The 144,179-nt window shown below is 33.6% G+C and overlaps 15 protein-coding genes, 1 long non-coding RNA gene, 1 other non-coding gene and 1 pseudogene across 25 annotated transcripts; 13 read left to right on the top strand and 5 right to left on the bottom strand.

The window, feature by feature from the left end:
* The first annotated feature begins 2,321 nt into the window (after positions 1-2,321).
* Positions 2,322-2,430, top strand: LOC112495826 (small nucleolar RNA R71). The gene has a single exon (XR_003062192.2). It is a non-coding gene; the product is annotated as a small nucleolar RNA R71 (small nucleolar RNA).
* Positions 2,431-6,491: 4,061 nt separating this feature from the next.
* LOC107178590 (F-box protein At5g07610-like) lies at positions 6,492-8,434 on the top strand. The gene has a single exon (XM_015533944.3). It carries the CDS (start codon positions 6,838-6,840, stop codon positions 8,053-8,055), a length of 1,218 nt encoding a protein of 405 aa, XP_015389430.2. The 5' UTR covers positions 6,492-6,837; the 3' UTR covers positions 8,056-8,434.
* Positions 8,435-14,318: 5,884 nt separating this feature from the next.
* LOC112495607 (BAHD acyltransferase At5g47980-like) lies at positions 14,319-16,665 on the top strand. Its single transcript, XM_025092208.2, has 2 exons — positions 14,319-14,467; positions 14,942-16,665. The coding sequence occupies exon 2, from the start codon at positions 15,019-15,021 to the stop codon at positions 16,396-16,398; it is 1,380 nt and encodes a 459-aa protein (XP_024947976.2). The 5' UTR covers positions 14,319-14,467; positions 14,942-15,018; the 3' UTR covers positions 16,399-16,665.
* A 5,450-nt stretch (positions 16,666-22,115) lies between these two features.
* On the bottom strand, positions 22,116-24,171 carry LOC102628004 (berberine bridge enzyme-like 13). Its single transcript, XM_006490129.4, has one exon. It carries the CDS (start codon positions 23,926-23,928, stop codon positions 22,327-22,329), a length of 1,602 nt encoding a protein of 533 aa, XP_006490192.2. The 5' UTR covers positions 23,929-24,171; the 3' UTR covers positions 22,116-22,326.
* Positions 24,172-24,435: 264 nt separating this feature from the next.
* Positions 24,436-34,086, bottom strand: LOC102628297 (protein ARABIDILLO 1-like; annotated as a pseudogene).
* A 1,890-nt stretch (positions 34,087-35,976) lies between these two features.
* On the bottom strand, positions 35,977-39,292 carry LOC102628592 (uncharacterized). The gene is made up of 6 exons (XM_006490130.4): positions 38,933-39,292; positions 38,056-38,544; positions 37,522-37,743; positions 37,354-37,426; positions 37,009-37,116; positions 35,977-36,794 (listed from the first exon to the last, which is right to left on the bottom strand). Exons 1-6 carry the CDS (start codon positions 39,047-39,049, stop codon positions 36,427-36,429), a joined length of 1,377 nt encoding a protein of 458 aa, XP_006490193.2. The 5' UTR covers positions 39,050-39,292; the 3' UTR covers positions 35,977-36,426.
* A 10,834-nt stretch (positions 39,293-50,126) lies between these two features.
* Positions 50,127-71,083, bottom strand: LOC102629141 (uncharacterized protein At3g06530). Of its 2 annotated transcripts, none has more exons than XM_052433306.1 (39): positions 70,762-71,083; positions 70,267-70,480; positions 70,070-70,165; positions 69,864-69,981; positions 69,609-69,782; positions 68,993-69,163; positions 67,819-67,874; positions 67,633-67,722; positions 67,401-67,543; positions 67,068-67,150; positions 66,868-66,996; positions 66,705-66,779; positions 65,511-65,679; positions 64,809-64,948; positions 64,603-64,695; positions 63,594-63,774; positions 63,224-63,321; positions 62,947-63,099; positions 62,652-62,805; positions 61,735-61,868; positions 61,468-61,549; positions 60,958-61,120; positions 59,955-60,030; positions 59,658-59,831; positions 59,498-59,563; positions 59,298-59,402; positions 58,307-58,396; positions 57,196-57,407; positions 56,876-57,092; positions 56,577-56,759; positions 56,197-56,292; positions 56,051-56,118; positions 55,628-55,976; positions 54,642-54,857; positions 53,361-54,029; positions 52,847-53,256; positions 52,176-52,431; positions 51,389-51,559; positions 50,127-50,663 (listed from the first exon to the last, which is right to left on the bottom strand). In XM_052433306.1, exons 1-39 carry the CDS (start codon positions 70,919-70,921, stop codon positions 50,433-50,435), a joined length of 6,465 nt encoding a protein of 2,154 aa, XP_052289266.1. In that variant the 5' UTR covers positions 70,922-71,083; the 3' UTR covers positions 50,127-50,432. The 2 variants fall into 2 exon arrangements, with proteins under 2 accessions (XP_052289266.1, XP_052289265.1); XM_052433305.1 differs by having other exon boundaries at positions 58,307-58,399.
* Positions 71,084-85,906: 14,823 nt separating this feature from the next.
* Positions 85,907-87,275, bottom strand: LOC102628878 (uncharacterized). Its single transcript, XR_008051821.1, has 2 exons — positions 87,004-87,275; positions 85,907-86,349 (listed from the first exon to the last, which is right to left on the bottom strand). It is a non-coding gene; the product is annotated as an uncharacterized LOC102628878 (long non-coding RNA).
* Positions 87,276-89,260: 1,985 nt separating this feature from the next.
* Positions 89,261-92,797, top strand: LOC102629629 (uncharacterized). 2 transcript variants are annotated; one of them, XM_006490135.4, is made up of 7 exons: positions 89,261-89,665; positions 89,758-89,971; positions 90,144-90,310; positions 90,938-91,062; positions 91,306-91,366; positions 91,787-91,835; positions 92,393-92,797. In XM_006490135.4, exons 1-7 carry the CDS (start codon positions 89,519-89,521, stop codon positions 92,467-92,469), a joined length of 840 nt encoding a protein of 279 aa, XP_006490198.2. In that variant the 5' UTR covers positions 89,261-89,518; the 3' UTR covers positions 92,470-92,797. The 2 variants fall into 2 exon arrangements, with proteins under 2 accessions (XP_006490198.2, XP_006490196.2); XM_006490133.4 differs by having other exon boundaries at positions 89,264-89,668.
* A 952-nt stretch (positions 92,798-93,749) lies between these two features.
* On the top strand, positions 93,750-98,771 carry LOC102630603 (putative pentatricopeptide repeat-containing protein At1g56570). Of its 5 annotated transcripts, none has more exons than XR_008051976.1 (3): positions 93,750-94,078; positions 94,193-98,015; positions 98,117-98,771. XR_008051976.1 is itself a non-coding variant. In XM_006490137.4 (2 exons), the coding sequence occupies exons 1-2, from the start codon at positions 94,004-94,006 to the stop codon at positions 96,404-96,406; spliced, it is 2,289 nt and encodes a 762-aa protein (XP_006490200.2). In that variant the 5' UTR covers positions 93,750-94,003; the 3' UTR covers positions 96,407-98,771. The 5 variants fall into 5 exon arrangements, 1 of the variants encoding a protein (XP_006490200.2); XR_008051975.1 differs by having other exon boundaries at positions 94,193-97,994; positions 98,106-98,771; XR_008051974.1 differs by having other exon boundaries at positions 94,193-97,994.
* On the top strand, positions 96,580-98,575 carry LOC102630302 (F-box protein At5g07610-like). The gene is made up of 2 exons (XM_052433463.1): positions 96,580-96,800; positions 97,810-98,575. Exons 1-2 carry the CDS (start codon positions 96,580-96,582, stop codon positions 98,573-98,575), a joined length of 987 nt encoding a protein of 328 aa, XP_052289423.1.
* A 1,989-nt stretch (positions 98,772-100,760) lies between the features above and the next one.
* On the top strand, positions 100,761-101,984 carry LOC107178607 (F-box protein At5g07610-like). The gene has a single exon (XM_015533966.2). It carries the CDS (start codon positions 100,761-100,763, stop codon positions 101,982-101,984), a length of 1,224 nt encoding a protein of 407 aa, XP_015389452.2.
* A 1,355-nt stretch (positions 101,985-103,339) lies between these two features.
* Positions 103,340-104,938, top strand: LOC102617634 (F-box protein At5g07610-like). The gene has a single exon (XM_006490170.4). The coding sequence runs from the start codon at positions 103,340-103,342 to the stop codon at positions 104,588-104,590; it is 1,251 nt and encodes a 416-aa protein (XP_006490233.2). The 3' UTR covers positions 104,591-104,938.
* A 3,053-nt stretch (positions 104,939-107,991) lies between these two features.
* On the top strand, positions 107,992-109,732 carry LOC102630907 (berberine bridge enzyme-like 15). The gene has a single exon (XM_006490138.4). It carries the CDS (start codon positions 108,043-108,045, stop codon positions 109,651-109,653), a length of 1,611 nt encoding a protein of 536 aa, XP_006490201.2. The 5' UTR covers positions 107,992-108,042; the 3' UTR covers positions 109,654-109,732.
* A 1,380-nt stretch (positions 109,733-111,112) lies between these two features.
* LOC102617916 (berberine bridge enzyme-like 15) lies at positions 111,113-113,322 on the top strand. Its single transcript, XM_006490171.3, has one exon. The coding sequence runs from the start codon at positions 111,261-111,263 to the stop codon at positions 112,875-112,877; it is 1,617 nt and encodes a 538-aa protein (XP_006490234.2). The 5' UTR covers positions 111,113-111,260; the 3' UTR covers positions 112,878-113,322.
* Positions 113,323-119,872: 6,550 nt separating this feature from the next.
* LOC102618195 (berberine bridge enzyme-like 13) lies at positions 119,873-121,980 on the top strand. The gene has a single exon (XM_025092160.2). It carries the CDS (start codon positions 120,100-120,102, stop codon positions 121,723-121,725), a length of 1,626 nt encoding a protein of 541 aa, XP_024947928.2. The 5' UTR covers positions 119,873-120,099; the 3' UTR covers positions 121,726-121,980.
* Positions 121,981-127,958: 5,978 nt separating this feature from the next.
* Positions 127,959-130,013, top strand: LOC102618474 (berberine bridge enzyme-like 15). Its single transcript, XM_006490173.4, has one exon. It carries the CDS (start codon positions 128,182-128,184, stop codon positions 129,796-129,798), a length of 1,617 nt encoding a protein of 538 aa, XP_006490236.2. The 5' UTR covers positions 127,959-128,181; the 3' UTR covers positions 129,799-130,013.
* Positions 130,014-137,969: 7,956 nt separating this feature from the next.
* Positions 137,970-142,730, top strand: LOC102631206 (lipid droplet phospholipase 1). 3 transcript variants are annotated; one of them, XR_008051928.1, is made up of 11 exons: positions 137,973-138,414; positions 138,640-138,707; positions 138,956-139,026; positions 139,162-139,404; positions 140,676-140,839; positions 140,948-141,003; positions 141,143-141,195; positions 141,288-141,408; positions 141,741-141,838; positions 142,372-142,499; positions 142,585-142,730. XR_008051928.1 is itself a non-coding variant. In XM_006490139.4 (10 exons), exons 1-10 carry the CDS (start codon positions 138,278-138,280, stop codon positions 142,441-142,443), a joined length of 1,083 nt encoding a protein of 360 aa, XP_006490202.2. In that variant the 5' UTR covers positions 137,974-138,277; the 3' UTR covers positions 142,444-142,730. The 3 variants fall into 3 exon arrangements, 2 of the variants coding, with proteins under 2 accessions (XP_052290262.1, XP_006490202.2); XM_006490139.4 differs by having other exon boundaries at positions 137,974-138,414; positions 142,372-142,730; XM_052434302.1 differs by lacking the exons at positions 141,741-141,838; positions 142,372-142,499; positions 142,585-142,730 and adding an exon at positions 141,458-141,720 and having other exon boundaries at positions 137,970-138,414; positions 141,288-141,425.
* Positions 142,731-144,179: the final 1,449 nt, after the last annotated feature.

A 144,179-nucleotide genomic window follows, 5' to 3' on the forward strand; every position in this document is an offset into this window, starting at 1 on the left:
CATTTAATTTTCTATAATCAATGCACATGCGCCAACTAGATGTAATTCGTGTTGGAATTAATTCACCTTTTTCATTTTTAACAACAGTGATTCCAGATTTTTTAGGCACTACTTGTGTAGGACTTACCCACTTACTATCAGAAATAGGGTAGATAATTCCCACATCAAGTAATTTAAGGACTTCTATTTTGACTACCTCTTTCATGTGTGGGTTTAATCTTCTTTGAGATTGTTGACATATTTTAGCATTTTCTTCCAAATTAATTCTATGTGTGCAGATTAAGGGATTAATGCCTTTAATGTCATTTAAAGTCCATCCTATTGCATTTTTATGCTTTTTAAGAACAGTTAGTAACTTACCTTCTTGGTCGCTTGTTAAAGTAGAAGAAATCACAACATGATAAGTTTGTTCTTCTCCAAGAAAAGCATATTTCAATCCTTCAGGCAAAGGTTTCAATTTCATTTTAGGTGCTTCTTGTTGTTCTGTCTTTTCAATACTTCCAAGCTCCTCAAATTTTGGCTCGTCATCATAATTTTGCGAAGTCTGCATAGAATCAAGCAACGAATTTATATTAGAAATATCAGGTTCAAGTTGCTTATTTGACTCAATTGAATTAACTAAACAAACATTAGAAAGTTCAGAAAAATCTCCTTTTTGAATATTTTCCTCGATACAAGATTCAAACAATTCCTTTTGTTCATCAGTATCATCTTCATTCTCATTTTCTTCATTAGGTTGCCTGCACATGTTGAAAACATTCAATTCCAAAGTCATATTCCCAAAGGATAAATTCATTAAACCATTCCTACAATTAATCAAAGCATTAGCAGTAGCTAAAAATGGTCGACATAAAATTACAGGAATTGGTTTGTAATTATTCACAGCAGGTTCAGTTTCCAAGACAATAAAATCCACAGGATAAATAAATTTATCAACTTGTATTAAAACATCTTCCACTATTCCTTTTGGTACTTTAACTGATCTATCGGCAAGCAAAAGTGTAGTTGAAGTTGATTTTAACTCACCAAGATTAAGTTGAAGATAAACTGAATATGGAAGCAAATTAACACTAGCACCAAGATCTAGTAAAGCATGCTCAATTATGTGGTTACCAATAATACAAGAAATGGTAGGACAACCAGGATCTTTATATTTCAACTTATTATTAGTAGACAGAATTGTACTTACCTGTTCGGCCATGAAAGCACTATTTCTTACCTTCAATTTCCTCTTAACAGTGCACAAGTCCTTTAAAAATTTGGCATATGAAGGAACCTGCTTGATTGCATCTAATAGAGGAATGTTAACTTTCACTTGCTTAAAGATTTCATAAATTTCAGAAGAGTGGTTTGATTTCTTTGGTTTATTCAATGCATGCGGAAATGGTGGTTCAGGTGGAACACTAGTTATTTCTTCACTATGTGTAAGTTTATTTAGTCCTTCCTTACCCTTTGAATTTTCATCATTTTCATAAGGTTCAGGCATAAGTCTATCAACAACCTTACCACTACGAAGAGTTATAACTGACTTGACTTGGTCTATGGGTGGATTTTGTTGAATTTTAGGATTGGGTTGTGGTTGGGCTGGAAATTTTCCTTTTTCTTGAATGGTGAGTGCAGAAGCAATTTTAGCAAGAGTATCTTTCAAATCAGAAAAAGTTTGTGCATTTTGATTGTTAATAGCATCTTGCTTTCTGATGAATGAATGCATTGTGTCTTCCAGATTTTTCCAGGGTGGTGGAACATATGGTGCATAAGGCTGAGGATTTTGAAAATTTTGTGGAAGTGGTGCTTGTGAAGATTGTGCATTATTATTATTCCTCCAACTGAAATTCGGATGATTTCTCCAACCAGGATTATAAGTCTGTGAATATGGGTTTGGTTTATTGAAAGTGTTAATGACATTAGCTTGATCATTTAGACATTCTTTAAGTGCAGGCAAAGTGGGACACTCTTGAGTGAAATGATCATTCGAATTACATATGTTACATGCAATTTCTTGAACATATTTTACTTGATCACTCTTTTTATGCTCCAAAGCTTCAACTTTCCTAACTAGGGATGCAAATTTTGCTTGTAAATCATGATCTTCCCTAAGGTTATGGATTCCTCCACTAGATGGAGATGATTGTTGCTTATTTGTCAATTCAAAAGTTCCAACAGTATCCCAATGTTGTGCATTTTCAGCTAATTGGTCAAGGTAATCTAGTGCATCTTTAGGATTTTTATCCCTAAATTCACCATTACACATCATTTCAACAACCTGTCTACTTTGGGGTATTAAGCTCTCGTAGAAATAAGTGACCAATCGCCAAATTTCAAAACCATGATGTGGGCATATGTTAAGCAACTCTTTAAACCTATCCCAACATTGGTATAATGTTTCTCCATTTTTTTGAGTGAAAGAAGTGATTTGCCTTTTAAAAGAATTTGTTCTATGAGGTGGAAAGAATTTTTTCAAAAACTGTTCTTGCATGTTATTCCAAGTTCTTACTAATCCAGATCTAAGGTTTTGTAGCCAAGTTTTAGCTTTATCTTTTAATGAAAAAGGAAAAAGCTTTAATCTAATTATGTTTATGTTACAATTTTGGTCCGTGTATGTATTACAAACTTCCTCAAAATCTCTTAGATGCAAGTACGGATTCTCATATTCTAAACCATGAAATGTTGGTAAAGGTTGGATAATACCTGGTTTAAAGTTGAATCGAGATGCTTCTGGAGGAAATACTATACACGACGGTGCTCCGGTTCTGGTTGGATTCATGTAGTCTCTCAGAGTCCTTGGTTGATTCTGATCATGCCCATGTTGAGATTGGTTGTCTCCCTGATCAATTTGAGGATTAAGTTCGCCCAAAACGTTTTCACCTTCATTCTCATCCATGATTGGTGGTGGAGATTGAGATCTACGAATTAACCTGCCACTTGAAGATCGAGACCAATGTCTCATGCAAGGGTTATGTTATAAAGATAATATTTACACAAATTGATAACAAAATAAAATAAAAAAATAAATAAGCAAATAATATAAGTGTACAAAAGAAAATTAAATAACAATTTTGGTGGTTGAACCCACCAATTAACAATAAATTAAGTATAAAATAAATGCAAAAGAAAGAAAAAGAAAAAGAAAGAAAAATGGTGGTTGAACCCACCAATTAAAAAAATAAAAAAATGCAAAATTAAATAAATACTAAAAATTAAATAACTGAAAATAAAAGTTAAGAGTTAGTAGTTAGTAAGTTAAGAGTTAGTAATTAGAGTTAGTAGTTAGAGTTAGTTTGGTCCAAAATAAGTCCAAAATATGTCCAAATATGTCCAAAGTATGTCCAAATATGTCCAAGTCTTGATTATGTTGAGGAATTTCGTCTAGGGATTCTATTGCAAATTATTTTTAATTTTATGGTCAAACTGTAATTTTTAGAAGTTTAGAATTAGCAATTTGGGATGAAAGTGAAACAGTTGAAAGATGTCGGGGTCCGAACGCAATTACCAGAAGATTGGACTAGAAACGAAAATTGTTGGGGTGAAACGAGAATTATGAAAGGTATGGGGACAAAAGAGAATTTAAGAAAAGGAAAATGGGGCAAACGAAATTTTACATATAAGAGAAAAATAAAAAACGGAAAAACAAACCAAATAAAAAACTTTTCCCCGGCAGCGGCGCCAAAAACTTGACATAACTTAAAAGTAAATTTTAACTCCCAAGTATAAGAGTGTCTTGTTGTATTATAACTCGGTGAGTCCGAGGTCGATCCACAGAGAAAAGATTTAATTAATTTATTTTATTTTATCTAAAAATTGAAATTAAAACTTGAATATAAACAACTTAATTTAAATGAAACTATGGAATTGAACTAGTTAGGGTTATGGATCCACTCTTAGAAATAAATAAAACTTAATAAATTCTTTTTGCCAATTTGTTTTAGATTTATTACTCAAAAGATTAATTATACAAATTATTATTATTTTCCCTTTAATTTTGTGATGGATTAAGTATTTATTGTGCCAAAATTTAATTTGTCTACAATAAGTCAAAATACCATTTCATCATGCCTTATATTAAGATCTTAAGAATTTATTGTGCCAAATTCATTTGTTTGTCTACAATAAATCAAATTTTCAAAATATAAAACATGTATAAAATTAAATAGAAAATAATTTAATTTATAAAATTAAACATATAATTTGATTAAATCATATTTATTTCTTAAGAGTTTCACCTTCCCCTAACTAATATTATTTAGTTAAGCATGATTAAAATAAAAAGAAGTAGTAAAATTGAATTACTTATAATTAAAAGAAATAAAAACAACTAAAATTGGAAATAAAACTAATTTTATTAATGAAAGTAATTATACAAAATATTAAAAACACACCTGGAAATCAAGATTACAAGGAGATGGAGAGAATTTGAGAAGAAGAAAGTTGTAGAGAGATGATTAAAACATAAAAATGAGGCTCTATTTATAGAAAAATAAATTCATAATCCAGTGCTTTGCGGTCCATCATAGGCTTCATGCATGTGCTCCTCACAACCCTTAGATTAAGATCCAATGGCTGGTCAAACTTCAAAAGTCAACATCACACATGGCATCATTTGACTCGTCCGATTTGCCTAAAGAACGGTTGAGATTTGGCGGGTTAATGGGTGGATCGGGTCGACCCGAATACAAAGATTCGGATCATCCAACTTGCTTCACCAACCATTGCCACGTGGCACAATCATGGCCATTGAATCATGAACAATTGAGATTTAGTCAAGATTGCCAGTTATCCCATGCACTCATATCTATTGTAAGCTCATTTCATCATCCAATCAGTGCTCGGTCAACAGGAAAAGTCAACTTTTTTTTTACACAAGCCCAATTTTAAGCCGATCTTGACTGATCTTAAGGTTTTCGGACCTCCGAAATCCAAATTTGACCTCCGTTTATCTATTTGGAGCCTCGAAGTACATGAAATTAATAATTTTCCTAATAAACACATAAAAATACACAAAATTAAATATATTTAAAACATAATTAATAATTCATAATATATTACATAAACACAAATATAAATTATAACATAAGCATAAAATAACATATTATCGCTTGATAATTAAACAATTTTTAATACTAATCAGGTTTTGTTTATAATGTTTAGTGATAAGAGTGGTAAGAGATTACTAATTCTATTATTAGCTTTGTTAATAACTTTCATCGTGTTCATCAGTATATTTGGGGCACTACAACCTTCATAAGAGGCGAGTTATGATTCTGTTTGTATTTCTAGAAATCTTTTTTTTTAAATTAAGTATTATTCATATATTTCTAGAAAAACAAGAACAAATTATAATTTCAAAGATAACAATCCATATGGTTAGAAAAGGATTCCATTCAAATATAAGAATCATAGCAGCTAAATTTAAAATGAGCTAAAGCATTTTTTATTTAATTACAATTCCTTAATATACAACTAATTCGGGAATCTTGCTTTGTTTAAGTTTGAAGCTGAAGATTCATGTTATCAAAATTATTTCTAACTGTAGAGTGCATCTTCTTAACATTGCTAGTCTTTGCCCTGGATTTGTTCATTCTGGTCATGAGAGGAAATTTTTTCACTCGTCTTGGTGTGGGGTTTTCTTTATGCAAGGCGCCTCACAGTGCAGACTATTGCTTGGCGTGACGGCGCCCTTCGTTGTTTCCATTAAGGGTAAAATTGTAAACATGACAAAGGGGTTTTATATGAACTTTTGAAGGGTGTCAAAAGCTCAACTCTGAGTAAAAATTTACGTAAAATAAATGAATGCACCACAGTTTAGATACTTTATTAACGATGTCTGCTGTATCAATATATATTTGTTGTTAAGGATGATTATTCTACTTCTACTCCAATTATAGTTTGCGGAAGATATAAACTATCATTATAATGTGATTTTGAACCATGCAGTGTAAGGCTATCAACTATCATTTATTCTGATTAATGGTAACAACTCGTCTATGCACAAGGCCAAAACTAGGAGTACAACTATATTGTGCCTAATTTAAGCTCTAAATTTTTAAGTTCTAAAGAATAATCAATTTTTAACAAACTAAAATAATTGAAATTAAAAATAATACTAAGACTATTATTCAATGTAAATATTCTGGGAAGAAATAATGAAAACAATTAGAAAGTAAAAAAGAAAATTAAAGTAGAAATCATTAGATTGATAGTTAAGAGACAGTCCGAATGATCTGATAAATTATCCGAAGTTTTCTCATCAAAATAGGCTCTTGGAAGTTCTCACATGATGGGTATTTTACAATAAATTTTTTATACTAAAATTCGAGTATTAAGAATAATTTGTAGAGATAAAATATTTATTTATTTTAAAAAAGTGCATTAACCAATTATTTAAAGTACTATGGGCTTGTTTGCCCATTTGGGTTGGGCTAACTCCAAAACCCAAGGCCCAATCATTAATAGAAGGAACAATAATGAATTAATGATGAGTGAGAGCCAGCTAAGTGACTTGAACAATTAAAAGTCAAAAAGCAGATTTGGGAAAGAAAGAAGAAGAGAAACACTGAGCGAGTGAGTGAGGTATTTTCATTTGGGACGGAGGGTTTCAATTTTTCAATTTGATGATGGGATTTGGGTTCATGCTGTAGTAACTGTTTGCGAGTATAGGCTGTATAGCTGTGTAGATTTGTGATGGGTGAGGTCGCTCATTTTTCCTTTGAATTTAGGTTAAATTTCTCTTGTTCATGAGGTATAGTTGCTTTTCGTCACACTACTAAAATATTGTCTACTTTTCTTGTTATTAGTGTTGCTTCAAGATTCTCAACTACGTCTTGTTCAAAATTCCCAGCTATGTCTTCCTCTGAGGCCGTTGCAAGTAATGATGATCTCTTAACAGAAATTCTGTTTCACTTGCCCATAAAATCTCTTATGAAATTCAAATGTATTTCTAAACACTGGCAGTCTTTAATTTCCAGTCCTGGCTTCTCCCGCCGTCGTTACCCTGATTACCACCTTGTCTCTGGTCTTATCTTACGCCCAACATACGATTGTGTCGTTAAGAAAGAATATGATTTTGTTCCTCTTAAGTACACGTCAACAACCGCTCCATTTAGGTCCCTCACTTTTGTCAACATCCCCTCAGGATTAATTATCTTGCAATCTTGTAATGGCTTACTCCTTTGTGCAAGCTCTATAAGCGATTGGAATATACCATGTGACTACTGCATTTACAATCCTACGTCCCATGAATTTGTTACAGTTCCTCCTCTTGGGGACGAAAATTCAAGATTTATCCGTAGAATTGGTTTAGCTTATGATCCTGCCAAATCATCCCACTTTAAAATTGTCTGCATCCGTTCTGATTCATTGGAAGTGATTCAGAATGCTGGCATAAGTTATCAGATTGAGGTTTACTCATCTCAGACAGGCTCTTGGAGGCTCTCTGGTGTTCCTTTCGTTCTGCCGTATAATTCACAATACGGAGCTGGAGTATTTTGGAATGGCGCCATCCATTGGATTAGTCATTGTCATGCTTGCCTGTGTTTCAAAGTTGACGAGGAGCAGCTCCAAGAAATGCCAATGCCTCCTCTAACTCAAGATCCTGCTGACAGGATAGAAGGTTTCATGAGAAGCTTTGTATATTTCGGTGAGTCTCGGGAGCATCTGCATTTTGTTGTCAATGTTGACAATCACAGTAAAAAGTTTGATGTCTATGAGATGCAAAGAGACTATTCAGGATATTTTGTCAAGTACCGGGTTGATCTTGATGTCATAATAGCTGCATTTCCTGAGATGGATGTACCGTCGGATGAGGATGATTTTCTATTTTTTTATGCATTTGATTGTTATAAATATTCCATACTTGGGATTATTCGGGAAGCAAATGATGAAGAGTCATATATGGTGCTCCACATACCTGGTAAGGTTATTCGCTACAAGCTTAATGACAAGACTTTTACCAAGATCTGTGATTTTCATCCAGGTCATGAAGATGTTGAAGGCTCTCAACTAGAATTTACACGGTTGCATGCTTATCATTACATGGAGACTCTTGCTCGTTTTGGATGACATTGGCTCATTAACATTCAATGACCAACGGCAACTGAAATTTAATTCCAAGTATGAATGATCTACGCAGATAAAATAAAAAAAAAGGTTCTCTCTTTTACTACTATTATTATTATTATTTAAATATGAGAGAAAGAAAAGGTCCCTTGTTAGATGCTAGCTCTGTGATTAGATGTCTGATTTCAAATGGCTTTATGTACTTGTTAGACTCGTCTATTTAGTTTAAGTAGACATTTGGAATTCATTGTGTTGAGTACATTTCAAAGCAATTTTCATTGCATACATATTGTTAACAAATTAAATGTGTTATTGCTTCATGTAATGCTTTCTGTATGCTTGTTGAAGGCAATACCAAACGAATGAATGTTGTTTGTGGAAAGTTCAGAATTTAGAGCCCTGTTTTTAGTATATATTTTGCACTTCATATTTTTTATGATGTGAGAGCCTAATGACAACACTTTCACCAAGCTGTGTTTTGAGTCTTGGTCATGAAGATTCGAATACCCTCAGCTGAAGTTTGAACTGTTTCATGCTTATCACTATATGGAGAATCTTGCCCTTTTTGGATAACATTGGCTCAGCAGCAATTATTAAGCAGGAATTAGATTTCAAGTATGAATAATATATGAAGCTAAATAATGATCTATGAATCTTTGCTTATTAGTGTCCTCAGATTGGTCCAAAGACCCCTTGTGAAGAAGACAATTTTCAACAAGGAGCCCCCCCCCTTGTTTGATGTCGGATTTGAAATAGCTCTGTGTGACTCTTCTTTTTATTTAATTAGGCATTTGGAATTAATTGTGTTGAGTGCATTATTGATTCAGTGCTAATATAAAATGTTGACATGTTAAATGACTTGTTGCTTTATGCATTGCTTTCATTTTGCCTGTTGTTAAAGGTTCAGATTGAGAGACTCGTTTTAATATATTGATTATTGAGTGTCAGAACTGGGCTTAGAACCTTGCGAAAAGGCAATGAAATTAAGTGAAATGAATGAATGCATTACAATTTAGATTACTTGACCCTGTTTGTCTGACGTATCAATATTACATTTGATATTAAGGCTGATTATTCTACTTCTATTCCAATTATATAGTTTGCGGAAGATATAAACTATCATTATAATGTGATTTTGACTATAACCTAACACTTCTTAAAGCAATCATTTATTCTGATTAATTACTATTCCGTATAGGTGTGGAGCTAGAAGTCCAACTATATGGGATGGGGCTAAATTCAAATTTCAAAATTTCAAATTATTAAAAAAAAATCTACTAATAACGAATTAAAATCATTAAAAATAAAGAATTACTAAAACTATTATTCAATATCAATAGTAAATGGGAAAAAAAACTATATTAGAAAAAAAAAAAAGCTATAGTAGTAATCTCTAAAGAGAAACAATTACAAAGTAAAAGAGCCTACACCCATACAGGGATCGCCACAATCATAAAGGGGTCAAAGGAAAAAGTTCCTCAAGCAAATTGCTGTTTATTTTTTATTCGTTAAATGTAAGTCACATATTTCCATTTCTAGATTAATGTTAGTAAAAATTTTAAAACGACACTTTGTATCCAATATATAAAAGTTATGGATGAAATAAATCGGGAGCAATTTAGACTTTTTATACATAGCTTATCATATTATATTTAGAAACAAAAAATCAGACTCTAGTCTTAAGTGCCTTCTTTCCGAGAAAAATCAGACTCTTAGACTACTCAAAATTTTCAGAAAAAAATGTCTTCTTCAAAATTAAAATTGTCAAAGTTGTCGTCTCCTGAGGCGATTGCAAATAATGAAGATCTCTTAACAGAAATTCTGCTTGCGTACCTATAAAACCTATTATCAAATTCAAATGTGTATCTAAACACTGGCAATCTCTAATTTCCAAGTCATCGCATGGCTTCTCCCGCTGGCTTAATCCTGACACCCATGTTGCATCTGATCTTATTGTTTTACACAGAACTTGTGGTTGTCTCATTAATCCGGAATATGATTTCCTTCCTCTTGGAAACAAGTTAACGAGCGCAGCTCCGTTTAGGTCCCTCACTTTTGTAAACCATTCCTCGAAATTAAGGATCTTGCAATCTTGTAATGGCTTACTCCTTTGTTCAAGCAGTAAAAGGAATAGTGAATTTCTGCACGACTATTACATTCGGGGATGAAACGTCAAGAGTTATCCATAGAATTGGTTTAGCTTACGATCCCATCAAATCAACCCACTTTAGAATTGTCTGCATTCATTCTGGTTCATTACAAAGTGCTAGAGAAGGAGGATGACGGCCAAAAAAACAGGTGGCCTCGAATAGAATTTGAATTTAGTGTCGATAAGAACTTTGTGGTGATATCTTCACAGGATTGGAATCGATAGATATTGGATAAGAATACGTACATCATTAAATCTTAACTACGCACGTCGTTATAAATGCATTTATTGAAAAAAAAAATTATTCTAAGGACAAAAATAAGGGTTGCTAATGCTATAGTCTCACTTTGTCAATTATTATCATCATTTTTTAAATAAAATAAAGCATCTGCCACTTATTTAATATACTGTGGGATTGTTCATCCCGTACGGTTCGGCTTAAATCCGAAATCCAAGGCCCAATCATTAATGAAATTGTTTACTTTGAGAAAGAAGTAACGTGAACAATTCTAAATCGAAAAGAATATTGGTAAAGCAGAAACTCTTGTGCATAAGATTTTATTTCGGATTCCTTTCATTAGCCATTCCCATTGCCAATAATTCTCAACAATGTCTTCTGCTGAGGCCATTGCCAATAATGAAGATCTGTTAACAGAAATTCTAGTCCGCTTACCCAAAGGGTCTATTATCAAATTCAAATGTGTATGTAAAGACTGGCAATATCTAATTTCCAGTCCTAGCTTCTCCCGCCGCCGTAACCTTGACAGACCACGGAGTCCCTGGTCTCTTCCTACTGAGGACCTGTGCCGGATTACTTTGGTTGGTCAAGTACATCATTGGCCTCGATGCTTTAATAGCAGCGTTTCCTGAGATGGATCTACTTCCAGATGTTTTTCTTTACAAATATTCAATATTATCAGGCGTTCAGATTGTTTTTTTCTTCTTGTTTCTTATCAGTTTTCTGCTGTTTATCTATACTTTATTATGTATTTCCTTTTTTCTATGAGGTTTTTGTTCATGTTTCCCTCTTATCTATGTGCTTCTTCTTCTAATCTATATTATAGATAGGGGTCCCCACTCAAATCCCACCATCTTGGTGGTTTCCCCAAAAAAAAAAAAAAATCAAAACTTGGTATTATTCGGGAAGCAAACGATGAAGAGTCGTATATGATGCTGCACATACCTGGTAAGGCTGTACGCTACAACCTTAATGACAAGACTTTTCCTGGTTTGATGCAAGCTGTGGGGTTAAATTTCTGATTTTAAATGGCTTAAATGTAGCTGTTGGACTTTTCTATTGGCTTATTAGTCATTTGGAATTCCTTGTGTTGAATAGGCAATTTTGATGGTATGAATATTGTTAACAAATTAAATGTGTTATTGCATCGTGTAATGCTTTCTCTTTGCTTGTTGAAGAATGAAGATAAAAACTACTAATGAATACAGAGCAGCAGAGAGTGAATATTTGATCTGTTCCAACTCTGTGACTATAAGGTGCTAGAGAAGAAAGATGACAGGTATAAAGAGTTGGCATATATGAGGAGCTAATTAATTTATTAATTGTTGACTCTTGCAAGTTTAACCAAAGTTTAGGAAAATTCAATCATGTGGTTAAACCAGTTTCCATAAATTAATGCCAATGAAGAACATCGATCCCTCCGCTCTCAGGTCATTTGCTTCTTGGCTCTGCAGTGACAGACATTTTTATTTCTTGAGTTGCTCTTGAGGTTGAAATGGATTGTGGGCAAAGAAAATGCTCAAGTGCAATCTAGTGTGCCTTTCATTTCTAATTCAAATGGAAACCAATCATGCCAATCGGTGAAAATATATCAAATATTGTGCCGTCATGTTGACACCGATGCCTCGTTGACTTTCGAATCTGACGATTGCATCGCTATTCAAAATTTTCAATTAGTATATTCACTATGGGCAGACCAAGTTGAGAGAAATAAAACAAATGAATAAGAACAAATTTGTTCCAAGAACCGAAGCTGGAAGTATATTAGAGGATCATCAAAAATCTTTTCAAATAAGATTTTTTTTTTATTTAAAGCGTGATGTAATATTTAAAATTTCAAAAGATATTAATTAAAATTCTTTAATAAAAAATATTTCTCTTTCTTTAATTTTGTAAAGTACTTTCTCCTTCTTTAATTTATATTTTATTATTTTTTATTAGAGAGAGAAGTGCTTTAATTACAATTTATTTTAAAAAAATAATCATTTGATTAAAATAATATTAACTTATTTTTATTTGAAAAGTCTTTTGGAGGATTGTATTTTTTTTTTTTACTCTCTTATTTACCACATAAGTAAACAAATAGATATTTAAAGAATAAAATTAATAAAATCTTTTGGTCATACTCTTTACAATACATATTATACGTGATTCTTAGCATTTTAAGCTTCACAGTCCACTAAGGCATTGGCGAAATGTGGGGTTTGTATTCCCAACTTGAGAATGCTAGTTGAAGACATTATGGGAGCTCAAAAACTTTTGCTTTCATTGAGTCTGATAGGCAGAATGTAGTAAGGTTGATTACTTCAACAATAGTACTCGAAAGGAGATTTATTGGCTAATTAGAGATGCTGCAGCGGGTGCAACCTTCTGATTTTCATTATGTGCGTTTTTCTTCTAGTGTAGCTGCTCAAGCACTAACTAGATTAACTTTGCAGTAGGCTACTTTGTGATCCTACGTGATTTCAACGGAATTAATATTTAATTTTGATTTAGTACATTATTTTAGGATTTTAAAATTTTATCATTTTAGGTCATTTGATTTTTTTATTTTTAATTAAAGTCTATTGTAGTATGTATTTTAATTCTTATTTCTGATATAATTATGATTTAGTTTCCTTTTTAAGTTAAATTAGGGTAGGAGATTAGCTCTACTTTAAATAGGGAGGTCTTGTTATTTTCTCAAAAAACTTTGATTAATAAAAAAAATATGTTTTTTTTATAATTTCTTTGGAATTATTTATTGAAATTATTCTTGTAAAGTCATTTGAATTAGAACATCATTTAAACTCGCTTAATGCGTTATTAAAATCTTATTGAGTCATTTATATTAGAACAAAATCTAATCACACTTTGATTAGAGTGTAACTTAATTACGTTGATTTAGTCTGATATTAGAATGATATTTAATGTTTATCTATCCTATCAATTCGGTTTAGCTATCTTATTCCATTAAGTTTCGAAAAATATGAATATATATTTTTTCATATATAAGTATTTGTGGATAAAGAAAATAAAAAGAAAAAGCTTCACAGTGACCGAAACAAATTTATTTAATTTAAGTAGATGCAGAAATCGAGCAGGCTTACCCGATATCTAGAACTTCACGTTCGACCAGATGCACATGGATAAAGAGTGCCTTTGATCGATAACGTTCTCAACGAAAATTAATTGATTTCAGTCGTCGATGCAGAAAATCATGTGCAAAGCCTCACATGCGTGCACTCTTACTTCATTGCAAAATTATTTGACCAAAGGGATCCCTTCGTGTAAAATTACCCTGTATTCTAAAGAAGTTTGCCTGTGTACAATGATGAATGCAGACATCGAACTTAAGAATTATCTTATATATGTATATATGATTATTCTTAGCCGCAATGGTAAGTGATACATATTGATTTTAATAGAGGGAAACTAACAATCTCCCTATATAAGAAGAGAGAAATGTATGCCCCGATGCGGATGTCCGCTTGTAAAGAAGCTTTATAACGCTAATATACAGATCTGTGTATGACTCAATATATCTAACACGGCCGAAGGGCGGAAGGGAACAAAAAAGGTCCTCATATATATCTGTGGCTGGAGTTGACTAGCACGATGCGTGGCTGATTTCAAGGATTTGATAAATTTTCCTTATCATTTAGTTGATTATCATATTAATGTTTGACTCCTCAAGGTCATGTGAAGTTGTTGAAAACATTTTCCACCATTTGGGTGAGCAAAATATTCATTAAACTATCCGTGCATATAAAGGAAGCTATTAGATCAAATTATTTGGCCGTCCAAGTGGCATTGTCTAAGGGATCTGTACAGTTTGTGTTTAATTTCTTGCCAGTTCCCAGAGTTTATTAAATAGTAAAAAAATAGCAAATTCTCAATAAACTATACATAACGCTTGTAAGTTTTCACTATATTAGGGTTGGATCAACCAGGGAAGAGAGCTGCAAAATGCATGATGAACAGTCATCTTTCAAGCAAAACTGAGATCTAGAGCAACAACGGGACTGCAACGCTAAAGTACATTTTAGGTAATCAAATCTTGTTATCATATATGTATAAACATTAGTAGGTGTCAATTTATATATATATATATATTAAATCATTTGGTATCCGAAAACTATATTGTGTCTCGACTAATCTAAATTCGAGCCAGATAAAATCACTAGAGCCGCAAAACTCTCCCAACAAATATTTAGCGCAGCTGCATTCCTAAATCTCGAACCAAAGACCTTGGTTAAGTTCGAACAACCTTTTGCCAACTGATCTATGCACTTGTTGGTGGTGTCAATTATATTTTTATTAGAGTCTTGAGATGCTAAGATTTTATTTTTTTTCCTTCTTCTAGGAGATTTTGGTAATTCGCTTATTTGTTGTTATTTTTTTTTCATTTTTTTTAATTTGATGTGAATGATGATCTTCATATATTATCAAGAGAGTGAGCCGTAACCATATATATGTGCACACAGTTAATTTTGATATACGTTTTATTGGACGACATGCAGGTACTGTAAAAATATTAACAAGAAGTCTACATATCGTTGCAAAAGTAACAGCTTACTTCGAATACGCACGTAAATTAATGGGCAGGGCACTAGAAGTTGAGATAGTGGCCAAAGAAGCCATCAAACCATCTTACCCAACTCCTCATTACCTAAGAAATTTTAAACGCTCACTCATGGACCAGATCAATTACCCAATGTATACGACAGGTATTTTAATCTACAAAGTAAACGATGACGATGATCTCAGTGTTAAAGCTGGCCGAATTTCACGTCGTCTCAAGTCATCCCTATCAGAAACTCTTACAAAATTTTACCCATTAGCTGGGAAAGTCAAAGACGATTTCTCAATTGAATGTAATGATGACGGGGTTGAGTTCATTGAAGGTCGTGCAAATGGCTTCTTGTCTCAGTATCTACAAGAACCTGATCACAATTTATTAAGTGAATTCCATCCGTTCGGCAAAGAAGAACCAGTAGCAGGCAAGGATAGTCCATTGCTAATTGTTCAAGCTACTTTCTTCAAATGCGGAGGAGTGGCAATCGCAACGTGCGCTTCGCACGTGCTTATTGACGGAATGTCATTAGCAACATTCATCAACTGCTGGGCAGCCACAGCTCGTGTTGATGATCATCATCAGCCAAGCAAGCTGCCGGCGTCAATGCTTCCCCAATATGTTACAGCGTCTCTTTTTCCAGCAAGTGAAGCCGTCTCATCCTATCCCTTGCGCTTTTCACCGAGTGAACGTGTTGAATTTAACAGGTTTGTGTTTGATGCCTCAAAAATAGCTCAACTCAAGGCTGAAGCTGCCAGTGAAATCGTTCCCAGACCATCAACCGTCGAAGCTATAACTGCTCTTATTTGGAAGTGCACAAGGACTGCATCAAGATCAAACCACGGCGGGTCACCAAGACCATCTTTATTACTACAGGGGGCCAACTTCCGTACGGAATTGGTGCCGCCCTTGCCTGACAATTCTGTGGGCAATTGTGTAGGGTATGCGGTTGCCCAAACAGGTGAAAAGGAGACGAAATTACAAGACTTGGTTTGTGAACTAAGGAGAGCAAAAGAAGAATTCAGCAGAAACGGTCTGCAAACTTTGCTGGAAAACAAGTGTCTCCTCACCATTCAAGATCAGTCAATTAGAGACAAGTTTGAAAGAGGTGAGATCGATTTCTTCTCTTTCACTAGTGTTGTTCGCTTTCCATTTTACCAAGCAGCAGATTTCGGGTGGGGAAAGCCAATACATGTGACTTTCCTGAACTTTGTGAGTCCCAACTTTTTTATGTTGATGGCCACAAATGATGGTACAGGAGTAGAAGCTTTAGTTTCTTTGAGCCCAGAAGACATGGTCTTGTTTCAACGTAACCAAGAGCTGCTTGCATTTGCTACTCTTAATCCACCTGTCGATGTGAATGAAGCAAAAAATGTGTCGCTTGGCTTGAGGTCTAGTCTTTAATTTATAATATTTTCATGGTGCATCTAAATGGCGTAAAACTGTTGATTAGGCTGCTTGTTGCTGAGTTTTTGGAGCTAGATAGTCTCTATTTTTTCGTTTTAGTGTTTGGATTTGCTAAGTGGTAAGACTCGTTGTAAACCCTAATCTCCTTGTAATCTCCTTTATTTTTCAATAAAGCCCTCGCTTGCCGAGGTTAATTAAAAAAATGACCTAAAGCTCTACCGTTAGTTATCTATATCATCAATAAAATTAAGATTTTTTAAGAGATTTTGAGTTTCCTAGGCTTTCTTTTTTTCTTTTTTTTTTCTTTTTTTGGGGCCTCTTTTGTCTAATAGTCATTCTCTCACTTTCTTGTTATTATAACTATCAGTGGTTAATTAGCTGATGAGGATTCCCGCCTTGATTGGAACATCTCTATGTAATTACTATATTTAAATGGTAAAATTATGTTATAGTTTGAGTTACTCATCTAATTAGTCCTTATATCTAAAATTACCCAAAATACCCTTTTCATTTCTTTTGGAGCTATTGGATTTGACTTTAAAAATTGGATCTAACTTCAAAATTTTATATGGTAAAATAGTATTATTGTCTAATGTAACTTAAATTTCAAACAAATCAAATATATAACTAAAATTAAATAGTGGATATTAAATATGTAACTGATGAAACTTAAATAGAGAATATTTAAGTAGATTTTAACAAATAAATATGCAATATTTAGGAACTTTCTATGTATTTAATTGTTTAAACCACAGGAACTAATTGGGTTATTAACTCAAATTGTAGGAACCAAAAGAATATTTACCTGTCTTCTAAGTGGTTCCAACAGTCCTTCTCTAAACTACTATTATACTGGACCCTCTCATAACTGCCTCACACTTCTAAAACCATCACTAATTCTAATTATGAAAATTTTGAAGTTTTTAGTTTACTTTAGTATTAGTAGTTTCGGAAGAAGTTTTATTCACACAAAAACTTTTTCTTTTATTTATCCGCTCATGCCTGCTATCATAATAGAATGTGAACGCTTTTCTTTCTATCATTCCAGTATTGTTTTCTCTCAGAATTTCTCCTGAAAATCAATCAATCAATCAATGAAAAGTTTGTCATTATATGCGCTTGAGAGTGCGTCTGAAATTGAGGTTGGACAGTTATAACTCAAAAGCTATAGCACTAAAGTGTTTGGTAAACACTAGCTGTTTTAGCTTGGAAATTATATTGATATGATTTTTTACTTTTATGATGAAGAATCAATTATATCTTTAATAATTTTATCAAAATTATTATTTAAAATTTATATTTACCACATATTATTAACTTTTGTTTTATAATTACAACTTTTTTTCAAAAACATGTCAATTCCAAACATAGCCTGAGTAAATAAAATTAGCCTCTCAAATATGTCTTTCCGGAAATGGCAATGAGCTAACTATACCTGCTAAATTAATGGCAAATAATGATGACTTATTGACAGAAATCCAATTTCGGTTACCCATAAAATCTCTTCTCCAATTCAAATCTGCATCCAAACCCAGCAAATCTCTCATTTCCAACCCTCAATTCTCTCGCCGCTGTAACATCTCAGGCCTTTTCTTGCTCAGGTATTCTCTTCTTCCCAACCTTGAGTATGATTTTGTTCCTCTTAATTACAAGTCAACTTGTACCTCTCCCCTTAAGTCTCTCCCCTTTCTAAAGCACCCATTTGGCCCAAGTACTTCCCAAACTTGTCACAGCATGTAATCAAGGTGAATACAAGCCCGCGGCCAAGCTATATGTTATCCTGCCTCAACCCGAAGCTAATTTTCACTTTTCAGGAATGTAATTAGGTGAATGGTCATCTACGTACAAACTTAATTAGAATAATTATTCTTTTACTAGAGTTGGAATTCTGCGGTGCTACCGTATTTTAATTTGGCGCGTGTTCCAAATCCAATCCTGAGAAACATAGGTTTGACAATGAACTGCTTGCTGTATTTCAATCATGGGAAACACAAGAACTTCAAATCGATCATGGGTTATGCCTATCCCTACCTTGTTATTATATATAAAAAAAAAGTGCCTAATCTAATCTCATTAAGTAATCCATCCTAGAATATCCAGTTGTCCATCCGAGCTATCCAAGTAAGGTCCTGACATATTCTTCATCCATTACGTTATATTTTATATTAACCCAAAGTAAATTCCCGAAGGGTCTATAAGTCATTTCAAAATCAAAATACCATATAGAAAGAGTCCTCTCATTGGTATGATTATTTACTTCAACAACCCAATATCAGCGTCGATATTTTTCCTTTTGAACTTTTTGATTGGTGTGATTTTAAAATACAATTAAAATTTATAACATCTAGTTTAAGAATGTTAACAACTCCTTAGTTTAGTAGTTCACATCTTCTTAGTGTGGTCAACTAGCCAAGGGTTTTAATTATCCCTATGTATTGTGAGAGTAAATTAATTTAAGGGTATGTCTCTTCATTCTTCTTTTGGAGCATATTTCGGGATTGATTCTAGACCAGACTTCAAGTACACCATATCAAGGTAGGTCTCGACGTACTTCTAAGTGCAACTAGTTTAAGAATGCTTCTCTTATCTATATAATTAAGATTTTAATAGCTCAGAAGTTATAAGGGGAAAAAGAATGTAATTTGGTTTTGCGGACGTAAGAGTTGAGGTGAGGTTTAACAAGAAGTCCTAGTAATCGTCATGTTGCCAATTTGCGTTATTACAGTTAGTGTTCGTTATAACATTAATTTTAGAGTACAAAACTACTTTCTCGGGTCACTTCGACGAAAAGATCAAGGATTTTAGGAGAATTTATACAGTACGAGGAGAAAACTCAGATAAATATAAAAAATGTATTGAAGCATGAATGTCTATAATGACGACTAATGCTATATGCTATGAAATACGAAATCAACATGATATTACACGAATTTGGACCGACAAATCCTATTTTCCTACGCGTCCAGAAACTCAAAACCAGCTACACTTTGACAATTTAAGGGAAAGTTAGTTATTGGCTTCTTCACTGCTAAACTGCTAAGTGAAGGCACAAAGTGATTATTAAAAAGAAAATATTACTAATATTATTTTTAAAAAATCAGTTTTTAGTTAAAAAAAAAAAAACACTTGAAACTGAATAATATGCAGTGTTCAAACCTAAAATTAAACCTTGTAGTTAGATTTTAGAGAAAGATAAGGTTATTTGTATTACTATTAAGTAAAACCTCATAAAATCAAATCAAATCGGATCTGTCTTTGCACCCTTTAATTTCTTCACATCCGTTTTCTCTCTCTTTCAAAGAAAGAATCTGCTCTTGCTTCATTTTAACAAGTTCTTTCGATTAACAAATATTGATGGCCAATACTTTACCGTTACTCTTTTCTTGTAGTGTTGCTCCATTTTTATAAGTGAAGTTGGCTAAGAACCAAAACAAATTAAAAGTCCCAAAAAATCAACCGACACCAATTGATTTTGCAAAGATAATCAGAATACTAATAAGTTATTTTACAAAGCGAGAGAGTTTTTGAAGTACAATTTTTTATAGAGGGAGAGCTCCTTAACAGCATAACAGAAAAAAAAATAAAATAAAAAGATGAACAAAATTGTTTGCGGGTACTCTTGGCATTTTGCTATGTTGATTGCGTAAAATATGAATATTTAAATTTAGTAAATATTTATTTTAAAAAAATAAGTGTTTAAAATAAATTTTAGAGTGTAAATAGTTCCACTTATTCTATGACCGTACTTGATATATATAAGTTTATCTTCTTTCGTTTTTATTATTATAAAAATATAAATATGAAAATTTACAAGAATAGATTAAATAAATTAAATTAAAAATATGATAATAGAATTAATTTAAAAGTGTAACATCCCTTCATGAAATTAAGTCACTAATATCAATAGTAGTGGAGTGGTTTGACCTGCCACCTTGGGTCCATTCCATATAAGAAAGAAAAATGCTTATGTCAACAAAATCTTGTTGAAGAATTTGTGGAATAAGCAGAGTTGATCTGTTCGCTATATATGCTGCCGTTAATTTGGCATAATTATTTTAATCCGCAAACAAGGTCCAGAAATAGTGCTCCACTAAACATGCGCAGGACTGCTGAAACAGTAAAAATTGAAATCCACACAATTCGCAAGCATCAATTTTTCCACCATATGGAAAATTGGTGCCCCACTAAAGTTTTTAAAATGATTTTCAAAAGAAATTTGGCAGAATGGCACTTTGGTTCTGTTTGCAAATCGTTTCTATCACGTGGGTGATTGATAAATGTTTAACACTTCATTTTATCCCCAGTACTAATACAGTATTCAAATGTTACGTTATTGAAAGGTAAATGTGATTATTTGGTTAGGTGATTTTTAAGTAACTTTATTTTATTTAAATCGTAGATAAGGTATGAGTTAGAAATTTAATTAATTTACAGTTTGCACACTCTTTATCTTAGAAAAAAAAAAAAACAAAGGCATATATATAATAAATTAATTAATTAGTTTTAAATTGTAAATATGAAAACTGGAGAGATCACATTTACCCTTCATTGATGTTCTAATATTGTTTTAACACCATGTAGAAAATATAACTTAGAAAGAATGAAAGTATCATTCTCTCTCTGAATATTTGGCTGAATATACACGCATCTAAAACAATTTGTGGGCATCGTGCCACCGGAGATCGTAAGAGCAAGATGATTTTTTCTTTTCTTGGGGGAGAGGTGGGGAAATTTTATTTGGATTTTTGATGACCACGAAATGTTATTATATATTATATATGTTGAACTTGCGAGATTGGTTTCAAAATTGACTCCCACAATTTTTCTCCACCAATGTTAACTTAAAGAGTTTATCACCAGAACCGCAAAACGGGTTCATCAATGTAGTGCTCCACCAAAGTTTTGTAAAGTGATTTTAAACCTTTTGAAGATCAACCCCAGTTGCATTCATAAACGAACTACAATAAGGTATTGCGGAATTTGCAATTATTAGTACTTGTATTAGTCGACGCATTACAAGTCAAGCAGTGACATGCATGTATTGTTCTAAGATGCATGAATAGGCCACGAATATAACAATATATGTATCCTTCAAAAATTAATCAAAAAGGGTTTGGATGGCCAACTCTTGCACTTCATTATTATTCGAACTCGAATAACTGTAGGCGCATAGTGCATCCATGATCAGTTAAACCCAAAAGACCTAATTTCATTTCACCTAACAACGCATAATTTTATGAAAATTATCAGATACAAACGTCTCCATTACCTAAAAATGAAAATGGAGCTAGTTATTACAAACTCTAATGATAAAAAAATCACAATATCTAATGTAGAGTTATGTGTTTATGATGCATCCAAATTTTATGATTTTTGTCTTTCTGAATCTAGTTCTCACTGATGAGTCCTCTGTTTTTTTTTTTTTTTTCCTTTTTTCAATTGCAGACATTTGCACTTGATAAGAATTAAATACTCGTATTTCTTTCAAGTGCTTGGTATTTTTCAAAATGCAGATTTCTTTGTTACAACTAATTAGTGGTAAAACGACAAAAGTCACGAAATCCAATGTTTGATAATTCCACAAACACCCCATTCAATTTTTTAAATGTTTGTCATTTTGGAGCTAATTAATACTGAAATTCGTATTTTATGAAATACAGCCGTCCTTATCTGCCGATTCTTCTGTATTCGGTGAATAAATAATAGGAAGAACGTAAAAGAGTAAAACTGGATGGAGAAAGCATTATGCTGACCCACACTACATTACTTGTCCATTTATATAAACGGCAAAGCCATGACATATAGTTAAATATTTTTATTCTGTTCAATGAACCAAACTACTACTGAGTACAAAATTAGTTAAATCTGAGTGCTTCTTCAATCAAGCCATGTGATGCTCAATTAAGCCCCCCATTGTCTAGCATTTCAGTGCAGAGAGGTTGGAATGCTCTGTTCGTGCCTGAAGAAGTTACCAGGATCAACTTTGGTCTTCACTCTTACCAATCTGTAGAAATTGTTCTTAAAATACTTCACACCCCAAATCCTAGCCTGATTGAAACTTGCGTTACATTTGTTGTTCATGCCCAAGTCAAGATCCCTGTAATTCACATATGCAGCCCTGGGGAACCTTGAAACATAAGGAGCCATGTAATTGTAAAGGTTCCTAATCCAGTTCATATGCTTGTTTTGACTCTTTTCTCCATCTAGCCAGAGAGTCACATACTGAATCTTGAACAAGGTTCCCTTTCTATGAGGAAAGGGAATTGCGTTTTCAGGAATCTTGCTCATCATTCCGCCATACGGGTTCCATATCATCAATGGACCATCTTCTGCCAAGAACCTTCTCCATAACCCCCCAAGTGCTTTTGTAGGTATTGGTGTTCGAACAAAGTCTGATTTGGCCTTGAAATAGGCCTTCGGCATAGCCTTTCCTTGGAGAAGAAACTCAGGAGTTGAGTTGCTAGGGAAGCCGGCAATGTAAATCACAGACTTGATCCAGCTTGTCTCGATACAATCTTGTCGCGACAATCCCAATTCGGGGAAGCTCTTTTGCATTACTTGGAGAAGCCTATCAGCACCGCCAAGAAACAAGGCATTATATGAAGTTGTTACAGTTCTGTTCACCTTTTGTGCAGCAGCTGACCCTTGTATCAGAACTCTAATGAAGAGATCCTCATCAAGCTTATCCGCAACTTGTTGCCATTTGTAAAGAATATTTGTTGCACCTTGTTCCAGGGTCTTGCTAACAGTAAAAACTGTAACAGTTGCTGGCACAGGAACCAGTTTAACCTTCCAAGCTAGAATAATCCCAAAACTAGCTCCTCCGCCGCCCCTTATAGCCCAAAATAAATCTTCCCCCATGGCTGCTCTGTCAAGAACTCTGCCTCTAGCATCAACAATACGAGCATCGAGGACATTATCAGCACCAATGCCATATTTTCTCATCATGGAACCATAAGCACCACCTGTGATGTGCCCACCAATGCCTAAGCTTGTGCAAAGACCGGCAGGAAAGCCATGGATATTGCTTTTCTCGTAAATCCTGTAGTAGAGTTCACCAACTGTTGCACCAGCCTGAACCCAGGCTGTGTTCTGGTTAATATCAACGTTAACGGATCGAAGCCTGGCAAGGTCTACAACAATGAAAGGTGTTTCAATTTCGGAAGCATAAGAAAGGCCCTCATAGTCATGGCCTCCGCTTCGTACTCTCAGATGAATTCCTAGCCTTTTAGAGCAAATAACAGCTGCTTGGACATGGGATTCATACAAAGGTGTGAAAATGAACTCAGGTTTTGGCACCGAAGGCTGCAAGTACCTCAGGTTTTGAGCAGAAGATTGGAGGATCGAAGAGAATGAACGAGTGTTTGGGGTGTAAAAATAGGTGGACGATGGAGTAGAAAGATTATTGGCATTAAAAGAGAGGCAATAGAGAAAAGTTCTTTGAACTGAATATGAAGCTATGCATGAAGCTGACAACAAAAAGACTGAAACTATTGAAAGAATATAAATGCCTAAAAAGAACTTCATTTTTGAAGCTTTATGCTTCTGGGCTTTTGTCTTCAAGAATTGAAAGTTGAGTCGTGTTTTATAGAGGGTATGCTTCGATGATTCTAACGTGTGCTTGAGCTAATCCTAACGTCATATTAAGGAAAATTGCCCTATTGCATTCACACTTCAAAGTTCAAGCTAAATTTCAGCCATAGGCACCTAGCTTTATTTTTATTAATATTATTGTTATTCCTTGTGACAGAGATAATTGATTTTTATAGTAATACAGAATATTAAACTGAACCAATAGGTTCATTTTTCCATGAACCAAACAAGTATTATCTAAAAGGCCATTCGTCAACCAACTTTGTCTGCTACTTAGCGTTTGATTACGCTAAAGTAAGGCTCGGTAGGTGTACGTTATTGATAACAACGTGTCAATAATTGAGATTTAACACATAATTTACTAATGTTTAGATAATTTGGGTACAGATAATTTGAAACAACCTGGCCAGCCTTGCCACTTTCTCAGGAATCCATGCAATATCAATAATGGGTAATAGAGCTTTGGACAATCGTAGGGATGTACTACAAGAAACATTTTAAACAAAAAAACATAAGGAGTTGTTTGTTACACTTATTCAAAATTTGCTGGATAGGAGAAACAATAGAAACCACCCTTATTAGTATAAACACAACTGCACCGATGTACTGTTAAAACGCACAAAAAAAAAAAAAAGGGAACACAAAAAGTTATAGCATACTGGGTTTTGCTGTTTCACTCGATGCTCCTAGTACCCTGTACAAGTTTGAAAAATAGATATGCAACAACCAAGCTACAACAAGAAAACTTTGAAGCTTCCTAAATTTCCTCGGTTCTAAATCGAAGCTTCTACATGCTGGTTCTGGTGGTGCTCAAGGTTGCGAAGTACAATCTTTGCAAAGATTTTGGCTTCAACAGGGGCAATGGCAGCTGCAGCAGTACTTTGCAAGACCCTTGGTGCTCCCACATTTTGCAACAGGTTTGTGTGGTGCATTGAATGCTGTCCTCCTGGCATTGTAAACTATGGAGAGAAATCGCACTTAGGACAACATATTAACCATTCCACGACATATACTAGAGGTATTTGGAAAGAATCAAACTTGGCAAATGGTAATGTGATGTGAAGGGTTCCACCACCATCCTCAACATTGCAAATTTTTTTATTAATGAAACTAAAATCCATTCTATAATTATATTGATTAAAAGATTTAATAAGCTATCCAATTAAGAAGTCATGAATGTTAAATTAATTTGATAATGCACATATACTACATGTATCACTGGAAAATCTAACCTAACAATTAATTTGGTAACATATGAATCCTACAGAAAGGTTACTAAGTGCAAGGGAAAGGAGGATTACCTGGAGAAGAGCAACTGCTGCACAAGCCTTGAGTATGGATGAAGGGTTCCTTAACATAGAGACGAATCTTCCAATCTCAGCACCACTGTGCAAAAATAAAAGAAAGAATGTTAAGCAGCATTTAACCAATGAAAACAAATAGATGCAAATGCAACACAATCAGAGCAGACTTCTCCATATAAAACTTCAAGACAGTAGAAGAAAAAGTAGGAATGCCTAAATAAAAAAACCTGCATCTCAGATGTGCTGCTTCTGGTATCCGGGCTCCTTCGGTTATTTGTGCTAGAGATTTGGGGACTGCTGACGCAAGTGCCGTGGCAAAGGCTTGTGGATCAGAAAATGAGCGCACAAAATCTTCAATATGCTTCAAGGCTATTCTTCTAAGTACATCTAAATTCTCACTCTCAGAAGTACCCAGCACAAAAATCTTCAATATGCTTCAAGGCCATTCTTCTAATTACATCTAAATTCTCACTCTCAGAAGTACCCTCCAAGGAAGATCCAATTGATGCAATGTCCTCCATTCTGCATAAAATGACACAAAGAAATTACATTTCCGCCATAAAATGCTACCTACTGAGTGAATATCTTTCCTTTTTCCTTTCTCATAGTTTTCTCTTCATGGAAAGCAATCAATTTCAGCATCATCCTTCAAGTACAGATAATTCAGGCATAACATGAGACCTTTAACAATTTATAAATTTTAAAAGGATGTTCAAGGACATTAGCAATTTTTTAAGAGAAATGAGATGGCTCATTGAGAACCAATGATAAAAAAAAATTCAGGACATGAAGAGGTTCTGGATTCTGGCTTTGATTACCATGACTCTGAAGCTCCCAAGAAAGCTTGGTATGCCTAATTATTCTGTTCTTATTTCAAACAAACAGAAAGATATTTTTCGTAGAGACAGACATATTGCCAATGTTCATAACAAACTTCCAATTCACAAATGAAATAAGCACATTTCCATTACTGAATATAATTATTCCTTCCAGCTGATAAGGTGGCATGAACATGAAGGAAGACATCCTCCACATTAAGGAACATAATTATTCTTTCAAACCAATATTTAAAGGCCACTGAGTCAAAACCCCCTCGGTAGCATTACTAGTGATAAAAGGAGGCATGCTGCAGTCACTTTCATGTGATCAACATGCATTCCCCCATATCACTTATCTTAACCTGTCCCTATAACATTGGCATTCTAGAATCGTGTTTACATATGTGTGTGCACCCACTGTAAAAGGTGGAGAAAGAAAGAAAAAAAAGGTTTGATGTTCCACCTCCCATCGAACATATATGCCTGTGCCAATGCAGCCATAAAACGTGCCATTTTTGACAGTGATGATGAGCACAGATGAATAAGTGCCTGCACACCTCCACCCTCCACTATACAGAGAGCATTACCAGGATTGAAGGCCAGATTCCAAAGAGCTCCAGCAGCAGTCTCATGAACGTCCTGAAAGGGCATAAACATCTAAAATGTAATTCATGGTCTTATTATCCTACTTCAGAAGTTATATCTGACCACAGGAATGCACATTAAATTGAAATCATTAAATGCTAAACTAAGCTTATCCAACAAGAAGAGAAAGTCAATTAAGACCCCATACTTACATAATCTTTTATTTATTAGATTTTATTTAGGTTTAAGCTTTATAGTAATAAATTTAGAATTATTAAGATTGATAGACATATTATCATACAGGTAATAACTGTGCAGAGAACACACTGCATTAGAAGGTTCCCATAATTGTTAATCCAATAAAAAAATACTACAGAACTAATCACGCAAAACTCACTTAAGAAATGTGATCATTGTGATAGTTACAAATTTTTCAATCAGAATAGGTGATAACAAAAGAAATGGTGTTGACTAGTTTATCTAGGCTACAAGATGAATACTTAAAGTGAACGAAAGCATAGATGCACTTCAATTGTACTTGATACACTTCAATTGTACTTGATATATATTTCTTCTAGTTATTATCATTAAAATACACATGACGATGCTTGCCTTAGTCATTAAATTAATGATCTGATCACGGTTCTTCTAACTGAGCAGAGTGCGATACTTACTACAACAGCAGACCGTGCTAATGCAATAAGAGGAGCTACGCCACCTTCTCGTCCAATAGCGATGCTAAAATCACAGAAAATGAACTCAAAAGATAAATAAAGTAGAATAATTCTCTGAGGAATATCTTTAATTGTTGAGAGCACAAGGGTGTGTCTCTTGTTGTTAACAAACGCTATTTCCTATAATAAAAAAAAATGTGAATGGTGTTTTCAATATGGCATTCATAGGACTTCAGAACATGTCTGTTATCATTTTCCGAAATTGGTATTTTAAAATGAAAATGGAAAAACTTGTTCAGTTAAGAATAATTAAAAGTGATAAAAACAATAAGAACGTTATATGTTCGGCAAAATTGTTTTCATAAACAATGTCATGTGTTCAGAGTAAAACTATTTTCATAAACTATCTTTTATCCATTGCAATATATTCACATATTGGAAAACAACGATACAAGCAAATTAGTTCTTAAATTACATGATAAACTTATCCTATGTTTTTGTTGCATTATTAAGTTTATTTATTATAGTGCAACATTTGATAAAGAACATCTATATTAGCATCTGTCGGTTAAGTTTGAATTGATTGTGTATTCGGGTGTAAAGAATGCACAGCATTTAGAAACCATCATCAGTGTATAACTAGGGAAAATAAGAAGTTGGTCAAGTTTAACCTATATCATATTCTACACTGCTTTCAGTCACAGGATCTACATTTGATAAACATTCCTCATTTATTTGAGCACCTCCCTATAATGCACTTCACTAACGTAGTTGGAACTCAAGGGAAAGTGGATTTCATAGTAAAAGCAAAGAAGATGCAAGAGCTGTACCAGGTCAGAATAAGAGCAATGGGTGTACCTAGTCAGAAGTAGAAATTAAAAAGACCTTTTTTCTTTTATGCTTTAGGGAATATTTATCATATTATTCTCAGAAACATCACAAAGCTGTTTTCTACTTTATAAGTAAATAGCAGATCCTGATTTTCGTATTCTATGAATGCAAATCCGAAAAACCCAGTAATGGACAGATATTTCATTTTTTCCTTGAAAACAAAAATGAAAATAGGCTTTCAAAAACACTATCAAATAGGCCCTTAGCATACATTGATATGAAACCACCAGATGACCACGATTAAAAAAAAAAAAAAAAGGAACAGAAATCCAAGTCTTTGGGAAAGCAGTGAAGAATTGGTGCCAACAGTCGGCAGATCCAAATTATAACAAAAAGTGGCTGAGATATTAATATGAATGCAGAAACAAATTTTTGCTTTACTCCATGTATGTTGACTCAGGAAACTTAGCAGACAGGTAGCAAAATAGGACGAAAGTTAGCCCACAAATACAACAGCCAAATGAGATTAAATTTTTGCAGATAGCAAAAGGTTGGAGCCAAAGGAAATTCAAAAAAATTGCTATGGGCCGTATACTTAAGGTATGTTGGATATGGGAAGCTTATGATTGAAGCAAGGTACTGGCACTCCTACAACTATAAATCCTAAAGCACGGTGTGACCATCGCATGCACTACGCTTACTTTTAAAAACAATTAACGACAGTTACATCTTTAAGATAAAATATGAGATCTGAAACCAAACGAAAAGAATGTGTAAATTTCACCACAAACAGTTCGACAAACAATGAGGAATGTGGTTGAATTTCGAGTAAATTTGTGACAGAACTGTGAGTCTTTTCACCAAGTACCTGTTAGCTTCTGATACTGATAATCCCCAGAGTGCACCAGCAGCTCTTTCTTGAAGACCTTGAGAGGAAATGGGGCAAGATCGTACCAGAGCAACCTAGAAAACCAAAACCAAACTAAAAATTGAACAACTAGAGATTGCATCATGCTACAGAATCAGTTGCTAAATAACAATGTTATATGATGATGCAAAACAATTTCTGGGTGCGGAATATTGATAATTCATGCCTGACGTGCATTTTAGCTACTCCAATGCTTTCCCTTCATTGATTCTCGTTTAACAGTATGCATGGATGGCAGTGTCCCATTGAAGTGTTACAAGAAAAACCAGTAGCTGCATAAGATTTTCTATGATTTCTTTAAAGGATTTAGAAAGTGAACTAGAAAAATCATTACTTTCCCAGCTCCACAAAGGAGACCCCAACCACTAGTCCAAAGCTGAGTTCAAAATCAGGACTTTTCCTCTTAACCTAACCTATTCTTACTTTCTTCTGGATGATTAAATGCACAAACCATAAATCAAAACCAAAACTGGCAGGTGCTGTTCTGACTGGTATCATCAAATCTTAGACAAGATCGGGCCAGTGAGCTCTTTAAACCAATTGATAAGAAAATGTCAAGTGGGTTAACGGAGCGAGAGGACCACCAGCTGTTACAACCCCAATGGCCAACATCAAATCGACCATGAGATATTAAGGACATGCTAGTTACCCAGGGCATGATTAAATCAAAGTATAAAGTATGACTAAGAAAGAGGGTTTTTACACCAACACATAATGCAGAACTTCTAATTGTCGTAGTTTCATGTATCCACTGTAAAAAAGCCAGAACCAAAATGCTCGAAAATACAAAAGATGATTAGCTTTACAATGTCATACCAAGGCCTCCACACCACCAGCCGCGGCAATTGCTTCTCGATTTCTGTCATCAAATGATAAATTCCACAAAGCACCAGCAGCCTCCTGCCTGTTGCATTATATAGGATTGCAACACAAAGTTAAGACAGAAAAAGTCACAGAAGTTAAACAGATTTGATGATACAACGAAGTCACAGCAGTTAAACAGGTTAGACACAAAGTTATGGGGATAACCTTCAGTTATGTCCTTCATGGAGAGAAAAAGTCACAGAAGTTAAACAGGTTATGCTTGAAATGTATGTTTTATCCGGTTGTGTCTTGATTCTATTGCCCAGGCTACTACAATTGTCGCACTTAATTTAAAAGAAAGTAGAATACCTTACACCTTCATGCTTAGAAAAAGTAAGTTGCACCAATGCTTCAAGTGCACCTGTCTCTAGGCCAACAGCTGCATTATTGCTGTTGCTATCTCCATGAGCAACCAAATTAGCCAATGCACGAGCAGCCTGTTCAAGAGAAGAAGTAACACCAACAGGTTAGTATATCACCGACAATAGAGCACATAATTCATGTCTGCAGAACGTACCACTCAAGTTCTTCAAGAGTAGAAACTTTCTTTTACAATGTCGTGAGGCCATTACATAAAAACAGAAGGCTCTCAAGTTATCACGCAATTTTGTGCATTATGAATTTGTTAGAACGTTAAGACACGGGACAAACAGAGTTCTTTCACATGCTCTCTCACAGACAGCATTATCACAAAAACTAAGATAATCGAACTCACATTTCTCTCTCTCTTACATGTTAACAAAACAAATATTTTCACAACTGAAAAACCCAAAGGAGATGTAATCATTAGACAATCATCGAAATAAGCATTAAAAAAAAAATGTAATCTTTCAATGTAAAACTAATTTTCCTCTCTTCTGAACCCGAAGAGGTATAACTAAATATACCTGCTCTTGTACCCCTTCAAACATGAAGGATCGAGCAAGCATCACCAAAGCATGAACACCACCAGCCCTTGCCACCTCAAGGCTACATTTGTCGTCAGCTGCTAAATTCGCAAGGGCCCCAGCAGCACGTTCCTGATATAAAGCATAAGAAGATAAGCTAGAGGGCCAAAAGAAACCTAAAGAAAAGATACATCTTGCATAAGACACATACAAGAACCCCATCATTCCAAGAGGACCATTTGAAAATGAGGTCAACCAAAGCTTTTATACCACCTGCCCTTGCAATGGCACCCTGAAAAGAATATTTGTCATAAAATGCAAAGTATAATGACCAAAAGATTCTATTAATTGACATTGTTACGATCTCTTATTTGCATTAGTTAATATTAGAGGATTGATTCTCCATTCTTTTGTAAGTTATTTCTTTCAGCAATAGAGTTTCAATCGTTTCTAATCAGCAAGGAAAGAAAAAAGGGAAAAAAAAAAAAGAAAAAAGAATGTCCTTCAAAAGGCTTCATTTTTCAAAACCTTATGATCTTCTCCCACAGAAAGATTCCATAATCCTCCCACAACCTCTTCTGCGACCAATCTGTTCGTTGACCTTGCCAAGTCGGCAAGGATATCAATTCCTCCATTTTCAGAAACAGCTTTAGCAACTTTTGAATCTACAGACAGATTTGCTATAGCCTGCACATGGCAATAGTATGATCGATTCATGCAAAACTTACAACTGCCATTAAATTCATATTTCATGAGCTGAAATCGCCTAAGAAGTGAAGTTTAAAATAAAAAGAAAATCACAAAATTGACGTCTAATTCAGTTAAAAGCCATATTTATTAAGGTTTCTTTCAGAATTGCAGTATTTACACTAAAAATGTTAAGGGATCCTGGAAACAAACATAAATAAATTGATTCTATGTTATAAATTTAACTATGAACAAGATGGACACCTAAAAAAGATTGTCCATACTTTCGCCACTTCAGACTGAAGACCCTCTGGAGGAGATCTTGCAAGATCCAATAGCAACCGTACTCCACCATGTCGTAAAATTGCCTCAGCTCTTTGACAATCAACCATGGCATTTTGATCATCAATCACAACGAATGTTGCTACTGCATAGGCTGCTCTTTCCTGAACTTCCTGTTGTGAGCTTTCCATTAAGCTGAGCAGTAATGTTGCCCCTTGCCTGAGCCAGAAATCATCAAACTCTTTTGGGTTTTTCTTTGAGATACGCATTAGTGAATGGGAGAGAACCCGCTCAATCCAACTTACAATCTCATCTGAAATTCTATCCCTAACCTTTAATTTCCTCCAATTTTGGAATGCACCATTGTTAATTTCAGTAGTGTCAGAAAATAATGAGGCTACTCCCTTGAAAATTTCACTGATAAGGGAAAGTACAACTTTACCCTTCTGATTATACATCATGCTAGTATCAGCTTCAGCTTCAAAAACAGGACAATTCAGAGCAATCAAAACTTTCAAGTTTCTGGAAGATGATAGCAATCTCGTAACAGAACTCAAATTAATATTAGTTCTTGATGTATCTAACCCCACCAAGCTTGTTAATTTACTCCAAGCAATTGCAGCAGAACTCCAGTTTAGGTTTCTTGTTCCTGCTATCGACAAATATCGTACAGAGCTTAAGTTTTCCAATGCTGCTTCATCAACACCTCCTGAGTCAATGAAGCCTACCTCCACCAACTGCCTGCATTGCTTAGCTAAAGCATTGATGGCGTCTCCATTGACTTCCCGAACACCTGATAACCAAAGCCTCCTTAACTTGGGGCAGCAATATGCAACTGTTTTGATTGCATCACTGCTGATTCTATCACATACATCCAGCCCAAAATGAAGAATCTCCAGCATCTCATGCCTAGCCACTATCGCTGAAAATATAGCATCTGTAAGCTCTCTACAAAATTCAACATTAATTTCACGGAGCCTCCTTGCTTGAAGAATAATCATGGCATCTGCTGATAGTGCCCCTCGAAACCACAGAGCCTGAAGATTAGTGCATCGAGAGGAAAGTGACTCTGCTGCTGAGGTATCAAACTTGTATGGCCGGAGGTCTAATGAGCTCCATAAACAAGGCGAGGAACCTAATAGCCTGTATGCCCGACATGTTGAGGACAAGCTTGCTCGGTCTCGACAACTCAAATAGGAAAAAATTTGAATAGCTCAGGCAATCTTGTCCAATCAACCTCAGAAATTGCAGGCAAATTCAAGCAGCCACCATCTAACTCTGAATTATTTCCTATAACAGCCTTACTTTGGTCCATAGAGGGGGACACTTTCTGCTGCACCCTTCGAGTCATATCTCGATCAAACAAGATCCAACCTTTAAGACACTAAAAGCTAAACAGACTTTTAGTTTTATCAAAAAATCAACTGTTGCTTTTTCAGCTAAAACCAAACATCATTTAACCAAGCACAATGCACAAGAAGCTTTGTACCCAGAAAGGGCCAAAAAAAAAAAAAAAGCTTCAAATTCACAATGCATATACAATTTATAAATCAAACCAACTTTCCAACAACTGCAGACCCAGAAATGAGTTCTAGAGAAGAATTCCAAACATTAAAATAAACACCTTTCCTTTTCTCTGAAAATAAGTGCTCATAAATAAGCAATCTTCAAATTCAAGTAAACAGTCCATATATACATTATGCAAGTACCCATTTCCACAAAAACTAAAATTTCATCATCAAAAATTCCAAATCCGTTATGCATTCAGTATTCACTAAACAAACTCATATTCCACTAAAATTCACCAAATCAATAACAAACAAAATCAACTCAAATAAGAATTCAGATATTCAATCAAAGAACATCAATTTGAATAACTCCAAAACACCCGAAAAAGTGAAATGTTCATTAACTTCAAGAACCATCATCTTCTCAAGCACAGAAACTGACTAAATAAAAAAAATAAAACAATGGAAAGAAAGCTAAGTATTGCAAGGATCCAAGAACAGAAGCATAAGCAATAAATGGGCGGCTTTACCTTTATGTTCTAGAAGTAAATTTGATTCTCCTGGGATGGTTGCAAGAGAAGTAAGTAAAGATTGCGTTGAAAATAGAGTTAAAGACAATGGGCAGTTCGAAAGTAATGTTAAAGCACTCTCTGACGAAGCATATGCTCTTGCTTCGTGTTTGTTTTACTCTTGCCTGATGCCCGATGGTTACAAATAAACACGCATTACACGCAAGTCGTAAATAAAGAGAATGGTTAGAATGCCTTTTATTATTAATTATTAGTAAGAATGTAGTAGCTTCAATGTTAGTAGGAGGAGTAAGTTTTACTCGGCTGTAATTTAGTTGGATCTTTTAAATATTTGGTCACATTTTACTGTACATTTGTGTGTATTTTTGTATCACTTAAAATATTTTTATTTGACGATTATTGAAATTATTAAGTAATTTATATTAATTTCATCTCAAATATTATAATTTATTACATATTATATAATTAATCGAGTTCTTAGTATATACTCATTCACATTAAATATTTTTCACTAACCAAAAGTTTTAGGTTCTTTGTAAGTTTTTTAAACACACCACCAAAATTATTTTTAGTCGTTTAATTCCTTTTTTAATTATGAAATAATTAAGTAGTGACAGTATTTCTTATTAAAAAATTTGAGTAGAGTATAATTTTTTAAATATTAATGAGACTAAAAATTTGATATAATTTCTGTAATAATCTAATATATCAATGTATGTTTTTTTATATAAAAAAAAAGGCGCGCAGCCAAGCCAACTTCATTAGTGTGACCTGTTGTCAACTCAAACAAAGAGGCCAACGGTCCCTGTATAACCCTTCCATGGCTACCCATTGCAATGAGTCAACCGAAGCATTGTTAGGATCAAGGTGCCTGCCAATAGATCAGAAGCTTAAGGTTATAGTCGTGGTGCTGGTGCTGCACCATAAATCCTCGCCACGTTTGCGAATTGTAGGTTTGCACTAACAACAGCCAATGACTGATGAACAAGTTAATCTCGATGTACGTTGATTTGAGATCATTTTTTGTTCTTTTAAATATTGATATTCAAAATCAAAAGTTTTATAATATTTACAGTAAAATTTATCGAGACCAACTAATATATTTATAATATGACCCGGCCTGTATTTGTATTCCTATCCACAGAAACTATTGAGATTATCAAATGTTTTGCTCTAAATTTATGGTTGCAATCAAGAACATTAATTTTGAAGGGTAATTTAATTAGTTAGTTTAACTGTGGAGTTGATGGAGATATATATATGTAGCTGGAAAAAAGAAACACTGAATGCGTATAGAGATTGAGATTTGTAGAATGGGCCAAGTGGTGATGGTATTGGGAAATGGTGCCCACCGTATCCATAGCTTTGCTAGTGGGCAATGAATGAGTCATTGACAATGAGACTTAGGAAATGATTCATGTGGGAAGTTGGTGCTGTCGTTTTGTATTCGTTTGGTAAGTGGGTAATAAATTTGTTTCATTCACTCATTTCCATTCAGTGGGGTTTACTGATTTTACGATAACATTCTATTCATAATTTTTTTGTCGTGGGTAACAAAATTTTTATTACTAATAACAAGTGTGACCAATAATATTTACAGATATTGCAACATAGTCGCGCTCTAATAAAAAATTGTGTATGACCGTAGGACATGAATAATAAGCACTAATGTCTCATGTTTTATTCCTTTAGGATATGAGAATAGGCAAAATTAACAAAAATGTGATCTGATCTGTATTGGATCCGATTTCATTCGTTAAATAAATAAATTCGCATTGAAGTTGTGTGCATCCCTTCACATACATTTCCTTTTCTACGACGCTTCCACGTTATAGAAATGACTACTGCCTTCTAACAGGTGAAAAAGCCAGTTTTTGTGCTTGTTTGTATCTCAGAGGTTTACTTGTTTGTTTGTTTGTTCATACATTTTCCATACGAACAAAAAACACAAGTCCCTAAATTTCATCCTTTTTTTTTTGTTTTCGGTCTCTTCCAATGCCATAAACGTGAAGCTTCAAACAAGCATTTGAAGCAGTTTCATAGAAAATGAACAAAAATTTTTGGTATATATAGATACTGCAAGATTTTAAACCATGTTGCTATAATATATGTCGAATTTCATCTCTTTCCTTATCAGGCTACTTGCTGGAAATCACATGTTTGATATTCACAGCGGAAATAAGAGAAAAGATGAGTGTATATACAGATTTCCGGAACTGCAACTCTTGAGATTGTCCCTAAAATTATGCACAACAGTGCAAGCATGGAAACTTTGAGATAATTAATCTGGCATCCTCTGGAATGCAATTACACTACTCTTCAACACACCCCGGGGGAGCTGCACAAACTATACATATCTGATAGAAATAGTAAAACCAAATACAGAAAAACTACCACAACCCCAGATAATGTTACAACAAAGCATGAATGCACTAAGATCACAAATAAGATGAGGGATAGGAAGAGGAGGTGAGAGAATGAGAATTACTCAATTTTCTTCTGCTGACCATCGAGATTATATCAAGACATATGCCTCAGTCATCGGAGCTGTAATCACTAGATTCTGGTAATACGTCTAGAGCAGCGCAGCAGAATGACTCCTTGTCTTTGAGGAGAAGACAACTTCCATCTGAATTCCATTTCAGATCGGTTATGTTAAACTGTGGTAGTGGATTGCTGACGCAGTAGGCACCTGAAGGGGTCCACATGTACAAGTGAGAGCTTCCGGTGCAAAGAACAAGACGTGTACATGTTGGATCCCATGTTGCTGCTCGAATAGGATCCTTCTGCACCAAGATTGCAGCAGGCTCTTGACGGCATATGTCCCATATCCAGAGGGTAGTTGGCATACTATCATTGCGAGTGCAAATATACTGACTATCACTGCTCCATGACATAAGGCCTACAGTAAAGTTAATTTCATCAGTTCATCAAATAGAAGGGCATGAAAAGAATTAAAATAATTGATATTGATCAACTTTGTTTTCACCATGGCTGTCACTAGGACCTCGAATGTGAGTTTGAAGAATTACACAATAGTAGATGCCACTGCAGGAAATGAAAATACAATAGTGCAGTTATTTGCATTATTTCTGTAAACAAAAAAGTAAGCTTACCAATTCCTTGTTTAGGGTTTGGTTTGTCTGTAGGAGGCTTCTGAAAAGGCAAACTAATTGGTATTTCCATAACCTCATATCTAACTTTGATGTGTCCATTCGTAGCATCTTCATAGATGAAAAGAAAATCAATCAATAAGTGAAAAGACTGACATTTGTAAATTAAGGAAAAATATCAGATAATTTGCATATTAAGAAAATCAATTGTCACCTATTGGTTTAGCCTTTTACCATATATCAGAAAGATTTCCATTAACAATAGAATTTGTATAGACTAAGAGTTGTATATGTTGAAAATAATATCAATATCACTAGTCAGATACACAATTGAGAATTATGCTTTACCCGAATTGCCTTGTATAAAATCATCATTCAGACATAATTCAGACATATCAAGTTGCAACGGCTCATCTACCTCCTGAAAATGTAGAAAACATGAGGTAAAAATACAACAAAAAGCTAATCATCATTAGCAAAATCTGTCAACTTAGAACATAAAGAAAAACTCTTAACCTTAAAAACAGCAGGAAAACAAGGGCCACGAACAGTTGATAGGTGCATAAATTCAGCAAATGTTTTCCAAGTGAGGTGATTCAAAACCCGCAAAGTCTGATCGTAACTTCCAACTGCCAAAAACTGGCCGCAGGGAGACCATGAAATACTTTTTACACCAAGTCCACTTTCATATGCTTGATACTTCAAGAGACACCTCCCATCTGGAGAGTAGATAAGAACCTGTACAGCACATATTGCCTCTTGTTTTTCAGTTAAGATATAGTTTGTCAAGCAAATGGTATAAGCGTAATCCATCAGATCAAGCAGAAAACCAGTAAGTGACGAATTACACAAACTTATAGATGCATAACGGTGAAAAGAGAATGATCCATTAGATGGTACATGCAGAGCAGGTTTCATCATTCAGGTGCTATGCAATTGATATGTGCATAAGGTCGAAACCAAGACATTACTTGCAGTGGGAAAGTATATGAAAAGATGATGGTTAATTACTTGTTATAACAAAGATCATGAAAATAAAAACATCACTACCTTATATTCCAGAGGAGAATCCCATATCACTATGGCACTATCATCTGGTGACCATTCAATATCAGCCAAATCCAACGTGTCAACAGCAAAAACGCCCATTATCTCCCATGTATGACAAGACAGTAGATTTATATAGTCCTTGCAATCCCGCCTTGTACAAATTGCAGCAAACTTCCCATCTTGGGTAAAAGCGACCCCCTTGGAAGCATGCTTCGGTGACTGAACGTGAACACATGCTGTGTTTAATAGAGACCAAACTGTTAATCGCAACTGAAAGTCTGATGTTGTAAGTATGTGACGGCTATCTGGACTCCACCTAGCATATGCTATACCGGCAAGACCTTCATCTATTTTACATGTCCATTCAGGTTGGGTCAACGACCATGCCTGTATCATCAGTCTTTTGTATAGACCACAAAGAATGTACTCAGAATCAAGTGCCCATTCGATATAGCTTATCTTATCCAAGCATGAAAACAACTGCACAACCTGCATCATAGAACATAAGAATGACCTCTTCAATTCTATTTTAGAATTTTATTTTTATTGGAATAAACAAAAATGCTTCTACAGATTGAGAAGTGATCCTTGGAGAAGCAGTTCTGAAGAGAACTTCTTTCCCCAAAGTGCTTCTACTCAAAGCTCATTCCACCGAAAGCACCCGAAAAACACCGGTAACTAATTCACTAAAGGCACATTTTCATTAATTTGCAAAATGTGAAAGCTTCATACCAGTCAAGTCATCATCACGTGATCTAATTTGAAACAGTAATCCAAATGAGATAAATCCAGATCAAATTAACACCGCCTAATAAACGTAGTTTTTTTTAAAAAAAAAAAACATATTTCAAATCCCCCATGACTCCGCAAAACTTACCTTAAACGAATGAGCATCACGAACGACGAGGCGGTAATCGACGGCGACGGCAATGTAACGAGCGTTAGGTGAAAAGCAAGACGGACCGGTCTGTTTATAAGCTTCGGTGAACTCCATTTGCGGCCGCCGGCGAAAACGAGAAACTACAACAAAGTCATGGAATGTGCAAATTCGTAACGAAACGGTGCCGAACAGTGTCGAATGACGTGTCGGAGATCATGCGAGAGCAAAATGTGTGATGCTGTGGAGGTTCGAATTTGAGCTAGATCTGCCTGTGAAGCTGTGATTTGGTTCAACTTTTTTTGAATGTTTAAAAGATAGTGAACGAACGACTGGAGATCGAAACTCGAGAAAGCAATTTTGTTAACGGTGCTTTTCTCTGCTTATGTGTCTGGATCCGATTGAGGGTTAAGTGGGGTCCGGGTCTGCTTGAACCCGAACCGCTTGGGCATCCAATTTGCAATTTCTCAAGTAAATTAGTCATGAGTGCTGATGTTTACCCCAGGTCAAACCCGAATATAAACAAAACGGTGTCGTTTTGTTTTTTTCTTTTTCTTTTTTGCGTCGTTTTTTTTTTCTTTTTCGTTTCTTCGTTTCTTCCATTTTCGACTGAGATCCACAGCGGAACGGGATCCACAACAGAAGGGTTTTTTATTTAAATATCCTCAATTTACCCTAAAATACCAAATTTATACCCTATTACATACATATACCTCATGAAGATAGGAAAAGTAAAAAATAACCTTAAAAAAACTAAGAATTCACATCTTTCTTCCCCCCATGGCTTCTCTTTTTCGGGCTTCTCTCACCATTCTCTATTTTTCTTCTCAACATTTCCCTCTTTATTTTCTTCTCTTCTCACCATTTTTCCTCTTTGACAGTTTCCTTCTATCTCTCCATTTCATTATTTGACAGTTTCCTTACTTGACTTTAGCTCCAATACAAAGGTTTTTGATAAAAATAAACAGTTAAGAAGGTGCATTATCAAGGTATGTTTGAAATACATTCTATTTATATGGTTAGGTTTTGATTTCATTTCATTATAAGTGAACTTGCTAATGATTTATGAATTTTACTAGTACATTATTCATTTTTTGTGCTTGCACACACACACACACTATTTCATAGAATGTAGGGATTTAAGACTACATTTAAGTTATGAGTGATTGAAGAATCAGTACAGGAAGAAGTCGGGTACGAAGTCGGGTAAATCGAGAATTTAGTCGAGTATATGGTCGGGTAAGAAGTCGAGTAAGAATATTAAATGAGTCGAGTAAGAATATTAAATGAGTTGAGTAAGCATATTAAATAAGTCGAGTATATGGTGCGGTAAGAAGTCGAGTAAGAATATTAAATGAGTCGAGTAAGCATATTAAATAAGTCGGGTATATGGTCGGGTAAGAAGTCGAGTAAGAATATCAAATGAGTCGAGTAAGCATATTAAATAAGTCGGGTATATGGTCGGGTAAGAAGTTGAGTAAGAATATCAAATGAGTCGAGTAAGCATATTAAATAAGTCGGGTATATGGTCGGGTAAGAAGTCGGGTAAGAATATCAAATGAGTCGAGTAAGAATATCAAATGAGTCGAGTAAGCATATTAAATAAGTCGGGTATATGGTCGGGTAAGAATATCAAATGAGTCGAGTAAGCATATTAAATAAGTCGGGTATATGGTCCGGTAAGAAGTCGAGTAAGCATATTAAATGAGTATATGGTCCGGTAAGAAGTAGAGTAAGAATATTAAATGAGTCGAGCAAGCATATTAAATAAGTCGAGTATTAAAGGTCAAGTAATAAGTAAAAGTTAAGTAAATTTTTTGAACAAGTCAAATAAGATTTATGTAATTTTTAAAGAGGTCGAGTATTAAGTTGGGTAAGTTCATTGAGTCGAGTATTAATATTTTTAAAGAAATCAAGTATGGAGTCTGGTAAGTTGAGCATTCAGTCGAGTAAAAAGTGAAGGCAATTGAATAAGTCGAGTATAAAGTCTAGTAAGTTGAGCATTCAGTCGAGTAAAAAGTAAATGTATTGAATAAGTCGAGTATTAAGTTGAATAATGTTTTAAATAAGTCAGGTAAATGTCAAGTAAGTTTTTTAACACGTCGGGTAAGAGCTACGTAATAATGTTGAGTAAAAATTCACGTAATAAAGTCAAGTAAGTGTATTGAATAAGTCAAGTATTAAGTCGAGTAAATGTCAAGTAAGTTATTTAACACATTGGGTAAAAGGTGAGTAATAATGTTCAACAAAAAGTCACTTAATCAAGTTGAATATGTCAAGTATCAAGTCGAGTAATATTTATAACAAATCAAGTAAAAGTTGAGTAATTTATTACAATTAAAGTAAAAGTTATGTAAATTTTTAAAGAAGTCAAGTTAGAAGTCAGGTAAGTCGAGTATTTTGATGAGTAAAAAATGAGTTGAGTAAGTCAAGTAAGAAGTCGAGTTAGTGTGTTGAATGTCAAGTATTAAGTCGAGTAATTTTTAAAAATAAGTCGAGTAAACGTCAAGTTATGAACAAGTCGAGTAATAAGGTCGAGTAAGTCACTTAATCCATTTTTTTTTTACTAAAATTTTTGTAATGATGGCAGTGTCTTCACTCGTTAATGGCAACTATACGTGTTCCTATATTGTATAATGGTGAATGGACTCAGGAAAATGGTGAATATAGATTTACCGGTATACAGATACGGGGTATTAAAGTGCCACATTCAACTACACTTGAACAACTTGTCGAAAAAGTGACAGAAGTGATTTCTATTGACTTTTCTGAATTTGTTATTAGCACGAAGTTCAAGTTCAAAACATCGTCAGAGCCTTTGCCACTTATGGAAATTTTGAATGATTGTGATGTAAAATTTTTTTTGGAAGAAGCTAATAGCGGTTTCAAAAATCCTCTCTGCATCACTTATGAACGTAGGGTAAATATTATCGAGCCTAATGGCGATATAAGGGCAGAGAATAGTTCACCTGCAAGACACCTTTCTTGGGAGGAGAGCCACTATTATCCAACCGTTGATTTATCAGTTTCCCAACCTGAAGTTGATAGAGTTAGAATAGAAGATGATAGTTTTATTCCTCATCCAACCGAGGTCCATCTTAATGTCGAAGACAGAATGGTATGGGATATTGAAGCACGAACTGTCCATCTTGAAACCGAAGACATGACACTACCGAATATTGATGTAAGAACTGATAGTCCATCGGTGTTGACCATAATTCAGCCACGGTGTAGTAACAACTATTTGCCGAGACTTGGTTTGCTGGCTAGTAGTAATTCAATAAGCACAAATGATTCGTTCCTTAGTGTTGATAATTAGTATCAAATGAAGTTGGTGATGATAGCGATGGATTTATGGAAAGACAACAATTTTCCTCCAAAGAGGTCTTGCAAGGCAAGCTCAGTGCATATGCTATAATAAGAAATTTTGAATATAAAACATTTAAGTCTGGTAAGAATCTACTTGTTGTCACTTGCGTGGATAAAAACTGTAAATGGCGTCTTCGTGCTGTTAAGGTCAATAATTGTGGTATGTTTGAAATTAGGAAGTATTGCCATGTACATTCTTGTTCCCATGATGTCTCGAAGAAAAATCATCGCCAAGCTTTTGCGAAACTAATTGCCCAAAATATTCAGTTTAAGTATGATGGTTCATCTTCTTCATATAGGGCTGCAGACATTAGACAGGATTTTCAGCAACAATATGGTTACGATATAAGTTATAACAAAGCATGGAGAGCAAGGGAATGTGTTAGAGTGCGATTTATACACTAGTTTTGCATTGTTTACTTCTCTTAATATCGATGTTTTGCACTTAATAATAGTGATTTACTTGTGTTTTACTTTTGTAGGTGCAATTCTATTAATTAGTGATAAAATTGAGCTACAAGATGATGTTTAAGGATGATTGTTCTCTTGGAGAAATTATGAACGGCAGAAGAACTTTGTTGATAAGGCGTGGGTGCGTGCTGTCAACTGCGGACCTGCAGTTTTTAGTTTAACGTGTTTTGTATTTTTGGCTATTTTTGTAATTACGAATTTAATATTTCAGATATTAGTATTTTATTTTAAATAGAACTCTAAAAGAGAAGAGAGGGAGAGTATTTAAAGGAGGAATCTATTGTGGAAAATGGGGATTTGGATTGGAGAAAATGAGGAAACCCTAGATCTTAATTTTTCTCTTCTCTCTATGAAGAACTAAACCTATTTTTCTGGATGAAGGATAATGAAGCTTTGATTCATCACTACTGTGAGATCTTTCTTGTGCTTTAATTATTTTATTACTTTTTGGGTATTTGTTTATTCTCTGAATTATTTTCATGATTATGTTTGTTAATTAGGTAATTGGCCACTATTTAATTATCAACTTAATCTATTGTCAATTGAAGGATTCATCGTATGAAGAATTTAATGTTTGTGACAAATAACATAGCAGAGAGTTGTGTTGTGAGAATAAATAATCTAATTTAAATGAATCATCATATGTGTTGATTAGGATTTAGGTCTCTCTGGTTTTTCAGGCTGTCAATTGATTAAATCCTATGATCGTATCTAGGGTTGTCTATTGATTAGGGAAATAACCAACGGTCGTACCTTGGTTATCGACTAGTTAAGGAGAGACTGGCTATTAGAGGGTCTCAGTAGCTATAACCGACCTATTCATGAGTAATAATAATCTATATTTGAATCAATGATCAGTAGTCGAATCAAGCTGAGTTAATTCCTTCAACCAGAGCTTTCTCCAATTTGAATTACAACTTTAATTTGCATTCTTGTTATTTTAATTTGATTTTTATTATTGTCAACAATTCCCCCATTTTACGTTTTACGTTTCAAAAGGATTTAAATAATTACCGATCTCTGTGGACACGACTCTGCTCAATCACTATACACAATTTATTTAGAGTATGAATTTATTTTTGTTGGCTTCGACAACCATCAGAATGTGCAATGCAAATTGTTCGAGGTTCACCTGAAGAGTCTACAAATTGCTTCCACAATATATGGCAATGCTTGAGAAAAAGAATATTGAGACTCGAACTTTTCTTGAGGTTGATGACACAAATCACTTCAAGTACTTCTTCATGGCAATAGGTAGTTCTTTAAAGGGATTTTCTTCTTCCATTAGACCAGTTATTGCAGTTGATGGTACCTTTCTCAAAGGAAAATATAAAGGAACTATGTTCATTGTCACATGCAAGGATGGTAACAATCAAATTTATCCATTAGCTTTCGGTGTCGGTGATAGTGAGAACGATGCATTTTGGTTGTGGTTTTTCACAAAGTTGAAGGAATTAATTGGGGAAGTTGAAAATTTAGTTTTCATTTCTGACCGCCATCCAAGTATTAAGAAATCTGTATCTACTACTTTCCAATGAATAGCACATTTAAGTTTTTCACCCTTGGCATAATCAATGACATAATTAGTAGCATTATTTGTCCATACTTTTTCAGGGTTGATCACGTAAATTGAATACAGATGCTCTAATTTTCGCTATCATTACAGAAAACAAAAGTGTAAGTGTCTTATATATTTTATATTTTCCTATATGTTTTATAAATGTAATAACAAACTTACTTGATATATAGTGTCCATTATGGCACAAGATGGGGAGTTGACCAAGCTGTGTCGTACAACATAAAAAAAAGAGTCCAAGTGCTGTAGATAATAAACAATAGTTATTATATGCATTGTTTAACATATTCATTAAAGTACCTAACAAAAACTATTACTGCGCTAGATATCCATGCTCATGGTTTGCATAATAGACGGAAGAAGTCTTTATCTACGTCGTGGACGGGCCACCTTATTGTCAAACTACCATAAAATAAGAAATATTATTACATAGCAACTTGAATAAATATGATTAACCCTAAAACAAGAATAAAAGAAGAAATAAATATAATTAACCCTAAAACAAAAAAAAGAATAAAAGAAACTTACGGCTCCATATTGCCATCACGCATCCAATCATCAAAGTTTATTGGACCTTTTGATTCAGTTACTGCATCCTTTTGTGGCTTCTTATAAGGGTCAGTGTAAGGTGTGCTAACATATACTGATTTTTTTCTCCTTTTTCTCAGATAATGTTGTACCAATGGAACACAATCTTGTTCTTTGCATCTTTTTTTGTCGTGAAATTTGCTAGAAATTTCATCAGTAATGTTAATTACACCATGTACAGGTGGATGTATTACAGGTAAATAAAACAAAATTTAGAAATTTGTATATAATTGCTAGTAACTAATTTCAACACGAACTAAATTTAAATTTACCAACCTCAACATCAATTTTATCGGCATCTATATGAGCAGCCCCTGCGGTTTGATGATCATGTGCAGATGGCTGTATTACCGATAAATACAATCAAATTTAGAATTTTGTACATAATTGCTAGTAACTAAATTCAACACGAACTAAATTTAAATTTACCAACCTTAACATCAATTTTATCTGCATCTACATGAGCAGTCTCTGCGGTTTGATGATCATGTGCAAGTGGCTATATTACGGATAAATACAATCAAATTTAAAATTTTGTACATAATTGCTGGCAACTAAATTCAACACAAACTGAATTTAATATTACCAACCTGATCATCTATTTTATCATGGTCTAAATGAGAATCCACTGAGATATGAGGATAATGTGCAGGTAGCTATATTACAGATAAATATAACATGATTTAGAATTCTTTACATAATCGTAACCAACTGAATTTAACTTCAACTAGATTTAATATTACAAACCTGAACATCCATTTTATCTATGACTACATCAGAAGCCACTGAGGTAGGAGAATCATGTGCAGGTGGCTGTATTATGAATAAATATAACAAAATTTAGAATTCGCTCGTAATTATTGTCAACTGAATTTAATTTCAATTTTGTCTAAGCCACTGAAGTAAATGTAAAAATATATAAAAAATAAAAATCACTTCTAAAAGTGTTTAAAATGTTGCAAACCTGATCAGTGAGACTATCTTTGTCTGCATTAAAAGATGCTAGAAACTCCTCGAGTAACTTCGTCGTTCTCCATAAGTCTTTTGTAATGTTGTCAAGCTTTGCTTCCAACACATCAATCTTTTGTACCTTTTCCTCGATTTTGCTTAATATGTCATAAATTTTCTGAAATGTTGGAGCAATATGATCGCCTATGGAGACACGACAAGACAGAGTGACTTACGAACATGTTTTAAGATATACTGCTAAGTTAATTTCATAAATAAAAATCTCAAAATGTCTTTAAACAAATCAACTAACTTACATTTTTGCTCGTTTTTTCGTGGAACGATGTTGTCCTCTGAAAAGTAGGTGCATTACGTGGCGAAGGAAAAAATCCTGGGGAGGGTGCATTGAATGGTGTGTGTGAAATATCATCAGTGATGGTTGCATGCCTATCATCCATAACAACATCAACTTGTTGCTGCATTTGCACATTTGAATGTGCATAATTTGGTTTGTTGTTAGGCTCATCACCACTCACAGCATTGAGTTCGCCAAGCTCTTGCTTCCACTCAATTTCTGAAGCCAAGAACCATTGCATGTAATGTTGTGCAATCTCATTACTTCCATCACTTCCGGTGGCATGCAATGTTGTCGCTACAATAAACTATATAATATAGATGTTAATTAAATTATATCAAGAAGGTACTAATGCTTTAACTAAATAACTCAAGTTAAACTAAATAATTCATGTTAATGGTTCGCACTTAAATAAGAATGAAACACTTACGGTATCTTCCTCTTTCAAGGCTTTATTAATTACATTAGCCATAATCTTGTTCTTACAGAACCACTTAAGAATTCTTGGAACCTTTAAATCACCCTTTTCGGTTGCAAATTTTTGGCTGAATTCAGAAAGGACCTCATATGTCCACACCTGCAATATTACAACACTACATCAATATCATATAAAATTCATGTATTTATTATAAAAATAAATAAATAAGCATTCTCACCTGAAAACGCATATGGAAAACCATAAAGGCTGTATTTCTCTTCTGTGTTTGGATCTAATGAACCAATTCTTTTGCTTCTCCTTGTAACTGTGTTCTTCAAGCTTAACATTGTTGCCTCGAATGACAAGCGACCACATGGATAATTATTAAATTCTTTAAAGTTGTCTAATAAACGAATATGGAGGCCATCAATCTTATTCTTGGACTCCTTTCCTAGCAACACAGACTCCAGGAAATATAGCATGGCGAACTTGACCATCAAAGTATCATCATTGGACTGGGCTGTTGAAAAAGCTTTCTGTAATTGTTTTTGAGTAAATTCATGATTGCCCCCCATGAACACATCACATATACTATCAGTATTGTCTTTCTCGTGTACTAGAAGATCATGTTCTTTATGGCATTTCAATCCCGTAATTAAAGCAAACTCAAGCATAGAAAATCTGCACTCTTTTTGTCCTATTTTGAAGTACATTGCCTTATCAGTTGATCTCACATACCATAATAATAATGCATGAACAATTTGGCCAGCGAATTTTAGATCTTGAAGGTACACAAAATGACCAAAGCATGTTTCCTTAAACACTTCATATTGTTGCTCTATGAGGCGTTGCTTTATAAGTGAAAGTGCCTTTAGTGATGACATATTAGACACTTTTACTAAAACCGCCTTCTGATCGTCGTTATCTAAATTATCATCGGATGGCATGGTTTTTTTTTGTATACAGTCCAGAACCTACAGGATCAAGTAAAAAGTTTTATCTAGAGGTTAAATGGGTTATAAACTAATCATATGAAGCTTGATAGTAAACAATTCAAATGTTATTAGGCTAATAACATGCCAACAACTATTTTGCAGCTCATAATTAAACTCTAACCCTGATTTTAGAACACAACACATATAGATTCTTACACTACAATCCTTAATTTCATAAATTTACAGAACAATATGTTTATAACAAAATTCAAAACAATAATCAATAAAAGGCATATCCAATGAACACAATCACATAACCTTTAAAATTGAATCATAATGTTTCAAAACTAAACACATCCTTTCTCCAACCGCAAAGCAAAAATTGGGAAAACTAACCCACATGATTCTTTAATCAACTTTTCTTTAACCACATTGTTGCCAAATCTTAATTGTTGCACTCAAACAAAAAAAAAAGAATACAAAATCCATAGAGGAAATAAAATAAATTTGAAGTTCTTCAAATAAAAATATGTTGTCTAACATTTGTTTTTGTATGTCTCTTCGTGATATATTGTATTACATTGTTCATGTTATACTTCTAATTCTTTCCATTTTCAGTAATCCCATAAATTATACCCAATTCACTAAATCACTTACTATTTTCAAGCAAAACCCTAAAATTTTTCTTTGAATATTTGTAGGAGAAAGAAGAAAATGAAAATTACTTACCTAGTAATCAATGACGGAGGCAAGACAAGGTGGTGGTGACACAGCTGAGGCGATGGTGATTGCTGAAGTGCAGAATGGGTAGAGAGCCGCTTGTTCTTCAAGGAGTTTTCTCTCTTATTTTGTTTACTCGACTTTGTGATTTTGGGTGGGAATCGATTCTGTTTTGTTGGCTTTTATTAAGGTTATTTTTGTATTTTCCCTGATCTTTTTAAGTATATATGTGTAAAACTAGCAATTTTAATATATGGAGGTATATTTTGGGTATTTTGAGGGAAACCAGGTATATCCCACGCAATTCGCTCACAGCAGAATGCTTCATCCTCTTTGTCTTAAGCTGAACTGAAGAAACTGATTAACAAAGAACGCACCCATTTAGTGAAGAACAAGACCAACAGCAGTTGCGAAGTTTCGGCAGAGTAAGATTAACATTGTGCCTGAAAGCTTGAATTTTCGAAGCTTGAATTTTTTTTTTTGGTATTGTCTTCTTTGCAGCATTTTGTTTTTTGATTTTTTTTTAATTTTTCCCTGCGTTTTTACAACATTGTACCATTGAATTTATTTTTTCAGTTCTCATATTCTTGATTTGTCTCATTTCCGTTCTCATGTTGTGAGCAATAAGACCCCGAAAAGGAAGCCTAAAGATGGGTTGCATTCGGAGGAGTTGGTGGTTTCTCCGATGTCACCTGAATTATCGGAGGGGAAGAAGAGAAAAAGGAAGGACTATTGCGAAGAGAGGAGTGGTGATGCTGTGGTGACAAGGTCTAAGGTGAAAACGCAGAGTGGCAAAGTGGAGAATTTGAAGAAGAGGAGGGTTTATTATAAGAAAGTGGTGTATGATGAGGGTGAATTTGAGGTGGGAGATGATGTGTATGTGAAGAGGAGAGAGGATGCAAGCTCGGATGAAGAGGATCCTGAGGTGGAGGAGTGTAGGATTTGTTTTAGAGCAGGGAGGAATGTTATGCTTGAGTGTGATGATTGCTTAGGTGGGTTTCATTTGAAGTGCTTGAAGCCGCCGTTGAAGGAGGTTCCTGAAGGTGAATGGGTTTGTGAATTTTGCGAGGCGAGGAAATTGGGGAAGAAGATTGAGTTGCTTAAGCCTCCGGAGGGGAAGAAGAGGGTGAGGACAATGAGGGAGAAGCTCCTTTCGAGTGATTTGTGGGCTGCTAACATTCAAAGGTTTGGTCTCTTTTTTAGAATTTCATTGCTGTGATTGTTATGATTTGGTTTGATTGTGGATTTTTATTTTGCTGATGGATTGCAGTATGTAGAACGAGGTGGATGTGAACTATTGGTGTCGCGTGTACTGGTATATGATCCCTAAAGAGATTGCTGCTAGAAGACAACCGCATAATTTTCCTTCGCGTTTTGGAGAAGCAAAAAAAAAAAAAAAAAAACGAATAAAACGACACCGTTTTGTTTATATTCAGGGTTTGACCCAGGACAAACATCATTTTCCTTCAAACAATTGAAAGTATACTTTTCATGCTTCCATCGAAACTGCTTTTGTTTACGAAAAAACCTTTATTATTATTTTGGAATTTCTCATAGCCATCCCTATTCCCATATACATACATAAATTGAAGTCTTATTTATTTTATTTAAAATGACCATCCAAACAAGATTTTAAAATGTTTACAGTACTTCCAGATTCACCCTTATTAATTAACTCCCTTTTAATCAATTTGATAGATAAACAAAATACAACCTTAAAAAGTCATATGCTTAGCATAATGTAGAATAAAAAATGTTAAATGTTCCCGTTGGTGATCACACTGTCCTAAAGAACGAACAGTATAAGATTTACCTTAACATGAAAAAATTTGGATCATTTATATATTACTATGTAACAGCGTCGAAGGCATATAAAATCTGGCAAGCATTACATGAATACTTCTCAAGGCTCGGCCCCTTGCGCACACTCACCTCACCGGAAGCAACAGACAGAGCTTGAGCTTAATGGTTATTGGTTAACCTAGACCTACAAAACTGCTGATTATGGGCTATTAATTTACAGTTCCCTCGAAAAGAAAAACCCAGAAACTAAAACACATTACATAAAAAAGCTCAGCATGGCAGCGGACAAGTTTGATTCTGTGGAAAGCATTACAACATCAGAGGTATTGTCGAAGGCTTTCGCCACTCAAGGATTCCATTTCCTTGATAATATCCTGTGCCAGAGATTTAACGGGCAACTCTACATCCTCAAGCAATTCTCCAAGGAAGGGGATAGTTTCAGCCAGCAATACTAAGTATTCGTCCTTCAAGTTCTCAACAAAATACTTGACTATTCTCAGTCCCAGAATTCGAGACCGCACCTTTTCACTTCGGGTTTGCATTAATACCTGCAACGTTCAAAAAATTTATATAATTCGATTTGGGTCAAACCGTCCTGGTAGTACTTGAAAAGCACAAATATGAGACAGGGCCATGAGGGTTTCTTTTAATTTATCTTTTTTTTTAAAAAAAAAAGAAACTTGAAAATGTATTAATGAAGAAGATTAAAAACCGATAGCAGACCAGCTGTCCACTCAGAAAACAAAGACTAGCACTATTTGGCCTATACAGAAGTATACCCAATCACCCCCTATACAAGGCTAGAATCAATTATAACTCTATCTCAAAACCCCGTCCCCAGGTCTTTTAATTTATCTATCCTCCAAGTATTTGAAAAACTCGTAAAAGATTTGTATGACCATGTAAATTGGGTAAAAAGTCCAAAAATACCCCCTATTTTACGTTCAAAATAGTAGACTTTGTAGTGACTTTCAGCATTTCTCACAAGATCCATCAAAACTAGCTCTCTCTGAGAAGATCACACACACTTCAAGGCATTTTCTATATTTTTAAAAAGCTAAAATTGCCCATAAATAAGGCAAACTTAATCTAGTTTCTAATATGATCCCAATGACTAATTAAGGAATGGACCAAATATACTTTATATTAAGGATGTCTTTTAGGCAAATCAAATAAAGGTCCCAAAGTTTTCTTGTCTTAGGTGTCAAATCTAATTATTTATTCATTCCTCCCAACAATGGAAGGCGTCAGATTCAGTGACTTAGAGACTCACCTCATGATTCAGTGGTTTCCATAGAAGGTCAGTTCCTGCAGTAACAGCCATTTGACCAATACAAACAACCAGCAAGTCATCAACTTCCTTCACAGTAGGTACATTCAAATGCTCCTCCAGACCAGCTGGTGGTTCTGCTGCAAGCTGTGAGACGATGGGTTTCAATAAAACCTGCAAAAAGGTGAAGGTATATATCAAAAACAGCAAATCAGGGAATAAAAGGTGAAAAAATTCAATGAAAAGCCTCTTCAAAAAGGAAAAAGTCATCATTAAGACTCAAAAGTTCAATAGAGAATCACAACACTGAACCATCACAAATTGAAATGAAAACCATAAATGTGTATAGCAATATATATCATGGACAGATGGGGAAAATTTTGAATCTGCAATAGTATACTATTTGAAAAGAGAAGAAAAATACAAGGAGAATTGAACTTTATCTCAGCCAAGAGGAATATCTTTCTCATTTTATGATCAGTGATCACTGAAATCATCTAATAGTAGCTTCTAATTGGCTTGTGGAAACATAAGGAGACACCCTTAAACTTGTTAGAAACCAGCATACAAAATGCACTTTACCTCACAGAAATTCAAATTCCCCAACCATACCTCAGAATGTAACAATAACCGTCGGATATATATTTTGAAATGAAAAGATTCCAAGAATGCAATGCAAAATATTATAGATTGAGATTTAGTCTGGTCAGTCCAGCATTAATGGCATTTTAAATAGCTGCAATACTATTATTCTAGTTACAAGCAACAATAAAGGTAGCATATAACTAACCTGGAAATTTGTGGAGTCAAGGAACTTCAGGCTTGCAGTATCATAAAGAAAACATTTATGTAACGACGATATCACCAACGCCCTGAGTTGCCAGTGATTAATTGATAAAGAACCGTTTTGTTCTTTTATGGTGCCTGCTTCCTGAATCCTAGCCTTCTTTTTTCGAGTTGAATTAGCAGTGTTTACACCCTTAGCATCAGTAAGATGCTGCACGCATCCCTCAAGCAAGTATTTGAAGTAGGGAACAAATAAAGACCTGAACTTCACATTAAATGTATTTAAATGACATGAATCACCAAGCAAATTCTACACTCAGAAAATAAATGAAAGCCTCAAATTTCTAAGAAAGATAGAATAACTACTAATTAGCAGGAAAAAGTTACAATCCACAGCTTCAAGATAAAAACTATTGACAGATCCTTATTGCAGCACACCTAGGTCATAAACCACCACCTCTGATCAAAACTATAAGGAAGATCCATGTAGCCACTAACAGCTCATAAAGCTTGAATCTACATGAGATAGGGTCATAACTCGACCACCGTCGTGTGCATTTCAGCAACACCAAAAAGTTTAAAGGCACAACATCCAAGAGCATAGCATAGCAAAGAAAAACTGCAGATTACCTAAAAATGAACATAGATAAATACACATGAAGTAAGTTGACTCACCGATGGCTCTCAGCAAGTTTATTTACGAGGCTGTAGAAAACTATTGCCCTATCTATGCTTTTGCTTTTCATTGAGCCAATATCTTCCACATCTGACTCTGCCCATTCAATACTTCTGATAAAAAGGGGTCTAAACATTGTCTCAGTTAGCTTCATTGTAAGCGAAATCACTGTACTGATGACACTCTTTTCTACAATATCAATGTCTTGAATTGAAACACGGTGTTGACGGCGAAGATCAAGAGCAAGCAAGCACTGGTCAAAAATCTTTCCATGGAAACCACCAATAGACGACCTATCCATTCTACTGATGATATTTCCAAGAATTTCAAATGCAATTACCAAGCTTGAATCCCCAGCATCAACAGCACCAGAATAAATCTTCAGCAAAGGCGGCAGAGCCAGTCGAACCTAAAGAGAAAAGGTCAAAGATTATACTGCTATACCAGATGAAGAATGAATAGCAAGAATTTCAGATCAAAGTCAATAACCAACATTTTAATAAGAACAATTACTTGGATTTTGTCTGTGAGAAGCCTTCGAACTGCATCAGCTTTCACTTTCAGTTTTGGATCTGATCCTGGCAGATATTCAGGACAAAGTACCAAAAGTTCTGTAATATCTCCAAGATATGGGTTCAGAAAACCACCAAGTTTGTCTATAACTGCCTCGAGAGTAATGAGAACAGATGCCATGAGAGATTCTCTCTGAGTCTTATCCTCATTACTTTCATTTTGCACATCCACATAGGTAGAGATTTCACGTGACTTCTTTCTCACATTCTCCATAATAAGAGGCAGCTCCGCTAATGCCTTTAGCCCTAGCACATTAACCAAAGCGCCAGTAGTTCGTAGACAGCTGGAAGCTAGAGCCAAGTTGCGTGAACTAATGCTATTGGTCACAGACGCGAGGCACAAGTTGAAGACAGAATCATAAGAAGCAAATCTATTTGCCAAAACTTCTAGTGTTGAAACTGCTGTCAGCTTCAATGAAATGTTCGATTCTCCAGTGGAATTATCAACTAGCAGGACAACCTCCGAGCACATCTTGCGAAAAGATTCAAAAGCACTATCATCCAGATGAAACCAACGGCTATTTGAATCAGGATCAAGTTCTCTTCTCCGTTTATGCTTTGGTTTAGCCATGCCAAGGTCCTTCACTGTTTCACATAGAAGTCCAAGAGCCTGCTCACAAGTACAAATTTCTCCGTTAAACAATGAAGCATACAGGTTCACAGGGGCTACAGACAATTGAACCTCAAGCCAATGCATCACTGCTTGAGTGAAACATTTGTGTGCTCAAAAAGTAATGATAATAATAACATGAAGCTTGAAAATAGAACAGGTGATGATTTGTGAAACAATTCGCTGACATATTTGTTGTGTTACACACCTGAGGATGCAACAAATGTGTCCACAAATATATGGCACTCAAATGGAAAGTTAAAGGATAATGTGCCTTCATTTGCTTTAAGCACGTGCAACAATTTGGTTGTGCTGCAAATTTTTTGTTATAAAACTTCCAATTTGCTGTCTTCAACAACTCATGTCTATTTCTACAACTTTTATAACTTCTCATCTTTCATTTCTCTTTATAAGAGTAAACTTCTACAAAATCAATGCAAGGAAATCAATAAAAGAGCATTTTCACTCTACTCTCGGCCTTAGGAACCCAAAAATCAATTTTCTACTATCCAACCCAGACATGTTAGATAAACTCTGATAGATGACCAATGCACTAGCTCAACTAAGCATTTCTATTTCACAAAAGTTAAATCACAATAAATAACCACATACCTTCTTTTTCACGTTGCCATCTGCATTGCCGAGTAAATTAACAATGCCTTTAAAGTAAGCTGCCGGGTTCATGACCTTAGTAACAGTCCTCAAGACAGCACGCATACACTCCTTTAGATCTTTCCTAGTGGTGATGGGTACACTCATTTGCTTTTTTCTTGTTTCAACAAATTGCAGGAGAAAAACAACCTGCTCCATGAGTTCTTCAAGTTTTCTCTGTAAAGTTAAAGTAACTCATAAGATCAGAGTTTTGAAATGGAAGAAATCACAATTGACTGAGTTCTTATGCGATCACAGTTCAAATAGGTCAGATATATAGTGGAGTAATCACAATTGACTGAGTTCTTATGCGATCACAGTTCAAATAGGTCAGATATATAGTGGAGTATGTATATGAGAGCACAATGATTTCATTCCCTCATCAAAACAGCATATGATAAACTCCAAAACAATGCCCCACAGCAAACATAGATTACCTCAAGTTCTCATAAGTCATGTTATGTTATGGGGAGCATAGATCCAGCAGGTCCAAAATGAAAAGCCACACAGCATATACCACTTACAACAGAATGCATAATTATACTGAAGAACATCTCACCTGGACAGCCGTTATGTCTACAATGTCCAAGATTGATTTTCACTAACAATTCAAACTCCCAACTTCCCAAAACTTGTGCAGATTGGATGTATATTCAATTCTGTCCGGAACTTAGATAATATAATTATCAACTATACTATTCTGATGACATATTTCTGTCAATGGCTGTATTCCATTATACAAATGATAAACCTATTTCTGAATCTAATAACTTAATTCATAAAAAGAAAGGCCCAAGTTTCTTTCAAGATATTTGACCAGTATACACCCTTTTTTACACAGAAAATGATCTGACCAACAAAGATCAAGGAACTGATCCAAGACCTTCTCAAAATAAAGGTCATTCAATGTTCAAGGTTTGGTAAAGTTCGTAAGTACAAATTCTTACCTGAATGTTATCTGAATCTTCCTCCGATCCAAGCTTGAACGCAAATTCTGGATCATGCATTTTGTGTAAAATGAGTTCCATGGCACACAGCAATTCCATAAGCATTTCTTGGCATAAATTACCAATTCCTACTTTTTGAAGCATCATAACAAGAGAAGGAAGCCATATGCTGCATGAATATTGCTCACAAATTTGCAAGGCAAAGGCATATTCCCACTCTCTCTGTGCAAAAGATGCAAAACTCTCTGAAGCATGTGTATTGTTAAGGTAAGACAATCCTTTCCTTGAGACTAAGGAACGAAAAAGAAAGACAAACAAAGAAGCCAAGCTATCGCATTCTCCCAAAGTCCTGCAGAAAATCATGTCAGTTTAAGCAGAAACTAAGGACCAACAAGAATAATATAAGATTCGTCCAAATAAAACCTTAATAGATATACAACAATTGACTGTCGTCTGTGCTCAGCGACCTCAGGCAAAACATTCACAAACACCTGAAGGAAAAATTTAACCAAATTAGAGCAGAAACAAGTATCACAGCTGTCAACGGAGCTTGCACTATTATGTATTACCTGAAGTATTTTGTCCTTGTCGTCAGTTTTTGACAGCCAACAAGGGACAATTGCAGATATGAGAACCTCAAAGACATGTCGTGAATGGCTGTCATTCTATAAAAAACAACATAATCAGTATATAATTATTAATAAGATTTGAAAGAATAGTATTACTTAAAATTTGTTTCAGAATCCAAAGTTTGACTTTTAGCACTAGTTTTGCACTATGGTTCAATGTTACCTTCAGCCAAAATACTTGAAACATTCTCCGGAACTTTTGTACAATTTCAAATATCTTTTTACTAGCATCAACTACCAAAACTAAAACCTTAAAAAAAAATTTTAAAAAAAGCAAATCATTACTCTTTCTCTACAGAACAAAAATAAAATTAACAGACCTGGGTGATGGTTGCTTCTCCAATAACAGCAAGTATATCTAATATGTGCTCCAATATTTTGTCTGGAACAACCTTTGCTACGGCGGATAGCAAAGAAAACACGTGGTTTCTGGTGACCCCATCATTTGTCGAACGAGCACATTCAACCAACATTTTAACATTGACTTTATTAACAATGTCATCCTGACATGAACGATGTGTCAAATGGAATCAAAAGTATAAAAACACAAACCGAAATGTCATTCCTAAATACTGATCAGATTTCTAAATAACACATTCAGACAACAACATTGGAATACCTTTAAAGGAATAGCATGTAAGAGTGATGCACTGATGTCTTCAAGAACAATTAACAACTTCTGCTGAATGTAAATCAATGTTGTTGAAATGGTTTGGCAAATTCCAGATGAAGATTGGATCGACTTTTCATCTTTGGCAAAAGCAGCACCTTGTTGTAGCCAGTCATCAGAAAAAACTTTTCCAAGAAGCTTAAATAAGGGCCCCAGAAGCAAATCCCTAAAACCATTAAATTGAATAAACTAAATAACATGATATAGCCTAACATATACCATAGTTCTACAAATTAATTTCCTGAACCAGATGCAATTAAGAAACAGACCTGTTTGCTATATCTTTCTTTAGTAGCAGTATATCAAGGAGTGAACTAAGGAAAGAGAGAGCATTTTCTCCTTTATATATCACATCAGCATGGAAGTTGGACTTCTGATGTTCATCTGATTTCTTTTTCTTCTTCCCATATGCTGAACCGATAACAAGACTTTCCTGCTTCAAAATTGGATCAAGTACCTGGCCAACTGTGGAGCACATAATCTGCCATATCCAAATGCAGAACCAATCAATTGTGCATTGCTTAAACATACTACGAAAAATCACCGAGAGAAACCTTAATTCTAATGACAATCACCTGTTCCATAGTGTTTAAAGCACAAAATATTCTTAAGCATATTTCAGACTTTTCTTCCAATTCTCTTTTGCCATCAACAAACTCAGTTTCTTTTATTGGGAAATTTAATGGAAGAATTGATCCTTCAAGCTCAAAAAACATATTTCAGACTTTAGCAGTGCAAATTCTATTTATGGATAGATTCTGGATTCATTCAAGAAAGATATGATCCTTCAAGCCCAAAAACATAAGAGAATAGTAACAAAGCAGGAACATTACTTCCCCAACGCCTCACTAACGACCACCCACCTCTCTCGCCCCACACAAAATAACATCAACCACAAACAACAAAAAAAAGGGAAGGCACCAGAACCCATACGGTTTACTAATTGTCTCTTCAATCCCTTTTTAAACCACTCTTACCTTAATGGCCAGCTTTTGGCATTACAACTGGAAATCAGTCAAGGAAAAACTGCTTGATTAACACAACTCAAATTTCAAGGTTAACGCTAAAGACTACAAGGCAGGGGTAAAAAGAACAAAAAAGAAGGATTTATTGACATTTGGGCATACAACGAGGGCCTACCTGTGATTAGCAACCCCCCCCCCCCCCCCCCCCCCCCAAAAAAAAAAAAGAAAAAGGAAAAAAACAAGAAAATATACAAATTGCAGTAAAATCAGAACCTTCTTTTCTACATAATTATCCATATTTATCAATTGGAAGAATACAAAATGAAGACTGACAGTTATGCATTATTGTTTATAGTAACAAATACTTCCAACAGAAAAAATAAATAAATAAATAAAACAAGAACAAGGAACAAACATTTAATCGCAGTAAGGCCTCTCTAGCTGCATCTTGCACAGCACCATTAGCATGCCGAAACAGAAGCACAAGGTGACGAAATAGACACTCCTGCTAAACAAAAGAAAATGAATGAGGTTCCATGAAGCAAGAATCATTGGACAAACCAGAACATTTTCCTATTAGTTGTTTGGAACAACAAAAAGATTATAAGTTGATTTTTTATCAATTTGTTTAGTTTATGTCGGAAAGAGAAGTTTCTTCAGAAAAGTTTCATATATTCAATGATATCCTAAATATTGCCAATAGTTCATTAAATAAAACTCATACATCTATTGATTCCTAAATATTTATTTCCTAATACAATATTATTATTTTGCATCTGCGCAGGCACTTGATCCATTGATCACAGAGATGGAGCAGCACGGGGCTATTCATACATTATTTTCTGCAAATAAATTGTTTAATGTTCATAAAAATTCAGGTCTCTTCCTATTCATTAAAGCATTTGAAAAGGTGTGAAGCCAACGGATCTTTAACTCAAATGAAGATGTTGAAAATTGTCAAATCGATGGATCAATCAAATAAAATTAAGAATAACTTTTTCTAATTACACAGTATAACACAACTAAGCTCCAGAATCATGCAAAACTCCAGGATTAGGCTCAATATTATTGCATACAGTACAATAACTCTATTATTGATGTATATGTAAAGTATTCATAAAATAGTATTCATAAAATAACCCAAGTAAAATCATTTTTCTCTTTGCCAGAGTGTGGGAGGAAGGGTTTATTGCTTAAGTACATTTTAAAGATTTTCTTTTCCTCTGCACCCTCTTCTGTTCCTCGAGGAATTCTTTGATGTCCATTTATTATATATCTTACTATTAGGGAAGGTTGCCAAGCACAAAGAAAACAAGTTACTATAACAAACTGCCATGGCTACCAGCATAAGTTATCATGGAAAGCAATAAATTGCGCATGCTATGCCCATATATTAATAATGGTACCTGCATGTCAGTTGTCAATCCAATGTAAAATTGACTGCTTAGCTTTTGCAAAACAGCAATGCAAGGTTCAATAACAGCAGGATCTTCTGGAGACATCATCTCCACCTGAAAGGATAACAACATAATAGAAAATGTCAATGAAACACAGCTAATCCATCTGCATTGGAAAGAATCTAGAAAAGTTACAGATAAGTTCTTACTTGCAAAGCTTTCACCAAATAGACATTAAAATCGTGATTGTCCAACGAGAAGAGTGAAGCGCAGCTCTAGTACATGACAGAATTTGCATCAAACACAAGAAAATAAGATTCATTAAGCATCGATAATTGAAGGTCGGAGGGAGAAGAAAATGCTATTTACCTCCAAAAGAAGGCACAAGATTCTGATTTCATTTCCTGACAATTTTGGAGACGAGCTATGTAGCTCAATGTAATGTTGACTGCGCCTTTCCAGAAGTAAAGACAAAAATGACCTGACATCTTTGACATGCAGAATTGCACTGCCCAGCCCTTTGAGCAAAGACAGAATCATTAACTGCCAAAGATATCATTTCCAATCAAAATTTTTTCAACCAAACATCATTGCCAAACTAAATAATAACAATTAAAAACAACTCAAAAACTAGATTTGCTCAAGAACAGATCTAAGAGGGCAAACCTTCCCAAATGCAGAAAGTTTTAGAGCAGAACCCAAAATGAAAGCAATAGTTTTATCTTTCGTCTGTTGATCAAATCTGAAACAGCATATGATCAAACAAAACACACAATGAATAAATAAAATAGAACTTAAGGAATTCACATAAATGAATAAGCATAAAGTATTACAAGGTATGAGCCCAAAATAATCAATTTAATAGAAAAGAAACTGAATGTTAATATTAAAAGCCCTCACAGCCTGGAACGAGTAAGCCGCAAACAGGTGTTCAAGACAGGTAAAAAATGTAAATGCACATTAGACACAACAAACTTCAGTTCAGCAGATGCAATTTGGCAAAAAACCAAAAATGGAAGAACTTTCTGCATGCTAAAGATATTATTATAATGAACTAGAATTCATTTGAAAAAAGAAAGAGAAAAACGAAAAGAAAAAGAATTCCTGGGTTATTTGTAGTAACTGAAATAATTCCAGAAGTAGCTTGTTTCATATTGTACACAGTTAAGATCATAACTCATAAGTTCTTTAAGGCGTGGGTCAGGCTCCAAGCAAAAACAAAGGAATTTGTTGCCCACTTGTGACTGCTGGAGCATGAACTGTCGTTTCCCTGATCCCAGCCTTCAGATTCCTCCACACCAACCATGCATGATTAAATTTCTTATAAGAAGCATCAATAATATAAAAAGAACCCTGATCACAGCACAGGGAAAATACTAGTGAGAAAAGCATTTGGCTAGTTATTGCTCTGGTGGCCTAAACAGAGAACAATAAATGGAGAAGCATCACAATAACATACACCACACAGCAAGAATGCACGAAATTACTCAAAATAGCACAATCATCATCTTGCAAATGTTATTTATTCAATAAGACCGTTAAAAAAAAATCAATAATTTTGCAGATAGTACCCAATATATGTGGACTTGTGTATTTTCAAGAGATCAAAAATGAGCAAAGCATAATAATTCCCGCAAGTACCACAAGTTTAATAAAATTAGTTGAATACCTCTGTCCAATGCTCTCTGGCACTAAAAGACTATTGCAGGATGAGCTGAGCAAAGATGTCATAAATGAAGAAAGAAATTTCTTGTCTGACAATATAAGCCTTTTTTGCTGAACCATCAAGCCCAGAAGATCATCAAGAAAATGACTCCATAATGCAGTGCTTCCTGTCATTAATACCATTCAAAATATAACAACAATCTTTTTTTTTTCCATAAGAAACAAAGAATACTGTATCAATAAAACCAAAAGGATAGAAGATACAAAAGTGGATTGTCCACAAAGAGAACGGAAAACAGAGAAAATCAATTCCATAAAGAAAGACATAAAAAACGCCTATTTATAGACAGCAAGTATACCCATTCATTTTCTAATCCAAAACATATCAATCCCGACAAACATATGCCAAAACCCATCCCAGTCAGAATTACAAATAAAATATACATTAAAAATGTATACAGAGATGGAAATAATAGCAATATATACAATATTTTGGTAAACCATCAATGCATACCATTTTTCTTGCTAGAAAAGTCGAAACGGCGCCACAATGCATATAAACCATCAATGCAGCCCATGGCAGCCACTCTCATCTCCTGAAAAAGAAAGAGAATAGAACACAAGGAATCAAGTCATTGTACTTCTTCATAAACAGAACTAAATATGAAACCGATGAAGATTCAGCATCTCAACAGGAAACAGATAAACAACAGTCTTTGAAAGCCTGCAAGAGCATACAGTAGCCATAAGGAAATAAAGATGGTGGGGAACATGGTTATACCTGATTATCACTGGCTAGTGGAATTAGAACTGACGGAAATTCAGCTAGAAGTTCAAACAGCAGACTATCATCTGCCTGAGAACAGAGAAAAGTGAAACAATGGAGACTCTCGATTTGGACAGCAGCAGGAACATCTACAAAGGTAAACATACATGATCAGAACAAGATATAAAACATGATGAATTAGACGACTAGTTTCCCATTCCAAAATATTATGTAAATTCCGTCATTATATATCCAGAATACCCATGAATCTGTGATAATTCAGAAAAACCATTTGCTAGGGAAAAGGTCTAAGGAAAAATAGTTCATAATCAAACCCACAGAGAGACTAACTTAGAGAGAGGAGAGAGAGAGGAAAAATACCTCTCTTGCAAACCATTTTCCAGGGAAAAGGTCTAAGGAAAAATAGTTCATAATCAAACCCACAGAGAGACTAACTTAGAGAGAGAAGAGAGAGAGAGAGGAAAAATACCTCTCTTGCAAACCACTCAGAAATATTAAATGCAAGGAAGAATTTTCTATGTTCAAAATATAATGCAAATGACAGGTATCCCAATATTAAAACCATATTATAGAATATTTTATGACCCTTGAAATAAAATACACTATAGACGTTAAAACTTCTGTAAAATCAATCTTCAACCTGATAATCCTCACTGCAAAACTACCATCATCAAGTGGGTTATGATTGTATCCAATGGGGATAGCCCAGTTGGTTCGACCCTTTTAGTGGAAACAAGAGGTCTAGGAAAAGTTTTCCTCTCACAACCACCTTGGAGAGGGGGTAATCCCTTTAATATTTGTTTGTGCATGGGATGGGGTGGGGTGGGGCTAGGGTGTGTCAAATGTATTAATGAAATAAATAAACAAACATAAGAGGAACAAGTAGCATAGACTGAATTAAAAGCAAGCACCTTCTGTAAAAAACTTGGACAGGAAACAGACAAGAGAGACTTTGCATTTTGAAACAAGGTAATGTCGATGTTCCTTGAAAACATGTTTCAAACGCGAGTTTGCAAAAAAGACAAACAATTCTTCAAGTCTGCTATACCACCTTTCATTGACATCCTGAGGGAGCAGAGAGTAGATATATTCAACAATCATAACAAGATAGAAAGTATGACAAGAAACCACTATGGCAAAAATGACCACTTGCCAAAGCAACCTCAGAAGGCAAGAAAAAAGCAGTGAGTCAGGAAGAGGACCAACCAACAAGACATCTGCAGGCATTGCCAAAATAAATGCCTCTAGTAACCTCCAGAATATGCAAATCAGCAGTTTTGTATTCAAAGCCTCAATATCAGTATCAAATAGCTGATCTAGAAATTTTCTGCAGTCCCAAGACAGGATTTCTGCACTGAACTGTCAATCAAAAAGTAAACATAAAAAATGAAATCACATTGATGGAAGACAGAGAATTAGAATCATGAACATATGCACAACTAGGAAAACCAATGAGAAACTACAGTGTCCAGTAAATTCATACCTCATTCACGGAACCATCAAACCTATATTCGAAGACTTCCCACTCACTCTTCAGAACAGAAAAGCAAGCTTCAAAAAGTGCCAAAGAATGCCCAATTCCTAACATGCAAAAGAAATATATAACAGAAGTTCTCCATAATTATATGAGAAACACTTGTTAAAAACATAATAATTATTATGTTCAAAATGAAGCATTGTCTAAGACAGTCAAATGAGATAAACAGATAGCACTTGGAAAATAACCATCAAGTCATGGATTTAAACTAAACAGGACCTATTTTGACAAGCTAAGTGGGCAAAAAAATGAAAACTACAATAAAATTGATAAGCCTTTGCATTTAACAACAAAGAGGGAATATGGGAGAACATACTACTATTCTGCATCTGCAATGACTGCACGAGAACCATAAAGAACAGGGTCTTTGATAACTTAAAATTACTACAACTCTCAGTCAGCAATGACAAATACTCATCAGGATGCTTCAAGAATGTTTCTGCCAAACTGCTAACAATCTCCATGTTAATTGAAGAAAGGCTTCCCGGTTCTGATTTCTGCATTTTTACCAGATCACAACTTCAGAATTATTTACAACTGACATAAAATTAACTACTGAACCATCATAATTAGCCACAGCAATAGAATAAATATACAAGATGAAGAAAAACCTTCAGGAATTTATATTAGTTTTACAATAGCTAACAAATATTATTTTCTAATTCACTAGAACATCCTCCTTGTACAGATCAAGCTAGAGACAGCATCATGAGCATAACTAGTTGGCAACATGACGTTAAACTAATCAGCTGAACCTGCTTAGTCAGTTCAGATCACATCCATGGAACATTATAAAAGCTCAAGACCATTTTTCTTCTTATCATTTAGATGAAATAATTATATTAGAACATTATTGAAATAAATGTAATGGCAATTACCTCCCAATGAAACTACAATGAAGAACTAAAAAATCCTCTATGATATCAATTGTTTCCATGGCTCCAACCACCTATCTCATCAAGGTGTATGCCATTAGCTCACCGAAACCCTTATTTTATATTTAATTCCAAGCACAAGTTATACAAAAACTGAAACTGAGAAGTATAAAAGATTACATTTTCTATCCTCATCAAGAGACAATTGGTTTTAAGAATTTTATATTCCTATCTTTTCCTATGCAAGTCCAAGAAAAATCAAGACCCAGGACTCAATCTCAACTTTAGTGACCTATTATACAAACAAATGCAAGCTTTCTCTCTAACTTCTATACCGCAGTCCAAAAACCTTTAACAGTGCTAACGGGCTAATTTCCATCTATGCTTTAAATGGCAGTTTCAAGATTTTAAACCACAATCAATGTAAAAATCACATGCAAGATATTTTACCTTTCTCTTACTGGAAACAACGGCAATATTATGGTAAAAAGGCAGCTTTTGTTCCTTGGCTAACTCCAAAATCTTTAAATTTGTCTTCTGTGTCTGAGAAGAATTGCAATAAAAACAAATATTATCAACAAAACAATTTCTAGTGCTTGTTTGGTGGTAAAGTGCAATTTTAAGAACCAAGAGACTGAAACACAAAGGGAAGAAACCTTTGGCAGAATAAGCAGTAATGGAAAAATCATGGCAGAAAGTTTCTTAAAATGATCATTCATGCCAGGGAAGCTTGATATCACAATCTTCAGGCATGAAACGGCTACATCACCAGCTAGAGCAAGTTTATCTGACGAATCTGCAAGCATAAACATTAGACAGATTGAAGCATATGACTTGCAGCACATTTTATTTAAAGTTATTCAACAAAATAGGTGAAAATTATTTTTTATGAAAGACATTGCTGGAGGAGAACAAACAGCTAGATATTTCTCTAATCAAATGGCCAAAGAATACAAACTGGGAAGATCCAACATATCAACATCAGTGACTCAACAAGCACCAAAGTGAATTCAGAGTTCATTATCAGTAAGACCACAGCAATGGAACTTAAACCAATGAGAATCAGTAAAATAGTTAGCCCTCCCCAGGTGAAAACAAACACCTTTTAAATATTTCTCTTTCACACCATTATTTTTTAGCAATGAATAGAAAGTGAATAACAAGCAGCACTGCACCATGAAAAGATTGAGGCAATTTAGCTCTAACAAAGCATGACCAGAGACCAGAGCACAGAGAGAGAAAAAAAGAAAAAAAAAAGCATAACCAAAGCAATTAGCCCCTACTAAAATGTGAAAATGGAATGTATGCACAGAAAAGAGAACAATCAAAGGCATATCAAGTACGTAGACCATACTCACTTGACATAAGAATAATAACACATCTTTTAAGAACATCATTCAATCCTTCAAGAAGATCAGAGGGGCTTATCATTCCAGGCAATCCATCAATAGACAAGGCAGCCTGAACAACAGTTAGATCATCATCGTGAAGCTGGTGCAAAATAGCATCTTGAATCGTCACAAGCCTCTGACAACAAGATAAATGAGAAAAATAAAAAAATCAGAAGATCTCAAATCAGAAAACTTGTGGTCCGATATATATGATATTTAGTATGCCAACATGAATTAACACAGAAAAATGCACACACATAACAGTTTGTCAAGCCAATCTCACACAGCCTCCACACCAGGACTATAACACAGAATCTTGGCAAAGCAGTCAATATTGGCTCTATAAAGCCAGGAATAGTTCAGCGACAGAGCTTGAAAATGTGAAAAATAAAGGAAGAGATTTTCTGCCAGGAAATCAAATATCTCAGAAGAAACAAGTGATAACAATAAGGTCTCCAACAATAACTAACAAAGAAAATGATGTGCTCATTACAGAGATGGAAACTAAAGACAGCAGCTTCAAACCAAAATGATATGCAGATACCACAGCTATTTTCCCAAAAAAATTTAACTCAAATCTAGGGAATCTGGGGACAGAACTATAAATATGAAATCCAGAAATCATGTTTCAAACAGAACCACATAGCTTAAATAAAATTAGTTTGGCAGCTAGCTCTTACTGGTTACATTTCTAAATGGAAAATCGAAGTTGCAACCCAAGTGGCGGACCAGAGAAATGGTTTGAGTGGGAGAAGATTCATGCCATTTTATTAGGTAACAAGGACATAACTGAGCCAAATTTGAAAAGAAATTAGCAACTATAAAGGGGCAACTCAGATTAGTTGATGCTACCAAAATATAATTCAGCTAAAGAACAAATTTAAACAAAATCCCAAAACTGCTGCATAACGAAATTAGATGGTAACTTTGAGAAGTCAAACAACATTTTCAACCAAAAAAGCATAAAAAAAAACAGGGATGAGACACAATAATGAGAAATCAACATCAAGACCAACAAGTACATTATTGTCAAATATAGATCAATATATAGCTGATAAGCTTCTACATAAGTAAATGACATAACATAGACCATGTACTTATCTATTCACTATAGATGACAGCCGAAAATAAAAAGAACATAACAAAGACAACTAAAAGTACCTGTGGGTCAACAGCTTTTGTTTTCAGAACTCCAGATGGGTTCAAACCAGAGAGAGTGGCTCGCCGGACCTCAGCCTAATTCACATTACATAAGCATAATAATTTAAGTATATGATTATAAGAAAAAAATTACATAATTCTTACGGAATGCCATAGAATTTACCTTTGGGTGATGCAAGGCAAACCATATTTTTGAATCTGGGATAGCCTCAGACACATCAATATTTCCATCCAACACTTTAGACAGAATTTCAAAACCTGTGTCTTCTTTCTTGGATTTCACTTTAGTTTCCTATTATGAACAGACAAGTCACAAACTAAAATTCAAAGTCAAAGAACAGAAAAGATCAGTCTGTCACATACCTCCAGAAATTTGCGTACTGCTCCACGTAGTTCCAATGGGTATTTTGCATTAATAGCAACCAAAGTCCTCTTGGCCCAACTTCCTGTAAGCAATCCATATAGTTTGTACGAATAAAATTACCAGCAAACACATAATAATGGTGTAAGAATGTTCACACTGGCAGCCCTTTAATGCAATGCTGAAAATTATGTGCAAGAAAAAATGGAAACAAAAATGAAGAACACTCAAAAGATACATAAATATAACCTGACAATCAACTACGCGCAAATGCATGAACTAAAAGATACGCAAGAATGCAAACCACATAACTAAAGTTACAAATGCAATATAACCTGATGATGTTGAGTTGCTATCCTTCTGTGAGAGCCTCAGACAGGAGAAAAGAATGTTTGAGACGACAAGGCCAACTAAATTCTTCATAGGAACTTTCTCTATTATTGATATCAAAGTAAGATGGCATAATTCATCAGAAGAACTGCATGTAACCAAACATGAATTTCAATTGATAACTCGAGCAAGATACATACGCATAAAGACAATTCAAAGACGTTATCAAGTACAAACCAGAAGTCAACCAGAGATTCCAGAAGCACAGAGAGGAATCTATCAATATTGAACTCCTTAGAAAGTCCCAAAAGTAGTTCAGCAATATCCCTGTCGAGCAAGCACAAAATAGTATTAGGAAATTCAAGCAAAGGAAATAGCCAACAGATATCGGATGCAGAAACATTAGAAATGTTGAAAGATTACCGTATTTCCTTCAAAATGTCTAAGGCCTTCTTCGGGAACATGTCGACAGGTTGCAACTGACAAAATTTAATGCAACCCAAAGTAAAGGGGCAAAACCAAGAAATGAATGCACTTAGGCACAAATTAATCTTACACAAAACTCGTTCCAACAACAAATACAAAGTGATATCATATTTAGGAAATAAAAGCTATCTAGTTTGCACCACATAATATTTTCAAGTCACACAGTAGAAATCAAGAGACCAAAAGTATAAGCATTTGAAAAAGATTCCATATTGTCCTTATAATGATTGACTCAATCATTACAAGTATGAGGAAGAATACAGCAGAATAATCAAGGATACATGTTCTTTGATATGCTACTATGCTCAACAGAAAGGGAGTAAAGGTCCTTGCAAGAACATCAAGACCACTTCAGATTAGACATTACTTGATTTCGGAACTCAGGTTAGCTTACTAATTTTTGTATATTTTAAAAGAAAGTACCGTATGCTAATAATATCTCAATTTCATTAGTCATTGATTTTCAACTCCACCACCAAAGATGTTCTTGCTAATAGAGTTACTCTTTAACAAAAAAGTACATTTAATGAAAAACCATCTTTTTCCTGCCAGGGCTTTAGAGAGAGGGGTACAACAAGAATTGTTGAGCTTTTGGTAAGTGAAAGAAAGCCAATGAGATGAACTACATAGCTAAATAACTATGACAGTATATTTAAACAAATATTTGAATAAGCTCCTCTTATTTTAGCAAAGAAGTCCAAGCAATCCGCAGCTGTCACTTCCAGATGAATTCCCTCAAGTTATTGTGTTCGACGAGCGTTAATTAGTTAATTGACTCAGAACATACAGAGTAAATTTTTTTCGAAGGTAAAAGCTAAGTAGATTGCATTGAGAGCAAAATATTTAGAAAAGATGAACAACTTGTGCACTAGCCCCAAAAACACGCCAAGAAATTGTATTGATAAAACCAACAAATAAGTATATATCACAATAATACCACCGCTAATTATTGAAAATTGAAATAAAATACAAGAAGAAGTGGTAAGAGACTAAAATCAATTCTATTTGGACCAAAACAAAATTCTAACAAATGACTATTGATTCAACGTATATTAGATTTCTGCGCTACTGATCACAAATTAAATCGCTATATGGATAGTCATAGAAGTACCTGGACAAGGTTTATTAAGGCCATAAGTGATAGCCGAAACCATTGCAGGTCAGTCGACTCTTGTACATCTTCTCGAGCTATCTCAGCAATTGATCGAATCAAACTTTTAACAAGTTTAGGAGACAGAGCAACTTTATTTGCAAGTAAAGCAACAATCATCAAAGCACCAGCCTACAAACAGAGGTGAGTGACATTCGAGACTAAAAAGTAATGACAGAATAAAACTCTCAACCTTTTTATCAAAAAAATATTATAGAAATACAACTCAGAACCTAAACATTGAGAACAGAAATTAACGTAACAAAACAATCAGGAAATAACCACAATCCACTAAAGAAATCTAGATAATACGAGCACAATTTAGAACAAAATATATGCAGCAATAAAATATCACAATTAAAATTAGATAAAGAGCACAAAAAGATACGCATCACGATTTAGGAATGCGGCTCACATATGCAAATCAAATACTTGGCCTCATCATTGCCTGCTATCATACTTATTTATTTATTTATATTTTGTGAGAACCTGTAAGCATCACCAGTCATGAACCATTATGCCAAACACTGGTGATTATCAATATATCCAAATTTGAGTAACAATTGTTAAACCTCACCTTGTGATCTGAACCTCCTTTGGTGCCAGGCTGAAGTCCAGAAACTACAAAGGGAAGGATTCTCTTCACAGCATCACTATCAACGGTGGTAACAGAACCCAAAGCCTCAACAACTACTGCCGTGCAAAAGTTGATAGTAGGCCTTGAAGGCAAAAACTTCTTTGTAGGAGATGCCTGCACCAGAAAGTCATTTAGGTGACACCTACAACAAGACGTTTGACCAAAGTACTAATGCAATGTGGACCAGACACTCACATAGTTGCATAAAACCTCCAAAACACCCATATCACGAATGCATTGCTGCACTATAACTGTCCTCGGTGGTGGCGCACCCGAGACTTTAACGCCTTCCAGAAATTTCCATTTGTTATTTCTACAGTTCAAAGGAAATAAAAAATCAGGAAATTTCATTGATCCACAATATCAAATATAACAATGTACAAGAATCATGTAGTCCTCACCCTAAATTAAGTAACTGCACTATTCGAACAAAAGCATGGGTATCATGGTACGGCAGAGCACATAAAATTAATTCCTCAGTATTGTACACATGAATCCTGAAATTCCAACCAAAGGCAAATCGTAAGCACTAAAGAATAAAACATATTGCATAAGTAAATGCAAGTATAAATATTTTTTTGCATAATATTGTACTTACTTGTATCTACGTATTAAGTACTCTAGTGTTTTGAGCGATGCAGGCAGTTCAAGATGTCCTGAGAGTAACCGTAAATATGAACTGATTGTCGCATTGATCTTATTATTCTCCTCTATACCCATCAACTCCCTATCTAAATCTTTACTCTTGTGACTAAATAAATCATTCTTATAGTTTCTGAACCTTCCGTCTACACTTGTAAGAACCTCAAGACCTGAAAATCAAATTTACAAACAATCAAAATGCTCAGTTTATAATAAATTCCCAAATTTCACAACACTGAAAAATAATTAGCTATAGAGCTCAGATATTACTCTAATTTTATAATCAACAAGCCTGCCTATATAGGACTACAATGCATTAAGTCTTTCAAATTAATACCTTTTAATCAAAAACCACAAACAAAAGAAAAATTGGTTATCATTTCTTATTAACAAAATACTCACAATTCGTTCAACTTGTACAAAATTTGAAAACAATGAGAATTATAAAAACCTGAAAGTGCGATATTAAGAATAGTGTCGGTATCGATATCAGCAGCTTCTTTAGGGTTAAACAAGATGGAAGGGCGCGTGAAAGGTCTTTTGAGGGGCTCTTCATCGGCTAGTACCAGAGACTTGATAGCTTGTAACTGAGAGGCTATTGAGGTAGCCATGACTGCGTGTGAATATAAACTTCGCTGTAGCTTCAGCAATTAAGCGGAGAAATCAAATTTGTATAAACAGTTGAGCTTCTCAGGTTTACGTACTACCAGCTTGGAAGGTTTGTGTTTAGGGGGAAGCTGAAAGGTTTTTAGGGGTTAGGGTTTTAAGTTTGTAAACGGTGGAACAGGTAAGGGTTATTTGGTCATTTTATTTTTTCTATGATAATTGATATGTCAGGGCATAATTTCACTGAGACCCCATTACTTATTGATACATTCGATAAGCGTCCGTAATTACTGTGTGAGTGTGTGACAGTGTGAGTCCGCACAGTGGGCCCACGACGTCATTCACCATTGAAGTAGGGTTTTTAGTGTTTACTTTTACCCCAACGTCATATAATAACAATAATGAAAGATGAAAATACTCTTTTGCGTTTATTTTATAGAATGGGAATGAGTTGCAATAGAAATGAAGAATAGTAATGAGATTTTAATATTTATGAGATAAAAATAAATGAGAATGAAAATTTGTTAAAATATCATTAATGTGTTTATTTGACAAAATAAATGGGAATGAGAAATATGAATGAGAATCAATTTACCAAAATATCTATAGTATTAATAATTAATAAAAATAATTAATTTATCATTATTAACAATATTATCATTATTGTTGTTATTATTATTATTATTAAATTTTATTAACTTTATTATTTTAGTTATTATTAATTATTGTTATTATTATTTTTATTAATATTATCATTATTAACATTTATTATTATTATTATTATTATTATTATTATTATATTTTATTAACTTTATTATTTTAGTTATTATTAATTATTGTTATTATTATTTTTATTAATATTATCATTATTAACATTTATTATTTTTATTATATTTTATTAACTTTATTATTTTAGTTATTATTAATTATTGTTATTACAATTTTTATTAATATTATCATTATTAACATTTATTATTATTATTATTATTATTATTATTATATTTTATTAACTTTATTATTTTAGTTATTATTAATTATTTTTATTATTATTTTTATTAATATTTTCTTTATTAATATTTTTTATTATTATTTTTATATTTTATTAACTTTATTATTTTAGTTATTATTAATTATTGTTATTATTATTTTTATTAATATTATCATTATTAACATTTATTATTATTATTAAATTTTATTAACTTTATTATTTTCGTTAATATTAATTATTGTTATTATTATTTTTATTAATATTATCATTATTAACATTTATTATTATTATTATTATTATTATTATTATTATAATTAATGTCATTTTTATAATAATATTTATACATGTGTCTAGATAATGAAAATTACATTATTATTATTATTATTAAATTTTATTAACTTTATTATTTTAGTTATTATTAATTATTGTTATTAATAATAATAATAACAACAATAATGATAATATTGTTAATAATGATAAATTAATAAAAATAATTAATTTATCATTATTAACAATATTATCATTATTGTTGTTGTTGTTGTTATTATTATTATTATTATTATTATTATTATTATTATTATTGTTAATGGCATCTAAAATAATGAAATTAATTGTGATTTGAATGAGGGTAATTTAGGAAATATGAAAAAATTAGAGGAATACAAAAGTAAACATATATTCTATTCTCATTCCCTCATTTTCATTCCCAACCCCCCATGGTAATGGGATTCCCATTCCTTATTCCCAAATTGTGTGGGACCCACATATTTTATTCCAATTCCCAAATTACATTTTGCCAAGTAAACATATGTTTCATTCTCATTCATTCATTCTCATTCCTCATTTCATGAAATAAACACATCATAAGTATTTAGGGCAAAAAAAAATCATCCTTTTTTATTTTAAAATTACTTATGAAATAATTTTGCTTTGCTCTTTCGCTCTTACTCTTTCTTTTCCTTTAGTAACATGGGTGTGTTTGGTTGATGGATAAAAAATTTGAGAATTTAAGTAGATAGAATGAACCATCTCAAAAAAGTTATATCGTTATAATACTAATTAATTAAAAATAAATGCATATGATATATGATTACAAGAGCTTGAACAATGGGGTTGGGTCAAGGACTACGGATAGGATGGGCACTGTTTGGAGAACCGAACTTAGCTGAACTAAATTAGGCCGATTTGGTTTAATTTAGTTCTTTTTTTTTTAATTTTTTTAGCTGAACCAAAGAACAAATAAAAAATTTAGTTTTAAAAAAAATAAAACCAACAATTTAAAATTAAAAAAAAAACCGACTCAAATTTAACTGCTAATTTTTCAATTCTCTATTTATTTAGTCACCCTTAATTGGGGCTATTGAAGTTCATGTGGGCTGCAAAAGTTTATTTTTTGTTCAATCTACTAACATTTTACATTGTAAAAGTCTGAAGAGTTCCAAAAAACAAAGGCAAAGCAAGACTTTTACCTTCTCAAAATTGAAAGACTTTAGATTTAATGATTGGCAAAGTGATTATTGATGCTTTAGGTTGTGCTCGTAGTTTAAATGTAAATGAAAACACACACATATCTTTGGCGGCCATAGCTACGGTGCACTGGTGTATTGATAGATCGTGTTCAATTAAATAAATCGAAGAAAATAACAACCACAAGATTTTAAAAAATGTCCAATCAACGGTGGAAATTGAAAACAAAAATTGAGGGGAATCGGAAGAAGTTGGAGGGTGGTGACACAGTTGATGTTGAAGTGAGAAAGAAGAAAATGCATCAGTGGTGTTAAGTGAATTCGAGAAAAATGTGAAAAAATAGTAAAAGTGAACTCGAAAAAAGGGGTAACAACACGAAACAGTTCGTTAACTATTGTTCATGGACATTATAGCAAACTTACCCAGTGACGTTGAATGAAAAAAAAAAAGCTATAGAGTGCAAATAAATTATGTAAAATATATGACGTATAAATAAAGAATGTGAATTTTTTATAAATATTTTTTGGTGATATGTAAACAATCACATGCTAATTTCGCGAGTTTTGTGTAATAATGGTTGATTCAGTCGAGCAAGGAAATTAGAACATCACCAAAAAAAGCCCGCGACTTTAACAATGCGAATGAGTCATATCGCATAAAAAATGCAATCAATAAAGTAAGTGATGTTTTGAAATTCGATACTCGATGTGCCCCGAAACGATTTGAAAAAATGGTATCAAACTTTACAAAAAATCAAAATAAGGCAATACAAGAAATAAGATTTGGAATCGTTGCGAAAATGAGATGTGGGAGATTAGAAAGAACACTTTGGAGCAAATTGGTTGACTGTTTCAATGTAAAAAAAAATACTAAAAAAATCCATGGAAAAGAGATTTAAGTAAATCCTCAAGTTTTTAGTAGCATTATAGGAGTAAAAGACGGTGATTTGGATATAATGGTACAAGGGGAGAGGTCCTACATATAAGAATTGTGTGAGATATTTCATGCAACAAATAGGGGAGTTAACATAAAAATGGTAGAAAAAGTTTTGTTAAATCATAAAGTTTGTGATGAATATTTCAAACCTGCATTCACATTGTTTTGTATTGGAACGCTACTATGTCCCCCATATGGTTCATATAGCAGTGTTGCCTATTTGTTTTCCTTGGCTGATGTAAAAAACATAGAAAACAAGAAATTGACTTTTTTCAGTTTTTATAAGTTAATGCAAACTATAATTAGACATAACGAGAAGCATCTTAATACATTAATAATTGCCTACTTTTTTTAGAGGTTAGTTGTCCCATGTTATATTAAAATAAAATAGATAAATGTTTTTCAAGGGACTTTAGTATGTTAATTTTAGTAATTTATAAATGTAGGTGTTGTATTTCAACTTTATTGTTTATGGTAACATTGAAGAAGATCTTTTGGAGGTTCCTGTTGTACTGTGGAACAAGAAAGAGATAAGACAGTTCATGAAATAACTATGGCCAACGGGCCGTGCTGGCATCAACAGTCGGCCCACAAGGGCTTATGCCCACTTTTTTTCAACTGAGCCCAACACGGCCCATGGCACAAGCCCGCTCGTGCCGTGTCCAAAAAAAGCCCACCAACTTTTTTTTAAGCCCACATGTCCAGCGTGCCTAAAAAAATTCACGTGTCTAACGTGCTTTATTCAAGCTCATGTGTCTGATGTGCTTTTTTAAGCCCACCAACATAATAATAATAATAATAATAATAAATTCATAATCATAATCATATTAATTTTTATTAAGAGAGCAATTAACATTTTATTATTAGTTTATCACAATTTCACAACTATATATTTTATTTCACAATAACCAATCATAACACAACAATACATAAATTTAATTAAATTTAATTCCATAAATCATAATAATAATTAATTAAAATTAAAATTACAATCCTTAAATACGAAATATCAATATGACAAATCATAGGTCACAATTTACAAGTTACAACTACGAAACGCGAACTACAACCAATTGACGAATAACAAGCACGAAATAACATTTATTAATCACAACTATGGATACAGGAAACGAGCAAGGTTAATTTTGTCTTGGCTAAGGTGGCGAACTAAACAATTTGACATATGCCGATGTAAACCCAAGGCACCATGGCTGTCTGAATAAATAACTTCTCGATGATAATAATTGCACCTCAAGATCATCTGATTATAAGGACGATGCAAACTATTATCTATCATTTCCTCCCTTATTGTAGTAAAATTTTGAAAAAAAACTCATTTAAAGAACGGCTTCTGGACTGATTTAGCCTAGTGTTTTGTTGAGGTCCAACTATATCAACATCGTATTCTTGAGGGTGATGAGGTTCTTTTGCATTCATATTATGTTGTTACGAATTCATGATGATTTTGGCTTTTAGAATATTGGAAAGTTTGAGAGGAAAAAGAAGAAGAATAAGAATTATGAAGCATCATAGCATATTGGCGTGTATATATAATATTAGATAGTAATAAAAAGACAAAAATTAATTTTATTTACTTTATCGGTGGGAGTAAGAAGAGTAAGTAAACAAATATTTTGCGAAATATAAATACTTGTGAATGAATGAATCTTGAGATCTTAATTTTTGTGGAGCCGTGAGACAAGTGCTTGGGTGGCAGGTAGGAAAAAGATATTAAATTATTTCCAAAAGGACCAAAACCAAAAAAAAAAAAAAAATCACATTGTTGCCTTGTTGAGTTGTTGGCACTTGGCACAAACCCAAAATGAAAAAGTATCATACAACTATACAAGCTGATAAAAAATATTGAACTACGATTGGACATGTCACATTACTCTCATACTCACATGTTGAATGTTGATTATGAGTGTTTGTAGACTGTAATCTACATACTACACACAAACTCACGAGTCCCGAGCACAAATGCACAATAATCCTAATTTTTTATTATTTAAACATCATTGTCAGTAACTTTCACAATTTTTTAAATTTTTAATTGATTGCACTGCACATAATTTTAAAATTTTACAGTCACAAGACTCGCAACAATAAAATTGACATGACTGCTTAATTTTACAGTACGCTTGCAACTTTCACAATTTTCAAATCCTGAAACCTAAATTGACTGCACTGCAATTTGCACGTCTGCACATCTGCATAGAATGACAAAATTTTCAAATTTCACAAGTGTAACAGTAAAATTGATATGAATATAGTAGTACACTATATGACTACTCAATTCAGAATGTGCACGGTGTACCTAGAAATTAATTTTTTCTAATTATTAAATAATCAAAAAAATTCTAAATTAATTTTATTACTCACCCAACGGACAAAAAAAATTTGAATTAACAGTAGAATTGATATGATTACTCAATTTTACAGCATTGACAGTTGGGCACCAATTAGCAATTAACGTTTTTTTATTTTTAATAACAAAATAATTCTAAATTAATTTTATTACTCACCTAACGGACAAAAAAAATCTGAATTCAATTGAATTAACAATAAAATTGATATGACTAGTTGACTAGTTAATTTTACAGCATGGGCACTCGGCAATTAACTATTTCTGATTTTTAATAACAAAAAAATTTTGAAATTAATTTTATTACTCACCGAATGCCCAACGGACAAATAAATGATTAAATGCAACGGTTTAATTTGTTGTAGCCTTGCAGGAAGCTGTGCAGTTGCAGCCTTGCAGGAACCTTTGCAGTTGCAGCCTTGCAGGAAGCTTTGCGTGTTTGCCCCGTTTTGACCGTTAATATTTTTATTTTTTATTCTATTTAAACGATTAAATTATTTTCGAACTTATCTCACTTCTCAATCTCTATCTCCTCGTTACCTCTCGTGTCTCATCTAGTCATCTATACTCTCTGCTTTGCCTAATTTCCTCGAAACTTTGCTACAATTCCAGCAACAATTCCAGCAACTTCCCTTTGTTACTGAAATCTCAAACAAAAGTAAAACATCGTTCAACACCATTTAACACACGAATCTCCATTCTCTTACTCAATAAATTTTTTTTTTCACCTGCACATATACATTCCAACCGCCTTTATTTACCAAAACGCTAATTATATAAAATGTCTCACTCTCATTTTGACCTAGATGAGAATTTTAATTTTGTTGAAGAAGGGGAGGAAATTGCAAATGAAGAAATTGTTGCACCAGAATTTGATCCAAGTAATAGATTTATTGTCCTACCTGAACAATTGCCTCATACTTCTCAAGCAAGTCAAAATGGTTATACTTCTTCGATTGTCGGTCCTACTAATACCTTTAAACGACAAAGAACATCGATTGTTTGGTCATGTTTTACTTTGGAAAAGGGTTAAAAAAAAGTGAAATGGTGGATCAAGCAGTGTGCAAATATTGTTAATTCACTTTAAGTGCCAAAAGTAATGGTGAAACTGGACATTTTAGACAACATATGGAAATTTGTAAGACAAAACACGCGCCACAAGACCCAACACAAACTCAACTCTCACAATATGGTTCTGGACCTTCTGGTATAACATCATTCAAATATTCACAGTAGAACATGCGAGAAGGATTAGCTCGGTATATTGCTGCAGTAGAACAACCTTTAACATTTGCAGAAGATGAACATCTAATAAATTTTCTACAAAGGTATGTTCAACCTCAACTTAAGAAAGTGCCTAGAAATACATTAAAACGTGATTTAACTAAAATTTTTCATGACATGAAAAAACTTTTAATTAATACTTTTATCAATTTTAATGGTGTTATTTCAATTTCTTCTTATTATTGGACCGATATTAATATGGTTGGTTATTTTGTGTGATTTCGCACTCTATACATGAGATTAATGATAAATGAAGGTTGGAAAAAAATTGCTTGCATTTCGTAAATTAGAATATCCTCACACTGGTTGAGTAATTTATGCAGCTATAATGTCTATTTTAAGAGAATATGAAATTACTGATAAATTGTTTAGCATACATTTGATAATGCATCTGTCAATACAGCTGCAATTGATATGTTTTTATGGAATATTTCTACTCTCACACCTGCAAGTGGTTCAAAATGTTTTCATGTGAGATGTGTATGTCATATTATTAATTTAATTGTTCAAGCTAGTATGACTCATATAAATCATTATTTAGAAAAAAATTAGAGCAGTCATTTTATATATTAGAGCACCTTCAAGACGTCAACAATTTTTGCCTACGTTGAAAATTTTTGGATTGAAAAAGAGAAAATTCAACATTGACATGAAAGTCCGTTGAAATTCTATGTATTTAATGTTACTTTCTTACCAAAACTATTCTGAAGCAATTTCTTGTTTTTACAATGAGAGAATGAATGATGAAGATTATCATATCACTGATTATGATTGGAATGTTGCATTTAAATTTATGGATTTTATAAAGGTGTTTTATGATGCTACTCTTGCATGTTCTACTGTTTATACTATGAGTTATGCTTTTAAGACTTTTAGAGAGAATATTATGTTTAAAAATATTTGTGATGTCATTGAGGAAATTTTCCAAAAATATTGGAAAGATATTTTCCACCTATTTATTTTTGCATAGTGTTGGATCCTACAATCAAGGAAGTTGATGCAAAATTTTTAGTTGAGGATATTAGTGAAAATTTGCAAACCAGGCTTGATACAATTATGTCCTCTATGCATGAATTTTTTAATTTTTATCAAAATAAATTCGGATCAAGCAATACATATTCTAATGTTCAACAAGTATCGATTTCTCATGAAAATTCAGCTCACTTTTTGTTACTCAAAGGTAAGGGTGTTGCCTTTAGTATTGATACTAATCGTAATAAATTATAAATATATTGTTCTGCCAATCTTAAAGATTTATCAACTCCTTCACAATTGTAAAATTTTGATATTTTAGAATTTTGGATGGGTAATACATCTTTTTTCTCTATGCTATCCATTATGGCCCGTGATCTACTAACCCCTCCAGCTTCAATTATAGCATCAGAATTAACTTTTAGTACAAGTGGTAGAATTCTAAACGAACGTCGAACAAGATTGTCATCAGAGACAATAAACTCTTTGATGTGTTTGAAAGATTGGGAAGATGTTGAATGCCGAGTGCAACAAGATTGGCAAAATGCTTTAATTAAACAAATTGAGAGTTTGGATGTTGATCAAGATGAAGTGGATCTAGATTATGCAGAGTACTGAACATTGAAGTCACTTCCAAAGATTAGAGACCTTTTTTTCTTGTAACGTTTTGGAACAAAATTTATTAGTAAAAAGGGTTGTAAATTTGCAAATGATAGATGGTTTAGTAGGTGCCAACCTAGTTGGGATGTACTGTTAACTGTAGTGATGCAAACTACACATAATTTTATTTGAACTGCTAATATTATAATTGTACTTGAACTCTATTTAATGAAAATGTAATTTTTAATTTATCATAAAAATATTCATTTCATAATTTTTTTGTGTATAAATATGAAAAATATTTCATTCACAAATGAAACATATCTCTATTAAATATTAACTAAGTTATGATTTAATATTAATATGAAAAATATTTTATTATTAATGTTGTAAAAATTTTATTTTTTATTTATCATTTATAAATTTATGATATTTATTATTATTTTTATTGAAATCATGATATTTACTTATTCATTTAATAAATTATAAACATAAAAAATTAAATAAATAAATATTATAAATAAAATTAAATATCATAAATAACATTATTCATTTAATAAATATCATAAATAAAATTATGATATTTATAATTTTATTTATTAAAATCATGATATTTACTTATTCATTTAATTAATTATAAACATAAAAAAATTAGAATATTTATTTAAACTAAGATTTAAATTAATTTTTAAAAGTTTATTCTAAAAAATATATTAAAACATTTAATTTCAAGATATTTTACTTTAATTTCATAACATTTTATATTTACTTTTTATTAAAAAAATTTACTTAGATATATTTTGGCCTACGTGCTATTGATAGCCCATGGGCCGCGTGCTAGCCCACCAATAAACCGTGCTTATTATGTGTCTTTTCGCGTACCGTGCTTTGACTCATCTCTAATCGTGTCGTGCTTTTAAGACCCGGCACGGCCCACGTGCGTGCCATGCTGTGCCGTGCCTCGTGCCGTGCCACGTGCCGCCCATCCCATTAGCCATCTCTAATGAAGTAGCTAGAGCAACATGGTGGCTTCATTAGCAAAGAGGTATGTTATGTGCTAAAGTAATGCTTCATTGAATATAAATACAATAATTACAAAATAAATAGAAAATTATGTGTATGTGTGGTAAGAGGGAAGTTTAATAATAAGCATTTTCAAACTTAAATTTATTACATGCAGGTACTAGTTCCAGATGTAAGCTCTACCAATGCAGTAAAATTTGACGGTGAACGAAACAATAGTGTCAACCATTATTTGTCAGATTCACTTATTTTGATTAAGAAACTTGATTCACAAGTAAAGAACATTAAAGAGTTGTCTGGAAAAATAGAGTTGTTAACATGTTATGTACAATCTCAAAACAAGTTTTTAAATGATATCATATCAGTGGTAAAGTCATTGGTTCTAGAAAAATCTCCCTATGATTGGGAGGCTTTTGTGAAAGGAGAAAAGAAATGTATGCTGAAATTAGGAAATACACAAACTTTACAGGAAACCGAAGAGAAATTTCAACTAGTTGACATTAACTACAAAGTAATTGGAATTGAGAAACAAATGATTAAATTTAAATGTAAAAATGTGGAAGACAAGCATGATGTGTTTGGTCAGGTGCCGTTTAGTTAATTTTGGATACACAGTCATGTATAATTGAAGATTTCATATGTGATTAAATAATTAATTTTTTAAGTTAAAGACAATTTCAAAAAATGTTCCTCTGCTAAACTTGTCCATGTATAACAGTGGCAAGAGTGATGAAATATTAGGTATTGGGAATAACAACTATAGCTCACCCACATCACCATATAGATGAAGTCCATATGTGTTCGCAAGGTAAAATGGGAAGTTGCATATTTGTTGATCGGCGAACAAAAGGAAAAAAGACTCAACGAAGGTGACAAATGCTTTACATTATTAATTTTCAAATAAGAAATAATTGTAGAATATAGTAAATGTAATGCATTGTTTGTTATATAATTTAGCATCAAGTTGAAGATAAAATATCAGAAATCATTACTTTGATGAACTCATTGTAAACAGTGTTAGTCGAAATCATCAATTAAATTTCACTAAGGACTTAGCAAAGTCAGTTGGAGAGAAAATAAATGCTAGTACACCATGTGCAGTTTATAGAGGTAGACCTTTTTTTGTGACAACGCCATTATCTGACGATGATTTGCATGTTTTATGTTATGCATTGGGTGACAATCTGGATAAAGAGTTAAAAATTTTGATAGTTTTGTCTTATCATTTTTCTTAATAAATTGAGGTTATTGGACAAGTAGTGCTCATGATTGATAATCTTGTTCACATATTAAGTTAATTATATAGTCCAATCGTGTGTTCAGAGAAAGGCTTGTTGAATTGGAAATGAATTTCGTGTCGCGAGTTGAAATGCTATCTTTAAATTCAATGAGGTAGATTCACAACAAAATGCGTTGTTGACCATTATCGTTCTATTTTACATATGGTAGTCCAAGTATTCTAACATTTAGTTTGTGTTGCAAATTATTACAATTATTACTGAGATGTTAATGTACGAAGAGAAATAGAAGTCGGCAAATGAAAAAGTTAATTGGTATTTGCCTTTGCAATTTTCTGTGAGTAATTACACACTAATATATTTTTTATAATCATCAGAATTTTGGTCTATTTGTTAATAATACATTGTTCATATATCACTTAGTCGTCCAATGGACCCCATTCGAGCAATGTTTCTAAACAATCGGTATTCAGTTTCTATGCATCAGTTTGAACGATGTTTTGCTTCTGTCAACTTTGATTTTGTTAATATTGATGACATAGTGAGATTTGTACTTGTACTACTCATGGAGAGACTCCTGCTTGGAAAGTTATATACAACTATTATTGACGAGGCACTGCTGAAGTTTACAAACAACCTAGATGAGTTCGATAAGTACACTTAGAGAACTATTGTATGAAATGCAACTTATAATGACATTCTTAAGGTAATTGCCATGATGGCACAAAGTTTGATCTATATAAGGATCTCGAATAAACTCTATGCAGAAGAGAAGTACATCCTTGGTGGATTTGCATTAGGTGTTATGGTAAGATTAACAGATGATATTATTAGTTTATAAGCATTACTTTGTGAATTGTACTGGGTTACACCATTGCATCTTAACTACTTATATTATATTGTTACATTGTAAGTGTGGATATTTAAAAGCATTCCACTGGTAAGGAACCTTTATGGAGTTCGTTAGAATGATCATGACATTCCACATATATTAAGATGGAGAATGTGTAGGCGTTCTTTGGATAAACAAGTGAATACAAATTTATTCCGATTTCAGTTGTTCAAAGACAAATGTCTCATGTTGTTAATGCCTAAAGAAAGATAGATAGAAACTGCACATTGGCGAAACATATTAAGATATCGCTTCAATAAAAAAATTCTATAAGTTCGTTGATGTTTCACTTATAAACTCTGGTGTAAAAATATCAAACATTGACTTCATATCTGAAATGACTGCCTCCCAAAAGGTAACAATATTTATTGTATCTTTTCCACAAGTATTTACCTGGTGCATTTAAGTATTGTATAGTAATTATGATTATATGACATACCTTCGTAATTTTTTGTGCAACTATGACAAAATTATGCTATTATACATTTTTTCTAAAGATGTTGATAATGAATTCATTTTTTTTTTGTATATTAGGAAAATATGGATGAGTTTATGCCAACTGTCGGCATTGATAATAACATGCATGGAAAAATTGTTGAAGCTGTTGTCAAAAGTATGAGAAGTGAACTAAAAATTTTGAAGAATCAAATAAAGGCTGAGATGAGGGAGGAGATGAAGATGCGGGATATGATTGCTAAGGAAGAGATAAGCAAGCCAAGGAAAGTGAAGCTTGAATATATTGAGGGAGATGATGATGGGCCAAAACCAATTAGAGGTCAGTGAATCATTTACAGTGTCTTTCAAACAATATCATATTTATTAGTTTTCATTTATTCCACCAAGTTTTTCTTTTTTTGTACAACGTTATCAATTCATTTTTGTGCTATGAATTTGTACACATTCTGACGATTGAAATACATGTGTCATAAATTGTTGGGTACTCAAAGATTGATACTTGTCAATTTGACATTAATGAACAAGTTTCCCAAATGCCTCCAAGTAATATGCCCAATGGTGAGAATATTTATGCTTTTGCAAGGTTTAAAAGGGTTATCTTAAAAGGAGTTTGGATGATTTGTGCAAATACAAATATTGAGTCGGTGGGAGAGAAAATTGTCAGAAATAAAACTATAGAGACAGATGAGCTCGGCCCAGTTTAGTCATTATTGAATCATATGAACTTGCATGATGAAATTGATATCAACACTCCAATTACTACAAGGATTAGAGAAAGAATGTGGAAGTGGATTGAAAGTGGACCTTTCAACATTATAAAAGTTAAAAATTTTTAGAATATTGAAATTACAATGTCTCATGCTTGGTTGAGGATGGTGGTGGGTGATGAATGACTTGAAGGGGAGGTAATTTTTTAAAATAAATTTTTATAAAATCGAGTACACATTTTGGTTTACAATATTTTTTATTTTGGAAAACTATGTAATTGCAATGTTATCACATGTAATATATATCTGTATACATCAATATCATTCACTACCGGATGATGAAGTATCCTGAAATTGTTGGAAATAGATGCGGTGTAATCAACCATGAATTTTGAGTATGGTTACTTTTATTAATGTAAAGTATTGTTCGATTGACAAACAAACTTGTATTAGCGAATATAGCAATTAACATAATACTCTCATTTTTTTCTAGGCTCTGGTGGAACAAAATTTGGTAAATAATGGTACAATGCATCTCATGTCGTATAAAGGTTGCTTTGATGGCAATATCATAAAAAGATTTGTGGAGAGCAAAACAGCGTGGACAAATATATATGAGGCATGAGTAATTTATACATATTATTTTATAAATGTTATGCACAATTTTATTGGTTTATCAATTCAAATTTCCTCTTTGCAAATATATAGCCAATAAACATTTGTGGGTTGCATTGGGTGGTTACAATGGTGAATATTATCAACAGAACCATTATTATTTACGACCATACTTTAATGTCATTTACAGACGATAACATTTTGGCTTCCGTGCACCCACTGTATGTGCTAATGCCTCGATTTCTAATGCATTGCCCTGCCTTCTATGTTAGTAAAAGAGATGTGAACATAAACCTTAATCCTTATAGATTTGTGCGGATCCGATTTGGTGTCCCGCAACAACGTCATGGGTAGGAGATTGCGGACTATATTTTCTGAAGATAATTGAGTACCAAATTTTTGGCATTCCCTTTAATTTCACTTCTGAACATGGAGACCTAATACACAGAAAAATTAGGGCAGATATGTGGATGGAGCATGTGAAGATAAACCTGTAAAAGATTATGGCTTCATGATTGGATTTTGGGTATAATTTATATTTTGTGTTTTGTAACGATGCTTCTGTATTTGGACTAATATCTCAGTTGTTAGTTTGTTGGATTCTGTACACACTGATCCCAAACCTTATATTTTCGTTGATACTTATTTATTTTAGACTTATATATTACTTTGTTGGATTATGTATGCACTTAACCCATACTTAATGTTGTCTTTATACTAATGAAGCCTAAAGATAATTGAGGGACGTGGCAGTTCAATAACTCCATCAAACTGTATGGGTGAGACTCAATTGCCATTAATGTAAGTAGATCTCTCATAGTGAATAAATTTTATTCACTTCCCAACATGATCGGTGTAATTGAACATTAAGAAGTCTAATATGAATGTATTTATGTGAAAAACTCTAGTTGGACTAAAGGTTTGACGATACAAAATATAAAATAATAATTTTTTTTAAAGACAAATACAATAACAAGAACAACAAAGTTCCCTGAATAAGAAAATAAGAATCAACATGATAAAAGAATATCTATTACAAGCATATTCATTTATAAGAAGCTGAAAAAATCTAAAAGATCATAAACTATATAGATCATGCAAAGTTATGCTTCAACAATATTTTGTTGAATCCCAAGGCAATATTGATCCAAATTCTTAGAAAAGTAGAAGTTGTTTATATGAAAACAAAAAAATGTATTAATAAAGAAAAATTGAAATAGAGTGGACTTAAATTGACATCTATACAGCAGTATAATCATAAGTCATTCGCTAACCATTTACTTAATCTAAATATTCGAAGTTCTTATATATGTGCAATAGTCAATAAGTCGTTCACCAACCATTTACTCAAGTAACAATATCACTTCGCAGCACACGTTAACTTAATAATAACGTGTATATCTGTAACCAAATGCACCAACTAAAATTGAAATTATACACTTCAACGTAAAGAACAACATATACAATCCCTTAATCAAGAGCATGAACTGATTACAAAAGCAGACAATATTTCATATAACCTTTGATTTTAATTACATGCTCAATATTAAAAAAATGCTACAATTAAACCCAAATCGCATACCCTTTCCATGTCCCCTCACAAAAAAAAAATTACATATAAATAATTAAAAACAACATTTGCTAAGCAAAAAAGCACCTAATCATGAATTAATTGCATGTATAAACCTTAGTGTCATATTTATGACCAACCTTATAAAACTTCATCTTACCTTTAGTAGCATACTATTGACAGACCCTAAAGAGTGATAGCATTCCTTCTGAAGTAAGTTTCATGTGGTAGACTATGTCAATCTCTTCCCCACCATCTTTTTTACTTGAATTTACAAGCATCCTCACTCTCAATTTATTGGGACCATTCTTTACAGGAATCTAGGACAATCCATTTCAATTCTCTTTCAGATCTATTTAACACAACTTTTAGCGAAACCTTAACAACGTATGATCAATAAGGAGTTTGAAGGAAAACGTTATATCATTTAATTTCAAATTTTATCAGAGTTGGAAACATATTGTACCATCACAAAAACCAAAGTCCCACTATGTATTTTAATTAATCGAACTTTTAAAAGGCTATGCCAAAACTCCAAAAGTATAATTAGTTCATCCAGAGAAGTTATTCTCACATGAAACATGTCATCACCTAAACTACTAACTTTTCAACTCTACACAAAATCTATTAAAACCACTTGTACCCTCAACCCTAAATGAAAACTCAGTATTATTATCATCCCCCGAGGTTTTCTTAGGCATTATACTCAAATAAACCTGCTAACAGACTAAGCATTCAGAAAATGCCTTAGTGAAAGTTGATAACCAAGAAAATGCTTTATGAAGGAAATGGATTATTGCAGCAACATTAAATTAATATGCACTCAGTAAACATTGTACAAAGTTTCAAGAATATTAATATAATTTGTTTACCTTAAAAGAATCATAATAAAAGATGCACAGTCACTACTAATGTTATTGTTTAGAATCCTGAGAATAACAAAATAAAACAAAGTTAAACGAACAATCATATACCTATAATATCAGGAATGCTCTTCTCCACGACAAGACACACAAGTTCTTCAACACTACTATTTCAGCTCTGCAAATTAAATTTACAACACTCATTATTATCTCTATAAATAATTCACAAAATTTTAAAACAATTCAGGTAACCAATTGCACCATCCATTTCCCAACTAATTACATTTCCTCTTCAATAGCATGCACAATACTTACGTTGTGGCTGTTAAGACTTCACAGTTGTAGGGTTCTTTTTGGTTTGTGAAATTGGGAATTTCGAGATCGGGTTTGGTCGTTTTGTTTCGTATTTAGGGAATGCTCATCCATTGGTGTTGCAGAAATATCAACAAACAAAATTATTCGCAATTAATTCAACTTACACATAATAACATTATAAACTTAAGACAAAATCAACATTTCCTACAACCATACAAGATGCTCAGACATTATTGATTTTCGATTTAATTTTACAACATACAACAATTGAAAATATGCCACCATTTACCTAATCGATGACGAAGAGATTTTGATTACAGTTGTTCCATCCGGTTTCTTCTACCTTCACAGTATTTGCTCGGATATTTGGCAGAAACAGTCATGTGTTGGCCTTCCCTTGAAAAATTTTTACTTTTTTTTTTTTGGCTGTTTTCGTAAATTTGTCACTTCTGGCTTAATGCTTAGTACTTCGCACGTGGTGGAGTGCAACTATAGTACTTGTGACTTAGAGTGTAGTTATTACAAATGCATTGACCAAAAGTTGTGATGATAGATGTTGTTTAGAGAACTTGTGACAAAATAGAAGAGACTCGGAACACTAAGGCACAGATAAGAATAATCGTGAGATCAACTAGAATAACTGATTACTTTACAATTATCATTGTACATATGTAACATTTTCATTAGGTATATGTCATGTCAAACTGAAGCACGCACGCACGCACCAGGTCCATAGGAGGAGGACTCATCTTTGGCATTATACTACTTCCCCTAGAGAAGTTAATTCACCCCTGTATTTGTTTACATATATTATATAAACCCAAAATTATCTTTATTCAATTAGTTTAAAAAATTAATAAATTACGTGTAATGATTTGAATGTCAAAAGCCTATTAGAACTACCTCAAGATTATTTCATTAATTTTGAGGTTGGAGCTGTTGGAAAAAAAAACAGTGAGATTTGACTAATGGGCGCTGATAGATGCCCCGGGTCAAACCCCGGGTCAAGCCATGAAGCTTTAATAAAATGACGTCGTTTTGTTAGTTTTTTGGGTCGTTTCAATTTTTCTTAAAACAACGTCGTTTTGCTTGAGCATTCCAGTTCTGTATCAAACTCAGCTTTCTCTTGTAATAAAGAAACATAAAACTCATCTTTCTCTTTCGATTTTTCACTTCACCACAAAACTCAACTACATAACCCCAACTGCAAAACCCCTCAAGATCTATGTGTGTGTTGAGCTTTGAAATTCTGAAAACTCTTCTTAATTTCCAGAATTTCAGAGATCACTCAAAAGATTTCCATCATACTGCTGTCTCTGTTATTTATAATCTCTACTACTTCATGACAGTCCGATTCAAGCAACACAGAGGTTCCCCCCACTCTCAAAGCAACCTGCAATCCCCATTTCACAACTGCAGCTTCAGCCATTGCCACGTTGCCAAAGTATCTAGAAGTGTTAATGGCAACAGTTATACAATTTTGGTTCCCGTCTGTTATTACCACCCCCAGCCCAGCTACTTGTTTCTCAGCGTTCACTGCAGCATCTACATTTACCTTTAGCCACCCATTTGGAAGAGAATGCCCCTGGTTTTCCTTACCCTCCCTTTTCTGATTTGGCCTTAACCCATCATACTGGCTGGCATTTTTAAAAGACTCCACAATTGATTTAGCTCTTGCTACTAATCTGGCTGGAGCCTCTTGTTTCCCTTCAAAAAGCCACTTATTCCTAGCATTCCATATCACCCAAAGTAGAGCTGCAACTCATTCCTTCTCCACATTTTTTTGCTGCTTTGTCATATCTTCCATCAATCTAATTATATCATGGAATTGACCTTCTGGAGGGCTCCCTTCCGATTTGAAAAGAATCAGAATTTATTACTGATTGTGGATTGAGGACTTCGAATGGATGTGCTGCACTTAATCGATAAAGGAAAGGGGCTTAGCAAAACGGTGCGTTTTACGGGTTAATAAAAACGGTGCGTTTCATTTTCGGAATTTGACACGGGGCAACATCATTTTCCTTTAATTAATATTAGCTTCGAAACTAGCTGACGTGGATAAATATAGTGCAAGCAAGACTAGAGTCCTTGGTCGTTTGTCCGCCGTTAGATCTGCTGAGCTCTCCCACTCTCCTCGAGAGCTCAAAGGGTTTAGGGCTTAGAAACAGCAACAGCGAGATTTCATCACAGCCAGAGCTTCATAGTGAAAACTTAACGAAATGGCAGATCTTTAAAGTCTACTTCTTTTACACTTTCTAAATTCTAATTTACTTAAATTTATCTCTGAAACGACGTAGTTTCTGAACTGAAGATGTTGCCAAGATGGTGCAGAGCAGTCAGGTCACTAAATTCCATAACACAGAGAAATGATTTCCACGCCATTTCGCGCCAAAGCTACGCTATGGCCACTGCTGCTGCTGCTTCTGTGGAACCTGCTCCTCGTCCTACGAAACAACCGGTGGTATTGAAATTACAGCTTTTGCCATTTAGTTGATCACTTGAAGTTTAAATTTTTATTGTGTTTCTTAATTTGGGGGTTCTTATTGGCAGGTGAGTTTGGATAAAATGTTTTGGTCTAAACCTGCGTCGTTGGCTTTGGCGCTGGACTCTCCTCTCAGAGTGGATGAGCCAAAGTACGAGGGCATAAAACGTTTTATCCTGAAGCTCATGTTATTTTATAGTAAACAAAGCAAGTCTATTCGCGGCGCAAATGTGATTTACAAACGAGTCGTTTCTCAAGTTGATAAACCCGCCATTTATGATGGTTAGTCCTTGCTCTCATGCTAATGTTCATCTGCTAAAAGTAAATGTATTATTAGCTAGAGGCCTTAATATGTTAAGGTCCTAACATGTTAATTAGTATACCGCGTGGTTGTGTATTTTGAGATTTATATAAACTGTAAAGGGGTACATTATTGTTCTCTGTTTTGGTGCAGTGTTTAACTTGGAGAAGACCTTTAGAATGACATTCTCGCTGCTTGTTCTTCATATGTGGTTTTGTTTACGTCGCTTGAAAGAAGAGGGAAAGGAAGGTGTTGAGCTTGGTCAATATCTGTATGAGATTTACAATCATGACGTGGAGATGAGAGTATCTAAAGCTGGGGTTTGTGATCGTTATCTTTGACCTTTATATATTTCCTACTTAGAATTTGCTTTGGACCTATCTATTTTATGTAATTTAGTAAAAGAATATTGAAAGAAAGCACTCTTGAGCTCTCCATTAGCCTAGGCATTTATTTACTCTACCAATTAGGTCACTTTTTGTGGTTTGTGTAAAAACTACAAATTGCCTGATTTAGATATTGTCTTAGTGTTTTATGTTGATCACTGTAAAAGCTTTAGTATTGATCATTTGTACATATGAGACAGTAGACAATAGGTTTATATCTGTGTCTTTTATCAGTATGCCTCTGTCGGGATGATGTTGTAGTTCCGAGTAGGCTCTAAAGCTAATCTGATGTTTTCAGTCTCATCAATCATCAGTGGGCATATATTGTCAGGTCATATTGTATTCCCAACTAGAATCAAAGCTGGTTTGCTGTTTCCATATCTTGTCATTCATTAGTGGGCCACCAATGTTTGTATGTACAGAGATAGGAGGCTAGGAAAATTGCTGTTCTTTCAGATGACGTCTATTAAACTTAGTAGTTTTGGACAAGATTGCAAATGTCGTTTTCATCATTTAATAGTCTCTACCACACTTGTTACTTATTGGTCTATGCAATGGCAGGTAAACTTACTGTTGTCAAAATGGATGAAGGAACTGGAAAAGATATTCTATGGAAATATCGTTGCCTTTGATGCTGCCTTGCTACCAGAGGCTAAACAGGATGAACTACAAAATGTGATTTGGAGGTGAGACTTTCTGCAGCCCTGCCTAACTAAATCATTGTGAAAAAAGGTATATTCCCTAGGGTACGTTTTGTGGTAAATAAAAGGACAGTTCAGGAGTTCAGAGTCGGCTTGATGTTCATAATTGGATTGTGACTTGGGATTGGCCATACGCTCTTATTCTCTGCCTATTCAGAAGAACTTATATATTGACCATGTGTGTTATATTTTCTCTTTTTAATAATACTGGAAATGTTTCTGTTGCAGGAATATCTTCTCTGACGATGGCTCATCAAAGCCAGACGATGCTGCATTACGGGCAGTCCAGGCATGTTCTCAACTTTGTTTTGTCACTACTGTGTTTTGTCAGAGAAAATTATGAATCTCCTATGTTTGGAGAGATGTCATTTCTGCATTAGATTTAACAGCTCCTCTGCAATACGTGGATGAATGTTTCTTTGTCAATTGCCATGAAGAAGTCATGTTTCGGCCCCTTACTGTTATGTTAATGTGATGTACCATGAACTATTTCTTTTACACATGGAGCTGTTCTGCCTTCCTCACAATTGATGCATACTCTGTTGAGCATTGTGGTATAGATCATGAATACAGAAGAGGGTTGAGAAAGAACTTCATCTTTTTAATTGTTTCTCTTTCTCTTTGTCCATTATTTTTCAAATATCTTGTAGTTATTTTTCTTCTAAATCAAAGCCATAGCATAAATTAACCTTTTTGCTTATATCTGCAGGCAATGACGAGGTATGTCCGTCGAGAAGTGAGTTGCCTGTCCTTAACTGGTACACTACCCTTCTTTTTTTCCCGTTTGTTCATGGGTTGTGATTATGTAGTTAAACTACAGTATTTTGCTCCATGCTATGATTTATGTTTGCTCATCTAATTGACAATATGCAATCACTTCCTAGGCATATGATATGACAATTCTCTTTACCTTTCCTCTTTGTCCAATGGGTTGCTTGCCAGAAAAGAGAGTAAAAGGAGGGTTAAATATGATTATTGCTTTGAATTTTCTTTAATTGGTGATTGATAACAGTCATTTATCTTATTTCTACTCTGCAAAAAAATGTATAGTCTGTTTTGGTTAATTATTCTATTTTTTCATTGTTAAGAATCAAAACAATTTTATTGACTCTTGAACTGTCTTCTCTACAGGGTTCAATAACATCCTGAGTTTAGGAATGTTGAATTATTTTTGTCACTTTGTGAATATATGATCTTGGGTTTTCTGTTGGGAACTTGGGATTTTCAATGTTTAAAATTTAAATATGATGCTATTTGAATTTCTGAACCTGCGGTTAGTATATTAATTTGAGAAAGCTGGTCATTTATTTGGCAGACAAAGAAGCTATGTTTTCTGGGAATTTCATGTTCACTCCATTGGAGAATACATCATTTGGTCCGGTTAGAAGGTGAAGCAGAAGGTGGAAACTGAGAATCTTTTTATGCATATAGGAGAGTTGATATTGAAAGCATCTTCTCACGACAGAAGAGCAAAAAAATCAATTGTTTCTCTCAGTTGAGTTTTGTAAAGCAAGTGCATCGTCGTCAGAAACAATTTTTTTGATATCTTATAGTCATTTGATTTACAGAAAAAGTGATTTTCTGGCTTGCTGCTGTCATTGGATCTACGTTTATGCTTTGGTTGCTTAACGATATACGTTGAATTCTGTGATAAGTAATAAAGCAGTTAATAATGTTATTCATGTCAAAAAGTGATAAGAGGAATTTGATTTCACCCGGATTTTCCTGTTTTGAGAAGGTTTCCATCAGTTCTTTTCTTTTCGTTTCAAATCTTACGGAGAGCTAATTCCTGGCAGCGACGGCTGCGTAAAAATCCTTGCAACGCTTGTTTGTTGATTTCTTTTTGACAAAATTTTTATGAGTGTTTATTTTGTATGATATATTATGCAGTGAAAGTGCTTTATAAGAAGCACAATGAAGTCTTCTTTGAAGGAATATCTATCCATAAAAATTATCAGTTGCGGCGTCTTTATTTTATTATTTTATTTTTTAATGTAGATATGTTATGATTTTATTATTTTATTTTTTTAATGTAGATATGTTATGACGACATATAATTCAATAAAATTAATGTTCAATTCACTTTAAAAGTCTATAGTTTAATAGCGCGTTTAGTCATATAATTTAATAACGTGTGTGTTTTATTAAATCCTATGACTTAGTAATATATCCATCTATGTTTTTACCATAGGTATTATTTGGAAATCATAATATATAGGAAAATAGAAAATGTTACAATATTGATTGATTAATGTTATCAATTAGATTAGTTGTTTTAATTTTTAATTTTTGATTTTTCCTTTAAAAGGGTGGTACCCACCTCCAGTTTAAAAAAAATCACATTAGTTTAACAATTTCAAATAAAAAAAATTAGACAATTAATCAATTAAATTATTATTATTATGATCATCATCTACCACAATGGTAAATGGTTAAATTAACAATATAATTAAAGCCAAAGATGGTCAAGAGAATTACTTGAACGAAAATTAATTGATATATTGTCTAAACATTACTTTTATTTGAATATTTAGAGAATAATGTGAATTTTCCGTAATTATTTTTTCATGAAGTGGCTGTGTTTACTGATTATTACACAAACGGAAACAAAATTGTGATAATGTACGGATACCTCTCCTAAGATTTTCCTTTTTTAACTATTTTTAACAAAAGTCGTTGGATCCACTTAAAGTGGGATCCATTGACATCCGACTGAGTGCGATTGTAATACGGTAATACGGTTGCACCACAAATTTTTCCTGTTCATCGACATATGTCTGAGTTGTTACTCGTCAACCAAGTCAATAAGACGGTACCAGAGAAATTCAAGATAAAACTAAATGTTTTCTTTGTGCGAATGCATGGATGAATTTTAGAAATGGTGCATGAACGGATATAGCCCTTTCTAGTTAACAGGCAACAAACAATGATTCTCTCCTTCAACCTTCAATTTTCTAACTTGTCTGAATTCTCAACTCCAAATCCAATTTCTAATTTCAAAGTAAGAAACTCTTATTTCCATCTCCATGCGTTATCGTTGCTTTTAAGTAAAAATTTGTCAACTTTTTTATTTCCTCGCAGAAGTAATAATTCTAACACCAAATTGTTCTTGCAGAGTAGAAGTTCAACTGCCGTGGCTTTTCATTCTCAAACTACCCAGAAACTAAATGTGGCCATTAAAACTAAATTTCCCATTTTAACAGAAGCTAACGAACCTCAAAGAAAATCTCAAATCCAGCCATTAATCGACCTCCTACGTGACTCTACAAATAAAGGATCTTTGGAACTAGCTAAATCCCTTCACGGGTTTGTGTTAAAATCCGATTTTTCGGACAAAGACTTGTTAATCTTGTTGAATCATATAGCTCATGCTTACTCAAAGTGTTCTGATTTTGATGCTGCTTTTCGGGTGTTTGATAAAATGTCACAAAGAAATATTTTCTCTTGGACTGTCATGATTGTTGGGTCGACAGAAAATGGTTCTTTCATTGATGGGTATAAATTCTTTTGTCAAATGCTTAATTCCGGGGTTTTGCCTGATAATTTTGCATATTCTGCAATTTTGCAGACGTGTATTGGTTTAAATTGTGTTGAATTGGGTAAGATGGTGCATGCACAGATAATTATAAAAGGCTTTGCTTCTCATACTGTTGTTACTACATCTCTTCTCAACATGTATGCTAAGTTGGGTAGAGTTGAGGATTCCTATAAGATGTTTAACACCATGACGGAACATAATGAAGTTTCTTGGAATGCAATGATTTCGGGGTTTACATCAAATGGACTTCACTCAGAAGCATTCGATCATTTTCTTCTCATGAAGAGTGAAGGAGTCACACCGAATATGTTGACAATCATTGGTGTTTCAAAAGCTATTGGGCAGTTACGTGATGTTGACAAGGGGAAAGAGCTTCAGTCTTTTGCCTCTAAGTTGGGCATGGACTCTAATGTGGAAGTGGAAACTGCTTTCATTGATATGTACTCGAAATGTGGGTCTCTGTGTGATGCAAGAGCTGTTTTCGATTCCATTTTAATTAATTCTGGAGAGAATGTGCTGTGGAATGCAATGATTTCTGGTTATTCTCAAAATGGGTATGGCCAAGAAGTTTTAGAGCTCTATGTGAGAATGTGCCAGAAAAATATAAAAGCAGATGTTTATACATATTGTAGCTTATTCAATGCAATTGCCGCGTTGAAGTATTTGCAGTTAGGGAAGGCAGTTCATGGGATTGTTCTAAAGTCTGGAAGTGATGTGCTGGTTGTAAGTGTTTACAATGCAATTGCTGATGCCTATGCCAAATGTGGGGCTCTTGAAGATGTAAGGAAGGTTTTTGACAGGATGGGGGAGAGAGATATGGTGTCTTGGACAACTCTTGTGACTGCTCACTCTCAATGTTCTGAATGGGAGGAAGCACTTGCGATTTTTTCCCAAATGAGGGAGGAAGAATTTAGTCCTAACCAGTTCACAATTTCCAGTGTTCTTGTATCTTGTGCTGGCCTTTGTTTTCTAGATTTTGGTCGGCAAGTTCATAGTCTTTGTTTCAAGACTGGGTTGGACACTGACAAGCGCATAGAAAGTGCTTTGTTGGACATGTATGCCAAATGTGGCAATATAAGTGAGGCAGTGATGATATTTGAAAGGATTTCCAACCCTGATACTGTTTCATGGACAGCTATAATATCGGGTTATGCCCAGCACGGTCTCTCGGAAAATGCCCTTCAACTCTTTAGAAGAATGGAACAGTTGGGTGTGAAGCCTAACTCTGTTACCTTTCTCTGTGTTCTGTTTGCTTGCAGCCATGGAGGACTGGTAGAGGAAGGCCTGCACCATTTTCAACAAATGCAGGAAAAATTTGGTCTGGTGCCAGTGATGGAACATTATGCTTGTATTGTTGATCTATTTGGTCGTGTGGGTCGCTTGGATGACGCGATGGAGTTTATAAGACAGATGCCAATTGAGCCAAGCGAAATGATCTGGCAGACCTTGTTGGGAGCATGTAGAGTTCATGGTAATGCTGAGTTAGGTGAAATTGCTGCACAGAAAGTCCTTTCAGTTAGACCAGACCCAGCTACCTATGTTCTGTTATCCAACACATATATTGAGACCGGGAGTTATGAAGATGGACTTACTCTGAGAGAAGAAATGAAAGAGCAGGGAGTAAAAAAGGAACCGGGATGTAGCTGGATTTCTGTAGAAGGTAGAGTTCATAAATTTTATGCAAGTGATCAACAACATCCGCAAAAAGAGGATATTTATGCCACGTTAGAAGAGTTAAAGGAGAAGTTCAAGTCCGTGGGTTATGCACCGGACTTGGATGTTGCATTGTAAAGCATAAATATATGAGATTATTCAATTACAAAAAGGCATTGAAAATAGTTTGATCAGCTCCACACTCCGCTCAAATTGACTATTACCACCTCCTTTTCTTATCATTACCAAGTCATCAGAAGTTTTTTGTTATGTTATCGATGTGGAGCTGAAATTTATATTGTCAAGAAGATATGAAGATTTTGGGCACAAATTTATCAGAGGATCCTTTGCACACTACAGCTAAGTCAGGTAATAAACAAACTGTGGGTCAGATACCGGTGGGAAATCCTGAATTTGTTCATGACTTAAACCATGAAGGCTACACTTCAATGCACCTGGCCACAGGGAGACTGCTTGTATACAGTAATCCAGAGACGTGCCTTTTAAAGGACAAAGGTAGGAGGATACCTTTGTATGCAGCAGCTTTGAAGGAAGAATTGATTTTTAATTATAAGATTTGTTGAGTGCTTGCCCTGAGTCTGCAATGGAGGTCAGACCAACAAGCATAAAGCCACTTCATGTTGCTATCACGGATGATCAGAGCAAGCACTTACTAGACCGGGCCAATATTCTAGGGCTATGTCACAGTTGACCCAGATAAAAGAGAAAAGCTTGTTATGTGATACAGGGACGTATGTCATTCATTGGAGGGGAGTAAAGGATTTTGGAAAAAAAAAAATTGGAATCTTGACAGGCTCAGCTTGCACGAAGTTTGGTTGGTTTTGTTTAAATAAACAATGAGTATTAGTTGAAAAATGGAAAAACAATAAAAAATTTATTGTGACTAATTGGCTTTTGTATTTGTTTTTACAGGAAAACCTTATGGCTAGCTAGAGGATTTAGCGTACTTGAGAATTAACAGCAACTGGCTTGCCGCAAAATCTTCCCATTTGATTGAACTCTGACCTATAAAAATATTTTCATTTCTCTAGAAAACAAAGCCAAGAACAATTCACTCTTAATTTTCCCACTATGCTATCAACCATAGGAACCAAATCAAACTCAAACATAACCTTCTCCTCGTCTCACAATTATCAACAATCACCAGAAGTGACTGGGAACTTGGATGACCTTTTAACTGAAATACTTCTTTGTATTCCAATCAAATTGCTGCTCAAATTCAAATCTGTATCCAAACACTGGCTCTCCCTCATCTCCAACCCTGTCTTCTGCCACCGCCTAAGTCTTATTCGTAAACCAATCACAGGCCTTTTTTATCATCATTTTGCTCTCCAAGTCAGTAATCCTGAGTATGACTTCATCAACCTTGATTCCAATCCCTCTAGTCCTCCCTTCAGAACTCTCACCTTTGTTAATACTTCATATGGGAACCAAATCCTGCAATCTTGTAATGGTCTATTACTATGTAGCAGTGGACACAGCAACTACTATTTTTATGATCCTACTACTAAGTAATACAGGATACTTCCTCAACCCCGCATTGGCAGAGGAGTTTCTAGATCAATTTTTGGTGTTAACTTAGCATTTGATCCTTCAAAATCATCTGATCACAAAGTCATCTATGTAGGAGCTTGTGATTCTTTTCTTGGTGGCCAGCTTCATATGGAGATTTACTCATCAGAAACAAGTGACTGGAGATATGGAGGTACTTTAACAGCACCAAGTGGTATAAATTTCAATACTGGTGTATTCTGGAATGGTGCCATTAATTGGGTAAGTTCTTCTGAAATTTCTTTATATTTTGACATTGATCAAGAGAAACTGCAGGAAATGCCAATGCCTCCTGTTCCTGATGGATGGGATAGCGGGATTTATCAATACTTTGGAGAGTCTGGAGGCCATTTACTTCTTATTGATTTTTGCGGTGCCTCTCCCTTCATAGTATATGAAATGAGGACAGACTATTCCGGTTGGTTTGTGAAGCATCATGTTGATCTGGGTGGGGTTGCAGCTGCATTTCCTGAGATGATTAGGACTTATCTTGATCCAGACGACTTGCACTACTATGGGTATTCGCTATTAGGTGTTGTAGGTGAGGAGAATGACGATGACTCATATTTGTTGTTGCACCTGCCTAATAAGGTAGTGCATTATGATCTCAAGGATAAGACTTACAAGAACCTTCTTGATGTTGCTTCAGATGGCAACCAAGCTGCAGATGCAAGTTCATTGCAGTATCGATGGTTTGGTGCTTTTCAGTACTATCAATGTCTTGCTTGTGTTTGATGATATCTCTGCTCAAAAAGATTGTTAATTTAGGCCAATATGGATTTAGCTATTATCCTTGTATTGGTTTCAGGCTTGAAATTCAACATGTTCTGTCAAAATACAAATTAAGGTGATAATCAATCTGGTTGTAATCCTCGAAATCTTTTCAATCCAAAATTTTGCTTGAAATCAAAGTCTTAGTGGTTCATTGTAATCGTCAAGATGTCGTTTTTTCTTCACGCTGGAGAAACCTTTGAGCTTGTTGACAATTCAGGAACTGAACTTTTCTTCTAGCCTAAGAACATCCACGATTTTGCTTGTACTATTAGCCATTTTAGATGACGAACCTCAAAGCCCATGAGGTCTGTTGTACTTCAGTTTAATCAATGTTATCACCTACAAAATCGATTCTAGTCCTAAAGACCCAGTCCAATCTATGAGGTCAAATTATGGCTAACAATTAAAACAATTTTTATAAAATTATTAACAAAAATGGCTAAGCATGCATGGAAATCAATGTAAAGGTAAAAACTTGAAAGTCAATAGGTATGGATAACAATTAATACAATATTTATAAAATTGTTAACAAAAATGGCTAAGCATGCATGCAAATCAATGCAAAGCTGAAAGTCGGCCTAGATGACAATTAAAACAATGTTTATGAAACTGAAAACATAAATGACTAAGTATGCATTAAATTTAAATACAAGCACGCATAAACTAAATGCAAATGAAGAAATGAAGCCTGTAAATAGCAAGCTTCACAAGTCATTCAGGCATCCATCCATTCTTTTAGTTAAGCAATCCAAAAGAGAATTAAAAGTTAGTTAAGAGCATTTTCAAAAACTAATTTTTCTTCAAAAATATATTTTCTACATTCAATCTGAATATATTTCAAAAATAATTTTAAAAAAACTTTCAGTATTATTCCAAATATAATTTTTGAGAAAAAATTTAATATTCTTCCAAGAACATTTCTAGAAAACATTTTTCAGAATTCTTCAAAAAAAAAAATTCCAAAACAGTACCTTAAATAGTTTTCAACCACATTTCAATATTCATTTTCCAAAATATATTCTATTTTCTCAAATTTTCCCTAATTAAACTTTTTAGACTATAGCAATTGTAGAACATTAATATTAAGTTACCGATTCTTCATTATTCACTATTGTACTTTACTCCTACATCACTATCACAACAGGTGTCATTATTGTTTAAGCCTAAATCTAAACAACAACTAGAGTCAAAGTTGTAATAAGAGTTTATTTAGGTCACACCAATACTTGAATATATTTTTAAACTTTACTCTTCAGACCATACAACAAAATCAAGCCGATCACAGACTACTAAGCTTAAATTTCCAATCAAGTCCAATTTAATTTCAATCGAGAAAGAGCCTACCCTTATAACACATGACGTGGTGAAATTTTCGCCCCCAAACAATCAACACCTCCAATCGGAAAAATTTTGCAAATCTTTCTCAGTTTTTGAGTAATTAATTTCAATTCTCATATACCACTGTGATTTGATGATTGCTTTGGTAATTTTGACACCGATATACGAAAGTGCTAGGAGAGTTTCATTGTTTCAATGTAACTGAAGCTCACAGAACATCAGAAAAAAAAAAAAAAATCAAATTGGTTGTATGATGCTAAAAAGTAATTGCTTGCATGGTTCATAAGTGATCGGGATTTCCTGTTCAGCAAATTGACTATTTGGTGGGGATGAATAGATGCTTTTATCTAATTATCTTTTTACTCTTACTGCCTTCTGTTTTTTCCATACATTTGAGGAGTGAGGTTGTCTTTTGCTGCTGAAGATTGCTCAATACGCTATGACTTTTCACAATTGACCTTGAAAAAAGAGAATAGATTATTAACAGGCACTTTTTGTTGAAGATTTAAAAAAAAAATGCAAAATGAAAATGAGAATGTTGACAGCTTCCAAGAGGTTTGATCATTTCCATTTGAATGAAAAATGAAAAACAAGTAATGACTCGGTCAAGATTCTGTATTTGTTTATACAGTCAACAATACTGCTAGCAAGAGGCTTTAGCTTGCTTTAGCTGTGGAAGGCAGACTTGACTTCAAAGATAAGATTTCTTTTAGTGCTTGGTCTGAGTCAGCGGCGGAGGTCATATAAAAATATTTCCACTTCTCTAGAAAACAAAGGCAAGCAAAAATCCACCCTTAATTTTCTCACCATGCCATCAACCATAACAACCATCACAAACTCAATCATAAGATTCACCTCCTCTTCTCAAAATTATCAGCAATCACCGTCTGAAGTGATTGCGAACTTGGATGACCTTTTAACTGAAATACTTATTCGCCTTCCAATCAAATCCCTGCTCAAATTCAAATCCGTATCCAAACACTGGCTCTCCCTCATCTCCAATCCTGTCTTCTGCCGCCGCCTAAGTCTCATTCGTAAACCAATCACGGGCCTCTTTGTTGATCGTGTAGCTCTAAAAGTCAATAATCCTGAATATGACTTCATCAACCTTGATTCCAAGCCCTCTAGTCCTCCCTTCAGAACTCTTACCTTTGTTAATGATTCATATGGGATCCAAATCTTGCAATCTTGTAATGGTCTATTATTATGCAGCGGTGGACACGGCAACTACTATATTTGCAATCCTAGTACTAATCAATACAGGCTACTTCCTCAACCCCCCGTTGGTGGAGGAGTCTCTAGATCAATTTTAGGCGTTAACTTAGCATTTGATCCTTCGAAATCATCTTATTACAAAGTCGTATATGTAGGAGCTTGTGATTCTTTTCTTGATGGCCAGCTTCATATGGAGATTTACTCATCAGAAACAGGTGACTGGAGATTATATGGAGGTACTTTACCTGCACCTAGTGGTATAAATTTCAATACTGGGGTATTTTGGAATGGTGCCATTAATTGGGAAAGCTCTTCTGAAACTTCCTTATATTTTGATGTTGACAAAGAGAAAGTAAAAGAAATGCCAATGCCTCCTATTCCTGACGGATGGGATAGGGGGATTTATCAATACTTCGGAGAGTCTGGAGGCCATTTGCATCTTATTGATTTTTATGGTGCCTCTCCCTTCATAGTCTACGAATTGAGGACAGACTATTCTGGTTGGTTCGTGAAGTATCATGTTGATCTTGGTGGGGTTACAGCTGCATTTCCTGAGATGATTAGGACTTACCGTGATCCACAAGACTTGGACTATTATGAGTATTCAATACTAGGAGTTGTAAGGGAAGAGAATGATGACGACTCATACATGTTATTGCACTTGCCTAATAAGGTAGTGCATTATGATCTCAAGGATAACACTTTGAAGGAAGTTCTTGATGTTGCTTCAAATGGAAGCCAAGCTGTAGATGCAAGCTCATTGCAATATCGATGGTTTGGTGCTTTTCAATACCATAAGAGTCTTGCTAGTGTTTGATGATGTCTCCGGTCAAAAAGGTTATTGGTCTATGCCATTATGGATTTTTCTATTCTTCTTGCATTGGTTTCAGGCTTGAATTTGAACATGTATGTTTCTCAAAATACAAATTAAGGTGATAATCAATGTGTTTGTAATCCTGGAAATCTTTTCAATCCAAAATTTTGCTTGAAATCAGAGAGTGTTTGTGGTTCATTGTCATCATCCAGATGTCATTTTTTCCTTCTCGCAGAAGAAACCTATATGATTGTTAGAGTATATTCCAGATTGTTCCAGCAAGTTCTAGAGTGCTCGAGATGAAGCTGTTGATTATTGTAAGCTCAGCTTAATAGATTAGTGATCAGTGTGTGTGTATTTGCCAGCTTGGCATCAGGTTGTTGTAAGTTTAGTTTCAGGTTGTTCTAAGCTGTACAGCTGTCAAACTTCTATTGGTAGTGGTTAGCTGAGTTAGTTATTCAATCTTGTATAAATATCAAGCTCTGTATCTTCTCGAACAATTAATGAAATGTTCATAACAAATTTCTTCTCATTCTCTTAATATTTCTCTCTGTTTCACTCTTTGTTTTCCTCTCTTTTTTCTTTCTTTCCAAACACATTACTTTGTCTTTTTACAGTGCTTGTTGACAATTCTGGAACAGAGCTTTTCTTCTAGCCTAAGAACATCCAAGAGTTTGCTTCTACTATAGCATCAGTCGTACATCAGTGTAATTGAAGCTCAAGGAGCATTAAAAAAGAGTTAAAAAAAAAAAAAAAAGATAGTCAAGTTGGTTACATGATGCTAAAAGTAAATACTTGACATGGTTCGTGTAAGTGATCAGGATTTATGTTCAACAATGGCAACTTTTTAAACTTCTTTCTGCTACCTGCCATCTTTGAGTATTTTGAATATTTGGTGGGGTGAACAGATGCTTTTATCTTTTTTTTTTTTAGCTCTCATAACTTCCTCGTCTTTTATCCATACATTTGAGGAATGGGGTTATTTTTTTGCTGAAGATTTCTCAATACGCTATGACGATGTCACAATTGACCTTGAAAAAAGTCAATAGATTGTAAAGTGCAAACAGGAACTTATGGTTGAAGATTCAAAGAAAAGAAAACAAGAAATGAGAATCTTGACAGCTTCCAAGAGGTTTGGTCATTTTCATTTGAATAAACAATGGAAAACAAGCAAATGTAACCAAAAGACTCGGTCTAGATTCTGTATAAACACAAGAGGCTTTAGCTTGCTGCAGAATCCACAGCCACTGGCTTACTGCACAATCTTCCCCCTAGTAGTTTTGACTTTTGACACCAGCAGATTAAAGAACTTATAAATATAATTCAATTTCTACTTCAAACCAGACATATTCCTCACCATGCCTCCCACTAAACGAGCCAAAAGAAACTTAACCATAACTATCACCTCCTCCTCCAATCACCATTACCAAGCTTCAGCATCAGTCGAAACAATCATCAACAATGATGACCTTTTAACTGAAATACTTCTTTGTCTCCCAATCAAATCCCTGCTCAAATTCAAAGCAGTATCCAAACACTGGCTCTCCCTCATCTCCAACCCCATCTTCTCCCACCGCCTGCGCCTCGTCCGTAAACTCATCTCAGGCCTCTTCGTCCGCCGTTTCACTTTGCGCGTCAATAATCCTGAGTATGAATTCATCAACCTTGAATCCAATCCCTCTCGCGCTCCCTTCAAATCTCTCACTTTCGTTAATGATTCATATGGGATCAAAGTCCTGCAATCTTGCAACGGTCTGTTGTTATGTAGCAGTTCTCGAGCATATCAGCCTCGCCGCATCTACTACGTTTACAATCCTACTAACAAGCAGTACACCATACTTCCTCGCCTTCATGTTGATAGAGGAATTTTCAGATTGATTTTTGGTGTTAACTTAGCGTTTGATCCTTCAAAATCAGCTCATTATAAAGTCATTTGTGTGAGAAATTGTGATTCTTTGCGTGATGGCCATTATCAGATAGAGATTTACTCATCCAAAACGGGGCCCTGGAGACTATCTGGAGGTTCTTTCACAGCACCAAGTGTTATAAATTTCAGAGGTGGTGTATTTTGGAATGGTGCCATTCACTGGGTTAGTACTCATGGCAGTTCATTATATTTCGATGTTGATCAAGAGAAACTAAGAGAAATGCCGATGCCTCCTATTCCTGATGAATGGGAAGAGAGGAGGCATCAGTATTTCGGAGAATCTAGAGGCCATTTGCATCTTATTGAAATTTATGGTCCCTGCACTGCTCTATTCAATGTTTATGAAATGAAGACAGACTACTCAGGTTGGTTTGTGAAGTACCGTGTTGATCTTGGTGGTGTTACATATGTATTTCCTGAAATGATTAGGACTTATCTTGATCCTGAAGACTTGCATTATTATGGGTATTCGATACTGTGTGTTGTCAGGGAAGAGAATGATGATGACTCATATTTGGTGTTGCATTTGCCTAAGAAAGCAGTGCGTTATAATTTGAAGGACAGGACATTCAAGAAGCTTCACGATGTCGCTCCAGCTGGTAATCAAGCTGAAGATGAAAGTGCATTGCAGTTTCGATGGTTTGATGCTTTTCAATACACTGAGAGTCTTGCTTGTGTTTGATGATGCATAAGCTCAATAGAGCGGCCACCTTAGGCCATTATTTTTTTCATTAATCTCCTTTAGTAGTGTTCAAGTCTTGAACTTTAAGATGTTTGTCGATCCACAAAAACTGATGATCAATCTGTTTGTTATCCTGAAAAATCTCCTGAATCCCCTACTACCCCAAATTTGTTCAGAAAATCCTAATGAAGATTGACCTCAAGTAAGAGATGCATTTGCAACCTGATTGCTTTATAGTCTTTCTTTATGCTGAGGAACCTGTGAACCTGTAGATTGTAACGCCCAAATTTCTATTATTTTATTTTGTTTTAATGGAATTTATACATGGCATTATTGCCCTTATAAATAGGGTTATTCATGGGGTAATTTTTTAGAAAAGGGTTATTTTTTTAAATTTAATAGGGTTTCTTAAAACTCCCTATAAATTTATATTTTTCCCTCTTCCATAACCCTAAGTCCACAACGTTTCTTCTTTTTCTCTACTGTTCATTACGCTCTTACCCAAATCTTAGGATTCAAACCTTGTTTATGAGAAAATCAAAGCGATTGGTAAGTTTACTCTCCTTATTCTCCATAAGTTTTCTAATCTCTCTACTCTCTATCCAGGGTTTGAATTGACATGATTTTATATTGTTACAGATCATAATACATGATTTAGGATGTGTTTAGGTTCTGTTTAGAGCTCTGAATTATTTTGAGTCGTATTAATCAATCCTTGGTGCATTAAGTACATTGAACAATTCTGGACAGCATGAGTGTCTAGAATTCAAACATATATTTTCTGAACGATTTTTCCTAACAACTTTATCTTTCTGAAAACTAGACATGTAGGGCTTATTGATTAAATTTTGTTTCATAAGATTTGACTTGTTTTCAATTTTATATGGATTTTCGAAGCTGACACTATTGCACTGGAAAACTGTGATTCCAGCAAAGAGACCAGATTCACAAAATTATTTGTACTATCAAATGAACTCAAAAACTTCTGAAATTTTATATGAGAGTTAATATATTTGTCTAGTATTTCCAGTTTTAATTTCATTATTTTCTGATTAATATCTGATTTTATAAAAATCTCATAACTTTTTTGTTTGGCTAAGGTACTGTGAAACAGTTTCGAATTTGTCAAAAAATAAATAGTTTTGAAAATGTTTTTGGTAATGGATCCTCTTCAAAATTTTACATGAGGTACCCATGGATGTCCATAATAGTTTCGTAAAATATTATGTCATTCTGATTTTTGGATTACGTGTTAAAATTCTAAGAATCAGACTAGTATAGGTATGAATTAGAAAATCAGATTCTTAGAATAAGTTATTGATAGTTATATCTTGTATTTGCTCATAACAAAAATAAACTTAAAAGAAACATGAGTCTATTATTCTCTTATTCAATTAGCAAAAGGAAAAGAAATCTCTAACTCCAATGATAATTATCAATAAATTATTCTAAGAATCTGATTTTCTAATTCATACCCGTACTAATCTGATTCTCAGAATTTTTTTAACTCTTAATTTAGAAATTAGAATAACTTAATATTCTACGGAACTATTCTGGACATCCATGGGTACCTCATGTAAAATTTTCAAGAGGAACCAATACCAAAAACATTTTCAAAATTATTTATTTCCTGACAAATTCGAAACTGTTTCACAGTACCTTAACCGAACAAAACGGGTTCTGAGAATTTTATAAAATCAGATACTAATCAGAAAATTATGAAATTAAAACTGAAAATACTAGACAAATATATTAACTTCCATATAAAATTTCAGAAGTTTTCGAGTTCATTTGATAGTACAAATAATTTTGTGAATCTGGTCGCTTTGCTGGAATCGCAGTTTTCCAGTGCAATAGTATCAGCTTCGAAAATCCATATAAAATTTAAAACAAAGTCAAATATTATAAATAAATAAAAATTAATCAATAACCCCTACATGTCTAGTTTTTAGAAAGATAAATTTCTTAAGAAAAATCATTTAGAAAATATATGTTTGAATTCGATATATTCATGCTGTCCAGAATTGTCCAGTGTCCTTAATGCACCAAGGATTGATCAATAAGACTCACAATAAATCAGAGCCCTAAACAGAACCTATATACATCCTAAATCATGTATTATGATCTGTAACAATCTAAAATCATGCCAATTCAAATCCTAGATAGAGTGATTGGAAAACTTATGGAGAACAAGGAGAATAAACTTACCAATTGCTTTGATTCTCTTCTAAACAAAAGTTTGAATCTTAGGATTTGGGTAAGAGTGTAATGAGCGGCAGAGAAAAAAAAAAAAGAAACCCCTATTTATAAGGGCAATAATGCCATTTATAAATTCAATTAAAACAAAATAAAATAATGGAAATTTGGGCATTACATAGATATTCAGCTGCACTTGAGAGTTTTTCTTTCCCCTAGTAACATATTAGATCCGGGCATAATTTCGGTGCCCAAGTCAGGCATTCCCTTATCTGGAAAATATGCAGTAACTTTCCCCTCAAGAAGTCAGGTTTCTGGAAGAATTTTATAGGTGTATGACAATTTCAACAAATTATGAGACCCCAAAAGGAAATGAATAAAATTTCTTTTAAATGTTACGTTTTTAAAGCATAGCTTTCTGTCATATACCTACATAATACACATTAGTATCTGGTCAAATATTACTTTCTTCTGTCTTTTTCCTAGTTTATTTTAGTGTAATTGCATCAAATTATGGTGACTAAAGAGTTGTTTCTATTGTTTCTCTTTCCCGGCACTCAAAGCGAAGGGGCGGTTTCATTGTTGCACACTTGCATTACCCAAATCCTAGGCTAAAATTTGAGTGCACACAATTCTTTGTTTTTAGGCCTATTTTCTCTGGGTTATTAAGAGCCCATTCTGACTATAATACCTAACCCTCTGTTGTTTATTATGATTACATTTTTGAACTTTTTATTAGGCCTACATCTTTTCCACAAAGCTATGGACCCACTTGTTGAGATTGCATTCTAAGCAAAGGATATCTTGCTTTCTCTCCTCGGTTTGTACTTCTTCTCCTCTCAAAATCTCTCTTCATTTTCAAAAAGATAATGTTTTCATTAAGAAATAGTTTATCAGCTAAGTAGTCATGTTCTTCCGATATACATCTTTTATTTTCTTTAAAAATATAAACTATACAAGCAACTAGATTATGTTAAACACAAAGATGCATAATATTACGTATAAATATGTATACTCTCCCAAATTATACAAGCTTCTAGAAAGCCAACTGAATTAGTAGTCTTGTTTATGAAGTTTTGACCAAAGTCTTCACAAGCTCAAGCAATTTACTTGAATTAAAGATAGGAACACCATAACTTGACGTTTGGATTAGCTACCTTACACGTTTGGATCATCAAACCAATGACCCATATATATGGGATCAATTCTTAACACTTGAACACGAAACAGAGAAGTAGCAAAACAATAAAAACAAAATGATGATTCCAAGCAATTACCTACTTCCACTGCTTTCAGTTCTCCTGTTATCAGCTTCAGCAACTACTTCAGCTTCTCTTCTAGATAATTTTAGCAAATGCCTCTCTGTCAATTCGGAGCTTTATGTACCTTCATCAACTTTTTTCAGTCAAAACAATTCTTCATTTTCTTCAATCCTGGAATCTTCTGCCCAAAACCTGAGGTATTTGGTGCCTTCAATGCCAAAACCTGAGTTCATCTTCACTCCTTTGTATGAAGCTCATGTTCAAGCAGCTGTCATATGCTGCAAAGAGCTCGGAGTTCATCTAAGAGTACGAAGCGGAGGTCATGACTATGAGGGCCTCTCTTATGTATCCGAGACTGAAACACCTTTCATTATTGTAGACCTTGCCAAGCTTCGTTCCGTTAAAGTTGATATTGATGACAACAGCGCTTGGGTTCAGGCTGGTGCCACAATTGGTGAAGTTTATTATAGAATTTCGGAGAAAAGTAAGACTCATGGCTTTCCTGCTGGTCTTTGCACAAGCTTAGGCGTTGGCGGGCACATTACAGGTGGTGCTTATGGTTCTATGATGAGAAAATATGGCCTTGGTGCTGACAATGTTGTTGATGCAAGAATTGTTGATGCTAGTGGCAGAATACTGGACAGAGAAGCAATGGGTGAAGATTTCTTTTGGGCAATAAGAGGCGGCGGAGGTGCTAGCTTTGGAGTTATTCTAGCCTGGAAGATAAAACTGGTTCCTGTGCCAGCAACTGTGACGGTTTTTACAGTTACGAAGACCCTGGAACAATGTGCCACAAAGCTACTTCACAGGTGGCAAGAAGTCGCAGATAAACTTGATGAGGATCTATTCATTAGAGTTATCATACAAGTGGCCAATGCAGGCCCAAAAGGTGAAAAAACTGTAACAACTTCTTACAATTCCCTCTTTCTTGGTGGTGCTGAAAGACTCCTCAAGGTTGTGGAAGAAAGCTTTCCTGAATTGGGCTTGACGAAAAAGGATTGTACCGAAACAAGCTGGATCAAATCTGTGCTTTACATTGCCGGCTATCCAAGTAACACACCCCCTGAAGTTTTGCTCCAAGGTAAGTCTTTATTCAAGAACTATTTCAAAGCCAAATCAGACTTTGTTAAAGACCCTATTCCTGAAACTGCCCTGAAGGGGCTATGGAAAAGGCTTTTGGGAGAAGATAGTCCATTGATGATATGGACTCCTTATGGAGGGATGATGAGCAAGATTTCGGAATCCGAAATTCCTTTCCCGCACAGAAAGGGAACCTTATTCAAGATTCAGTACGTGAGTACGTGGCAAGATGGAGAAAAGAATGCGACAAAACATATAGATTGGATTAGGAGACTATACAATTACATGGCTCCTTATGTTTCGATGCTCCCCAGAGCTGCATATGTGAATTACAGGGATCTTGATTTGGGCATGAACAAGAACGACAGCAGTTTCATTCAGTCTAGTGTTTGGGGTTATAAATACTTCAAGGATAATTTCAACAGATTGGTAAAAGTGAAGACCAAAGTTGACCCTGATAATTTCTTCAGGCATGAACAGAGCATTCCACCACTTCCGCTTTGTTCGGAGCACTGCTTGGCTTGATTTGTCTGGAATTTGTAGTTGATTTTTAGTAGGTATTGTTTGTTTATTTATACAGAATAAAATTGTCAACTTAACCATATATTGTGCCTTTTTATGTGTTATACAGAGAAGCATTAAATCTGTTAAACCTTGATCAAAAGTAATCAATCAAGAATCCCCAAGACCAGTTAATCTCTCTGATATTTGATAAAGAAACACCAAGTAAACACAAAAGAAACAAAAGCAAATCTGAAATCAGCAAGCAGAGAAGAACAGTTTATAGTGGTTCGGCCTGGAGATGGCCTACATCCACTGAAGAACAGAGTAGTAGTCTTTATTCAATCACCAATATCAAGATACAAGATTAAAGATGAAGTTACAAACTTCTCATTCCCTGATTTACTCTCTCCTAAGGCTTTATATACCCACCCCAAGAGCATCCAGAAAGTTCCCCATCAGTCAGCTAAATTCTGGTTTGTTATCAGCTAAAACCCAGAATTTTCCCGCTCTTGTAACAGAACATAACGGCCTCCTGGACACGTGTTTTGCTTCACGTTAATAGCATGCCCAAAACGACAACAAGAAATGCCGTATAGGATAAGTGAAGGCACGTGATAATCACATGCTCTACTTATTCAGAAATAGCTGACAAAACAGCAGTGTTATACGAGCTTATGAGAGACTCCAACTGACTTGTCATATATTATTATAACCATAAACCGACATGACGTATGATCTTCTGGAAACCAGTTTCAAAGCTCACACTTCAACAAAATCTATAAAAATGACAATAGACAAAGCCCACACAAGTTAAGATAATTTTACTGTTTCAAGGAGTACAAGTATATCAAATAATGAAATACGAATACAAGTCGAACAAGAAGTGCAAAGAACTAAGTTTTGGGTTATGAGAGAACCAGTGCGAGAATCAACGTGACGGCATAAGAAAGCAACAATAAGGCATCTAATATGGCAGAACCGGGAATTTAGTTCAATGGGTCAGAATGAAGGAAACAAATCTTAAGAAGCCAGGAACGAAAATTTTGTGAATTAAATGGACGAAAACATAAAGTTCTTGACGAAATGGATTAATTCCCAATTAATGCCCTTTGCCAGTTTGGTGGATCATCTATAACTCTGTGACGTAAGTGTGTTTGTAGGTTTGAAGGCCCCGCTTTTTATATTATAACACTCCAGTTTGAAATATGTCAATTTAATACCTAAATTACCTCTAAAAAAAAGAATTTCTGCCAACATATTCATATACACAATTTTTTACCCCCAAATTGAAAGATGTCATTTTCTTTTAGCATAGGAAGTTACACGATTATCTCGGGAAATTAGGTAACGAGTTCCGTGATGAGTTTTTTCTCTGGAAATTTGTCACGGAGATCGACTAAAGACAAGTTGATAACATCTGACTCCTTGACGTTCTCTCCAATTTAATTTTTTTTTTATATTGCATGTCCTTTCTAAGCTGGAGAGCGATGACTGAAAGGAGACAAACAATCTAGCTTAAAAAATTTTAACAAGGTACGTCAAACACGTGGGTTAATGAAGACGTAGCCAAATTATACATAAGTACTCCAAAACTCTTAATTCCTGGACTTGAAAAAACTTTTACAGAAATGATGCCTTCATGCAAGTGCATTCTTCCGCTAGTTTCAGTTCTTCTGTTATCAGCTTCGGGGACAACTTCTATTTCAATTTTAAATAATTTTATCAAATGCCTCACAGCTAACTCGGAGGTTTACATTCCTTTTTCAAATTTCTACACTCCAAACAACCCTTCATTTTTGTCAGTCCTTGAATCTTCTGCCCAAAACCTGAGGTATTTGGTGCCTTCAATGCCAAAGCCTGAGTTTATATTCACTCCATTGACCGAATCCCATCTCCAAGCAGCTGTTATTTGCTCCAGGCATCTAAGGATTCATCTAAGAGCTCGCAGCGGAGGCCACGATTATGAGGGCGTTTCTTATGTATCACAAATTGAAACACCTTTCTTTCTTTTAGACCTTGCCAAGCTTAGATCCATTGAAGTTGATATTAACAATAAAACCGCTTGGGTTCAGGCTGGTGCCACAATTGGTGAACTGTATTACAGAATTTCGGAAAAAAGCAATATTCATGGCTTTGCTGCCGGTCTTTGCCCAAGTGTAGGCATTGGAGGGCACATCACAGGAGGGGGCTATGGTACCATGATGAGAAAATATGGCCTTGCTGCTGATAACGTTGTTGATGCAAGAATTGTTGACGCTCGCGGCAGGATTCTTGACAGAGAAGCCATGGGGGAAGATTTATTTTGGGCTATTCGAGGCGGTGGAGGAGGTAGCTTTGGAATCATTCTTGCCTGGAAGGTAAAACTAGTTCCTGTGCCAGCAACTGTGACAGTTTTTACAGTTAGCAAGACCCTGGAACAAGGTGCCACAGAGATTCTTTACAAATGGCAACAAGTTGCGGATAATCTTGATGAGCATTTGTTCATTAGAGTCATCATAAAATTGGCAAACACAGGGCCAAAAGGGAAAAGAACTGTCACAACTTCATATAATGCCCTGTTTCTTGGTGATGCAGAGAGGCTTCTCCAGGTAATGCATAAGAAGTTTCCTGAATTGGGTTTAACACGAAATGATTGCATTGAGAAAAGCTGGATCAAGTCAGTGCTTTACATTGCTGGATACCCAAATTACACAGAACCTGAAATTCTACTTGAAGAAAGGTCTTTGTTCAAGAGCTATTTCAAAGCCAAATCAGACTTTGTTAAAGAGCCTATTGCTGAAACTGTGCTTGAAGGGCTATGGGAAATGTTATTGGAAGGACATGATCCAGAGATGATTTGGAATCCTTATGGTGGAATGATGAGCAAGATTTCAGAATATGAGATTCCTTTCCCTCATAGAAAAGGCAATTTATTCAAAATCCAGTACTTGACCGGCTGGAAAGATGGGGACAACAGAACTGCAACAAAGCATATTGAGGGAATTAGGAGGATATATGATTACATGGCTCCTTATGTTTCAATGTTCCCCAGAGCTGCATATGTGAATTACAGGGATCTCGATTTGGGCATGAACAAGAAATGTAACACAAGTTACATTGAGGCGGCTACTTGGGGTGTCAAGTATTTCAAAGAAAATTTCAACAGATTGGTTAGAGTTAAGATCAACGTTGATCCTGGTAACTTATTCAGGCATGAACAAAGCATTCCACCAGTTCCAGTTGGATTGGAACACTCTACTGCTTGATTGGAATTTTATTTTTGCTGTACAATTTGTATTAAATAGTACGATGTTTGCACTCTCGTATGTAGAAAACTTTTGACACGGCAATAAAGCTGGTTTCGCTTGCCTTTGCTGAATCCGCACTGGACTGCGTTTCTATTTATTTACGCAGTAATCTTGGTTTTGGTCTACTTACTACAATCTTTCTCTTAATTCATCTCATGGCACAACATGCCTAAAGACTCTTTCACCAACCATTCTTCGATCAAGTGGAGGACACCTTTTCTTGGAATATTCACAGACATTAATGAAATTGGTATTTTACTTTTTATGGCTGTAATTTTTCTATTTTTATTTTTGAGTAGTTTTATCTTGATTATTAAGTCAAGACTTCGAGTAGAAAAGCTAGTGTGCGCATGTGTGTATATGTTGAATAGGAATTTAGTGAATTATGATAAGGTTTAATAAATGTTATTGATTATAATCCACAAAAGTTTTAATAAATTTAATTGACCTTAACCCTGAGTGGATAATGAACTTGCATTCTTGTATTATATCTTTTAAGTTATCATGGAGTAAAATCCATATAAATAATCAAAATCTCAATAATTTAGAGATGTAATTTCATGGATCGTAGGAATATATACTTGTAAGATGGAATCTATGCAATTGATGCTTATCTAAGCTGTTTGTGATACTTGAATATGTGGCCGAAATTTAGTCAATAATTTTTTTTTATAATAATATTTATTTGTGATTTTTTTGAAATATAGATATATTAAAACTGATATTTAGAATGAATAGTAACATAGGGGTAAATATAATTACAAAAACATGATATTTATCATAAGACTAAGTTTAATTATGAGCATTAAATAGAGGGTGTCAATTAAGTAGCTTTTATTAGTCTAAGATTGGGCCTAATATTAATTAAAAAATTTTAATTAGTTGTTTATTTATTACATGGGTCACTATAGTACATCTTTCGGCATTTTGTGAAATAGCCTCATATTAAAGTGGTGATATTTGACCTCCCAATTTATCTCACTAGCCCTCAATTTTCTATTAATATTATTTATTCCAAAAGTTCACCAAATGAAAAATAAAAAATAATTGAAAATAAATATATTTTCTTCTGCCTCAAGCTCAAAGTAGATTAACTTTTCATTTCTCTCTGTTTTTTTAATTAATTTCACACAAAATAAAAACCAACATCATCAATAATAATGAACCCACCACTTGTTTATAACCCCCAACTTGTTTATAAAATTTAACAAAAACCCAACATTAATTGAAACTCATATATGTTTGTGGAGATGATGGATTGGTGGTGATGATGAACTTTTTATTGGTAAAGATAGGTGGTGAAGTGGTGAGGATGATGGTTATGCTAGAGAGAGGAGGGATGTGGAGGGAGAGAGAATAAAATAAAATAATAATTTTTTAAAAAAAATTTTAATAAGTATAATTCTGAAAACTTAGGGCTGGTGGGATAATTTCAACGATCAAATATCATCAATACTGAGATTAATCTAGTAATTTCAAGGATCAAATATCATCAATACTGAGATTAACCTAGCAGTTTTGTATATCATGAGATATAAGGCATTGACTTTTAAGTTAGAGCTAGAAAGCTCGTGCTCACTACAACTCAATTCTTAGTCAAGCTCTTCCTTTAATAAAATGCATGTATAAATGAGAGAAAATTAGAATTGATGTAATCTTTAGATACATATTTTTTTTTTATATATAAAAGAAAGATGAAGTTCTAAAGTCTCTGTCTCCTACATTAGAATTAGTATTTACTATACACTCATAAGTGTGAGGGAGATGATTGAGGATGGCGGACAAGACTACAATCATATTTTGTAAATTCCAATAATGGTGGTGAAAAAATTACAGTCAGTCTTCTTCGAATTTTAATTGAAAATCTGACATATTTCTGTAATCATATAGATATATACATAATTAAGAAAAAGACTTTTGCTTATTTTATTAAATTAAAAAAAAAAAAGATTTTTTTGGGCCTGTTTTACCAACAGCTTGATGACGACGATGGATTGCAGGAGATTATTTGATTGGCACACGTGAATCCTTTGAGTTATTGAACGTCATTAATGTTAAGTCCATTGATTTGGCCTAACATAAAAGGAAAATGATGTTCTCACAAAGTTGTGCACAAAGCTTTGCACAAAACGGTGAGTTTTGTGCAAAGTATGAAATATCTCTTCTGACTTCTGAGGCATGGGACACCTCACACACGCAACAAACGCACCCAGCAGTCACCTTCACGCGCCCGACTCTTTCCTTTCTCCCTCATCACAACTCTTTTTCTCTCATCTCCAAGCTGCCAGCCGCTGCAACAAGCTCAACCGCAGCAGTCCCTTTTCTCACAACATAATCGCAGTAGTGTTTCGAAGTATTTGACGACTCTTTCTCTCACATCTGTGATTCAACTCTTTAGAAGTGATTTCACAAAATAGCTTTGTATTTTTTTATTTTTTTTTACAAGAATGAAGAATGTGGTAGTGCTTTTTTTTTTTTCCTTTTTTTGGATTGTATTACTTGGTGTTGTGAACGAAATTAATTTGTTTACTAAGTTGTGTGCTTTTGCTTAATCTTTTCTGCCCACTTAGATTTAAATTTGTTGAATTTGTAATTAATCCTAGAAGTATCCTACTGAGGATTGCAACACAAAGAAGCAAATTAAAAACAAACACGAGAAGAGGAAGAAAAATAATTAATTAAACAACATAGTTGCTTTAAACACTACAAAAATTACCAAAAAAAAAAAATGCTTCACTTTAACTGACAAGCATGGCAATTTTCATCAAAGTTACAAACTCTAAATTTTTTTTTATGGCAATGGTGGGCAATAAATTTGATAAACAAACTAGAACAATTTGACCAATATACATAAATATCTAAGTTCAAGAGGCTGCAAAGTTGATGGAAGAGACAGATGGTAAAGTTGAGAACAAAAGCCGAGAACAACAACAACAAAGGCTCAGTGATGACATTATTGCTAGATTCAAGCTTTTGGAAGTTGGAGTGAAGCTTGATCACCTTGAATGACTTCTTCATAACCCACCTTCAAAACTCAACTGATGTTAACAGATCGATTCATTGGATGAGAGTACAGTTGTGTATGTGAGGGTATGAGAGCAAAGAGACTTCTTGTTGTACTGTTGGGAAATGGGGCAACTGCGTGGTGACGGAAGAAAATGGCTGCTGCGGTGGAGCTTATGCAGCAGCTGGCAGCTTGACGACGCGGGAAAGAGTCAGACGCGTGAACTTTGGGCGCGCCTGTTGCGTATGTGAGGTGCTCTTTGCACCAATAGAGACATTTTATACTTTGCACAAAACGCACCGTTTTGTGCAAAGTTTTGTGCTCTTCTTTGTGTGAATATCGGCGTTGAACATAAAAATTAAGTTAAAGGCGAGAGAGACACATGTTTTGCACGTACCTTTTGTAGGACCCACCAACGCCGCTGAGCAAAGCGAACAAATAATAATGTAATGTAATATGATGATCATGATTTGGAACATTAAAACGATGGATGGGGATATTTTTCACCACAATTTGTGTAAATCTACTTTAATTTAAAAAATATTAATTTGTGTAAAATCACCTTATTTTAAAAATATATCAACTAAAAATTTAATTATTTAAATAAAAATAAAAATTTAAACAATTAATCAATTAAATACTTGTAATGTTGTCATTTCTTTTAGGGTGTGCAAGGCTTGTGATCATATCTATATGCTTTATCATCTTGGAAATTAATTCAGGTCATATTTTATTTTTGGAATGGTTGTACTTGTAGCTTATTAAGAATTCACATTATAATTATTAGATTGATTACAGAGTATAAATTAATCATTAGAAGCAATTCTATCTTTAGGTCCAATTTGATATTGAGTTCCGCTGTAAAAAATAGTTGTAATTATGGAATAAAAATTAATAATATGTAATAAATATCACTTTTAAATAATAACTTTGACAAAATTAGTAAATATATAATATATTTTTCATCATATAAGCATAAATTACCAATCACTTTAGTAAAGTACTTTTAAAGTTACAATTATCCAACCTCTATCTCAAACAGAGCTTTAGATTTTGTATCTAATGGGTGGTGTTGTCGCTTCTAAGGTTTGTTTTACAATATTATCTTTTCTTCCCGGATGGTAGGTAAGGCAAGGAATTTTTAACTTTTAATAATTTATAATTAAGTGGATTTGTCCTATGGAGCCTAACAGAGTGGTACTCAAACAATATTATTTAGGTGGCTTAATAAGAACTTTACTGATCCCTATCTTAAAAAAAATGAATTTGTAATTAGTTTAGGTGAAGTAATTGATGGGACTTTTCTTTTCTCAAAAGGATAACCTTTCAAAACCAGTTTATAGGGAGAAAATGTAGTACAATCGAGTAGTGGCGAAATGAGAAATCAACTTTAGAAAGGGCAAATTCTAACACGAATTAAAAATAATTTGAGAGATTTCAATTATGAAAAAGGATTATTTTAAAAAAAAACATTGATGGGAGATCATGAAACAAGATCACATCTATTGATTTGTTGATTGAAAAAAGAAAGAAGATTGTAAAGTTAAAGAGTAGAATTGGATGGAAGCCAAAATAATGAATTTTGATTGGTATTTTTGAAATTCTGAAAAGTATGGAGTGGGCACGAGGCCTTTTTATGGTAACTGTAAATTCAAAACGCAGATTTTCTAATACATCGAAAAGAGAATTTCTATCACTATTATGTCAATTGAGGAAATTTCGACTTCCAACATCACCATCATAATGTCAATTGAAGAAATTTCAACAATAGCAAAATTCAATTTGATTTTTTTAGCTCTTGTTATTAATTAATTTTCTTTTTATTGCTCTCTTTTTTCAATGTTTAATTCCAAAATAATATCTCTCTCGTTGAACTCTCCTAAGGATCTGAAATTGCTTCTTCTTCTTCTTCATTTTTTTCTCATTTTTTTGGGGGTTTTAGCTTTTCTTCTGTGAGAAATTTCGTCAAACAGGTGGCAGATATGAATACATCTACGTTCTTTTTAACACAAGCCAAAGTACAAACCTCAAAAATTGATCATGCCGAAGTCCTCCCAAACGTTGTAGAAGCTGAAATGGAACATTACATTAAAGGATTAGACAGAAAAAATAAAGAGTTTGAAGATGTAAAGCTGAAGTTTTGGGATTATACCATCATAAACCAAATTATTCCAGCAAAAAAAAAAATGTTGTACATAAGTTATTGAAAGAGTTGATGGAAAAAAATGAAAAGGAAATTACGTCTTCCTCAATGTTTATGTGTTCGTTATTATTGTTATTCTTTTAAGAGGGAAAATAAACAAGGTAGTTTAATGAAAAGTATGTTTTATTACGCAAAAGAAAATGAGAAAGAAAAAAATTAATCCTAATTATTGATTGCAGAAGATGAAATGTGCAAGTAGGATTCTTAAGAGTTAAGTAAAAACTCAACTCAACACCAATCTAAATTCATATTTATGATACAAATCTGAATTCAAATGTTGAAATTCTTAGCCTTTATTTGACAAGTTGCTGTGAGATTTCCATGATTTTAATAAGTGCTAGAAAATTCATGATTTATTCAAGTTCATTAAATTATTAATTGGGTAGTGCTGAAATAAGTCTTTATTTTGTTACAGCAATTCGTGACTACATCATCAATAATGATTCATCGTAACTAGATGAATCCGCTCATATAACAAAAATTCAAAAGCCCTGACTCCTGAGTCAATAAAAAGTAATGAAATTATTGGAGAATTCAATCCTAGCCATTAATTCTGAAGCAGTAGGAATGATGAAACCCATGAATAAAGAAGATTATAATAATAGATATAAAAGCAATAATCCTGACTCTGATCATTTATATTTATGATATTAAATCAAGTTAGAATAATCACAATCATAATTACCTTGACTCTTATCTTCATTTTCAAATCTATATTGATAGTCACATTTTAAACGGTTTTCCTTGGAGACAAAAAATCACCCACGGGATTTTATCGATTTGCAAATAGAAAAGATCTTTAGACTGAAAGTGATATAATATCCATTTAATGAATGATAAAATAATTAAATAAGTAATTTGAAAAATTATGAAGATTTACAGTCAATAATTGAATATCGTTGCATCACAAGTGCAGAAATTAAATTAATTTCGAAGATCACACGCTAACAATAAAGTTTTTAAAATAATCCGATCATTTATTAAATTATTTAATATCATAGGAAAAAAATCATAAAAGACAAATTTTTGGTCAATCATGAACAGAATTTCCAAAAAGAAAATGTAATTTGAAAATCAAAAGGGGATTTCACTGTACTTAATATTGAATATTACCAGCAGTCGTCATCTTAATTATTTTCTATCGTATTAATCATCATTGCCACGCGTAGAGGTAGGAAATTTTCAATCCCAAATATCTCACGTTTCAGTTGCTCGCTTGTGAAATGGAAGAATCCCTACCAAACAATTAGGGACGGGATATTTCTACCCCTAAATCCACCCTATTTTTTAAGAAATACTTATTTCGAATCGTGTACATTTGGTGTCATTAGCATACATTGTACAAAAACTTTTGCATTAAAATTTTTCACAATGACATTGCGTTAATCAGAATGGAGAATAAGGGAAGTTTGATCTATATGTAAAAAGAAATTTATTGAAGTCAAGCTCAATTGGTAAAGAGTAGTCTTCCTAATGCTATCCTGAGTTCGAATTTTAATGAATATATGAATTAATAAAAAATAAAAAACAAAAAGCGAGAAATGACACGAGTCCCACAATCATCTCAGAGAAGAAACTGCCATAAAGTGCTGGGAGTTCATCATGGAGCCCGACAACACCTTATCTTCTGATACATTTTGCAGAATTAAAAACATGGATCATAAAAATCTTAACTTTTCGACGACTTTTTTCTCCAGTTGCATATTTTAATCCTTTTCATATTGCATCTCCTCCTAACCGTTGGATTCTCTCTTCAAATGAATCCAACGGTTTTAGGCATCATTTGCTGAACATTGCATTGCCAAGTCCAAATTTTGAAAATCCTTGCAAAGCTGGAAAGCAATGAGAGAAGGGACGCTAAGAATCAAGCTTCCCCTTGTGACTAATAAACATTGTATAAAAGGCACGTGAACTGAGTTAATGGCGACGGAGCCCAATTATAAAATGAATCAAACTAACTTTGGCAATAGAAAATGATGCCTCCAACCAAGTGCATTCTTCCGCTACTTTCAGTTCTTCTGTTATCAGCTTCAGGGACAACTTCAATTTCAATTTTAGATAATTTTATCAAATGCCTCACAGCTAACTCGGAGGTTTACATTCCTTTTTCAAATTTCTACACTCCAAACAACCCTTCATTTTTGTCAGTCCTTGAATCTTCTGCCCAAAACCTGAGGTACTTGGTGCCTTCAATGCCAAAGCCTGAGTTTATATTCACTCCATTGACCGAATCCCATCTCCAAGCAGCTGTTATTTGCTCCAGGCATCTAAGGATTCATCTAAGAGTTCGCAGCGGAGGCCACGATTATGAGGGCGTTTCTTATGTATCACAAATTGAAACACCTTTCTTTCTTTTAGACCTTGCCAAGCTTAGATCCATTGAAGTTGATATTAACAATAAAACCGCTTGGGTTCAGGCTGGTGCCACAATTGGTGAACTGTATTACAGAATTTCGGAAAAAAGCAATATTCATGGCTTTGCTGCCGGTCTTTGCCCAAGTGTGGGCATTGGAGGGCACGTCACAGGAGGGGGCTATGGTACCATGATGAGAAAATATGGCCTTGCTGCTGACAATGTTGTTGATGCAAGAATTGTTGACGCTCGCGGCAGGATTCTTGACAGAGAAGCCATGGGGGAAGATTTATTTTGGGCTATTCGAGGCGGCGGAGGAGGTAGCTTTGGAATCATTCTTGCCTGGAAGGTAAAACTAGTTCCTGTGCCAGCAACTGTGACAGTTTTTACGGTTAGCAAGACCCTGGAACAAGGTGCCACAAAGATTCTTTACAAATGGCAACAAGTTGCGGACAAGCTTGATGAGGATTTGTTCATTAGAGTCATCATAAAATTGGCAAATGCAGGGCCAAAAGGGAAAAGAACTGTAACTACTTCATACAATGCCCTGTTTCTTGGTGACTCTGAGAGGCTTCTCCAGGTAATGCATATGTGGTTCCCTGAATTGGGATTGACTCGAAACGATTGCATTGAAACAAGCTGGATCAGGTCAGTGCTTTACATTGCTGACTTTCAAAATAACACAGAACCTGAAATTCTGCTTGAAGCAGAGTTTTTATTCAAGAACTATTTCAAAGCCAAATCAGACTTTGTTAAAGAGCCAATTCCTGAAAGTGTGCTTGAAGGGCTATGGAAAATGTTATTGGAAGAAGATAATCCAGTGATGATTTGGAATCCTTATGGTGGAATGATGAGTAAGATTTCAGAATATGAAATTCCTTTTCCTCATAGAAAGGGGAACATATTCAAAATTCAGTACTTGACTCTCTGGAAAGATGGGGACCAAAAAAATGCAACAAAGCATAATGGGTGGATTAGGAGGCTATATGATTACATGGCTCCTTATGCTTCAATATTCCCCAGAGCTGCATATGTGAATTACAGGGATCTTGATTTGGGTCTCAACAAGAAATTTAACACAAGTTACACTGAGGCTAGTGCTTGGGGTATTAAGTATTTCAAAGATAATTTCAACAGATTGGTTAGAGTGAAGATCAAAGTTGATCCTGATAATATTTTCAGGCATGAACAAAGCATTCCACCTGTTCCATTTAGGTTGGAGGACACCAGTCACACCACTGCTTGATTGGAATTTTATTTTTGCTGTACAATTTGTATTAGATAATATTTTCAGGCATGAACAAAGCATTCCACCAGTTCCAAGTTTTGGACTTCCATAAAATTTTTATTATTTTAAGTGGTAGTAAAGTTAGTTTTGCTTTAGCCTTTGCTGAATCCCCCCACTGGACTATAATTTTATTTATAATATGCAGTAATCTGGGCATTTTTTTGATCAAGGAAACACACCATGTGGTTTTCAAAATGGTAATCTGGTTTTCAATTTGGGTCTCGGAAAGTTTGCTTGCGCATGCTCACTCCCATCCCAACTGCGTGAAAATTTTGTTTCATCACACCTTCAGACTCCAAACTTTCTTGAGTAAAATTCAATTTGTATTATTGGGTTTCTCATCAGGTGATTTTTATTTATTTATCCTAAGTGTGATTGCTTTACAAGTTAATATATACGATTTTGACCAACTGTTTGTTTTATATTCATTTTTAACATTGGTTTTAAGGTGTTTTTTTTTTTTTTGTTGAAGTAAACAAAATTCAGAGTAAAATACAAATTTCTTCTTCATTTCGTCAGCGGCCAACCAACACACCTCTAGTTCAGGAACAATCATCTATATCCCTTATTGTTTTATTAATTTGATATAATGACAGAGTTTTCATTTTGTTTTCATATACTTTCCTAATTCAATTACCCTTATGCTTTCATCAATTTTATATAATAATAGAATTTTTATTTTCTTTTCAAATATATCCTTAATTCAATTTTTTTAAGTGGAATTAGTGATTATTCTATAAAATGACTAAATTATATGTTTATTGAATAAACTAAAATTATTAGGGGCTAAAATGTTATTGCTTCTTTAATTTTTTTAAAAAATATTTTACTTGAAAAAAATGTCAATGTACTATAAAATCGTCACTTATATTAAAAGTACTTAAAAAAATAACATACAGTAAAAATTAACAATATTTTCATAATTTCATGGCTTATTTCCTTCACAACCGTGCTTACTCATTTTCTTTTCATTATATCAAATTATTCAAAGATTTCACATTTTCTATAAAATAAAAATAAAAAGGATTTTAAAATAATTTTTATGGTATAATTTTAATAATTTATATTATAAGTTTATTTGTTGTATCATCGCTATCAATTTTTTATTATTATTATTATTATTATTCATTATTTAATGCGGACACCTTCATTTTATTTTCATGCGGACACACTATTAAACTGCATGGTTTAAAATAGTTAGTTTTTGAATGAACTATAAAATCGTGTGGTTTAAGAGAGTTAAAAATTAACTCTCTTAAATCTCATGGTTTAAAAGTAGTGTCCGCATAAAAATAAAATGAGGGCGTTCGCACTAAAAAAAAAACTATATATACACACATATATATTTTTATATTGCATTCTTCATTCTTAAATACACCTATGTTCACACAGATATGGACAATAGATGAAATACTAACTAGGCAACCCAAGAGGGGGGGTGAATTGGGATTTTAAAAATTATCTTAGGCAAACCACGCAACAATTTAATCTAATGCCTTAATAAATTAGAAAACAATAAATTCAATAAAAGCACAATAATAAATGAGTAAGGGAAGAGAAAGCAAACTCAAGGATTTTAACGTGGTTCGGCAATCCCCGCCTACGTCCACGCCTCCAAGCACACCGGACTTGAGGATTTCACTAAGCTAGCCTCCCAAGGCTTCAAACGCTTACAATTGACTTCCAAGGTGTCAATGGACCTTTACAACAAGAGATTATCTCCAATCTCTTAACCCAAGTGTATCCCAACACTTACAATCTTTTAACTTGATTTTACAAAAAAGATTACAAATGAATCCCTCTCACACAATGTGTTTGATCTCAAGTGAAAGCTCAATGTGTGAATGAATGAGATGAATACAAAGATTTAAAGCTCAATGAAAGTTGTATTCTCAATATTTTGCTCAATGATGATCGTTGGAATTCTCCTTGTTTGAATTGGATTGAGCTTATTTATAGTTGGAGCTGAAAAACTAGCCGTTATAGATTGTCTGCACGAAAACGGTTCGCCGTTAAACATTAACGGTTAACCGTTTAGGCTGGTCAAAGTTACCGTTGGGCCAATTTTCAAATAAACGGTTAGCCGTTTAGGCTTACCCTTTCGCCGTTAATTTCCAGAGACCTGCGAAACAAATTTGGTTTAACCGTTCTTACTAAACGGTTCAAGGTTAGCAATCTGGAAATAATCGGTTAACCGTTTTCAGTAAACGGTTCACCGTTAGTTTCCAGAATCATCATTTTAACAATACTTTGCAGAACATGCTTTCTGGAAATTATCGGTTAGCCGTTTTTAAACAAACGGTAGCCGTTTGCTACAGTGATTGCCACAGTAACCTGCACAGTGCACTATTTTCCAAAATTATAGTTTGACCCTAAAACTTTACAAAACTATACTATAGCCCAAAACGTTATGAAACTTTACAAATATGTCTAATTTCAGAATTTTTAAGTAATGCTTTGTTAATCCCAAAACTTTCTGAAATTATGTTATAGCCCAAAATGTTATGACACTTTTCAAATAAGTCCTTCACCAAAATTTCAAGCAATACTTGTTTGTTTCAAAGTTTTCAAAATGCTTTCAATTAAATCATAAACTTTGAAAAACAACCAATTTCATAAAATCATTTTTCCATTAAATATGAAACATTTATAATATGAAAATAATGATTTATTATTTAAAAAGAATAAAAACAATCAATTTCATAAAATCATTTTTCCATTAAATACAAAACATTTATAATGTGAAAATAATGATTTATTTAAAAAGAATATTAAATAATTTGAGCTTAAAAGATTAATCATTCTTAAACTTATTTGTTATCATCAAAATCAATATTATGGAAACATATATGTTAACAATAGATTTATAAATTAATCTGAATTGATCACAGGTTCTAGGTGCGCCCCTAGTTTTCTTAAACGTTTAAAGCAGGCAATGTTATACTTGCACTTAGAGGGTCCAAAAATTCTTAAAATTGGATAAGGTGAGGGTTGAAAGCATTGCCGAGCCCGATATAGGGAGTTCTTTTAATTTCCATACAATTTTCTCCTTAAATTTCTTTTTAATGTAAAATATATGTAGTTTAATATTATATAATTATTCTCGTTTCGTTTTCAGCCTGTGCGAAGTAGGCATACATGTTATTTACCTGTGGTCTAACAAAAGAGGTGGTTTTCTTTTTTTTGGGGGGGTTGAGGAGAAAAAGAAAAAGATTATATACCTAATTAGAAGAAGAAACAGACTTTATAGTATTTATAATGTTATGATTATGAAAGCTCTAGTTTTAAAATAAAAGTGTATGGTATTTGATAAATATAATTGTAAATTATAATTTAAAAAATAAAAATAATATAAATTTTTTATCAAACAACTATGAGATACAATCAACTTAACTTCTATTTTATAGTTAAAAAAAGGAGAGTTAATAACTAAACATAATCGTGCAACAATTTAATGAAGAATTATTTCAAGGCCATATCTGTCTGAAGACAAAATTCTCTAGAAGTTGGATAGCACAACAAATGACAATAGACATAACCCACTTAAAGGATAAGATAAGTTTATTGCGCCAAGGAGTACAAGTTTATTAAATAAGGAATATAAACAAAAGTCCAACAAGGAATAAAGCATCTATCGGCGAAATCAGGATTTTAGTTCAATGAGGACAGAATGAAGAAACACAAACTTAAGGAGCGAAAAACTAAAAACTTGTAAACTAAAAGGGACAATACATAAGGTTTTCAAAGGAATGAGTTAAATTTCAAATAAAACCTTAATCTTTCTTGAAAGCTTTTTTCGACCCATGGGATTACAGCCAACAATGGACAACATCGGTCCACCACCCCCACCCCCACAATGAAAAAGACTATAAGTAAAGGATTACATATACGTGTACGACTCTCGAGATTGAAAGATTTGAAAAAGAGTGTACTTTAACTAGTTTGGTGTATCATCTATCATGCGTGACATAAAATATCACAAGTGTGTTTGTATTGCTTCCCAAACGAGTGGTGTAATATCAACTAAGTCATTCTAGCTAAAGTGCTTAGCAAATTGCAAGTCCACTTAGTTTCTATTTGTATTTGTTAGAATTTAAAGATTAACTCTTGTTCGCTATAAATCTTTCCATAAAATACATATTATATTCTTTTATTATATGCAATTTTTTTTTATATATGGATACAAGTAATTATATATAGTGGTATATTTCATATATCTTTTTTTTTAGTAGAGATTTCTTGTAAATGTATAGTTGAGGTTTACATTTTTTTAAAAATAAAAATAAATCTCGTAATTAATATTTTCACTAGAAAAATTTTAACCTACCAAAAAAAAAAAATTATTCGTTTCCCCCTGATAAGTTTTTAAAACTAAAACATGTTATGCCCTCTGAGTTTTGTTATTTTTCATTGGCTCCTATTGAAACCAAAATTTTCTTGTCTCTCTCTCATTATATTATAGTGGATTGGTCTCTCACCCGTGCTGTGAAGAATACCAACATGGACTTTATAGCTAACCATCCCAAAGGGAAGCCCATCAACCAAAGCCAAGAGGTCCTCCAATACTGTTCAGCATATCCCTTGTTGAGGAAACCTCTAGAGTAAGTTATGAATGCCTTACTGATAAAGAAAATGTAGCAAGCTGAATTCTTGAAGAAAATACTTTGTCTTCATATATAGATTAAGTGTAGCACTTAACTTGGAGACCACTCTACTCTTGTATAAATTCATATGTTAGTGAAAAATGAAGCATGCGACGAAATTTATTCATTACAGACCTGTTGTCATTTGCAGTTAAAAAATCTTGGACTCGTGCAAATAGCTCAATTTAGAGTAAACTGTGTTAACTTCTTGTGTGTTGAATTTGGTATCATTAGCAGTGATCAATTCTTCAATTTTTTTTTTTTTTTGCATAATTTAAATTTGCTCACAGGGACTTTGTTTTAACCAAAATAGAGAAGGAAATTTGATTCATATGCAAAAAGAAGATGAGAGACCCGATTATCTGATAGAAGAGTCCATCATGGAGACTTCGACTGAAGACAGATTTGATAACATGACATTAACTTTTCAGTATTGCTAAAAAAATGAATGAAAGAAGAATGACAGAAATGGAAGCGGGCGCTGCCCTTTCCGTGAGTCATAATTTTGTTCCTTTTTTCATTTAAAAAATTAAAATAATGAAAATACTGCTGCCGTTTCTATCCTACTTCTTCCGTTCCTTTTTTTTTTGTATTTAAAAAATAAAAAATAAAAAATAAATATAAAAATAATAAAAAAGAAACATTAAAGTAAGAAAGTAATGATAAAAGGCAAAAAACGCCGTTATCCTTCAAATCCGACGAAGCCAAACCTGATAAACTCATATTTGTATTTACATTAACAAAAGAAAAATGAAATAAAACCAATGGCCATTATCCCAGAAATCTGCATTTGGAGATTTGAATTTGGTGTGAAAGACCATGCCAATAACATTGATGAAATTATAACCGAATAATTGCTAACTTTCTCTTTCCCATTACATTCAAATATAATTAATTTCTGGACGTGTTTTTATATTTTTGAATTATTATAATTTTTTAAAGTTCAAATTGTTAGAAAATAATGGATTAAACTTATAAAAATTACTGGATGTGTTTTATATATATTTAAATTGTTAGAAAATGATGGATTAGATTTTTAAAAATTGCTGGAAGTGTGTTATATATTTAAATTGTTAGAATTTTTTTTTTTACTGGACAAAAACGTTACAAAATTTTTTAATATTCTTATTTTTTTCTGTTTGAAAAATTTATTTTATTAAGTGTTGTGAGCCCAAAATAAAAAGAACACGTGAAACGGCAGCATTCTGTCGTTTTTTTCTCCAGTTTAATATTTTTATATAGCATCTTCTGTGCCAGGTCCGAATTTTTTAATCCTTTCTAAAAAGCTGGAAAGTAATAAGTGAAAGAAGACAAAGAATCTAGCTTAAACAATTTTTATATGGTACATCAAACTTGAACAAAAATAATAAAGTGTTGGCTCTATTGGTAATAGAGTTTCTTTAAGTGGCTTGATTGTATTTGTTTTTCAGTTCGATTCGCAGGAAAGTCGCTTTTATTACAAGAACATGTGCCTCCTGATTTGAGCTGGAACTTCTAATCTAAGTTGTGGTACGGACTTAAAGGTGTCTCCCACAGTTGCAGTACTCCCCAAAATACCTCATAGTTAAGGCTTAAAAAAAAAAAATTGAACAAAATTTACTATCTGCTCCCCAGGAGGTATTGCCCAGCTCTCTTCGCTTAGTTTTATCTTCCGGCCCTCTTGAAAATTTTTTAATATGGTACATCAAACACGTGGATTAATGGAGAGGCAGCCAAATTATATATGATTGCTCAAGCTCTTAATTCCTGAACTAAAAGAACTTCTAAAGAAATGATGCCTTCAAGCAAGTGCATTCTTCCACTGATTTCAGTTCTTCTGTTATCAGCTTCAGGGACAACTTCAATCTCAGTTTTAGATAATTTTATCAAATGCCTCACTATTAATTCCGAGGTTTACATTCCTTTTTCAAATTTCTACACTCCAAACAACTCTTCATTTTTGTCAGTCCTTGAATCTTCTGCTCAAAACCTCAGGTACTTGGTGCCTTCGATGCCAAAGCCTGAGTTTATATTCACTCCATTGAATGAATCCCATGTCCGAGCAGCCGTTATCTGCTCCAGAGATCTAAGGATTCATCTAAGAATTCGAAGCGGAGGCCATGATTATGAGGGCCTTTCTTATGTATCACAAATTGAAACACCTTTCTTTCTTTTAGACCTTGCCAAGCTTAGATCCATTGAAGTTGATATTAACGATAAAACCGCTTGGGTTCAGGCCGGTGCCACAATTGGTGAGCTGTATTACCGAATTGCGGAGAAAAGCAATACTCAGGGCTTTACTGCTGGTCTTTGCCCTAGTGTAGGCAGTGGAGGGCACATCACAGGAGGGGGCTATGGTACCATGATGAGAAAATATGGCCTTGGTGCTGACAATGTTGTTGATGCAAGAATTGTGGACGCTAGTGGCAGGATTCTTGACAGAGAAGCCATGGGCGAAGATTTATTTTGGGCTATTCGAGGCGGCGGGGGAGGTAGCTTTGGAATCATTCTTGCTTGGAAGGTAAAACTAGTTCCTGTACCAGCAACTGTGACAGTTTTTACGGTTAGCAAGACCCTGGAACAAGGTGCCACAAAGATTCTTTACAAATGGCAACAAGTTGCGGATAAGCTTGATGAGGATCTCTTCATTAGAGTCATCATACAATTGGCAAATGCAGGCCCAAAAGGCAAGAAAACTGTAACAACATCATACAATGCCCTGTTTCTTGGTGACTCTGAGAGGCTCCTCCAGGTAATCCAAAAGAGGTTTCCTGAATTGGGATTGACGCGAAACGATTGCATTGAAACAAGCTGGATCAGGTCAGTGCTTTACTTTGCTGGCTACCCAAATAACACGGAACCTGAAATTCTACTTGATGTACAGTCTTTAGGCAAGAACTATTTCAAAGCCAAATTAGACTTTGTCCAAGAGCCCGTTCCCGAAACTGTGATTGAAGGGCTATGGAAAATGGTACTAGAAGAAGATATTCCAATAATATTATGGAATCCTTATGGTGGAATAATGAGCAAGATTTCAGAAGCTGAGATTGCTTTCCCTCATAGAAAGGGGAACATATTCACAATCCAGTACATGAATGCCTGGAAAGATGGGGACGAAAAGAATGCAACAAAGCATATTGGGTGGATAAGGAGGCTATATGACTACATGACTCCTTATGTTTCAATGTTCCCCAGAGCTGCATACGTGAATTACAGGGATCTTGATTTGGGTATCAACAAGAAATTTAACACAAGCTACACTGAGGCTAGTGCTTGGGGTACTAAGTATTTCAAAGATAATTTCAACAGATTGGTCAGAGTGAAGATCAAAGTTGATCCTGATAACATCTTCAGGCATGAACAAAGCATTCCACCAGTTCCACTTGAGTTGGAGCACTCCACTGCTTGATTGGTACGACTTTTATTTTTCCTCTTTTAAATCTCCACCGGATCACATTTCTATTTATTTAACTAGTAATCCGGATTTTAATTTGGTCTGCTTACTACAATCATACTCTGAATGCATCTCATTGTACCACATGCCTAAAACTTTTTGATGGATCATTTTTGGATCAAGTGGTGGACACCTCTTCTTAGAACTCTTTCAAAATAAATATTATGTTATTGAAGCAAATTTTTTAACTCGGTTTCGACATTACTGATGCACAAAGATAGGTTCTGCTATATTTTCGAGCTTGGTTCTAGCAGCCTATTTTTTATGATAGTGCTTGCTGATGAGGATGGATTGCTGCGGTATGATTTGATTGGCACACGTGAATTTTTTGGTTATTCAACGGCAATAATGTTAAGACCTTTGATTTGGCCTAACGAAAAAATAAATAAATAAATAATTTTAATAGTGTAGTTGTTGTTTTCCAAAATAAACTAAAAATGAAAATGAAGAAGAAGTTGAGGAAGATTGTGACAATTACAAAATAAAAATGGAGGTGAGAGAAGCGCATGAATCGTTTCGTATCTTTTGTAGGACCGACGCCGATAGCCAATAAATTATAAAGATAATAATGAAAATTATAATAATAAAGATGATGATTATGATGATGAAACATTGAAGCGATATAGTAGTGTTTGTAAATTAGTTTTTTTTTTTAATATATATATATTATATGAAAAAATTTATTCAACTAATATATTTGTTTTAAACATACAAACATAGCGATTATTACGATATACAATTAGATCGGTCACTAGTGTATGTAACATGGTATACTCGATCCATCTAAAAATTTCTCCGAATTATCATCAAAATGTTGGTAAATAAATTTTGCGATATACATTAGTCCAAAGGTGGAATTATCATATGGTGGCCTGAGTGGGGGCCTGCTCCCAAATTTAGAGTAGAGTTTGATTATCTCCAAAGTGTTTTGAGACCTCATTTTTATGTAAACCCCATTAAATAATACTGAAAAATCTCCTAATGCTACTAGCACTCACATTAACTATAAAAATGCTCTTATTCAAAATAACAATTTCTCTGGTAAAATTTTTTTAAAAAAAGTATATAATGCGTATGTATGAGTCCAGGTGTGGGTAAAGAGTTTTGGGAGAAAGAATTTTTTTTTTTCATTTTTTAAAGAGAAACATGAAATTTTATTTAGATTTATAACTTGCCCTTTATAGTCCCACTCTTTAGAATGTCCCTTCACTGAAATTTAACCTATTATTATGTATGAACGGTGATATTTGATTCCCTTAAACATCTCATCAGCCTTTACTCTTCAATTAACTCCATTAAAAATTATTATTCTCTCTCAATATACTTGTCTAATCCCCACCTTATCCTTATTATAATAATTTTTATCATTTTTCTTCTCCCCATTGCATGAAAAGAATTTAAAATTTTGCTCATTAGCTTTGATATTCTTTCTCTTCCTTTTTTTTTTAAGGATTTTTTGCTTTTAGCAATTTACCATAGATTTTAAAAGCGATTGCGATCATCTAAAAGAATAAATTCAAAGTTTATGTTTATGAACGTCTTCTATGCTTGACCGAATGTTTATGAATAAAAAAAAAATTGATTTTTTTCTATTGCAATTGGGGCATAATAAATAAAAGAAAGTCGTAGAAGATTATATGAAAGTTGCAGTTAGAAGAGATGATATATAGATATGAACGAGAAAGAGATAAGAGATGATGAGAGAAAGAGAAAGTAAAATAATAATAATTGAATTAATAACATAAACCATTTCATTTTATCTATAAAAATCTCAACCATTGTTTGTTTTAAATCTAAGAGACTAGAAATTGTAAAAAAAACTTAAAGCTATTTATCCTTTTTAATAATTTTCTATAAGGATAAAATGAGTATTAACATAGAAGTGATTACTGGGTTGCTAAGATAGGGTGGGTGAAGCTATTTGAATCCATATATTTTCTCGCTATACTCTCTTTTTAATTAAGAATTTTTATTATTAAAATAATTTTTTTCATAAAATTACTTAATTCACCATTTCTTTCTTTTCATTCTCAATTTCTCAAGTCTCATAAATTCTTTCATATATTTTCTTTTAACCACAAACTATAAATAATTTGTTTCATTATAGGCTATCATAAATTAAGAGGATCAAAACTAATAATTCAAAAATGAATATCACCGGATTTTTTCAGCTATGAAAATTAATGAATATCAAGAAACTAATTTTGCCAACTACAAAAGTTAGTGAACATCAAGGGAAAAAAAATTTCTTACATACAAAAAGCATGAAATGTAGATTATAGTTTACCTAGAAAGGTAAAAAAATAAAAAATAAAAAATCCAAAAGAGATTGAATTAAGAGTTTAATTTGTGGAATGTGCGAGTAGTGAAAGACTATAAAATTGTCATGTTAGCAAAGAAAAAGATTAGTGAAAATTAATTTTGAGATTTTTAAATTTTAAGTTTGAATAATAAATTTATTTAATAAAAAAAAGATGTGAAGATGAATTTGGTGGGTTCAAAATTTCAAGTAGCCCCACTCTGTATGAGGGGTTTTTCACTTATCACTTATCACTTATCACCTATGTTCGGCGGTTCGGCCCCCTTTACAAAGGATAAAGGAAACCCACTGTGGTTGCATTTGGGTTTCAAAAATGCTTATCCGGTTTCAATTTGGGCTTCTGGAATTTGCTTGGGCCAAACCCTCTCGAGGAAAATTTCAATTTGCGTTGCTGGGTTTTTTTTGTCCATCAGGTGTTTTGTACTTATTTATATTATCTGTGATTGCTTTGCCAGCTGGTATATAAGTTTTTTTTTAACCAAATATTTTGTCTTATATTCCTTAATATCATTGATTTTTAAGATATATATTTTGAGTTTTCATTTTTGTTATTATTGAAAATAAAATTCACGGTGTAATATAAAATTCTTTTTCATTTTCTCACACGTATAAAGTGTTAGTCCGCAAAATGATAAAAATGGGGTACGTTATCCCGACGTAACGTAAAGCAGCCGAACCTGGAGGGCAATGTTGTAATTTCACTTAATATATAGATGGTCCAGAAATGTTTAAAATGGATTACGCAATGCAAGGAATCCTTTCCATAGAACTTTCTCCTTAAATTTCTTTCAACCCGAAACAGGTGTAATTTCATAATTACATAATATTTTTCCTCCTGCTTTTAGTCGGCGGCTCGGTGCAGCGTGGCATACATGTTATTAGCTGATTGGTGTAACAAAAGAAGTTGTGGAAGAAAATAAAAGAAAAATCAATGAAAAGAAGGAACACAGACTCGTTTGGCTAGCAGGAAAATTCTGCTCATAGTGGAGCATCAATTTTTCTTTTCGTTTTAAGACTTTCAAGCATTGTTGGGGGTGACTTGTAGGTTTCAATATACAGCTTTCTTTCTTTTATTTTTCTTTTTCTTTAAAGTTGGAATGAGCAATAGCTTAGTGGAGCACCATTTTAGGTCCACGTTTGGGGATGAAATCCTCTGCTTCATTGCTTGATGATTGAAAAGGAAGCACGGGGGCAGCAAAAAAGAGAGCCCTTTTGAAGACGTTTACATCTACCCACAAATAATATCAATTATTTTTACCAAGTAATGATGTACACTTTGGGTTGCATGGGTACAAGAATATTGTTGGTTCCACGCTTCCACTTAATTGTTTTTAAAAAGAAAAGAGTACGCGTATTCATTCTTCTTGATTTGTAGTAGTTAATTGACATAGATAAAAGTGTTTTATTATTATTATTATTATTATTTTAATAAGAACTTCAAAATCTTTTCTAAAGTAACATTTGATAGGATTATTTATTTGAAAATGTTCAGTGCTTTAGGAAAAAAAAATCATTTGTTTTATTGAAAAACTGCTTTTGCTACAAATATTTTTCTGAAAAAATAACATATAAATGATAATTTATAGTTTTACATTCTTGATCCAGCTACTGATAATTAGTCTTAATCCTTTTTTTTTTTAAAAAAAAGAACTTCATAATCTTTCTAAAATAACATTTGATCGGATTATTTATTTGAAAACATTTTCACGCTTTAGGACGAAAAAAAATTCATGTGTTTTCTTGGAAAAAAAATGCTTTTGCTCCAAATATTTTCTAAAAAAAATAATTTATAAATGATTCTTTATTGTGTTACGGTTCTGATGTAGCTATAGATAGTTAATTTTTGAAAAAGTTTTTATGCCACGTGGTGTTATAATACAATACTTAAAAATGGGTTCAGCTATAGTGCAACTGTAATACCATACCATAGTTACTTTCAACTATTGGATCCAGTTATATTGGGAGCAACTGTGGTATGGCGCCACAATTGCACCATAATTTTGTCCCTTAAAAAGATAAAGATCAATAAAAAAGTACAAACACTGTACTAGAGTTTGTAATTTTTTGTAACTTTTTAATTTTTTTAAAAACTTAAGAACATTCATACTTATTAATTTTATGTAGTTATCTCAAGAATTTGATCGTATAGTTTTTAATTAATTAGAAAATAATTTTTTAATTCTTATATAAGATTTTGATAAGAAATAACGCATTGATTATTTCTTGCAGCTTTTATTGTAGGACCTCTTATAATTGACAAGAGTGGATTAAGCCACAGACTAATGACAATAAACTAGGCAATAACAACGAAAAATTTGCAGCCAATTTCGGATACGCTGTGTGTCCTTTTCCCAAGTCTTTAGATCTTCACAGTTCCTCTCCATAGACGTTGATAATAATTAAATAATTATTTTATATCAAAATGCACTAAAAAACAAAGGGAAATCATTGAAATATGATGATAAAAACACAGCAAAAAATGGACCTACATTTTACCCAATTATGTGAAGTTTTGATATTCAATAACTTCGCATGTGACATTGCTTGCAACATTGTCCATTTTTGCTAGGCTGTGCCAGGCTTGTGGTCTTATTTGTTTGCTTTAATTTATCGTTCTTGGAATTTCAGAATAATTTATTTTTGGCATGGATGGTTGTAGCTTCTAAGGCATTGACTTTATAATTATCAGACCAATTATCAAATATTAATTATTCATTAGAAGCTATTCTAGCTTTAGAAATTGTATCTAATGGGTGTTAATTTCTTGTAGCTTCCAAGATATGTATTGCAGTGTTATCTTTTCTTTACGAGATGACCAATTCTTATGTGGTAGGTGAGGCAAGAAAATTTTAACTTCTAATAATTTTTAATTAAGTGGATTGGCCACGTAGAATTTAGAAGAGTGATATTCAAGCACTTTTATTTATCTTATTAATTCCCCATTACCCAATTCAAATTTTAAGGGAGTTAGCACTTAACAATTGATTTGGACTTACTCATTCTTTTTTTTATTAAAAACAAAGTAATAATAGAGCTTCAAATTCTTGTATAAAATTACTTCTACAGGCTGATGTGATATAAAATTTTTAATTGGATGAAAATATAAAAATAATATAATATAAATTTGTACAATAATTTATGTATCATCATTACTCAAAAAAAAAATTAAGAGGATTAATAAATTGGTTTAGCAATAGCATTTGAAGGAGTTTGATGATGTAAATCATTTTGACAGTTCACCATTGGATAATCTAATCAATCATAATCAGAGTTGATGTCCTTATTAACGGTCTAGATCTAAAGTTATATTAACAATATATTAACATTCATTTATTAGATAATAAAATAGTTAAATAAATTATGAAAAATTACTGTGAACAATTAAATATCATGACATCGATTGTAGAAACGAATTACTGAATTTTAAATTTTAAATTTATTTTCAAGGATCAAACGCTTATAATAATTTTTTTAAATTATTTTAGTTTAATAAATTATTAACCATCATATATTAAAAAAAAATCGTAAAAGACAAATTTTTGGTCAATCGCGTAAGGATTTTCCAAAAGGAAAATGTAATTTGAAAATCAGGCCGGGCCTTTGACAGAACGGGATTTCACCGGCGGCATCTTGAGCAAATCACTACTTAATATTGAATATTACCTTGCAGCCGTCATCTTAATTATTTTTTCTTTAACATTAATCGGGCATTGCCACGTGTAAGGTACAAAATTTTCTATCCTAAAATATCTCATTTTTCATTTTTCTTTTTCCTTGTGAAATTGAAGAGTCCCTACCAAACAAAATATTAATAATAATAAAGGTATACTCGGTATTTGTATTATTTACATTTACATAAGTTTTTCCGGTAAAATGCTAAACTTGGTGTAAAATGTGAACTGACATTTAAAAAAATATAAATATCCCTTATTTTCCTTTTTATGCCACTCCATTTCTGTGAAAGAGATTGATTGTCGGGGGGGAAAGCATCCTTGGGGCTGTATGCATTTGCCGTAGGTTCTTAGTCTTTTCTTTAGAAAGGGGTGTCCCTTCCTTTGGGTGATTATAGCTGTCTTATACGAAACATTCAAAAACAACGATCCATCTTTTTGTATTATATAAAATTGATCTAATGAGTATTAGTGCTACTATATATTAAGTATACGAATATGTGACACAATTTTATAACTCTTTGTAAATAATATTTAAGTTTGTGGAATAATCAAATAATTTTTTTAAAATAGTATTATTTAGCATAATGTGAACGTTATTACTCACTAAATAGGGCGTTGAACACACACACATACATAGACACATATTAATTTAATAAAAATACAAAATAATAAAAGTAAGTCATATAAATTAAGAAATATTCAATCCAATCAATTTAGTTATGTCAAATTAGTTTGTAAAAAAAAAATTTATATAAGAGTTTATAAATATATTATTATTCGTGTGTGTTACATATATACACAGACATTGACACTTTTAAATAAAAGATTTTGCAGCCTTGTACATTGAAAAACTCTTAAAAATTCAATCCGTTTTAACTTTTAGATATTTCAATACTAATGCAGAGTTGTTGGTTATGTGGATCTTTTATTGTAAACATCACAAGATTTATAAATTTTACATGAAATAATTGTAAAAAACCAAAAAATCAATAAAAATAACGCAAAACATTGAAAAACCGAACGTCGGATGGTGACAAATAGAAGAACATCAGCCGTAGCAAAAAAAAAAAAAAACTTATTCAATTATGTCGGTATTTTTTTTCGAAATAAACAATAATTAAAAAGAAAAAGTTGAGACGCATGTGACTGATTTTTCTGTCATAATTAATGAGTTACAAAAGGTGTCGGTTCGATAAAGCGAGTAATTTATGTTTTATACTACACCTGTACAACATCAGCTTTCCCTTTCACACAAACTACCGTTATTCCGACTGTAAACGCGCCCACACAATTGGACGCGCTTGCGAAATTATTTTAAATTGCATTTCGTTTTTCTTCTGTAAGCTTCTCTACGTGACGGCCTCATTAGCCAGTCATCAATACTCGTATATAACTTTCAAAAATCAAAAGGAAACAATAAATCACAGTTACAAATTTTTAATGAAGGCATAGAGAAATTAAAATATCATAATAAGGCTATGACTATGTTAGAGGAGATCTACGGTGGAGCACGAATTTCAATCACACACGCAAAATGATAAATGATAAAAAATTTATTATAACTCTTGATCGTGTGGTTATAAAGGGACACTCTACTTTAAAATAACATAACTAAATCCTCATAATAATTATACATGTAAACAGCTTAAAATATCAAGATAATTATCAATTAACTTACTTTTTATCAAAATATTATATTTTTCTCAGGTCATTTATCAAAATTTTATAACCTATTTTTTTGCTGAAATTTTTTTTAATAAAATAATATATTTATAGCAACTTTTCTATTTTGATCTTAATTATATTCATTGTAATATATATTCCTTTGTTGATTATCCGAAGATGGAATGGTGAATTTATACTCTCACAATAGATCGAAGTCTTTCATTAAAATTGTTATGAATTTTGTAATTAAAAAATTAAATAGAAAAAGGCTTCTCTTCTACTAGAACGGATCAAATATGTGTGTGTGTGTGTGTGTGTGTGTGTGAGAGAGAGAGAGAGAGAGTTAAAAAAATAAAAAAGAGGAACCGCATATGATTACTTAACCGTGTTTGGATACGCAATGCCATCTCGGTTATTGCTTACGTGGCGTCATATGAATACTTAACTGTGCGAAACCGCATGAACACAACTGAGTTTTCAGCCTTTGCTCGAACTGACATCATAATTAATATTTTTAAAATCTGAAAAAAATCTCGGCAACGTAGTTTCTAATTCTCCTTACCTTCGCTTTGAGTTTGAGGCCTCTCTCTCTATATCTCTGAAAGTCATAACCAACTCTCCCACCGTTCTCTTTTTATCTTCCCTCACTTTCTGTCCCAAAAAATTTCCCGAGAATCTCCGGAATTCCCAAACACTTCATTTTCAGATCTCCATTTTTCTTTATCACTCTGATTATTTAATAATCAAATGCTGTAATTAGTGAATTGTACTCACGATGGAGAACGGCACCGTAGAGAACGGAGTTTGCTCTAAAGAGTCGGTTAATGGAAGCTGCGATGTCTGGAGCTGTAAGGACTCAGATTCTTCTTCTGCAGATCATCTCGTTGTTATGGTCCATGGTATCCTTGGAAGGTCAGATTTTTAAAATTTTATTTTATTTTATTTATTTGAATTTTCCATTTTTGAACGGTTTTTATGAATATTTTTGTTTTTAGGATTTATCTTTGACTGCAAATGACGCAGTGTGTCTATAAATGAGAAGTGAAAAGTCAATTACGCTTAATCATAGTAATCGAATCAGCTCGAATTTTTCTGAGTTTATTTATTGATATGTGATTGTATTTTTTGATTAAGCAGTTCTTCAGATTGGAAGTTTGGAGCTAAGCAGTTCGTTAAGAGACTGCCTGATAAAGTTTTTGTGCACTGTAAGGATTGTTTATATCTGCATTATGTATCATAAATTGATTGGGAAGTTTTGCGAATGTGATGCTTTTTTGTGTGCTTATTGACAGTCTCTGGGTAGGTACTGCAAGTCTTAGTGCTAATTAATTGTCATTTGTGCAATATTATGGCAAAATGATCTTTTCTTCCAGAGCATGCAAGCTATTACATGTAAAACTAGTGCAATATTGGTGTTTAAGCTTTCATAACATTTGTTGGATACATTTTGTAGGTAGTGAACGAAACATGTCTAAGCTGACTCTAGATGGTGTGGATGTGATGGGCGAGCGCTTGGCACAGGAGGTTGGTTTCTTGTTATTATTATGGATTGTCATGCATAAGTGGATTCACCTAGAATTCAAAAAGTCTATCTACCTCTTATGCAAGAGTATCCACTTCACACTCTGTTTTGGTATTAACAGAATGCTTGAATTCTAGGTCCTTGAAGTGATTGAAAGAAAGCGAAATCTGCGGAAAATCTCCTTTGTTGCACATTCCGTTGGAGGTTTAGTGGCAAGATATGCAATTGGGAAACTGTATAGACCTCCTAAGATAGAGAATGGAGAAGAATCATCAGCTGATACATCATCAGAGAACTCAAGGGGTACAATGGCTGGCTTAGAGGCTATTAACTTCATCACTGTTGCTACACCTCATCTTGGTTCAAGGGGTAATAAGCAGGTATGTTTTTTATCTCTACAGTTTTAACTTAGATTCATTTCTTCATTAAAGTCAAATTTCATGAACACAAAACGAAAAACATACTTTAAGAAAGCTTTGTGAAGGAAAATTATAGCTCATAGAATCATTTGGGATGGCTGTGAGAGATAGGGAGCTTGTTTTATTTTCTATTGGAGGCAAGAATGTGGTAGTATTTGAATTGTTCCATTGATGCGCTGATTTTTTTAGTATGGGCTATTTATTGCAGCAAGGGTGTAGTGTAGGATCCTTCTGAATTAGTCTGGCTGAAAGTGACAACTTAAGGGAGGGGTTCCTTGGACATGTTAATGAATTTATTTACAAATCTTTTGGGCAGGAGGATGGGAACTTGGTTCCTAACCTTGCTTGATGAGGATATCTTGTTTCAGTTGTTCCCAATCTTCATAATTTGTCGACCAGAGAACATGGATGCTTGAGATTTAACTAGATGAATAAAAGGATCTTTAAATTTAAAGGGGGAACACAAGAATCTCATCCTGCGAGTTTACTTAGTATCTCAAATTTTGTTGTTTTACTTGATCTAGTTTTGGAAGTATTTCATTGGTGAATACTAATTTATGCTCTCAATATAATAACCTTGGAGAATATGCATTTGGGCACTACAAACTGAGCTGTTAAATTGACAAAAATTTGTCCAGGAAATTTTTTCCTCCTGTTTTGGGGCATTGCAAAGAAATGTGATAGAAGATATTGAACTTTGAATCAAATTATCTTGACAAATTTGATTTAATGTTTTTTCTTACCTAATTCATCAAATCAGAAAAAAACAAGTTATCTTGTTTCAGTTCAGAAAGTGCTCAAATGACTTTTATAACTTAGTTTTATTGGGGTAAGAAATTACCTCACTGATGTCTTTGCCATAGGGTGAAAAAATTAAAGTACGCTATATCTTGTTTCAGGGACATGCATTACCATGGGCAATAAAACTAAAATAACAAATTCTGCCCCTTGTGCTGATTGGCACTTACTCTAGATTTGTAATAGCCATGAAATTATTCCAAATATGACCCACAGCTTAGTTTCAATAAATCCTTGCCTCAGGTTCTGTACATGTGGAATTTAAGTCAAATGTAGATTTTTGGTTCAATGTTCGAGTGGATAGCAGCCCCCACCTACTCCTTGCTGTTTTGATTCTATTTTCTGCTAAATTAAAAATTATCTTGTTGGAAATATTTCAATTGTGTTTACTTGCTTCATTTGCAGTCCTTGAAAAATTTGGTATATGTTTTCAGGTGCCATTTCTGTTTGGTGTAACTGCCTTCGAAAAAGCTGCGAATTTTGTCATTCACTTGATATTTAGAAGAACAGGTCGACACCTTTTTCTTAATGATAATGATGAGGGAAGGCCTCCATTGCTCAGACGCATGGTGGAAGATGAAGATGAAAATTACTTCATGTATGCATGCTCGTTTTACCTCTTTGTTATATTGTTTCATAGTTACGAACTACAAAGTTTTGGGATGCCTTCGTTTGTGGGTTTTCATTCATATGATTGATTATGTAGGTCTGCACTGTGTGCATTCAAACGTCGGGTGGCATATTCAAATGCGTGCTACGACCGTATCCTGTTTTTCTGATTTATGCAGTTATTATCTAATTTGTTTATTTGCTTGGTCATGGTGTAGCTTTGCACTTTCATACTTTTCATGTTTTTGTTAAATTCATTTTCTATTGTTTTCCATAATCAACTACAATATAGATATTGTTGGGTGGAGAACATCGTCAATAAGACGTAATAGTGAATTGCCGAAGGTATTGTTATCTATTTGAATTTGTATGTTTAGTTCCAGTTTCCAACCTTTTGGTGGGATTATAACAAGAAAGGTGTCTTTTTTGTTAAACAGTGGGAAGATTCACTTGATGAAAAATATCCACATATCGTGCACCATGAACATTGCAAGGCCTGTGATGCAGAGCAGCTTGACATTAGTTCAATGGAAGATGATGGCAGTGATAAGATAGAAGGTCTGCCATTTTAAAATTTTAATTGAGAAGGAGTTACAGTTTCGTCTAATTTAATTTGTTTATGCTGTCTGCCTTTGTTATGTGACTTATGTCAGGTTAGCCTGCTTGCTTAATGAAAATATATATTCCTTCATAGTTCATTCGTTGTGGCTCAGAAGTTTTTTTTCATTTAGTTGACCACTACTTTGTTCATTTTTTTTTTTTTTGGGCCAGTCGCTGATAACATTAAAAATGTTAATCTGTGGTTATGACTTGGCTACAATTATTGCTCAGAAAAGCACAATATCCAGTGATGTTTTGTTGACTATTTCTCGCTCGCCTATATTGTGCAGAGGAACTGGTGAAAAGCCTATCTCGTGTTTCATGGGAAAAGATAGATGTTAGCTTTCATAACTGCAGACAAAGATTTGCTGCTCATAGTGTTATACAGGTAACTCTTTCCCTCTTGCATGTGCAATGGGACATGCTCATGCATGTGTGCTTGTAAACTCACTCACTGCACATGAGTGCCTGCGGGCTATTACCAAGACACATTTGACAATGCATGAAAATTCTTCTGCTGTCTTTTTATGGTTTTTGACTTTGTGTTTCCAGTTTGATTTTATGGTTCCGTGGATAACAATGTTGTCTCTTAAACGCTAAAATCGAAGTGTTCAGGTCAATCTTTTACATTCATGATTAGGTATCTCTTGCAAGTGATGGAAATAAGGGGAGAGGGGAGGGATGGGAATGACATTTCAATTTTCTGCCCTAGAATGATGATTTTATAATAGAAACCATATTTCCTGATATTTACTCGATTGTATTTCAAATGTTCATATCTGAGAGTTCATGATTTTGCAAAATGATAGATTTATATTGTAGCCACTTGGCAGTTGGTCAGTTAGGTGAAAGATGGACAATATAACATATAAAATCTGAAATTACTTGTCCTTCTGAGAGGCAAATTCCTACTCATCGCAGGTCAAAGACGAAGTTGTGCATATGGAAGGTGCAGATGTCATACATCATATGATTGATCATTTTCTTACTTAGGAGTCATTGGCTGTCAGAAGTAATACATGAAATCCAGGGGTGCAAGCTCCGTTTAAGTAAGCTATACGAAGAATATTGCTACTAATATATAATTCCTTCCTAACAACTATCATGTTGTTTCTGAGATTTCATGGATTGCAGGGTGGATGCGATCAAATCTCAGAAATTGGTTAAGAAAAAGAAAATTGTGTCTAAATCCGCAATATGAAAATTTTGTTTATTCGTTATTTGATTGTTTGTACACGTGTACTCTATCGTCAATAAATTCAGACAATGGATTTGTATCAGTTCTCACTTTCTGCACTTGATAGCTATTAATATATGTGTACCAACACCGACTAAGGGACACATGCACGCACAAATACACGTATGTTATTGTTTCAAAAACAAGGCAACTGTCTTGCAGGGTGGAATATTTTTTTTTTAATATCATTTTCATTTTTACATCTTTATTACTTTATAACAATTTCGATGAAAGTAGTCTAGTTTAGTCTAGTTTTTTTTTATTGTTAATAGTTTGCTCATGTAAGATTTATTTTTATAGGAGTAACGTGGCTACTTTTAACTTTTTTTTTTTAATTTAGGGAAATTATCGCTGCACTACTTCTTTTTTGTCTTATGTTCATTCAGTCATCAAAAAATTCTAACATGCTTTTTACACCATTTTTTTTAATTTATTATCAACTAGCTACTTTTAAACTAACACCGTTAAATAATTTGAATGAAATGACAATTTTACCTTTAAATAAATTAAAAGATAATTTTATATTATAAAAATTTTAAAAAATAAGAAAATTATAATTATAAAAATACTCCTAAGTTTAATAAAAAATAAATGCCAAAATTAGAATTTTTATTTTTAATAAAAATCTAAATAAAAATTATAATTATAAAAATAATTACAAAATTTTGGGATTTATTTTTAATAAATAAATTCAGTCATATTTATTAAAATTTTGTAAAATTATAATTTTTTAATAAAAAAATTATTAAAATTTTACAAAATTTAAATTAAATAAAAATCAGCTGAGCATCTTTGTTTGGGATTTATTTTTTATTAAACTTAGGGATATTTTTATAATTATAATTTACTTATTTTTTAAAGTTTTTGTAAAATAAAATAGTCTTTTAATTTATTTAAGGGTAAAATTATAATTTCATTTAAATTATTTAACGGTGATAGTTAAAAAGTGGTTAGTTGATACAAATTAAAAAAAAAAATGGTGCAGAGAGCATGTTAAAATTTTTTTGTGGTTGGATGAATATAAAGGAAAAAAAAAGTGGTGCAGTGATAATTTTTCTTTAATTTAATTAATTATCATTTTGTAAATGTCCATGGTTGATAATTTTATCAAAGAACGAGTTTAATGTTTTGCAAACTCTGAAGCATAATGTACTTTCTTAAAAGATTTTCTTAAAAAACCAAAAAGATTATTCTTTTGACACTTTTGGTCAAGATTTTTTAATTCTTTGATTTGCACTTTTGAGCAAATCAGAATACCTTGCGCGAAATTCCCGTCTAAAAATTAATGAAAAAGCTGATAAACCTTTAGAATGAAGAGACAAGCTCAAGCTTTACTTTTATTTTTATTTTTATTTTTTTTCCCTGCTTGAAAAAAACAAGTATCGTAAATTTTCGATTGAACTATCTACAGAATTGAAGAAACTAGAATCACGATGGTTTAGAAGCAACGGCCCAAAAACAGCAACGTTCGTTAATATGTTGGGAAAATTAA

This window comes from Citrus sinensis, chromosome 9, assembly GCF_022201045.2.
Source record: "Citrus sinensis cultivar Valencia sweet orange chromosome 9, DVS_A1.0, whole genome shotgun sequence".
Taxonomy (NCBI): domain Eukaryota; kingdom Viridiplantae; phylum Streptophyta; class Magnoliopsida; order Sapindales; family Rutaceae; genus Citrus; species Citrus sinensis.

Bases quoted from the DNA above. Each gene is read 5' to 3' on its own strand.
- LOC107178590 (XM_015533944.3), top strand. From the start codon at position 6,838: ATGTCTTCCTCTGAGGCCGTTGCAAGTAATGATGATCTCTTAACAGAA.
- LOC112495607 (XM_025092208.2), top strand. From the start codon at position 15,019: ATGGGCAGGGCACTAGAAGTTGAGATAGTGGCCAAAGAAGCCATCAAA.
- LOC102628004 (XM_006490129.4), bottom strand. From the start codon at position 23,928: ATGAAGTTCTTTTTAGGCATTTATATTCTTTCAATAGTTTCAGTCTTT.
- LOC102628592 (XM_006490130.4), bottom strand. From the start codon at position 39,049: ATGGAGTTCACCGAAGCTTATAAACAGACCGGTCCGTCTTGCTTTTCA. The intron at 37,744-38,055 runs GTAGTGATGTTT...TGTGCTGTACAG, and splicing joins ATTCTCCTCTGGAATATAAG to GTTCTTATCTACTCTCCAGA. The intron at 36,795-37,008 runs GTAAGCTTACTT...ACTTTACTGTAG, and splicing joins AAACCCTAAACAAGGAATTG to GCCTTATGTCATGGAGCAGT.
- LOC102629141 (XM_052433305.1), bottom strand. From the start codon at position 70,921: ATGGCTACCTCAATAGCCTCTCAGTTACAAGCTATCAAGTCTCTGGTA. The intron at 70,166-70,266 runs GTAAGTACAATA...TTGGAATTTCAG, and splicing joins TACTTAATACGTAGATACAA to GATTCATGTGTACAATACTG. The intron at 63,100-63,223 runs GTATGAATTTAC...TTTGATTGACAG, and splicing joins TTGATGGTTCCGTGAATGAG to TTCAGTGCAGAAATCCTGTC.
- LOC102629629 (XM_006490133.4), top strand. From the start codon at position 89,519: ATGTTGCCAAGATGGTGCAGAGCAGTCAGGTCACTAAATTCCATAACA. The intron at 89,669-89,757 runs GTATTGAAATTA...TCTTATTGGCAG, and splicing joins GTCCTACGAAACAACCGGTG to GTGAGTTTGGATAAAATGTT. The intron at 91,367-91,786 runs GCATGTTCTCAA...TTATATCTGCAG, and splicing joins CTGCATTACGGGCAGTCCAG to GCAATGACGAGGTATGTCCG.
- LOC102630603 (XM_006490137.4), top strand. From the start codon at position 94,004: ATGATTCTCTCCTTCAACCTTCAATTTTCTAACTTGTCTGAATTCTCA. The intron at 94,079-94,192 runs GTAAGAAACTCT...TTGTTCTTGCAG, and splicing joins ATCCAATTTCTAATTTCAAA to AGTAGAAGTTCAACTGCCGT.
- LOC102630302 (XM_052433463.1), top strand. From the start codon at position 96,580: ATGAAGATTTTGGGCACAAATTTATCAGAGGATCCTTTGCACACTACA. The intron at 96,801-97,809 runs GTATGCAGCAGC...TAAGTAATACAG, and splicing joins AAAGGTAGGAGGATACCTTT to GATACTTCCTCAACCCCGCA.
- LOC107178607 (XM_015533966.2), top strand. From the start codon at position 100,761: ATGCCATCAACCATAACAACCATCACAAACTCAATCATAAGATTCACC.
- LOC102617634 (XM_006490170.4), top strand. From the start codon at position 103,340: ATGCCTCCCACTAAACGAGCCAAAAGAAACTTAACCATAACTATCACC.
- LOC102630907 (XM_006490138.4), top strand. From the start codon at position 108,043: ATGATGATTCCAAGCAATTACCTACTTCCACTGCTTTCAGTTCTCCTG.
- LOC102617916 (XM_006490171.3), top strand. From the start codon at position 111,261: ATGATGCCTTCATGCAAGTGCATTCTTCCGCTAGTTTCAGTTCTTCTG.
- LOC102618195 (XM_025092160.2), top strand. From the start codon at position 120,100: ATGATGCCTCCAACCAAGTGCATTCTTCCGCTACTTTCAGTTCTTCTG.
- LOC102618474 (XM_006490173.4), top strand. From the start codon at position 128,182: ATGATGCCTTCAAGCAAGTGCATTCTTCCACTGATTTCAGTTCTTCTG.
- LOC102631206 (XM_006490139.4), top strand. From the start codon at position 138,278: ATGGAGAACGGCACCGTAGAGAACGGAGTTTGCTCTAAAGAGTCGGTT. The intron at 141,004-141,142 runs GTATCCTGTTTT...ACTACAATATAG, and splicing joins TTCAAATGCGTGCTACGACC to ATATTGTTGGGTGGAGAACA. The intron at 141,196-141,287 runs GTATTGTTATCT...TTTGTTAAACAG, and splicing joins GTAATAGTGAATTGCCGAAG to TGGGAAGATTCACTTGATGA.